The sequence below is a fragment of the Chamaea fasciata genome, unplaced genomic scaffold, assembly GCF_029207755.1.
Source record: "Chamaea fasciata isolate MVZ Bird 193981 ecotype frontalis unplaced genomic scaffold, bChaFas1.0.hap1 SCAF_12, whole genome shotgun sequence".
Classification (NCBI taxonomy): Eukaryota; Metazoa; Chordata; class Aves; order Passeriformes; family Sylviidae; genus Chamaea; species Chamaea fasciata.
The window spans coordinates 7,672,305-7,794,200 of record NW_027094097.1 but is presented as its reverse complement, the minus strand read 5'-3'; the positions used below and the strand labels follow the sequence as shown (position 1 = coordinate 7,794,200).

At 41.4% G+C, this 121,896-nt stretch overlaps 5 protein-coding genes across 10 annotated transcripts; 3 read left to right on the top strand and 2 right to left on the bottom strand.

Annotated features, from left to right (window-relative positions):
* Positions 1-8,491: 8,491 nt before the first annotated feature.
* DUS2 (dihydrouridine synthase 2) lies at positions 8,492-23,702 on the bottom strand. Of its 3 annotated transcripts, XM_066194331.1 has the most exons (15): positions 23,159-23,411; positions 22,231-22,276; positions 21,442-21,533; positions 20,447-20,490; positions 19,710-19,770; positions 18,427-18,474; positions 17,760-17,825; positions 16,056-16,126; positions 15,588-15,674; positions 15,314-15,482; positions 14,406-14,527; positions 11,858-12,001; positions 10,633-10,720; positions 10,397-10,470; positions 8,492-9,173 (listed from the first exon to the last, which is right to left on the bottom strand). In XM_066194331.1, the coding sequence occupies exons 1-15, from the start codon at positions 23,336-23,338 to the stop codon at positions 8,936-8,938; spliced, it is 1,530 nt and encodes a 509-aa protein (XP_066050428.1). In that variant the 5' UTR covers positions 23,339-23,411; the 3' UTR covers positions 8,492-8,935. The 3 variants fall into 3 exon arrangements, with proteins under 3 accessions (XP_066050428.1, XP_066050426.1, XP_066050427.1); XM_066194329.1 differs by lacking the exons at positions 17,760-17,825; positions 18,427-18,474 and adding an exon at positions 23,617-23,702 and having other exon boundaries at positions 23,159-23,298; XM_066194330.1 differs by lacking the exons at positions 17,760-17,825; positions 18,427-18,474 and adding an exon at positions 23,432-23,511 and having other exon boundaries at positions 23,159-23,298.
* On the top strand, positions 23,327-26,114 carry DDX28 (DEAD-box helicase 28). The gene is given in 2 exon segments (XM_066194328.1): positions 23,327-23,359; positions 23,362-26,114. Coding segments are annotated over 2 exon segments (2,025 nt in total). The 3' UTR covers positions 25,354-26,114.
* Positions 26,115-27,869: 1,755 nt separating this feature from the next.
* On the bottom strand, positions 27,870-39,078 carry LOC136295914 (galanin receptor type 1-like). The gene is made up of 3 exons (XM_066194650.1): positions 38,371-39,078; positions 37,455-37,520; positions 27,870-28,187 (listed from the first exon to the last, which is right to left on the bottom strand). The coding sequence occupies exons 1-3, from the start codon at positions 39,076-39,078 to the stop codon at positions 27,870-27,872; spliced, it is 1,092 nt and encodes a 363-aa protein (XP_066050747.1).
* A 9,517-nt stretch (positions 39,079-48,595) lies between these two features.
* On the top strand, positions 48,596-59,639 carry LOC136295939 (dipeptidase 2-like). Of its 3 annotated transcripts, none has more exons than XM_066194690.1 (10): positions 48,596-48,708; positions 51,414-51,540; positions 52,025-52,128; positions 52,448-52,589; positions 53,040-53,109; positions 53,613-53,789; positions 54,307-54,394; positions 54,973-55,048; positions 55,979-56,114; positions 57,369-59,639. In XM_066194690.1, exons 2-10 carry the CDS (start codon positions 51,527-51,529, stop codon positions 57,546-57,548), a joined length of 987 nt encoding a protein of 328 aa, XP_066050787.1. In that variant the 5' UTR covers positions 48,596-48,708; positions 51,414-51,526; the 3' UTR covers positions 57,549-59,639. The 3 variants fall into 3 exon arrangements, with proteins under 3 accessions (XP_066050787.1, XP_066050786.1, XP_066050785.1); XM_066194689.1 differs by having other exon boundaries at positions 51,999-52,128; XM_066194688.1 differs by lacking the exon at positions 48,596-48,708 and adding an exon at positions 50,394-50,621 and having other exon boundaries at positions 51,999-52,128.
* An 8,373-nt stretch (positions 59,640-68,012) lies between these two features.
* Positions 68,013-113,525, top strand: SLC12A4 (solute carrier family 12 member 4). Of its 2 annotated transcripts, XM_066194327.1 has the most exons (25): positions 79,788-79,888; positions 83,628-83,908; positions 87,197-87,291; positions 88,605-88,736; positions 94,683-94,829; positions 95,402-95,456; positions 95,708-95,838; positions 96,280-96,521; positions 98,349-98,563; positions 99,486-99,650; positions 99,730-99,828; positions 101,381-101,438; positions 101,979-102,153; positions 102,553-102,671; positions 103,149-103,247; positions 103,564-103,683; positions 104,434-104,538; positions 105,496-105,664; positions 106,912-107,107; positions 107,752-107,921; positions 108,105-108,236; positions 108,333-108,440; positions 109,102-109,286; positions 111,928-112,061; positions 112,370-113,525. In XM_066194327.1, the coding sequence occupies exons 2-25, from the start codon at positions 83,737-83,739 to the stop codon at positions 112,459-112,461; spliced, it is 3,315 nt and encodes a 1,104-aa protein (XP_066050424.1). In that variant the 5' UTR covers positions 79,788-79,888; positions 83,628-83,736; the 3' UTR covers positions 112,462-113,525. The 2 variants fall into 2 exon arrangements, with proteins under 2 accessions (XP_066050423.1, XP_066050424.1); XM_066194326.1 differs by lacking the exons at positions 79,788-79,888; positions 83,628-83,908 and adding an exon at positions 68,013-68,286.
* Positions 113,526-121,896: the final 8,371 nt, after the last annotated feature.

Genomic DNA, 121,896 nt, shown 5'->3' with positions numbered 1-121,896 from the left:
ATATTGCTTCATGTGACCCCAGATCCCTTACTATTTTAACTTTCTGCTCACCAGTTCATCCACAACATATTCTTTAAGCTGCTTTGTATGATGGTTTTCTTTTTCCTATGTCTTGATGATACCATGAGTGCATTCTGAGTCCCTCAGCTTCCTCCTCCTTCACCACATCCATCCTTGTCACAGAGAGCACAAAAAGTGCAAAAATACGTACTCCAGCTTCTCCTCTACTCTAGTGAAAAATGGGTCAGTCAGCTTTGTGCTCCTCCCTACCTTTCACCCTTTGTAGTTCTATCCTGTCTGCTCTACTGTTCAGCTTTGTTCTCCTAGGCGGTAAATACTTCACAGCAGACGCTCCATATACTCTTAACACTTTGGCCTATTTTGGATTTTGCTATTGTATAGAAGATAAAACTATATTCCACACAGACCTGAACTTTTTCCTCATATCAACCAAAAAACTCCAAACCCTGTGCATAATTGCTAATGTTTTTGAGTCAGAAAAGTAATGTTGGAGTCTATTTTTAGACACTGTGTTAAGTTTCACTCACTTTTGATAATCTGCATTTTCCTTTTATGGAGCTATGTTTTGTTTATGGCTTAGAAATTGTGCATGAGATCTCACATGATGACCTTTAAAATAAACCAAGTTTAACATCTTGATATCCACAGTGGCGTGGGAGTCTAAAGATGTGGTTGCAGATACCTGTTTCTCGTTAGAAGGAAGCTAATGACAGATCATGCCACTTCCTCACTTATCAAGGAAGATCCTCATGATGCAAGTTTTGTGTTAAACTACGGTAGTTCACCATGAACTGGGGGTATATTTCTGTTATATAGACACAAGTTGTTGACAGGGCTCAATACTGTACATTGTTCATTAATTGATTAATTCATAGAAATGAACAGAATACATTTAATACCTATGCAAGGCTTATGAACTTGTCTGCACAATATGGAGCAGTCAGTAAATGTGAAGCATACTGGATAGAAATTCTCCAGACGTTTCCCACTTCCATCTCTCCAGTCACAAGGAAGCATAACAGAAAAGTGCATCTGTTGGTCTGTATCTTCTGATGGCACTAATTTCTCTGCTAATTTGCATAGAAGTGCCAAAGAGTGAAAATTATTACATTCTTTCAGGAGATCAGCTACATTACAGACAGTAACTGTACAAACTCCACAGATGCCCTTATCACTGACCTGAGTCCTGATCTGGAGATACTGTACTTGAAAAGACGAAGAAGTATTTTAATTGCCCTTTTTCTGCCACTGATGTTTGTGCAGAGGTTGTCAACAGGATGTTTCATGCACACGTTCTCTTGAGGATCCCAGCTGCAGTGTGAGTAAGCAATGTAAGGAAAACCAACACTGGCAGCAGTTGGATGCTGCCAAGTGTGCCCTACAAACGTCAAGGAAAAAGCTGTGTAATGACCTCTACTACAGAAACAATCTTTGCAGACCAGACTGGAAAACAACTGATGTACTTTTTTGTCACGCCAGCTAAAAACATTCTTGAATGGAAGTCAATACCTGCACAATAATGTTCAGGTGTAACAGCTGCATCCCAAATTCATTTTAGTTCACCCAGGGATGCAAGAAAGGATTGCAATGGAAATTCCAGGATTAACAAGGTGACTATTTATATTCAGTTAAAAAGACTGGTCAGTTTGACATGCCTACTCTAAATACTGAAGTGGAAGAAAAGAAAGGTGTTTACAAAAGCCAACTTTAGCTTAGTGAGGCTAAGAAGACAAGTGAGGAGAAGCTATCCTGAACCACCATCTGAAAACCCTCTTCCTGACCCACACACACCTGAGTGAAGAGTATCATCAATATGCTAAGATTATCTTTTGTCAATATCCCAAAATCTGTTAAAAAGTTGCAGATGGCTTCTTCTCTAAGGGCTGGGTTGTATTTAGTGAAAATAAATTTAAGTCACAGTCCTAGAACAGCCAATAAATATTCCTAATGCAAGAAGGAATACAATTAGCTGCTGACTGTGAGCCTGCAGTGTCAGTAAAGTGCCATGGGGGGTTCTGAAGCACAGGGGAAGTGAGAGGAGTGAGCTGTGTGGGTGAGATGTTCTCTGCGACCAGCTGATCCGGTGAATTCACAGGCTGGGCTGAGGGGAAAACAGTACACAATAGCTGTCAGGCAGTCATAGGTGAAGATGCAAGATGTTTTCTAACAGGATGAGGTTAGCTCTTCCTTTCATGAAAATATATCAACCTTTTCTGTAAAATCTCCTCTTCATCTAAATTGATTTTGTTTTTAATGAAGAGGTATGAAGAAAATAAAGTGTGGGTGGATCAAATCTGTTTGTCTTCAGCGTGTTTCTCTACAAAGTGAAATGGAAACTCTTTCCTCCATCCTACTATGAGCTGTGTTTGCTCGTGTGGCATAAGGCATCACTTTCAATAAATGCTGCATTACACATTTTGCCTCTAACAAAGAATGGAGAATCTTACTATAGACATGAGTTTAAATACTAAATATGAGCACAAGAAAAAGGGGTAAATGTTGAATCTGTGGGTAAATGCTGTACCAGAACTACTGCACAGAAAGACAGCAGTGACTAATCTTAATTTATTTTTTTCTCTCTCTCTCTCTATCCCTTCACCCAGCATTGCTGCCATTATGGGATATGCACTCTCAGGTCATGCTGCACAGTCATGCATGTTACTCACACCAGTGAGCAAACTACCACTGATTCTGCAGTCTGCATTGCAACATTTGGCTAGCTGATAAAAGTTAATGGGAGAGAAGGCAATTTATTAAATCCCTATTAATTCAGCATTCATAATGCAGTATTTCTGTAGCCTACAGGCTATAAACTTTCTAAGAACTACAACTGTTTTCCATGTTCAGGTAGAGCAAAATATGAAAGCTACTATTAGCTGTAATAAGAGAATGTCACAGGGCAGCACGACATAATTACCATGCCACTGATGTGACAGGTAGGCATCATGGTCTAATTGTGCAGTGATTTACTGCCTGAATCCTGCAGTCCCAATATTGCAACTCTCTGAAATCCTATCGTTCTGATGTCCTTGTGAGCACTCCACCTTTCATTCCCTTCCACCTACGGATCTGAATAAACAATGTTAAATTAACTTCTAAAAAAACCCACACTTACAAACATCCCTTTTGTATGCCATAGAGGGGAAATAAATGCACAGTTCTGCTCAAGTGAAACTGCCCCATATTGTTTTTAACACTCTTTAGATCTCACGGGTTTTGTGGCTCATGTAGGTGCTTCTACCCACACATGTTTACTTGTGTTCTGTCTGGTGTCCTGGATTTGGCTATATTTCAGCACAAAAGAAAACCATGGTTTCAGCTTTTAAACTTTTTGTTGCCTAGGACTTCATATGAGTGTGCAACGAGAATGGATACACAGATTGCCAGAAAGTTTGCTTTCAATTTTATAGCAATTCAGAGAGCTAATTGAACAGTAAACTACCACCAAAAAAAAAAAAAAAAGGCAAACTTTTGCTGCCTGAAAAACTTAAAGAAAACTGCAGTCGTCCATTTCTTAAGTAAATAAGCATACACTGAACCAAACCACTGAGAAGCTTCTGAATGAAGTTCAATTACAGCCTGATGTCTTTTTTTTTACTCAAAAAGATAATATTTTCCAACACTTGAGATTAGAAAAGGTAAAAATGTACTAGCTTCAGTTAAGTATCTTTACAATGCTTGCTTTTCTTTGACCACAATGAGGGAAACCACTTTATCAGTTTCTGTTTAAGAAGTTTAACACGAAGGCCCATGACCAGCTGCTGACAATCCATGCTAACACCTGTGGACAGGCAGTGGCAAGTGCACAGGCATGGGCAGCCTAACACTGCTTTTAGAAGTTTGCAAATCAACAAAAAACTATTAGAAAAGGGAACGTGTTTATACAGTTTTATACCAGCTAAAAAGTAGGTTGAAGATCTGTATTCAAATCCAGTTCTGCCAGCTCTATGCAACAGAATACTAATTAGAAAAAGCATGTTCACAACTACACATAGATTATATCCGTTGGTTCCAATCACCAAGCAATAATTTCTAAAGGTAGTTGAACTGGAACACAATGACATACTGAAGCATTAACAAACGTACAGAGTTTATCAAGGAAAATTAAATTGAGTAAAGTATCAGATTTGTACTACAGTGCTCTGTAAACTCTCACAAGAGGATATCTCACAGACAATAATTTTCTAAAAACAGAAAACAGAGACTCTCCCACCAAACCAGGGCAAGGCAAAAGTATTTATTTGTTTAACTGATAGATGTTTAACAGCTGATTCACATTAGCTCCTGCAACACGGTTTCATTTGGGAGCTAAGTGAACACCACAAGTGAGGCATATTTTAAGCCTCCTCTCACAAAAGTCCACTGAGGTTAGAGCTCCCTGGAATACGGGCGACTGAACCAGACTCCCCCTGGAGCTCAGCAGCTCCTCTCCTTAGCTGACCTAGGCAACTGTTTTTTAACAATACATGATGCACTCCCTCCTCACCAAAGGCTCTCTTTCCATGTTTAGATTTTAATGTTTTTCATCAGCTTTGTCATCAGCACCTCTGACTCAAAGCCTCAAGTGTTGGCCTCCTGCACTGAGGCACAGATGGAACTGAAGCCTTACAGGCCATCTCATCACTCCTTGACTCGGAGTCCAAATACAAGCAGGTTCCTATTTAAAAAGGCAATAGCTCTCATCATGCTGAGCTCCTAGGTTTGATTAAAGAATGGCAGTAAAACGCTTTTGTGAATGAAGACTCTCTCCAGCTAACACCTGTCTGGGACCTCTCACAATCTTGCCAGTTGACGTGTTTGAAGAGCACATTCTTCTGCGTGTCCTAACGAGTAAGTGAAAACCAAACCAAAACAAAAAACATCCCACCTCCCTCTCCTTCCCGAGCAACCCGAGGCATGCTTATTCTTTGGAGAGCAGCTGAGCTGACATGTGGCTCACTTGCCAGTTTCTGAAACTGCAGCGCTGGGGAACTCTAGGATTTTGATATTCAAACTCTGTATTTGTACCGCCAACATTTAACCTCACATTCCAGGGCGGGGTTGGGCTCAGAGCCCGGGACATTCCAAAAAGCATTCCAGCCAGCAAGGCCCTGGAGGTAGACCCACAGTGAGTGCATCCACACTAAAGGCTGGTAAAAATATCTCTGCATTCCCATTCACATTTCTAGTAAGCAAAATACAGGGAGTACGAGTTACAGGTCTCCCCATACCCATGGGCCACACTCTGGCAGGGATCATTACAAATACTCTCTGCACCATCACTACCAAAAAATAAATACAACTGCTTTTTTGTTGGCTAATGGTACCCCTGGGACAAAAAGCCCTCCAGTTGCTTCACAGAGTTCCATAGGATTAATAGTGAAACATTTTCACTAAGCAAATACTTAAAATAGAGCACAGCTTTCATCAGTATTGACCAAGTATCATATTCACACCACATTAAAATTAATTTTAAAAAAAAGTTTCTGAAAAGAAAGTTAAATATCCTCAAATCCAGCTGTGGTTTCAATTGACACCCTATGCAAGAATGCTGAGGTGCAATGGCTGGATTGGTAAATACTGCAGAAGTCAGCGTATTTTTCTGAAAACAATAAAAAAACCTGCCACCTTCTGTTTCTGGAAGGTACAGCAGGGAGAGAAGCAAGGCAGAAACCCACAGTCACCAGCTGCTCTTTAAAAGCAATGTGAATGTACCGATTTCTAGGAGGAAAGCACTAGTGACTGAAGGAATGAGTTTACCACCAGTGCTGAGAAGGAAACATACATGATAAATACAGTTATCCTATCTGTGGAACTGGTGAGGATGAATTGAATGATCAAAGCAAGGTAAGTGGTCACACATTAGCTGTAACAGACTTACAAGGAATCAAAGCATGAGACAGAAATACATTAAATCACAACATTCTGACAAGCACATATATATGTATGTGTATATATATATATATATATATATGTATGTGTATATATATATATACACATATATATAAGTGCAACTTTTCTTTGGCTCTTCCTGAAACCGATCAAAGGTGTCAAATGTTACACTTTCTAGCCATTTGCCAGAATTACAGCCCTTCTATATTTAGCATTAAAAGCTCATTCCAACAGAGTGACTCCTCACTCTCATTTTCACAGGCTCTGTTTGGCCTATCCATAACTACAGCACAGACAACCCCGTTAATGTGTACAGCCGGTCCAGAGAGCTGAGGAGTAAGTGTGACACTGGCAACCATGCAATAATTTCAGGAAGGATTTGAACACATGCAGTTATTAGAAAACAGAAACATCCCCCCCCCCCCACAACGTTTAGCACCCATTTGATTTAATACACACACTTAGCAGACAAGTGTTAACATAGAATTTTTTTTTCACTCTTGCCAAACTATGCAGCCAGTTTTATCCAATTGTCTCCATCAACCAAGCCAAGGCACATATTCTGTAATATAAAATGAGTAGTAAAGCACCTCCAGGCTGGTACTCATACAACCTGTGTTAAGGTAACTATCTTCAACTACAGTTACATATGAATTCTTGACAGCATCCTGCAGAAATCTGCTCAGCTGTTCAAATGAACCCAAGATTTACACCTTCTCAAGCAGCACTGGAACACCCACCTCTCACCCCAAACCCGTGTTCTGAATTGCATGGAGTCACTGGCTGGAAGGAAGCAGTAAGAAAAGTCTGCACAGGCTGTACCTCACTAAGGAGGCAGGAGGATGCACATTCACATCACGTGACAAAATACCAGAAATAAAACCCCCCAAGGTACAAATACTGTTATGAAGGCCTCAGCTCCCAAACTGAATAATCTTATCTCACTTCCGTAAGAAGTTCAAGTCAGCGGTGACACTTTCTCCTGAGTAATTTTTTGGGTTTTTTTCTGAGTCCAAAGAGAAACACAATGCTTCTTATGAGTGAGCTATCTATAAACTCATCTCAATCCACTGTAACTTCCACTGATCCACAGTAATTGCTGCCATACAAGTCCACGCTGTACTTAGGCACCACCACCTCTATTACCCAAAGATGCAATTTTCCCTTTAGACAGACAGACAGACAGACAGGAGGCTAACCCAGCTCCTTCCTGTGTGGCAGGACAAGAGAAAATGGGCACGAACTAAAATACAGGATATTCCATGTAGAAGAAGGAAAAAAACCCACACTTTTGCTTACCTTAAGGGTGCTCAAACACTGGAACAGGTTGCCAGGAAAGGTTGTGGAGTCTCAGTCCTTGAAGATGTGCAAAACCCAGCTAGACAGTCCTGGGAAACCTGCCCTAGTTCACTCTGCTTTGAGCACAGGGTTTGGACCACACAATCTCCAGAGGTCCTTTCCACACTCAAACATTCCATGATTCTACTACATTAGACCTTGCAAACCACACTGGTAGTACGACCTAAAAATGACCTTTTCTTTATTATTATGGCTCCAATATTTCTGACAAAAGTAAGATATCCAGATAGAACTTATAATAGGAAAAGGGCTACTTCTGAAATTTCTGATTAATACTGCAAATTTTTTTAGAGCTGCAGAGTAAAACTGTAGCACTAAAATGATATCAAATGTAAACATATTTAAGTGCATTTACTGCAATGCAGAAATTGAACAAGAAAAAATTCCTTCTTCATAGACTGTACAGATTTACTAATCTACAGATTTACTATAGATTTCTAAGCAAAATAGCAGACATTCTGACTTCACAACCCTGAATATTATCTAATGAGATATTGTTCTTCCTTTTTAAAAGAATGGTTTAATTTGGCACTATCACTTGAGGAAAAGAACCAAGTTTTTAAACAGAAAGATTATTTATGAATCAAGATCCCTCGCACTATTGAGGGAAACTAAGCCACCATTTCAATAAACTGCTAATAACAGAAATCTCTGAATTCTTTTGGCATTCTTTTGAGGATTCAGAACTCTAATTTAAATCAGACAAGCTCAGCTGAGTTGCCATGAATCAGACAGGGTCTGTATCCTCTCTTGGCATATAGCATTTACTTACAGTTTACTTTAATAGGAAGTTGTGATGATGGAAAACAAAGAAGAGAACATGGGCCTTTGATCCAAGACCCCTCTATCACCAACAGCTGATTACTGAGACAAACAAGGTCACATTTCAAGAACACACAAGGCCCTATTTGGATGGCCATTACTACAAGTAATTCACTTGGAGACACTTGTGAGGACTTTCAAGTACAAAAGACAAAAACTCAAAGGGCCTTCATTGAACAGTCATTGCTACCAGGTTTGGCTCCAGCTCCTTATTGGAAAGACACAATTGTTATCACCTAAGACCAGGAAAGGAGGTTTAATTCTACTGTCATAATTCTGAAGGGTAAAACGTAGTAGAAATTATCACAGAACATTATTTTAATGCTTGTCTTCCAATCGTTAAGTCCTTCTCTCTGCAAGAAACCTTTTTCTTGATACATGAGGGGTGTAAACAAAGCTTGCAAAACATGCATAAAACTCAGTTGGCACAACCATGTCTACTCTGCTTTTATTTTCCTACATTGATTTTTCTGATTAACTACACAGCTCCAGTACAGAGTTCCATTCCTCTGCTTGTGGATGATGTATTAATACATCTCTTACCAGCACACTGTAGACTTATTAAAAATAAAAAAAAACAAGTAATGAAACCAATGACAAAATTCCTTTGAAAATACCTGATATTTTAAAAAAGTTTATTATTGGGATTAACTTCTCCATGTTCTTTAAAATCAAGTTCCTAATTACCATCTGAAAGGCACCATAGGGACAGTGAGTGATGAACAGTAAACATCTCAGTGGCATTTTTCACAACTGGGAAATTTATCTGTCTCTGAGAGAATCCAAATGAAATGTGAACAGCAAGATATACAAACAGGAACTCATTTGTAGCTGCACAGGCATGGAACCTCTGACTTCCACGCTATCGTGGCATCTTCGGCACATTCATGTCAGAAGTTTCTTCAATAAAATTTGCTTTTTTATGGGAAGGTTCAGCAAGATCCTCTCCATGGTCTCTGCTAATCAAGCACTCCTGGTCTCCCCTCTTGCGTTTGTTAATCAGGTGATTTTCTCCCTCACAGAGCTTCCCCTCTGGGACACCCAATGTTCTCAGACAGACAATAGCTGCAGCCTGTTCTGCCAGTTTCTTGGACTTGTCCCTGAAGAGCAAGCACACAGAGCACAGGTAAAAGTAGAAACTGAGGTCTCTGCACTGCCAAGAGACAATTTCCTGTCTCTGATGCAACATCATGAAACGAACAGCATTTGTAGCCATCTCACAGCAAAGGAACAAAACAGGTCAGTTCCAGAAACTATTTCAATCTTGCTAGGTGTCAGGTGTTGATGCATCACTACTGATGCAATATTCCTAGAAAATCTGTAGGCATCAGCTCTTGTCTCTCAAACTCCATTTCAAAGGTAGCCACACACAGTCAATGTGTGTTTGGCCCACACAATCCTCAGACAGGTAGCTTTTACAAATCTGATCACTAAACAAAACTGAGTTATGAAGGATCACTTTTCTTGAAAGAGGCTCAGGCATAAGTATACTCCCTGGCAGATGTGCAAGTTCATTGATGCTGACAAAAGCAGGAACTGTTCCATAATAATAAAAACTCTGTCATTTCTGAGAAAGACTGCACATCACACATTTGTGGAAGTCAGTATTTGAAAACATTTTCTTCTCAAAATTTCGTATCAGCCATGCATAACTTCCTAAAGTCTCTGAAGTGGAAGGCTGCAAAGCAGTTGTGTGCACTTGTCCTGTTGAAAATGTTCAATGCTAGCTGTAGCTTTGCAGTTAAATCAAGATCACCTTAGGTGCAAATGCCTCAAGTCAACTCCGGCATTAATAGATGATTGTATAAAATACCATCATGAAACTTTAGAGCAGCCCTGGGTGTAGCTGCTAATTAACTGCGATCTCTAAGAACTCAGTGTACTGTCCTCTGCTTCATTGGATATAGACACTTAGTCCTGACTTCTTACTGGGAATGGATCTGCTGTAGCGGCTGAAGACAGAAGCTACTCCAACATTCCCCTCTGCCCCTCTTGGCTTCTTTCTGAACTCATCACATGGGGCACCTATTTGGAACTGGGTCACCTATTTGCTCCCCCTCTAATACAACTTGCGGACTAACACAAAGTGAATTAAAATCTGTAACCGTTTACTAGATTATGCCAGTGCTTATTTCCTCTTGTCACATGCAATTCTCAGAAGTTTCTAATCCTTCCTCCCTCCTAGAGGTAGCTTTAGGAGGTAGCTTTTAGTTGATCTTTATCAAAGTCAACTGGAATAAACTGGAATACCCCTTTAATGCAAGTTTTTAAGCAACATTTCAGAAAGAAAAACCCAGCTGAAAACCCATTAAGGATGGCTTACCACAGAGTTGATCGGTATTTTTGCTCAGCTACTGTCACTACTGAACAGAATAATCTATCCAGTGGTCTTTGAACCTGTGCAAGAAAAGAATTAAAAGGAAAGGGGCTGTCAAAAACCAGTCATGTAATTTACAGAAGAAACATCATCATCATCAACACTCCTTCATAGATATAAAGACAAGAATAACAAGTAACAAGACAGTGGAAGAGGTTTGAAAGGGTTTTTCATTGACTCACAGTTTCATAAACAGGCTGAGGATGCTTCTCTTTCCTACACCATTCCAGAAGATACATTTTTGGAGTGATCTGTGGTGGATATTCTCGCCTAAACAGAAAAGTTTCTGGTCAACAACTGTGCACAAAGTTCTGTTTTAAAACACCGTACTGCTTATTGTATTGCTTCTACCAGTTATTTAAGGTTTAATTTTACAGCTCAAATTATGAAAAAGATGCTTCTCCCTCATTAGATAACTCAAGTAATAGATGTGGCAAAACATCCAAAATAAAATCTGAAGTTTTCTATTAATTCTTCCCAAACATTTACATCCAGCAGTAATACAGCTAGAGAAAAGATACAAGAAAGGAGATTCTAACTAAATATGTGACACAGAAGAGAGATACAGTTTGGTACTGCTTATAAGCACCAATTAAACATTAGTAGAAGAAAGGAGAGGTTGCTTCTGTTTTGAAGCAGTAATCAAATGAAAAAAGAGCAGGAAATGTAGGGATTTATTCAGTTACTGACACACAATTACAGCCCCTCGCACATGGCAGAACAAAAAACTATTGTAAAATCTGTATTCAGTTCTCAAGGAGTCAGGTAATATATCCTCTAATATTAAAGCATTATGACTGGATTTGTGGAGCATTTTACATATCACACTCTTTTTGAGCTGTTTAATAGGCCTATTAGCAAAACCAGCAAACACGAGTTTAACTTTGAAAGTAACAGCAATTCTATAGGCTTCACAGATTATAATGAAAAATTACATAAAATAGAATTCAACTCCATGAATTAATTTTTTGAGCAGAACGCATTTAGAAGACTTCAGATGAGCATGCTTCTGTTTGAAGTGTATTAAGAAATTTGTTCAGGACTTCTTATGGAAAAATTATTATGTTTCAGTCAAGTTTCACTAAAAATAACTGAACTCTACATTTTTGTAATACACTTTTCTACATTTTTTTTTTTGCCTTTAGAGCACTCAGCACTTTTGATAAGTTAACTGAGAGAATTAAGCAGTCTCAGGAAGCCTGGAACTAAAGGAACATCCTACAACATCCAAATGGCACAGGAAGAGTGGTGATCACACAATGATGTTCACTTACTCCTTTGTAGGAATTCCCTCAGTAAGTGCTGTTCTGCAAATCAACATTTTCAGAAAAACTGTTAAGACACTGTCAACCTCACAGTTATTATTCAGAGATGCAAAAGAGTGAAAAACTTGATTTGCATGCTTACTTGTCAAATCTAACAGCCATTTTTATTACATCTGGATCTTCCATTTGGTCATCTTCATCTTGCATCTTGGTTTCTAGGGATGTTTTCTTTGCTTCAAAAATAGCTGTGGCTTCTTCATAGAAGTCACCCATTTCAAATACTTCACTATTCAAACAAACAGAATATTCCTTTATATTAGAGATCAGTTTATATATTTTTCAGTCAGTTGTGTTTATAGTATATGTTAAGAGTACAGAGAATGAAGTGGAAGTGGCTATATCCTGCACGGTGACATTACACTGTTTCTCTTCCAATTCTTACCAGACATTGTTGAGCTACAAGTAGAAAAAGAATGTTCTGATTTCCAGCACTACATATGCAATTTGTAGCCTGGAAGTGGAGGCAGAATCAGTCAGAAATACAGGTCCTGAAATGTTCAAGTTATTAGCTCATTTAATAACTTGCAGTTGGATGAATCAGCAAACAAACATCTCAGAGTGACTCCTGGTGCATCAGCTCCACAAGGGCAATAGGAGCAAAAAATAGGAAAAAGTTTCTTCTTCTAATTATAGGGAATTGAAATACTGTATGCAATAAATACTACAGCATCCAAACCCCTCAAAAATCTCAGATTTTTTGACTTCAGGGTATTATTCACAAGCCCAAATAAAGAGAAGGAGCAACCAGGATTTTAGTCAAAGGCAAAAGCCTCAAACCCTTTTAAATTTCAAATTCATGGCAGGCTGGATCTACTTTGAAGAACTGAGACTATTGATTTTCTGCAGATGATAATGGCAATAAAACCTGCAGCATAAAAGAAACTTTTACTTTCTATTATGAGGATGCTGGTTGATATGGGGCTGTTCAATGACAAAATGAATTCTGCCCATGAAGCCATCTCCGATGCTCCAAGCAAAAAAGCAATGAAGCTGAACAATACTGACTTATGCTTCTAAGGGAAGGCAATTTATTACATTTACATGCTACGTAAATGTTCTGTGGGAAGAGCAGCAGGCTGTTCTCTTGCATTCAGGACTGAGGTTAAAGCTCAAATGGCTGTAACCCATCCTCACCACCAGGAGACAGCAGAATTATGTATTATTATTGTCTGAAGATAAACTGGTGCATTTTAAAAAGCTGAATGTTCCTCAGTTACCTGGACATGAAACAGGTTGTTCAGAACAGGGGTTAAAAGACTAAGTTTGCTGGCAAAAAGCAGTTTCATGAATTTTCAAATGGCTCCCTCTGTCCCCCTCTCCTGCACACACATTGCTTTAGCCCATTTCGAAGTTGGTTTTGCATCACATGTACAAAAACTGAGAGAGTTTGGTTTTGGAAGCCCCTAAAAGAATTACTAGGCAGAGCACATAAACCCCATAGTTTTGGATCTCTATCCAGTGTTTATGTGTATGAACTGTGACGTCTCTAATAAACTGTGTAAAACTCTTACTTTACAGTATTTATTTTACATACTATGTATTGCTATCCATGCACCAGAAAACACCAGAAGAACCCTTTGGGCTAAGACTTTACTGAAGTTGCAGAAGATTTGAGTTCCAATCTATACTATATCTTTCTTCCTAAAATCAAAATCTATAATCAAAATAGATAGTCTGTTAGCATACTAAAAAGTGTTAAATTCTTTAAGTTGCCAAAGTGAAAGGTGACTTGCAAAGTTTAAACGTTGTTCATGGATTCCACTGCTCCTTTTAGAATAATGAAGTCTAGCTCCCTTTATATACGCAATACAAGTTCCCTTCATTGTACTGTAATATAAAAATCATGGACAGAATTATTTATAGAAAGCCAAAATTGGTAGAAGTCAATAAAATGGCAAAAGGATTGCAGGCATTTCCATCCATTTTGAACATGAACATAATGCTAATTAGGGTTTGCTAGAAACCAATAAATTCTTTTTCAAAATATTTTAAGCTTTCAACATTTCCATTTTCATACACATTAGATATCAAACAGTTTCAGACTGTTCATTTTATAAAAAACAGGGAGACTCTTTCCCTCCCTTCCATCAGAAGGATAATTATAAAACACAACATGGATATGATCATCACATGCAAGCTCAGAGCTCTATTTTGTTCAGTTTGGGATGTGCCCAAACCTGAATCCCCCTAATTCTGTGCAAATTCTTTATTCACCTGCCTTAAAACAAGTATGTTATAAATATTCCAGAAACATTAAAATCCCCACATGCAAGAGGGAAAGCTAAATCAAGTAAATATCCTTGGAAGAACACAAGTTCCACAAAATTTCAGACAAGCTGAAATTTTTCTTAATCACTTAATGCAAGTACTGGATAAATGCCTGTCACTCAGTGAAGCACCACTCAAATTAGTGTGCTAAATATAGAGAGTTTTAGGGTTAACGATTTAACATCTGAGTATGAAGGAAACCTGGAAAAGTTTACTCTGTTATTTCACATCTCTCATCTGGATTTTTTTGGGTTATTTTTGGTTTTTGCAACTTCTCCTGACAGAAATGCCAGGCAATGCTAGACAGAGAAGTGGTGTGCAAGTTTGACAGAGTACAACTCGCTTTCTGAAATCCTGCTTACCAGATCTCCTGTGTGGTCTGCGCAGCGTGCAGCTTCTTACCCTGAGTAGTTTCCAGCTGTTCTCTTAACATCTGACACAAGCAGTATTTAGTGTTGGTGTAGTGATTGTCATATCTCACTGCCTGATGGAAAGAGACGAAGCATTTAAAAACACACCAACCAAATTTATCTTCTGTACTGCACATGGTCTCTTGATGACTTTCACAATCATTTTTGGAAGGCAAACCACAGTGTAGTCTTCTCAGTAACATATTCAACGCTACCCATGAATGTGACTATAATCTGATTATTTTGGTATGACTTCACCAACTAAAGTTCAACTGACTCACATACTTCTGAAAAAAGAGTTGGCCTGTTTACATCATTGACTAGCAATGCACTGATATTCTAGTAAGTAACTGGTTAATAGCAAGCTCAAATTTAAAAAAAAAAAAGAATTTGAATTGATGACATGATCAAACTTACGGATTTCTGACTAATTTTCTATTACAACATTAAAAATTTGTCTTTTGAATAATGGATAAAACTTTATATGTTAGATGACTTGGCTAATAGAGCTACAGTTCTACAAAACAGCATTACTTTATTGGCAACTTCAAAAGAGTTGGACTACATATTTTTCAATTTCTTGACATTTTTGACAGCCTGGTAAGTTTAATAAATGTTCCCAAGAAACCAGGGCTAAAAAGCATGTTTTCTGAATACAGATTTCTGCGCTTTTTTTTTTCTTGAAAAAAATCAAGCAGAGGAAGCAGAGGTTGATTGCAGGACTCATGTCACATGCGTTACATTAAAATACCCCCAGAACCAAGTCTTTGAAATGGAGAGGAGTTAAGATACTGCAGTGAGATTTGGATTAATAATTCTAAACAATGTTAATTACAAGTAAATTGTTAAAAAACCCATACATATTTGATGTAATCTTGCATGACATCCTTCAAGGGGCAAAACCCCTCTTTTCTGAAGATAGAGGGGTTCCACATGGCAGCACGAGCAACCATGACCGATGAGGCAGCTGTTGCTTTCTGGAAGGTCTCAATGTCTGCATATTCTTTGATGAAGTCATGAGATCCTCCACTAAAAATTAAGAACACTAATATAATTAATCATGGCTCTTTTTCCTGCACTTGGAAATCTTAAGTACAGGCATCTGACCATAATGAGCTAATTAGTCCAACTTACTTTGCTATTACTGGAATGGAGACGGCTTCAGATATGGCCTTGATCACATCACAGTGGACAGGGTGCTGAGGCCTCTCCTCCTTCTTCCTTTCCAACAAAAAAAAAAAGACAAGACCAAAGGTTTCCTGTGGAATTTATAGATCTCTAAACCACAGCAGACATGACACAAGGATTATTTGGATATGCTTTTTCAGCTTATTTATTTTATGTCTTTGATTTTTTGGATAAGAAGTATGCAAGATAATTTTAGTTTTATTTGGTCTTTGAGGAAAAATACGTAGGAAAAGAGCAGCAAGCAGTTCAATTCCCTAACTACTGACTTGATTTCCCACAACACCAATTCAGTCAACAGCTGAAGTCAGAACCACATATTACATTTAGAGTATACTCACATCAGCCATATCATACTGTGCTACAGTTATCAACAAACTAATGAATCTAAGTCTTTCTTGCCTAAATTCAATTTACCTTCCATGAACTGCAATGGCAGCAATGCCAGTTTTCTCTATTCTCTTCACCAGATTCACAGTATCCTCAACCTGAGGGATAAGACAGACTGACGTGATTTTAATTCAAAGCAAAAGGAATAACTATCATGTGACCATTGTACAAACAAATGCTGCAAGTCTTTTATCAAGAGGGATGCGATTCCTGTCTTTCAGCAGTAACACAACATGTACAACCATTTAATATATACTTCAGTTAAAGAACAACATGCTATGGAAAAAATAAAAACCCATTTTCAATGCTTCCTTGAACCTATAGATTACAAACTTTCTCAAACCAGATGGCATAATACTCTGTAGAAGGAGAGCATTTTCCAACAGGTTTTCAGACTGTCAATTGAAAATGATTGGAACATTTCATTAGCAAGTCCTCTCTAATGACTACTTTGTAAACTGTAATTAAAATGCTTTTCAGTAAGAGGATGTCTTCTGAAATCAACCTGACATGCAATCACACAACTACAAATATTCCTCTCAGATGTCTTTAAAAATGTTAACCAGCATCTAAAAAATTCTAAGGATATTCATACATGCCCAGTAAATCAAAAAGCCAAGTATATCTTCAAAGAGGTAAAATGCTCTTAATAAGCAGAAATAAAATTGACACACTGCTGCATTAGCCTGTCTTACGCATCTCTAGGGAAAGGGAGAATGAAGAAAAGGTAAGGCGAATTTTCCTTTCAAAAGCTGGAGGAGTATCTGTGGCTCATCCCAAACAGATCAGATTCAGTCTTTAGAAACTGCAACATGTCCCAGCTGGCAGGGATGCAGAGCCAGAAGCTCCCTTGCTTTTCTGATGGATGACATTATGCAAAACCAGCTTGGAACAAAAAGGAAGAGGCTCTAGGATAAAGGCGCCAGATCACTGATTTAATACTTCAGAACCAAAATGATCTTAGATTGGGTTACTGATTCTTTCCACACAAGCTTTGTTTATCCCAACACATAAATGACTTCTGAACAAAGCTGGCTCAGGTACAGTTCATCCATCTACTGAAATACCTATTTAGGTCATATGCAATCACAGTATCTAGGCAGGTAATTAAATATCCAATTGCAAAATAATCAGTCTTTAAAAAAAGAAGGCCCATCATCTCTTGGAGGTTTAAAAATATGTAGAGAATTCATCTGCAAAAAAAGAAAAAGGCAGTAAGGAAGCTACATCAGCTGTAAAAAAAAGTCTGGAAAAAGATCTTGAAAAAGACAGACCCTGTAACTTCATTGGCTGTTCTAACTGCAAGAACAGGGAAACAGTATGGAAGAAGAATTAGTCCGAAAGAACAGAAAACAATCATCTATTGGCTACCCCATGTGAAAAACAGGAATTAACAGCATCTACTGGCTGCTTGAGGGGTTCTCAAGGGTGCTCCTACACCCTTTTGTACCTCTATGACATAAAAATGACTTAGTTGTGAAATTTAGAGGATAAAAGCCTCTGTGCCCTTGCACATCATGGATTCTGACAAGCCCACACTCAGTCTCTGTGCACCTGCAGGTCAGATAACCATTTAGGTGGGACAGCATCCTAAGTAGAAATTGTAATTCCAAGTGCTATTTCACAGCAACAGGCGTACAGTGAAACATACTAGAACAACATATATTCTAACTGACAGGAAATTAGAGAAATAACAGCTGAACACCTCAGCACAATGATTTGTGTTCTTACTGAGGGCAAAATGCGGATTTTGCAGGTTACTGGTTTACAAATTCCTTTAACAAGGGTGGTCAATATCTGGAAAAAAAAAAAAAAAGAAGACAAAAACCTGATCACAACAGTGGCATTACTAAAACTCCTCCTTTCTCTCTTGAAAATAAGTTAGAATAATGTAACACTGTACTCTATTCCTCTGTAAGGATCTTACATACTAGACAGACATTCACAATCTGTAACTGAACATATAATTTTATACAGTAGATACACAAGCCTACTTCTCGTCTAAGACATTTTTACTTCCACTTCTTTGTTGATTTCAACTGGATTTTTAGAAAGCAATTAACTGCTGCTGGAGTTTCAACACTGCTTTTAATATGATGTGACCAGTGAACTCTGATAATTTCAAATTACACGCATGGACACATAAAACTCACAAATACTGCACCACACTGGAAGTTTTCAAACTGAAAAAAATAAGGTAGCAATTTTATAGTCCAGATAATGACAAGGAGAACTAAACCAGGAATATTTATCTATAACATTAACTCCAGAGTCCTAAACTGAGTATTCCACTCTAGTGATCACAAATTCGTTGTCTGTGCAACTCATTCCTGCTGCCAGCAGAGCACAGTGCACAATTCTTTCCAAGGCAGCTCCAAGCCCACCAGGTGATACTTACAGACTCTATTTTGTCAGGATCAGACAGCAGTGCTGCTCCCATACCTCCCTGGGAAAACAGACAGAAGCTATTACCCACTAGGCAAACATATTTTTTCAACTCAATTGTTTTGCCTAATAGCAGGCCACAACAAAAGCACAATGTTATATTAAGGAAAAAATGGCAAAATTTAAAATATGAGAGCATTAGTGAACACCTTGGTGCAACATTTCCTAGACCTGTGTTGGAATAATTAAGCAGTAATTCAGGGCATCAACTTGTTCTCATCACTTCAGGGAGCAGACAGGATTTCAAAAGCTATTTTTAGCAAATATAATCATCTATTTCCCCCTCATTAAGTGACAGCCGAACAGATTCATTGCTTTAACATTACACACTACAGTTGACAGGTCTTTAAGTCAGAACTTTCTGTCTACACATTTCAAAAAACAGACTAAGACAAATTAAGTACCTTTATTGAACAGAAATAATGAACAATTGACATAATTATGGACAATTTAATATTTTAGCTGATCTTCCCACCCTGTTTTATCTGCATACACACATGCAGAGGCCAACAACTTTTTTGTACCCAGAAGTATTGTTGGAGAAGAACCATCCATCAGCAGTTGAACTTCTGATCTTTCACCCTAGTGTAAGATGGATATTTTGGTGTTTTGTTCTTAATTATAGTTCTGTGGAGCATTTATATCAAAATGGAGTGCCATGGTCTAATTTACTGATCCTTTATCTCTACACCAAGTGGTTTAACAGTCCCAACAACCAGTTTGAATGCTCTGTTCTAGTCATTGATACAGGACTAATTTAGAACTGCATGTGCTTTATTACAAAGCCCCCCCTCCCAAAACCCCAGGTTTTAACTGATCCATTGTCCTCCCATTTAAAACTGACAAATAATCGAATTCAGTGTTACTAAGTTGTGGTTGGTTTTTGCCATCTATTTGCTCAGATGACAAATTGTGATTGCAATTTTTATTAAGGCTAGGCAGAACTTATTTCACTCACCCAACAAATTAATGATGTCAGAAAAATATTAAAAAACCCTAAACAAATCACTTAATTTTATCTAGCCTTTAAGAATTTAATTTTCTAACAGCCTATCTTATTTTACTGTATTAGGGCCATGACACCTTCTAGAGTGTTCTGTTTACTACAAAAAACTAAATTTAATTTTTTCTGAACCAAAATTTTACTGCTTGAATTTGAAAACCAGACCACGTATTCCACACTCCATAGCTCCAAGACAGAAAAGGTTCATTCAGGAGTAATCAAAATCCACTTGCCTTAGTAGAATATTCTTTTGGGCATCCCATGTTGATATCAATACCAGCCACATCACTCTCTCTGAAAGAGAAGGAAAAAATAAAATATTTTCAGCATATTAGAACAAGAATCAAGAAATAGATATCTTTCCGTGTAATTTGTTCCATCATCATTAAGGCTTAAATGAGAAGTTAAGGTAAAGTTTATTTGAATTTTTAGCTACTCACTTAGTTAAATATATAAACCTTAATGATGGTCTGAAGATCAGATTGTCCACAGGTTTCAGTAACCAGTGCTGTGCAGAAGCTGCAAATACTCATCTTAAATAACTTTTATATACTTAATCCGATATAAAGTATATCCACCACTAAACTCACCACTATCACTGCAGCAAATCCTATTGGAACTTCCATCTATTTAAACGGAGGTTTAAAACCACCTTTTTAAGGACCACCTTCATTTCTGCACAATACATTACTGGAGGCTTTAAACCACAAACAGTAAGGGACATTTTCAGGTATATTGGTCTTGCAGCTGGGCAATACCCGGGGAAATTCATACTGGAGAGATCAAGGTCACACTTGCACTAGCAAAAAGCCATCCCAGCACAGAATTTAAGCAGCTGCACTTCTCCTGGTTCTATCAAGAGCTAACTTTATGCCCTAAATAATAAAAAACTGTCTTCTACAGTAATTCCTCTGTACAATAAATCCCAGACAAACCCATGGGGGGAAGGGGATGAGAGAAGTTGACTTACACAAGCTTAGCTACTGCCAGGGCTCTTTCAGCATCTGCTGAACCCTGTTGGTAAAAGAAGAGGATTTACAATCATAAAATATAATCAAATTAATAAAAAAAACAAGGTGCTTACTTGCACATGTGTACAACCATATTTGTTCTGAGCACTTAGTACACACAGAGACCCATTCAGAGGCACACTGGATACTTCAAACATTTACCTACAGCATGTACTGGAGTCAGCCACTGGGTGATAAAAGGTGATATAAAAGAGGATCCAAAGAGGTCTGTCTGCCCTCTTCACCTACAGCAATATCAAATGTTCTTAGGCCCCAGCAATAGATACCTATTTTAATGTTCTTAAGAAGCTCCACTAATAACAATTCTACAGACTCTACAAGCAACCTATTTCAGGGCTACATTACCACAGAAAAAGGTCTTTTCTGTACCTGATGCAGTCCACTCATGCTTCTCTCTCGCTCCAAGCCTAACATCCATCTCTTGTCCTACAGAGAATGGTCTCTAAGAGCAAATTACTGTCTTCTCTTCAGCAGAGAGAATCTTTAATCCATCTGTGCCATGCTAATGCACAAATTAATCCTCTCTTATCTATACTAAACAATGCCACTTCTTTCAGTCTTTCCAGTGACACCGTTTACAGGACAGTGCAAAACTTCAATGTGCGATCAGACATCAGCACAATTTATTTTCCGCATCCAGAAGTTTGGAAATGTGTCTAAGATACCTGTTACAAAAACAAGCTGCTGGAGAGCACAGAGGTTATCTTAATCACCTCTTCAGAAAACAGCTGTAAGGACAGCTTACAATGTAGAATCTTGACTTGTACCAACAGCTCAGAAATCCCGCAACACATTTGGTGTGAAACTTTACTTGCCCCTGAAACACCAAGAAGTTGACAGTCTGCATCTGGAAGAGCTGTTTTAGACAGACATCAACATGTCACCAGCACTACCTCCTTTAACTAAGTTGTTAGAAGAGTATCTGGTTTCTTACCATTTGGAAGACAACATGCTCTCTCTCCCTTTCACAAGTTCTGAAAACAATTCTTTCATTAGGTGCAACAAAGTCCACTGTTTCAAGTACTTCTGTATGAAATGAGAAACAGATAAAACAGACAAAAATTCTATACAAATGTAAAAATTTTAAAAAGTCATATGACCATGTCATTTGTATGTAAATGAAATGCCATCAAAGTCATTTGATGTTCTTTGAAAAGTATCAAAGCCCAGTGATGACTCAGCCAGAATGAAGAGTACTATTTTTGAGAAGTGGCAAGAGGAGAGAGGAGATTTGTAGTGAACTTCCGCAGGGACACTACAAACAACTGTTTCTATGCCACTCAAACAGGGCCAGGTCTCAAAGATACCCTTTTAAGAACTTGCAGTGACAGTTATATTATTCCAAGTCCAGCCTATGGACTTAAAGTTAATAAATGAATGACCAACAGTGAGATCTTGTATGTGTTGCTTCCTTATTGCAGTAGACTAAAAGGTGTGTATATTATCATGTCACAAACAGCTAACATTCGAAAAGACTCATGATTGGAAACTGTCTCTACTGCAGTCCAAACAAACTGGAAGTTTGAAACTAGAGAGCAGCAGACAAGTCTAAGGTAGCACTTCAAAAGCTCACTCTAAGCCCCTAGACACAATTCAGTGAGATTATATGTACTGATACATCACTATAATTACTAGAAAAATGCTTCAGAGGAATAATTACCCTTTCTCTTAAAAGAGAAAAAAGACTTCTTACAGGTATTATCAAAAGAAATGCCATACTTACCATTTATAACCCTCTTACACTGCAGCATCTTTATGTCAATCAGCTCCTGAGTAGAAAGGATAAAAAATCTCAGTGAGTTGAATTGTTTCAGCCAGTCAGATCTAAGCAGTTGCCCATTTTATTAAATAATTATCTAGAGAGACCAACTTCTCTGAGCAACCTGTTCCAGTACCTCAGCACTCTCTGTTTAAAGAACTTTTTACTAGTACCTAATCTAAAACTCTCCTCTCTTTAGTTTATAGCTATTCCCCCTTGTCCTATCACTATCTGTCCTTGTAAAATGTTCCTTACCCTCTTTCTTAAAAGCCTCCTTTAACTAGTGGAAGGCCTCAACGAGGTCTCCTCAGAGCCTTCTCTTCTCCAGAGAGAACAATCCCAACTCTCTCGGCCTGTGTTTGTAGGAGAGGTGCTGCAGCAGTCTGATCATTACTGTGGCCTCCTCTGGACCCATTCCAACAGGTCCACATAGTTTAGTGCTAAAGACCCCAGACCGCAATTTCAGCCAGCTTTAAAAAAAGTGTTTAAGAAACAAGGAGAGCAATGCTATGACTGAAATACACGGATGCACAGCAGAACTAACCAGATGAGACATGAAGTCAGTCTTCAAAGTTCCTTCAAAGTTCTGACTCTACTGAAAAAAAAAAAAAAATACTACCCCCCGAACACAAGTAAAAGTACAACTTGAGGAAATTGTTATGGTGTTTTGTCCAAATTACTTGAAGTTACTGAACAGCCTTAAAATATGGATTTGCCATAACTTGAGAATGGCTCAGAGAAACGCCTCATGACATAAAGATTCTTCTTTCCTCATTTTTAATGGAAAACTATGTGTAAAAAGAACAAGTCATTCAATGAAAAAAGTCCATTTGCGCTTTCCTTAATAATAATGTTATCAGATAAAACCGCCTCATCTGTTCCTTCTCCATACCTCACAGTACACGATATCGGCACCATAGTCCAGAGCAAGCAGACGCATTGGCAGCGTTCCCACCCGCACCATCGGAGCCAGGATCTTCTTTCCTCTAAAGCACAGCGGTGTGTTCACCGTCATTCCCGTCGCTGTACCACCTGAAAGAGAGAGCCCAGGGGGACTGCCATGGAGCGTCATTTCCTACCCGCACGCACAGATGCGTCCTTTGCCGGGAAGGGGCGGTGGGTGCCCCGCCAGGTGTGACTGGGCTCGCCGGGGGACCGGGCTCACCCAGCCCGAGGGAGCCGGGGGACGCTCCCCGCCACACGGGTTCCGTTCCGAGCGAGGGGCCCCGCGCCGCCCCCGCCGGAGCCCCTCAGGGCCGCGCCCGCTCCCGCGGCGGCGGCGCGGGGAGGGCTCCCAGCCGGCAGCGGAAAAAGGCGAACGACGGGAGCGGCACCGCCCGCCGCACTCACCCGCCTCGCGTGGCTGTGCCGCGGCCCGGCGGGGCGGGGAGGGCCGGGGCCGGCGCCTCTTTCAGGCGTCATCGGGCAGCGCCGCCGCCCCACGTGGGGGCCGCGATGGCGCTGGGCCGGGCCGGGCCGGCGCTCGCCCTCCCGCTGCTGCTGCCGCGGCGGCCGGCGGGCAGCGGGGCGGCGGCGGCGGCGGGGGGCCAGCCCCCCGGGGCCGTGGTGCGCGTCCCCTGGGCCCTGCGGCAACGCCTGCAGCGGGGCGCGCAGCGCCGGCGGCGGGAGCAGGCGGCGGCGGCGGCGGCGCCGCGTCCCGGGAAGCTGCTGCTGCGGAGCCGGCGGCCGGAGCTGAGCCAGCCCCGCTGGCAGACGGTGGGGCGCTGGGAGCAGCCGCCGCTGGTGTCGGCGGGTTGGAAGCACCGGAAGGCGTACGGGGATTACTTCCAGCTGGAGCCCTCGCAGGAGGCGGCTCCCGCCCTGCAGGCGCCGCCGGCTGAGACGGGACAGGGCCCGACCTTCGCCGAGCTGGGGCTGCAGCCGGCGCTGCTGGCCGGCCTGGAGCGGCTCTCCATCGGCAGGCCCACGGCCGTGCAGCGCCTCGCCATCCCCGCGCTACGCCGCGGCCGCAGCGCGCTGTGCGCCGCCGAGACGGGCAGCGGGAAGACGCTGGCGTACCTGCTGCCGCTGCTGGAGCGCCTGCTCGGCCGTCCCGAGGCGCCGGCGGAGGCGGCGGGGCCGGCGGCGCCCCGCGGGCTGGTGGTGCTGCCGTCGCGGGAGCTGGCGGCGCAGGTGGGCGCGGTGGCGGCGGCGCTGTGCGCGCCCGCGGGGCTGGCGGTGCGCGGCCTGACGGGCGGCGGGGCCGCGGGCGGGCTGCGGAGGCAGCTGCGGGCGCCGCCGCCGGGCCCCGCCGTGCTGCTGGGCACCCCCGGCGCGCTGCGGGAGGCGCTGCGGCGGCGCTTTCTGGCCCTGGAGAGGCTGCGCTGGATGGTGCTGGACGAGGCGGACTCGCTGATGGACGAGTCCTTCGCGGAGCTGCTGGACGAGATCCTGGCACACGCGCCGCTGGCCGCCGGCGCTCCCGGACCGGCCGGTCCCGACGAGGGGAGGACGCAGGTGGTGGTGGTCGGAGCCACCTTCCCCGCGGGACTCACCGAGACGCTGGCGAAGTTCGTTGACGTGGACCGGTTTGTCAACCTCAGCACCCAGAGCCTGCACCGCTTGCCCCCTCACGTCCAGCAGAAGTTTGTCCGCCTCAAAGGCCGAGACAAGCTGCCCGAACTGCTGCAGCTGCTCAAGGAGCGCCCGTCATCTGGCGGGGCTGTTCTCATCTTCTGCAACAGTGCCAGCACTGTCAACTGGCTGGGCTATATCCTGGACGACCACAAAATCAAGCACCTGAGGCTGCAGGGGCAGATGTCGGCAGCTGCTAGAGCTGGCATCTTTGCCTCTTTCCAGAGGGGTGATGTGTCTGTCCTTGTCTGCACTGACCTTGCCTCGCGGGGGCTGGACACCAGCAGCGTGGAGCTGGTGGTCAACTATGACTTCCCAGACACCCTGCAGGACTACCTGCACCGTGCCGGGAGAGTTGGCCGCGTTGGGAGCAAGGCACCTGGAGCTGTGGTCAGTTTTGTCACCCATCGGTGGGATGTGGACCTGGTACGGAAAATAGAGACTGCAGCTCGGAAGAGGACGGGTCTGCCAGGAATGGACTCTATTAATAAACCTTCACCTAAAGGCGGTTGATTCAGGTTGCCAGGCATTCCCTGATAGGGGCTTACCTTGAGGTCATTCAGGCAGAGTGAATGAGCTGCTGTGTCTAAAGCAGATTGAAAGAATAGAGTTGAGTTTCAGAACCAGGTGATCAGGTTAACTTTGTGCATGGTTCTGGAAGCTGCGGTATTCATTTGCGCAGCCATCACAATGTGTGGCTTTCCCAAGGGAAACTAGTAAGTGAGTAACAGAATGCTTTTGGAGAATATTGAAGAATTACTTCATCAGTTGATTTGGTTTGCTTATTTTGAGACATAATTTAAATTCAAATCCAAATGAAAGTATGTCTGTATGATACACAGCTCTGTTGCATTTCATTACTGCCCACCACCATCAGCAAACATTTGTCATTAAAACTTAAAAATTGCTACTGTGGCAGGAGAAAAGACCTGACCAGTTACAGACAAAATGGACTAAAGGATAAATGATACTTGATTTTCTTGTGATGAAGCAGTTCATTCAGAGAATTCTAGACTGGGTACCTGTAAAGTATAGTGGGAATGAGAAGGCACAGTAATGCTTGAAGCTCTTTCAAGGCCTTAATTTGTTATTTTATGGTTACCTTTCACTGAGAAATGGGATCTTGCTCTTTCATGTTATATTAAATAAAAATTAAAAAGCCCTAAAGTGTTTCCTGCACATTTTTTTCTGCATACTCTAGTGATTTACCCAGTTTCTGAACTGACTGAAAAAACCAAAAAACCCCAACACACTGAAAGACATATTCTGTTAAATGAAAGAAGTGTGTTGACTCACAGGTTCTAGTGACTCTCATGTAACTGAGTGAATGTAGAATTTTTTTTAATGTTGTGCCTTTGTCCTATTTTGCGTCAAACCAAGAGAGTTGAAGTGAGGCTGAGGTTATTTCATATCTAGCTGCTAGTTTGTATCCATGGTAAATAATCACACAAATAAGCATTTTAGCTCTGATTTCTGTTGCAGTGATTTGCCACAACCCTTTCTTTTAGTGGCGGTTTTCCCATGCTATCCGCTTTAGGCTGTGCAATCACTCGGAATTGTAGAAATAGTAGATTTCTATATTATGGTGAATGAGAAGATCGCAGCATTGGATCTAAATCTAGTTCCTAAGGAAATAATTCACTTGATCTACTCCTACACTGAGAGTAAAAGTTAAACAAAGAGAAAACGCACAGGGAGTCACCCAAGAATCAGGCAATGACTTTATCCTATTGCACATGTGCTCTGTTCATATTGCACACTTAAGGAGCTCTTAAAGGAAGTTACAAACTGCAGTAAAATTATTTAATACAATAGCTGCCGAGTTTTAGAAATACAGCGAAAGAGTGATCCATTTGGAGACTGGAAACCCATTCATTGCACGGACAGCAAGTAATTTGTAATTTAACTTCTGTAACTCACATTTTTACAGCCTATAAACAGGTCTGTCTGGATTGCAGCACACAGAAATACTAAATTAGACGACACAGTGAAATAATGAAATTCAGCCATTCGCTTCCTACTTTTGAAGTAATACACACTTTATACAGTTACAAGAAGTAACCTTGAACTTGTTACAAGTGCCCTTACCTGTTTGTTGCTAGAGCACTGTTGATCACAACAGTTCGTCAAAAAAAAACCCCAAACAAACAACGCAAAAAACCCCTCACCACAAATTTCAGGCATTTATATACTAAAGTGGCTAATAAAAAGCCTTGGGTGGATAGACTCAAGAGAACACTGTATTTACCAACAAAACATTTTGTAGACAGTATTTTCAAACAAAATCACAGTTTTTTAAGCATATATTGAGAAATATCATTTTCCTATTGTTGCTCACAAAGGGACAGTTGCTGGAGCCAGTGATGAACAGCAGTAATTACACACAGGAGCACACAGACACTCAGACCCTGGGATGTATAAGCTGATACAGAACCACCAAATGCAGACAGCCATGCCACTGACACATCATGTGAAAGGTGTAATTGCCCAATAGGTAAATGCTACAGCAAAGCCTTCAAGGAGAGTTAGAGACCCTACCACCAGCAGTGAGCTAAATGTGTATGCAGCTCACACACGGTCAAATTTGTTGAAGAAACAAAGACATCCAAAGACTTCAGTTTGACTTCTCCCAAACTGTTTTCTGAATGTTGAATCACTCATTATTCACATCTAAATGACTGTCTACAGACATCATTAACTGCTATCTTCTTGCCTGAACATATTCTACCTTCTGTGTAAATCCTGTTTTAGATCCTATGGTCATAACTACAACTTCATTTGGGATCTATCTTACAACCATTCAGATAATTCTGTTGCACATAGCCCAGTGTCTAGCAAGGTACCCTAGGACAGGCTATGTTACATACCATCACAGCAAGAGGGAATTTGTCTCCTACCACTCCAGTAACCTGGCAAAGTTCACACTTTTGCAGACTCCACCACTTCCTGAAACACACTTGTGTGCCTGCTCTCCCCAGACAGAACCCTCTTCCCTCCTCTTCCTCCTGAAACACGTTGGTGAGCCCAGCTTACACGTTGGTGGTGGAGTGTGTGGTGGAGAAGTTCTCCATGCGCACTCTGGCCAGTTTCTCAGCAGAAGCCGGCCGCAGGAAGAGCTTGCAGGTGAAGACCTGGCGGCAGGCCTTGCGGAAATTCTCCGAGAGGAAAGCGTAGAGGATGGGGTTGATGCAAGAGTTCCCGTAGGCCAAGCAGTGAGAGATGATGCGGAAGGTGAAGGAGATGTTGTTCAGGGGGAAGTGCCCAAACTCTGCCCACATGGTGATGATGTGGTGTGGCAGCCAGGAGAGCAGGAACACGGCAACCACGAGAAGCACTGTCTGCGCTGTCTGGAAAAGAGAAGATTGTGCATTAAATGGTCACGGTGATCAAGTGAGACTGTGGAAGGAGTGAGCTTGCTTCCCTCTGTCGGTAGTGAAGGCAGCATATGACAATATGAAAAAGGATGCTAAAACCCCTGGTAGACTTGGGTTGACTGGTTTTAACTCAAGCAAATAACTATAGACAATTTAGGTAGTGCCTGTAAAACTTCAAAGAGTTCAAAGGCTGCAACAATGCTAACTATGTTACAAGGAAGAGTGGAAATAATATTCCTGAACATTTGGAGGGTGGAGAACATTAAGGCTTTTGAAAATAACTGCAGGGGAAAACAACTTGCAAGTAAGCAACTCCACTGAAAGAAGTAACAAAGGCTGGCCTGAGGAGAAAGGTTTTTCCAGTATCTTCCCTATTATGGGAGAAACCCAGAAAACCAATGCACAGAGGAAATTTTTTTTAAATGCACAATGGTCATTGGTTAGACATATTCCTAGCTGGGTGATGACCTGAGGGAGGCTCCCTGTGCCTGTGGGATCCCAGCCTGTGCTGCCTGGGTTAGAGGTGTGCCCCTGCTCTGTTTGCTCCCCCGGTCAGCTGGCCAGCCTCTGGCACAGTCTGTCATTTGTAAGTCCCAAAGCTTGACCTGAGGTAAAATTTTCCTGAAAACAGTGTTCTTTGAAATCTCCACACAAAATGAAGGTTAACAGTGACAGTAAATAAAATTAAGCTGTAACTCACTTCAACTTTCTTTCTGTAAGACTTTGAGGCCTGTGGGAGCAGGAATGCACTTTTCAAGTTTCAGAAAGCTTGTAGTGTTGCTTTTCTCTCACATTCTACTTCCAGAACACTCAGTGAATGCTTGGCAAGGCTCAGAGATTACTGACTTGGGGGCCCTAAGATCCTTTGCTGATGTTTTTGTCGGGCTAATTTTGCCTGACTTAATGAATTTTCAAAAATACTAATGGTAATGCAAGGGGAGCAATTTTTCTGTAGCAGATGCACTATTGGTGACTTCCGTCCTCTTGCCCCACTTGGTACTCTGAACAATGTCTGCTTTTTAACTTTGGTATTTAGCATTTCTCATTTGTATTTTGTCATTTTAATAAATGTAACAACTTGCAAACATGCAGATGATATCCTTCCCCTAAGGAGAATTGTTGTAAAAGTAGCAGAAAAGCAGTGGAGAAAAATTAAAATTTAGGTTTCATTTCAGCTCAAGATTTACAGCCTTCTAGTCTAGGTCAATGTTTCTGTCAACAATTCCCTTGCATGATTTCAAGTGAATAGTGTGAAGTTGCTTTCCTAGAAAAGGGATAATTTTCTAGTGAACAGAAATTCATTTAGTCAGTGGTTATCATGGCTACATTTAGTTAAACCCATTAACCTCTCTAAGGAAGACGTTATTGCATTAGATCAAGACTACAAGTTAAAAAAGGGAATTCTGTCAAATAGGTCTCTCAAATAAGGTTCTGTTGACTTTGAAAGGCAATAACCTGTAGGTTCATTGTGTACCTGGCATGCTCCAGGTGCTTTCTTGTTTCACCTACCAGAATGCTGTCTGACAGCTGAGCTAACAAAGATACTCCCCTTTGACAGAATGAACAAACTGCCCTGCCAGGCATCCTCAAACCAACCATTCTAGGTGCCAGATGATGTCCTTAAAAATAGACTGGAATGATTAGAAGTTGATGAGACTGAAAGACACAGAGCTAGTGGTCTTGTGGAGTCTAGCTCACCCACTGTGGTATGATGGGTACCAAAGAAATGATTAATAAACAGGTCCCAGCATCAGCTTTCACCAGCAATAATGGTGCTACTTCTTTACCCTCCAGCAATGTTAAGTAGCTTAGGCTTGTTACCCAGGCAACCTTTCATAGCATCCATCTGGTTAAATTAGGGGGCTACACTGAAATATTCTTTTGAATAAGGCTTATATACCTAGCTTTCCCCCCCTTTTATTGTGAAAATAACAAACCATGCATTTAACATAGGGCTGGGTGTTACACAATGGGTTTGCAATGTAATAGCAACAATGAGTTGCTGTGTAATAGCACAGAGCTGTTTCTGGGGTCCAGCTTTTTGGGATTTTGCAGACGGAAAACACAGGCAATACTAGAGCACTAAGGTACATAATTCATGACTCAAGAAACATGTTTAGGAAATGGAAGCTGTGTCTGTTTTTTCGAGTTGGGGAACATGTAGTCAAGACAGAGGAAACTGAAACAAAACACTCTTTGCCTTTTAATGTGATAACTTTGCTGTAGCTTAAACTACTGTTACTGTAGACTGTGACCAGCAGTGGAGGACTGATCCAAATAGTTTGTGACCTGTTTGAGCTTCTTCCATGAGCTGTGACAGTTTGCACAGTTACTGCATTGCAGTTGATCAAGCTGTTCCCACTAAATGCAAACTTCTGGTTGGACTTTGAAATTTTGGTGGGTGTACATAATAGACATGTACAATGGGCACTACTGGCCAATTCAGTCTCTCTTACTACCCCTAGAAGTCTTTCAAGCAGTTCCAGGAAATAATTTACAATGTATTTGTTGTACAGGCAAAGCAAGTGTGCTTAAGCTGTAAAGTGAATCAACAGCATGGTGACAAAGACAAGGAAATATTTTTGTTTGTCAGATAATTAGATAAACTTCTGTTATTCCCCCCTCCCTTATTTCTGTCATGGGCAGATTGTGTTGAATTTATTTGCTTATTCTTTTGTTATTTTTGTAGGTCATATGCCTCTTATTTATGCTTTCAAGCCTTTCTTTGTCTGTTTTGCCCCTTGATTATTTTTCCCCTGGCCCTAGACAAGCTATTTCTTGCTTTTAGCCTTTCCCCATCCTTCAAAAAGCATTGGGAAATGTGTTTTTTAAAAAAACATTTTGGGGGAGATACCTCATTCAGGAGGATGACGAAGTCTTCAACATTAAATTGTGTTAGAGCTGTTGTCCTTGATAAGCTTCTAATGAAGTTGTTTCAACTTGTTGGGGATCTTGTCAAGGGCAAAATTAAGATTGCCCTGTAATGAGTCAAATGCTTCAAGTATTCCTTGGATTTACATATTTTAGGAAGAACTACCTGAATGTTAGGTTAATAAACAGTCCCAAGTTTAAAATATAGAGTGGACAGAACAGTCTAGAGGGGTAGAGGGCTTTTCACTTTCCTGATTTAGTTCCAGTTGGAGACAGCCCAGCTGCACATCATTTTACAGAGCCGATCAGACCATCAGCCACATAGAAATGGGAAAGAACATTTAATTAGGTTTCTATTAAACAGTACTGGCTTGCAGACAACCTGGGCTTCATTAGTGAGACAACTGCTGTTTCACGAATATAGTGAGATTATTTTTCCTCCTTTTTTCTTCCATAATTCTAAATGAAGAAGCATAAAGGAGCCTATGCCTGTTCTTCCGCACTGTCTTATCAGCAAATAATTATTGAATCTTCCTTTATTACTGCTTTCTAGGAGGATGTCTGATATCTGAATATGTGATTTACTGATAAATCTTTTCTCCTATTATGCTCATCTCTAAGTTGTATTTTTTTTCATTGCAATTTGAGAGACAACTGGGGCACATTTTTACTGCCCCAGACTTCATTATGGTAAACTACAGAGTTACAGACTTCACTATGTATTGTAATTTACTGCAATGAAGACTTGGAAAAAATGTAGTGACCCCTGGTGCCTCAAGCTTTTGTTTTTAGATACTGCAGGTACCCTGTGCCAGTGCCTAGGAAAGATGTGGCTTAGTGCAATATACCACTGTACTGCTGGAGGAATTTACCAGCCTCTGAGGAAGACAATTTTTGTGGCTTTAGATTCAAGGAGGGATACCCAATCAAGAACATCCTTCTACTCAGAATCCATCTGTGAGCCAATGTGCAAAGTGAAAACTGCCAGTTTCTTCCTGGTGCTACGTTCTTGTTTGCTTTGTTGGCAAATCTGACTCTCCCTGATGGATTTACAAACATTCTTTTCCTTTTTGCACATAAAGTTCTAACAGAAAGGTCCCAAGCACAATCTGATCTCCAGAAGCATGCCCATAACTTAGTGATACATGCAAAATGTTCAGAAAATGGCATACCTATTTTAAGTAACTTAAATGTCAGAGATCAGCTGTCTTTACTTCAGATCACACACATCTTTTAATTACTATTGAAGCACTTCTCATTGCCCTCTGGTCTTTTTTTTTTTTTTTTTTTTAAATTACACTTGAATCTAATTCTACTCTTCAGTGTTCTGAAAACCACACTGAAAGTATTCTTTTTCATTGTTCTGTCTTCTTTCTTGGAGCCAGAGATGACAGTTGGATGTCACGAAGAAGAGGAGGGACTGAAGTAAATATATTTTCAGATGTTATCAGTTGATTTTGATTACTTGCTTTATGTGCTAAGAGGGGCTCTTCATCTCCCAGCAGCTTGTGTGTAGTGCTCTAACTGCCCATCTGCACATCTCTCATTCTGGGATTATGCCACTAATTTCCTCTGTTGGTGCCCTTGAAACTTACTCACTTTCTATTCACAAATGCGTTATGAGCATTGTGATATTTCTATTATCCCCTAATTGATAGTGATGCTCTTAATTTCTGCTGCCTTGGGATCTTGTTAACCAAACAACGTGCAGGATTTCACTTCTGAATTCTATTCTCTTGCTCAGTGGAGCCCAGGATCTTCCATGTTCCTTTGCTGTATTTAGTGTTGCTCAAATGCCAAGGCCTTGAACATCACTTACATGTCTACATGAAAACCTTCAATTTGCATGAACAATAGCCAAATAATTAGTTTAGGTACAGGAAAGCAGTTACACTGCAGCTCTTATCTGCCTCTCTTGGCCAAGATGTTCATGAATATCCATCTACCTTGAAGGAATTCTGTATCTTTTACCTCAGGCTCCTGTGTGAAGTGCAGCACTCCAGGGAGTGTCCCAAATGAACTCAGTGTGTCTTTGTGTTGCCTTAGCTCTGGAAGCAATGACCAGCTGATTTGCTTACGTGCCAGGTAAGCACGGACCACCTTTCTATTGTAGCTAACCAGTACAAAAGAATAGTATTAATTTGTTATCTTTTAAGTGGCTCATTTGGTCTGTTTATTGAAGCATTTGCCCTCAAGGTTCCACAACTCCTACTATGCTTTCAAGGGAGTTTGCAAAATAGCTGCAAAATTCACAACCGCAGACACATTCTTAAACCTGAGAAAGCATTTCAGATTGTTCAGTTTGCAAGGCTTGTTATTTGTTCTTTAAAGATGCACAAGACAGAACTGAATAAACACTGAGGAGCCCTGGTGTGCTCCAGAGGCCAATAAAACGCCACAGGGCCATGCTAGACCTTAGTTTGCATTAATTTCCATCATTAAATCATCTTATTTAAGGCAGATGTACGATCAGAGTTCCTGGGGCTGGGCTCTTATGAAACATTTTGCAATACTGTCAGACAGGGAATCGTTAACTTTCTTTGGAGCCAAATTACAGACTTGCTGTACTCTGCATAGTTCAGAAAAGAGGTAACAGAGATGAAATATACTGAGTCGTCATAGAGGGGTGCAGAGAATTTCTTAGCATGTGGTCTTGCTGGCTGGCCTCAAAAAACGATTATCCAAAACTTCAGAGGAGAATCCTGCAGCATCAGGTCATCTGATTTTCAAGGCTGGCAAACTTGTACAGCTAGTATGGCATTAAATGGGGAAACAGCCAGTCATGTATCTCTTCTGCAGGCACAGTCTTAGTTCATCATGCAGAATTTCAGCCTAGGCATGCAAAAAGTTCTAAACATCTTCCTTGCTCTAATGCACAGATGATACATATAAACGGAAAAGCTCTTTAAACTGAGCATGTCCAACAGTTGACATGTAGATGGCAAAGTTATATAAAAATTTCAATGTGGGAATCTGAATTAAGGGTCAAATTCTTTTGATAATTGAATAGGAAGTCAGGATGCAGCAAACTTTGTGCAAGGGGAATTTTTGCAAAGTTTCATGTGTGTATAAATTGAAAAAGTTGGTGTAGTCTGAACGTAACCATCCTGTAACTTAAAAGCTTACAGATCACAACCCAAGCACAAAACATTTCAGGGTTTTTTTTCTTTCCTTTTTTGTGATACTTGTCTGTATGTCATTTGTAGAATTCTGCTGAAGACAAACTTGTTCTTTACAGCTGGTGTTTGAACATTGACTTTGAGAGGGTGACAGCTGTCAGAGCTCTCTGGATTATTCATAAACTGGACCCATTCAAACAAAATCTGGTTGCAACTGACTTTACAATAGTGGATCTAAACACTGCCCATGAGTAGTTTACCCTAAAAAACAGGGCCCTCTTAAGCTGCTCTTTTTAGCCCCTACATATCTTCAAATAACAGACTTTGAGTACAATGTTGTGGTAAATGGGACAATGACAGACATCAGAAAGATCACCAGTAATGGACGAGAAGGGAAAAGTGACTTTGCAAACATTGTGCGGGGAATAAAATCCACGCTAAACCCCCAGCTATATCTTGTGGCACTGTGGTCTGGGAGACAACAGCTGGGTCTTCAGGTCCTGCCGAAGTGAATCCTGCTGTTGGAGACTTTTATTTAGAGAAGATGCTTCATATAGCAGTGGGAACTTTTTGACAAGACCCCCTTGAGAGGAAATGGGGCGGCAGTGCCCACTCTGTAGCTGTATGTGTCAGAGTTCCTCTTAACTGTGTGGATAGCCAAAACCCTACCACTGATTTAACTTTTAACTGGGCTCTGTTTCCAAGCTGTGACAACAGACAGAGGTATCACACGTTTGTCTGCTGGTGCAGCTCTGCGGGGCCGTGGGCAGCAGGGGCTGCTCTGCTGGGAGCAGGCAGCACTCACCAGGGTGGGAAGGGAGCACAGCTGGAGGGAGCAGGCACTGGGAACCATGCTGTGTCACAAAAAGGCAGAAAGGGGTAGAGAATCAAGCAAGAGACTTCTTGGAAAAACGAATCCCTAACACTGTAGTTCATTCTGCAATTTGATTGTTTTGAGACCTTTACTCGTGTATGGAGCCCAGATAAGCACTGGGAGACTTGAACAAAAAGCTGTTTGCAAAATTTGCTATTTAACTGTTTAAAAACAAAACAGAACACCAAACCCACAAACCAAACAAAAAAAAAGCCAAACCAAGCCCAAAGGGAAAAACCCAAAAAGAGCAAACCCAAACTCAGTTTTCTTGGGAGCAGAAGGAAGATAGTAGCTCAAATACCCTGTTTTCTTGAAATTAAAGGAATGAAGCAGGAACTGCATGGTCTTAATTTCAGACCATCCTCTTTTTTATGAATATGACACCTTGTTTTCTGTATCAGTTTGGTGAAGACACATGCTGTGAGTTAACAGATGTGACTCAGACAATTTTGTCACCTCATGTGGGAAGACTTGGCTGTTGTGCTACACTTTCTCTCACAGCTCGAGGCAATCAGGGTTTAGCCACTGAAGTCACGTATTATTTCAGAACAAACTCACTGTTCTGTATATACTAAATTAATCTTCCAAACATGATCAAGATTCGTTTGTCAAACATCTTTCAGTTAAATAAGCAAAAGCTGTTCACTTGATCACTGATGAAGTTCATGAATTAAACCCAAACAAAACTACTTTCACAAATGGACCAGCTAAGTACTTCTGAAGGAAGCTCGATTAACAGAACTGACAGGCATCTATGAGTTTCCCATTAGGCTCTAATGTGAAGTGTTCTTAAGAAAATGTACTTTAAAATACTGACTCTCACTCTTGCATTTCAAGCATGCTTTGAAAGCATATGCAGGAATTGAGTGTGTCTGCAACCAACCCAAGGAAGTCTCCCTAAGTAATCTTGAGTAGTGTTTGCAACAAAAAATACTTGAAGTAAGTACAGTAAAGAAGATGTTTGGCATGCAGGAAGGCTAGATGGACAATTTCTACACAGACAGTGCTGGAAGAAGATGTATTGTGAAGCATGATGTGTGTGTGTGTAGAGGAATGTATCTGCTTTTTCTTTTATCTGAAAGCATCACCTATTTAACTAGGCCTAACTGTGCCACATGGACCAAGAATTGCTATTGGGTGTTTCATAATTATGGCCAGGGAAATATTTAAAGGGAGGGAGGAAGAAGCGCTGCTCCACTAACTTGTTTGAACAGGTAAAATCAAAGGTGTTTTTTAAAGTTGATCCTCTTGGCAATATCTGATAACAAAAGTCAAGGTTGAGGAAATTGTAAAGCCATTTTTTCATCCAACTCCACAGAGCAAATCTGAAAACAACACAAGTGGATATATTTGAAAAAGTGTCATAAATGAAATTCTTAACTTCTTTCCAGAAAAGTAACTTTCAACTGTTGGTAGCATTCTCTTAAAAATTAGCAACAAAATAGGTAGTGTGCCATTCATACATAGGTAAGGAAATTCTGGAGAGAAATTTAAATCAACCAGGTTAGGGATTTGCTGGTAGTTTTTGAGACCTAAAGCAACTTTTCAAACTTTGGAAATTGTGAAATGATTCTATGTAGAATGACAGTGCTTCATAGCACTTTATTTGCTGCATTTTACATTATCAGAATTGTCAACACATCTTGGTTGCCTTTTCTCGTGGTAGCTGTTAAACAGACAAAACTCTGACCCTGCTTTCTGTTTGTAGTCTGCACTATTGATCCAGAAATTAGACTCTTGGTTTTGACATTTTAATTCACAGTTTATCTGCAGCAGCATCAGCATTCATCAAAAACCCAGTAGGCAAAATAAGACACGGTGTTCTTCAACACAGTCTGTTCCATCTAGGTCTGGTGGTGTTCCTGCAGCAGGCAATACACAGCAGCTCATTGCTGCATAATGTGTCACCTTAGAAAAGATGGTTAAAAGAATGTTTATCAGAACCTACCTGAAGTTAGATGAACACAGAAAACATGTTCAAAAACACTCTGAGGGGAAAAGGGAAGTAACTCCCATATAGTAAATATTGTTTGTGGTGTATTGTAACTTCTACAGTTATTGTGGCATGAGATAATATTGCAAATACCAGTTGAGTTCTATCCTTATAGACAGTGTAGGTGCAAGACCAATTATGAATTGGTTCTTTTAAGTCTATTGTAAACAAAACTGAGTGTATGCTAGAGAATGTAATGAACCAGTAGAAACTACATATAATCTACAGTTAAATGTGGTTAGGATTCATAGGCAAAAAGGACTGGCAGAAACTGTAACAGCTCTAAATTAACCGGAATCAGCGCAGACCAGGCTGATTACTTTATAAACCTGGTATATCAATTGTATTATAGTCAATGTACAGATTAAACCAAAGGTATTTACCTTCTTCTTTGATCTCTCTGACTTCTTGGAAATGTTCTTTACTTTCGTATGGAGATGGTATAAAACCTTGGAGGGAAGAAAGGAGCAATGTATTGAATGGGAAATTGAAATTTGTATATTAATACTTGAATTCCTCATACAAACAACAAATATTTAAAATAGTTGTTTTGACATGACTTCAAAGATGGATTTGATGCTTTCAGACTTTTAATTCTAAGCTCTCCACTTTCAAGAAACAAGGTTTGGAAAGAGCATTAAACCTGCTAAGATTTCAGTAGTTCAGCATGTACTAAAAGCTCAGCTGGCATTATGCTGATGTCCACAGGAGTTTTCAGATGGACTTTGAATTTTATATTGAGCCTCAGACTGTTGCCATTAATTCCCTAGGCTGATGATACACATGGGCAGAGAGCAGGCTGTCAGTGCTGTACCCTGGTGGGACTGTCCTGCCACTCCTGAGGGCAGCACAAACAAATGCAGTGGTAGCAGTGGGTCACCCTCCAGAGGGAGGCTCATAAGGAGTGTTGGATAACTCTAGGTAATTCTCAACTAACAACATCTAGATCTAGCTTTTGAAACCTGATTACAGCACAGCAAGAACCTGGAAATGTTTATCCCTCCATAGGTTTTTCCTCTTGCCAGTACCAAACATTTGTTATTTAGAGAGAACAAAATGAAAACTATGAAAAACAGCAAGAGTCTTTAGGGGGTTTCTTGGCAGTTGTAATCCTTTTGTGAGCTGGTGTAATTTCATTCTCTGTTTTCCTTCCCTCCCCCAGCCTCAAAAAAAGTATTCTGTTACAGGAGAGGATATGGAGAGGGTTGGATCAGTTATTTGGCTGTGTACACACACAAGTCACCAAGAGTCTGGGATCTTTCCCTCCATTTAAACATTATTCCCATCCCTGGCACCCACCTTGGCATAGCAGCAGATGATGAGCAGCAGGGGCAGGAGGTATCCCACCAGCAGGATGGTAATCTTGTACATCTGCTTGGCTGTGGAACCGTTTGCCCAGTGCTCCCAGCAGAAAGAGCTGTTGGGTGCCTGCTGATGGCCACTCATGAGGGCCTGGTGCTGGGCCACCGGGATGGCAATGAGGAGAGACAGCAGCCAGATGACAGCCACGCCCAGGGCCGCATTGCGCTTGCTGCGGATGCAGGGTGAGCGTTTGGCATGGACCACAGCAATGTACCTGTCCACAGACATGGCCACCAGAGTGAAGATGCTGACCAGCATTGTTGCCATGGCCAAGTAGTGAACCCACTTGCAGAAGAAGGCACCGAAGATCCACTCTGGCAGGGAGTAGATGGTGGCCTGGAAGGGAACGCAGAAGAGCAGAAAGGAGAAGTCTGCAATGCTCAAGTTCAGGATGAAGATGTTGGTGGCACTGCGCGATGGGCGTCCCCCAGGCCGGAGACGCCCCAAAACAACTAACACTAACGTGTTTCCCACCATTCCCAGGAGAAAAATCAACCCAAAAAGCACTGGTACAATCACTACCTCTGGGCCGCCCCTGGTTGTTCCTGCCCAGCATGTTGGGGTCTCTGTTTGGCTGGTCTCAAGGCTGCACTTGCTGGTGTTGGCTTCAAGGGAAAGCACAAATTTGTTTTCCTGCTCCTCCATGGAGCCAGGCAAGGAACAGCTGCTGCAGCCCTGACTGCTGCCAGGTACGTCTGTGTTTCTTAGGGGTGGCCACAGGTGAGCTTTTGCCTTTTCCAATGCTGTGTCTTTCCTTTGGGGAGTAATTTTCTTCAGATGATCCCTCTGAGTTCTCTCTGTCTCTGGCGCAGATTATTCCAGCGATTGGCAAAAAAAGGAGTTGAGGAATTTGTGTCATCCAAGAGGTGACAGCCAGGCTTGGCAGTTGTTGCTGGTGTGGCAGAGAAAAAGTCCGTGCCAGAAGAGCAGAGGATGAGGCTGCCCTGGGAGCTTGGAGCAGCGGCAGAGCAGCAGCAGCTCGGCTTCCACATGCCCCTCCTCTTCTGCTTCCCTCCCACACTCCATGGATCTGTGGCTGTCCTACCTGCTCTCCCAGCTCCACGCTGAGCTGTGGCAGAGAGAACAAATGCTGTCTAAGACCTGAGCCCTTCAGAAAACAACCCCGGCCGGCTTTGTCCCCATGCATTACTGCTCACAAGGGGGAAGAGCAAAGCAAAGGTTCTCATCCAAAGGGATGGATAAGCAGCAGCTGTTAACAATAGTGTGTGCAGTTCTGTGAGGGGCAGCACTGTTACTGGCTGCATATGAAGGAAAAAAGGCTAAAATACTTCATTTTAATCAACAGAGAGTGATTTTAGTTGTTTATTTGTTTCATAGTCTTCAATGCTCTCATTAGAGCATAAAGCCATCTGAATAGCTGTGTTTCCAACACAAAAAGCTGGGAGAGCTTTAGATTCAGCACTGGGTCTTGCCACTTCTGGGATATCTGCCCGAATTCCTTAGTGCCTGAATATTCATGGACCCTGTTGATCCAGCTTCGAAGATATTGGGGGTTCAGCCCAATAGTGCCAACAGCTTCTGCACTGGAAAAGGAAAATATTCAGTCTTAGTAGCTGTGAGCAGCTGTAATATTCCTTGCCAGGGAACAGAGACATGTTTAGTTTGGATTTTTTTTAACAGAAGTTTTATTAAATATTAATAGCTCAGTTACTGTGGTTTTAATGCTTCCTTGTAGAAACAGTGCATATGTTTTAGGAGGTACTAAGTAGGTTAGCTCTAATGATTGGTTTCCTCACATTTCTGAAGGGATTCTGCAGGCAGTGAGGAGGAAACAAAGTTTAGGCAAACATTATCAGTACCTGCGCACAGTGATTTACCGACGCAGCAGAGCTGCCTGCAAAGGGCACCCACCTCTGTTTTCAGTGGTTACAACTCCAGGCACTTGGGCAGAGTGGGGCACCACCGGCTTTTGTGAATGGGAGGGTTCGACTGCGGGGAGCCCTTAGTTTTAGAAACGAAGTTCAGGAACTGAGGCTTGCCCTGCCTTGCGATTTTTTCCCAAGCTCCTGTTGAGAGGTGACAGCGCTGCCTTCTGTAGCCCGCGGATCTGGAGCTCAATCCCTTCTTTCTCTCACAGCTTCGCGGTGCTTACAGGATGAGGCCACGGAGGGAAAGATGTCTAAGCTGCAATGGAAAAAACGATCTCCCCTTGTCATGAGCACATCACCGTGGCTGCAGCTGAGGGCCCCTGCAGCTCCACGGCCTGGCCGCCCCAAGGGGCACAGGACTCGGCACCTTGCGGTCTCGCCGTTCCCGAGTGTTTCGTGTTCGCTGGGATCGCTGCGGGGACCGTGCAAGCTGCGGGGCTGTGCTGCAGCCCGAGTGCCATCTACTGACACCTCGCCTCCTCCGCTGCCTTCAGGCACCTCCTGAGCCGCCCTCAGCCTTTCTTTCCCTCACACATTCAGCTCAATATTTACCTCTGTCTGCTGGGCTTTTCTCTCGTCCTTATGCACCCCCCGCCCCCCCTTAATACATGAAACTTAAACATGTTTTCCTTTTTCCTTTTGTGATAATATGTGACAACTGTAAGGTTACTTCTTGTAATATTATTCATATAACTGCATGTAACATTTTAGAGAAAGCTACTGAAAGTGATTTCAGTGGCTATCTTTGTATTTTCGATGTTTGGGGTTTCTGTGGTTTTGTTTTTCCTCTTTGCTTTAGTGGACAGTCATACCAGAAAGAATTATAAAAGAACCTGTAACAATCAAAGCAAATGAGAACATGCATTTTAGCCTTTTAGTGGGTTTGGGCAAAGTAATAAAAACTGCAGCATCTGTGGTTTCTACTGCAGGGAATTTGACGCAATGCATGCAGGAATTTAAGAGTTGCTTGTATGTGTCACCTGCAGAACAAACACAGCTTTGCAGATCTAAAAGATCTCATTGCACACTAAGCAGAACATGGGCAGGGAATAGCACAGTTTTGGCAGTGAGGAGGGACAGATCATAGGTGTGTTTAGATGAGTTAAAAAAAAAATTTCAACAATTACCTAAATTTTCACAGAAGAAACATTCCAGTTCTGTGAAGTGTTATAGCTGGACCAGGGGGAAGAAAGGTGAATATTCTGGAAAGAAAGTGGCAGCCACCTGCTGAATTAGACATCTAGAGAGCTATGAGCAGGAACTCAGCCTGTTTTCATTAGGGAACTGAGATGCTGCAAATATGATTTCAAGTGGAGCTTGGCTGGTGTGGAAAGTATTCCTGGCTGGCCTTACTCATGAGGAAGTAATTTCCAGTGTTGATTTACATGCCTTGCTGAAAACTTATCCTGAAAGCATGTTTACCATGGCAGTCAAAAGTTTCACAAATGTAAAGGTTCCTTCTTCTGTTTCTTTCATTGTGCCACTTCTCAAGTGCTTGAAATCATGTGGTTTTGACCGTGAGAAATCTCCTGTCCCTGAGAATTCCCAATTCAAATACTGTCAGAAGGGAACTGACCATGCCAAGACAAAGCAGTTGCCATAAGACCTCTTCATTAGCCCAACTAGCAGGAGAAGGTCAAGTCACTTGAATAAGTACAGGAGCATAAATAGAATAAATAGCTGGTTACAATAGTGAACCTGTAATGTCTGATTTGCTGGGAACACTCACATTATGTGTGGTATTTCAAAATTCACAGTATTTCATCTGGAAACCAGAAACAATTAATGCTCTGTGGATTGAACTGCATGAAATATCTCAGCTGTAAAAATTCTGCTGTTCTTTAGAAATTCTATTGCTTCTTAGATGAAGACAACAAATATTTAAACATGAGTGGGAGGACATAGGGGAAGGACACTGAATAATCTCTGTGAGAGGAAAAAAAGTAGAAGTCTGACGGCCATCACTGATGATTAAGACCAAGAATGAACTGGAAGCCAGATGCTGTTGCTTTCGTTTGAGATGATTTGGGCTAAAAGCATTGAATTTTCATCCCTGACTAAACAGGCATCAGATGTGTCTTGTTGAGACAGGATAGTGCTGGACCTCTATGAACAAATTTGCAGTCCCAAAGTAAGGAGAAGAACGGGAGAATGTCAACCCTAAGAATAAAGGTGGGGGAAAAACCCCCAAAACATTAAATAGTAGTATTTAAATGGTAACATTTTTAGCTTGTGTAGGTACAAACTAATTTGTCCATTTTCTGATTGCTAATGGGTGCTTCAGCTCCTAATTGCACTGAATACCACGCATGTTGTAAACCACTCCTACTGTTTTGAAGTCATGGTTCAGCTTTTTGATACCTGTGCATTAGCTCTCTAAGCCTCTTGACTTTGGAGTGGAAGGAGGGCATTGAAGCACAACAGCAAGCAAGAACCTTACTGTCACACTTTTCTGTCTCTCTGGAGAATGTGGGTTACATCTCAGATTCAGATCCATTTAAAGAAAAACAAACATCCAGATCAAAAGCCTGTTTGTGGCTTTAGGTTCAGCAGCTCTTGGTGCTTTTTTGAAAGGTTGATTCAGGCTGAAAAGCCCTTTAGGCTGACTAATGAGCTACCTAGATAAAACTGGGAAACAAGCAGTGCTGGGCCAGAAATCTTTGCACTTAGCTCACACCAACCTTTTCCAGTTATGATCCCGAGTGGAAAGAGAAGGTGCAGTGACCATTCCTCTTGAAGTATCACCCCAACAGAAGCAGGAGGTCCTGTTGACTGCTCTGCATATTTGTCCCCAAAAATGAGAGCCCAGATTCAATTCCTTTCCAGCCCCACATAACCCCTTTCCTGAGTTGCATCTAGATAGCTCCTGAAGGAACAGAAACCTTCATCCTCCTTGGAGTTACTTGTCCACCAGGCCCCAAGGCAAGCTGCATGGGGTAGTAGTGCTTATGGAGGAGCTATGATGAAGTGCTGCAGCAGGTACAAAACTCTCAGGGCCAGAACCAGAGTAAGTAAATCTTTGCACCTTTTGTGAGCTGGAACCTTTGAGTCTCTTCAGTGAATGATCAAAATTGAACTTATGTATCACACTCTGGCCTTTAAGTCCTCACACGACTTTCCTGTGTCATCCTTCCTGGACAGGTAGCTGCTTACAAATACCCTAAAAATTCCTTTTGCCTTACCTAGAGTTTATAATAAAAATAGAACAACTTCATTTAAGTAGCCAAAAGCATTATATCTGCATGGTTTCTGAACTTTCTTCTGCACTCTAATTTTTGATAAGGCAGGTAAAAAATTTTAACTTAAAAATTTTAAAATTTGTTACTCATTTATGACCAACCAACTGAGTAAAAATATCATGATTTTGGTTCTAAGAGAAATTATGTTGGAATAAAGTTACAAAAGGAGAAGACTGCTTGGCATACAGTGTTGGCAGATAGAAAAAAACTAGGACAGGAAAAACTGTAATAAACCTCAAAACTGAACTCTTGCTGATACTTGTTTAGTATTCTGTAGGGAATAAGGAACGTATTCTGGTTTATGTCAACAGATTCAAGACAATGTATCTCTTCCTGTGTGCTCCTGTGGTTTTGTGCACAGCTCTTCTGTGAAGTCAGAGGAGACAAAGTGATGTGAGTGATCTCTCACAGTTTGGCCTTAGCACAGAAGAACAAGATGTCTTTATCTGGGTCCTAGTGTGATATACTTGGAAATACAGATGTGCCTCTGTACAAAGGGCAATCGGATCCCAGTGCAGAGTCTGAGACGTGCTTGTGCTGTGAAAGCCAGAACCACAGTGTCACCCTGGAGAGGTGCTGCTCCCCTGTTCAGTAGCAGACCTGGTGTTTCTGTGAGCAAGGGAAGGAGATACTACAACTTCAGAGGACTGTGTGAACTTGGTCCATCCTGATTTGAAAACCACAACATTCTATGAGAACATGAGAACATTTACTTAGCTTCTCATGGTGGTAAGCTGATTTAAGGCCAGTTCATTCAAAAATCTGATTTTCCTTTGTTTGTATCAACTTGACTTTACCAAACTGTTTGGGTAAGATCACTTGTCCGCTCATGTCTTAACACATTTCTATGTGTAACAAGATGTGCTGTCAACTGGACAGCTCTGCAGCACAACAAAATCCTGCAACAGTTGTGGGAAAGTCCTGGTGTCTTGCTGTGCAAATAACCCTTTTACTCAGTCACCCCAGACTGTATCACAAAATGCTGCCTATTACAAAAGGAGAGATGTAAGTGTACATGCTGTGCTTTAATACCATCTTAGCAAAAAGTTTCCATGGTGATTTGCTCTCATTGCTGCAAGGGAGCTCTCTTTCCAATAGAACCACGGCAAATTTCTATCTGCCTCATTGAAATTACTGCCAAATTCCTCAGTTAAAGAAAGCTCTTCTTAAGCATCACAACATGATGAAAAACACGTGAAAAACACCTCAGAAATAATGGATCCTAGGTTGATAAATTTTCTGGTCTAACAAAAACATCCCAAGACAAAGGTACTTGGAAGTTTCTTAACACTTACATTCAAAAAAAAAATAGATATATATACTTAGGATCTCTTATTTGCACACATTTCTGAATATTTAAGAGCACCTGTGTTTCATGTCAGATTCTGAGGCAGCTAACTTAAAACAATGCAGCAAATTCTAGATTTTTCTGAAAGTCTCTGACAGACTGAATGCCCAACTTTTCTTAGTTTCCAGTTTGTTCAATGTGGTCTGAGAGACACAACCAGCCTCAAACTTTTGTTGTCCCTGAGGCTTTTGTGACCTCTTCAACTGCCTTTCAAAAAAGATTTTTCTTTTCATTTCCTTGGGTGGGGGAACAACCTCCAAATAAAAGAGCCCACCCGTCTGAAGCAATCTAGTTTGCATCTTGGTTCTCAGAAGGCATCTCCAGTCCTGCCAGTTAGCAATCTGGATCAGATTGTAGACTAGATATTATTTTAATGGGGAAGCTCCTGCCACCTCGTGGCAAGAACTTCCACCTTGCTGGAATCAAAAGAGTTAAACTGGATAGCTGACACCTTTGTAGAGCAAGTGTATAGTTAAACAAACAGAGGCCTTGCTTGGTTTGCTTTGCTATTTGGGCATTATCAATTGTAAATATTAATGCTATTTTAAAATAAACATAGTATAAATTACTAGATAAGCTTATTGCAGCTATTTTTTTCCACTGCTTCTTTCTCTGTCTTTCTTTCCAAGAAAATACAGAAATTAAATCTGTCAGAGTATTGAACCAGGAGAGTCCACAGCAACTTTGGTATTTTTAGAAAAACTTGTTGATGCGGCACATTGATGGGTGTCAGAATAGTACTAATTTGTGTTCATCCTGAAAGGTATCTGCATTCCTTCGGGACTATTTGCTTCCATCTACAGGCAACGTTCAGCTCTAGGTTCCTTCTAAGGAACTTTGGGGATATCTTGATGTGCTTCATGAAATCTTTTCTCTGTGAAGAGAAAAACTTATCTTGGTACTTCCTGTTTCTCTTGTGTTTGATAACTGGTGCAAGTTGATGTGGTTCTGTATGTTCATGTGCTGAGAGTGTATGGCATCCTCTGAAATGCCTTCAGGATGCTGCTCGAATTAGTTGTGAAACTGGGGCAGCTTCAGGCACCCCCAAAGCAGAGCAGCATGGCAAAAAGTAATTTTTTACTGACTTGTTTTTTAACCTCTTTGATCTCCCAAGATTAATATTTATCATAAGGTCTCATGTAAGAAATAGGTTGCAACCATGCTTTAAATCATGATTTAAACAGATTAAACTTACCGAAGGACCTCCCATCACCACCTCCTCCAAGTGTGAACTCACTTCATCTTAGGACCTGAAACTGATGCTCAGATGAGTGGAAGAAACAGATGGAACTCAATTTGCAATAGTTAAGTCTGCCTGTATTGCTGTTTATATGCAAACTGAAATTCTGGTACACAGGACTTCCTCTTCCTAACATGTTGTAACAGTTTCTAATTAAAATACTTGATACCTGCACTCAAGAAATGCCAATCTGACTGCCCTGGAGATTGCAATCTTCACACAGAAGTAAGACAGCAAATTTGAATACTTGATAAGCAGGACTTACAATACTATGTTAATGTGGCTTGTCCCTAAACAATTACAATGGGGTTCTAAAGCTGATTCACACACAAAACTGTGTCCATCCCAAATGCTAAAGTGCTATTATGGAGTGTAGTTGAGGCCAGGAGCTGGTAGAAGAGAAGAATTTTATAGAAAACAGAATTGCAGTTAAAAGTGACTGCCGCAATAGACATCTGCATGTACAAAGTCCTACTTTCCCAGCTGCAGTCATCTACAGTTCAATCTGTGCTGACAGTAAAAACTATCAGTGGTTTGGATGGGTAAGCACTGAAATTAATGAAGATGCTCTGGGCTGGAACAAGCCTTCCTAGTGGGAAAAGTAGTTCCAACACATAATGTTTTCCCTCTGTCTCCTGACAGCAGCTGATTTGAATGTGAGTGCTGCAGTTATTTTATAGCTTCTCATCTTGCTCCAAAATATGTGTGAGGTGAATATAACATGGTATAAACACAGGGATAGCTATTATCAGGGAGAGACAGCTGTGTAACAACATCCTGGACAATAAAGATAGCTCTTGGGATACTTACTAAGAGACCAGTCCTGCCAGATGAACTCTGCAGGAAGGATGTACATCACAAATGCCACATTGTAAGAATTACAATATACAGACAGCTGCTAACACTAATCCAGGGTTATTGGAATAAAATTATAGAAGAAACCTCACTATGAGCCAAAGGAAGCATTTGGCATTTAGCAGCTTTAAAAATCAGTTATGTGCTGAATCTGTAAAGAGGTGAGCTGGTAAAAGCTCAAGAAGGTGCTTAGTGGCTCAGCAAAAACTGTTGTTGAACAAGGAGCTGGTGAGCTTAGTTTTTCTGCAAGCATGTGGGAACAGTTTTAGGTAGAAATCAGATCAGAGATATAACTCGACTTTGCAAGGAGAGAAAATTCAGAAAATGGGAAAAATAAACTGCAAGGTATGTGATATTTAATTAGTCTGGAAGATAGAGATGAGAATCTGAAAAGTTTAAAATTAACAATGAAATATGGGCTAGAACTAGACCATAAATGGAAAAGGAATCTGAATCTGATAATTCCTGCTTTACTTTCAATATGAAAGATAGTTTCCTGTCTATAGGCATAATAATGGCTCTGGCCTGGATCAAACTTGAGACTAGAAAGAGAAAATATTTGTCTTTTTTTCTTGTTATCTAATTTGTATTGTTTAGGGTTTTCTAGTCCAGAGAAGAAAATAGTAAATGTTTATGAGTGAAGTTTGCCAAATGAGCAGTGTGCAGCAGAATCCCCAGGGATGTGGGGGTTTCTGTTTAAGTTTCCCAGTTAGTGGGAACTAGAGGATTGATGATGAGTGTGTGTTCCACTTAAGACGTGACTTGCATAACAGGTCTGTGAGTGATTTGATCATGAGACTTGGTCATTTCTCCGCAATGGAACCATAAACAAAAGCATGATGCCCTTTTGGTTTCCAGTAAAAAATACGAAGTGAAATAAAAATCCCAATAAGCAAACTTACTTCCCGTGAAAGTCTATCATCAGGGTTTTGCATATATTTCTTTGTTTCCAAACTTTCATGTTTGAAAGGGAGTGAAAAGCCACAGTAGGTTCAGAGACATAATTATTTTTGAAAAGGTCACCAGTTGCTTGTGACTATTTTGACCTCTACAAAAATAATACAATGGCACTGTAAGTCCTGAATAAAATACAGGAGGTACAGACACAAGAGGTAGATCTTTACTGGCTTAAGTGTAGTCAATGTGAATAAGCAAGCACTGAAACAGGGGCCTGGAAAGGTTGTATGATCTTTTTCACTGAAGATATCAAAACTTCCACTGAGTGAGGTCCTGAGCAACATGATCTAACTTTGGAGTTACCTTACCTGGGACCAGGTGACTGGACTAGATGACATCCCACCAAAAACCCCTTCCAACCTAAATTATTCTGTGGTGAGAGGCATCTATTTCTGAACAATGCGAACAGTGATTTTAACACATCATCTGCTAGTGAACAGAGGCATTGTGGACTGCACAGCCAGGCTGCCACGAGAGGGGGGAAATGCTGGGTTTTTAACAAGGCACAGCAAGAGCCTTGTGGGGCTCCCACGTGGGTGTAGCTGAGCTGAAAGCTCCGCTCTCGCATCTGACAAAGTGGCAATTTCGAAATGCCTGTTGTGTGTGCAGCCTGTGACACGAGCTAAAGAAACAGAGGAGGTTTCTTGGTTGCTGCTGTGATGCCAAGCAGATCCAGTGCCAAGCTTTAGCTGTTGTATCCAACACAGCGGAATGAGGATTTCGACCCGGCTGTATTATCTGAAGAAGGTAACTGCTCCAAGGAGCCCCTAGATAAACAAAAGAAAAGCTATAAATCTTATTTCAGCTTCCACTTCTCAACTCTGCTCAGTCAGCATGGGAAAAAGCTGTGTGGGTTTTGTATTTTAAATATTGTTCAAATAGGGATGCTAATATGCCATGTTCTTAATTTTGTGTAGTGCTTACAATACTCCTTCAATTTTCAAGTACTGATCTCTGAATGATGATTTAATTATGAGTCTTTTTTTATACCTCAACAGTTTCAAAGGCAAATGACTTTTACTGTCAAAGTATAAAGAATATTTTGCATGAAACTGAGAAGATACTTTGATATAGCAAATCTACAGAAAATTCTTGTAGCTACAAAGAACTGCATTTATGTACTCATACACTGAAAAGAGATGTGGTAATGTGGGGATAAAAATAATTTATTTGCGCAGTTAAACCACTGGAAGAACACACAGTTCCTGGTGAAAAATGTTCCTGAAAATTGCTGTTGTATTCAGGAAAAAAAATTGTAAATATTTGGACCAAAATCAACAGTTATGAGTTTTTATAGCCTCAGAAGAATTTTATTGTGTGAACAAGGTTTGCTACTTTCTCACTAAGCATTCTAACTGACACATTATACAAACTTCTATATGTATATGAGGTCAGAGCAGATAATAAGCTATAAAATCTTAGTTTTTCCTTTAGAGTCCTTTTGTCAGGATCTGGCAGAGTTCTAGAGATTCAGGCTGCAGATCTGTCCTGTATTTTGGCTTGCGGAATTTGCAACCAAAACATGCCTAGAGAAATTAATTTGCCTTTGTGGTACTAACTTGTCAGAATTCTTCTGCTTGGGCAGTTTTTTTTACTTTTTCTTTTTAACATTTTGCATGCAGAGCTGCCACAAACAAATTTAACATTTTCTAGATTAGAGACACAAAGATTTTTTCCCCCTGTGGGAACAAAGACTGCTTTTGTGGTAAAAGGGTAAGTCAGTATTTGAGCTTTGACATTTGAAGGAAATCTCTATGGTTGCCAAAGAGCAGAAAAGAAACATCTTCTGATTGCTCTCTAATCTTTATGGTTTTGCAGACATGCTGTGCCACTAAAGTATTTGGGCCCCACAATGCATGTATATTTCTGATGCATGTTTGTGGCAGAAAACCTCTATTCTAAGACTGTATCGCTACTGGGGGAAGGCTTTTGAGGATGATTGTGTTTCTAGCAGTCACTGTTCCTTTCATCCCATCTGATGTTCCGTGTGTTTTGAGAAGACAGTTTACTCAGCACCAGTTCACTTCTCAGCTTTCTCAGAAAAATGTTTCAGTGCTTATTTCAGTGTGAGGTTTCCCACAGAAAGAGAACAAGCAAGTTAATATAATGAAAAAATATCTCCTGCTCTTTTGAAGCTGTTTTTGGGAGGTGTGAGTCCAGGGTGTAGCAGGCTCAGTCTGCCAGCTCTGACTGAGCAGTTGGTTCTCTTCAGCACTGAGCTGGTGGCAGCAGCAGAGTTTAAAAAGAGGTCGTACATAAAAGAGCACCATAGCCAGAGACCCTAAAATCTTAGAGAGAGTGTAGCAGTTTCAGAGTTTCCAGTGGTACCTTCCCTTCTGTTTACTATTATTTATTTGGTTTTTTTCCTTTCCTCCTCCAGAATTCACACCAGCCTTACCAGAAGGAGGGGCATTCAGCCCTGCACTGTTAAGCCTACAGCCTCTGCAGACTGGAAATTTTGCTGTTTCATTGTTATCAGTGAACAATTGTGGTATCTCTGTGCTCTAGCACTTGTTCCACTGGAAAATGGAAATGATGATAAATACGGCAAAGCTGTTGTGGCTGCTGATGTTGTTCTCTAATATTGTGCTGTTCAGCTGTGAGAACTCAATGAGAGAAAGAGCTATTGAGCTGATGCAAGATGCACGTTTGATCGATGGGTATATAAAATATGTTCAACTAAAGCCTCTTTGTGAATCCTTGCAAGTGAGGAGGAAATGCTGAAGTGTGTAGATCAGCAGAGACATGGGCTGTTAGGAGCACGTAGCACTGAGATACTGTTGCAGTGATAAACTGGGAAGGAATTTTGTTTCAGAGGGTTCTTAATGTAGGGTTGTGTTATTCTAAACACCGTTGTGAATCTCTGGCCAGTTTAACCCCAGCTGGCAACTGAGCCCCACACAGGCCCTGCTCACTTGTCCCTCTGGCGGGCTGAGGAAGAGGATCAGAAAAGAGAAAACTTGTGAGTTGAGACAAAACAGCTTAATAAGGAAAGCAAAAGCCACGCACAAACAAAGCACAATAAGGAATTAATCCACGACTTCCCATGACTAAGTTGTTCAGCCATCCACAGGAAGCAGGGCTCCATCACACATAACACTTTCTTGGAAAGATAAACATCATGATCCTGAATGTTCCCTGCCTTACTTCTTCTCCCCAACTTTATATGCTGAGCATGACTCATATGGTCTGGACTCCTAGGCTCTGGCCAGCTGGGGTCAGCTGTCTCAGCTGCGTCCACTCCCAACTTCTCGCACACCCCCAGCGTGCTCGCCGGTGGGATGGGGTGAGAAGCAGAAAAGGCAGAAAAGCAGAGTGACTTTTAGGCATCAGTTGCTGCAAGGATTGTTGCAATTAATGGTCTAAGGGACTACAAACAGTGGATGGGATTACACTTGCGTTAGAAAGGGAACAACCTATTCCTCACAAGGCCTATTTGTTTTCCATTCCAGCCACAATGACTTTGTACTGCAGCTGAGAATACTTTACCAAAATAGACTCAGTAGAGTCAACTTAAGAGAACTCAACATGACCCACACAAACCTTGTGAAACTCCAGGCTGGTTATGTGGGAGCTCAGGTATGTACTGCTGTGGTGGTGAGACTTAGACTACATTTACCTCCTTCCCAGCCACAAAAGTACTTCTAGGCCTGATTTTGGTTCTTTATGTTGAAAAAGAAAAAAATAATAGAACTGAAAAGCCACAGACACTCCTTCATGACTTTCATGACAGTTGTGTTTCAAAAGTTTGCGTTTTATAATTCAGGTACTTTTAGTCAAAATAACAGCATTTCGTATGTAATATATAAATTAAAGGAAGCTTTCCTGCATGTACTGTGGAGTAGCTGAGCGTATCAGGAGGCCTTAATCATATTTTGTCTTGCACCATAACTCTTTCTTTGGGGAAAAAGCTATAGTGGCAACTCCTTTGTAAAGTACAGGAAGTGATTTTGGTCTGTGCTCCTGAATTATGAGCAAACAGAAGTTTCTAAGCCAAAACACAGGTTATCTGGTTTACTTGTCAATGTCTCTTTCAGTTTTGGTCAGTGTATGTTCTTTGCAGCGCTCAGAACAAGGATGCTGTGCGCCTGACCTTGGAGCAAATCGATGTTGTCAAGAGGATGTGTAACAGCTATGAAGAGCTGGAACTTGTGTTGACTTCCCAAGGTGATGATCCTTCTTGTAAAAGAATTTTTTAAAAATGTGATTGCAGGTGGTATGTGCAGAGAGATGCAACCAGACAAGTTACCCTGCTTTAAAGAGTAACTTCAACATTTCCTCTGGACCACAACCACTGACTGTGCACAGCCCTGGTCCACCGCAGTCAGGAGAAAATCTGCCATATAAACATGCACTTTGTAATCTCCAATTCTGTGCAAATGTCTTTATTATTGCTTGCAATTTACACAAACCATTGCTGCTCGGTAGTTCTGCTTCTTATCTTTCATGGAATTACTTTGGAATGATCTCTCTTTGTGTTTTCCAGGTATCTCTGACAGCAGAAGGATTGCATGTTTGATTGGAATTGAAGGTGGCCACTCCATTGACAGCAGTTTGGCAACACTGAGGATGTACTATGACTTGGGTGTTCGTTACATGACTTTAACACACTCCTGCAACACTCCTTGGTAACTGTTGTGCATATTTTTGTGTGACTGTCTAATGCAAAGGAGTGGCAGCTGCATGATGGGAGAACTGTAGATTCAGACACAAACTTATCCTGTGAAAGACTTTGAACCAAATCAAGGTGATAGGTTTTGGGGATAAATCATTTACCATGTGTACAGTAGGAGACTGCATAGGTTATGAAGCACTTGTTACGATCATAACTTGGACACTTGACAATCTGCTTGTCTTAAATTTCTTCACAAACATCAACATTAGTGGACCTGAAAGCAGTTATGAACATAAAAAGCACTGCCTGAACAGGACACCTGTTATGTAGCTCATTATCCCCACATTTGGCTATGTGACATTGTAATAATTTTTCTTGCCTGTAGTGTTAAGAGTTTTCAGCTGCTGATACTGTATTCTCAAGAATAATATGATGTTTCTTCTCCCCCACTCCCTTTTTTAAGGTCTGAATCATCATCTAAAGGAATACACAACTTTTATCCTAGTGTTATTGGTCTGACTGCATTTGGCCAAGTAAGGATCTCTTTCAAATGCTAATCTGGGCAATCTGCCATGCAACTAACAACTTCTGACCTTATCTTCTCAAAAGCAAATTGTCATTAAAAATTAATAACTGGAAGTTCTTGATAGTTAGGAGGTGATCAGGATTTAGTCAAACCAAATTCCCTGTGATGTTTCTTAAGGTAAAAGAAGTGTTAGATTTAATTACAATTGTTTTAATACAGATAAGATGTATGAATTCATATGTACAAGCAACAAGATGTGAATACTACTTCCAATAACTTTTTTTTTGATTGACTAAGTTTTCTAAGTTTTGAGCATGTGGTGGCATGCTGGCTAATTATAAGTGAATAAATCACTAATGAATTAATAGGTACATAGAAACCAATACAGGCACAGCATGTTTATGACTAGCTAACAGCTGCAGAATTAATCTATCTGCTTACATATACCAGCTAAATGGCTTCCTTTCAGGAAACTTAATACTGACACTGTTGTCTGTATATCTGTTTTAGGAAGTGGTAAAGGAGATGAATCGCCTGGGTATGCTGATAGATTTATCTCACACTTCATACTCCACAGCAAAAGCTGCACTCAATATCTCAAAAGCACCAGTAATTTTCAGCCACTCGTCAGCATTTTCTGTTTGTAATCACTCAAGAAATGTTCCTGATGATATCCTCCAGCAACTGGTGAGTGATATGGTTCTTGGGTTTGTTTTTGGAGGAAGGAATTTGTTGGTTTTGCTTCTTGGGTGTTTTGTTTTTTGTTTTAATGGCAAGATTTGCGTGAGCTGCAGCAAACGCGCATTCAAATCATGATGTTTACTTTCCATCTCCTCATCCCCGAATTTGATTTAGAAGCAGATCCTTGAGAAGCAGCTTACAATTTCTTCTGAGACATTTTCTTTGGGTTGTGTTTAGCCTTTGACTACAAACATGAAGTGTTTGCAAATACTTTGAAATTCTGCTTGAGTTTGTTTGATGTAGTCACTGCACTTCTGCTGATTCAGAAAGTAAATTTACATGAAAGTAAAATGAACCCAGGGGAAAGGACAAGGAGGCAAAGCCTTGTGTTGTCATCTGAACTTTGACTTAGTGTTGCTGTTCTCACTGATGGATGAGTGTAGAAGATTCTACATAAGATGGCCATGATGTTTGCAGGGCACGAGTGTTCACTCATCACCTGTTGTCTCTTCATATCTTTCAGAAGAAGAACAAGGGAATTATCATGGTGACTTTCAATGCAGATGTACTGGCCTGTGGCAGAAAAGTTGTTAATATTTCTACCCTTGCAGGTTTGATATTAATACACTGGAGTTTTTGTGGGTTCTAAGAATTGGTATGAGTTCTATGAATCTCCTGGTGCATGCATCATTTTCAAGGTCATGTAAATTACACTGCTTGTTTATTCCATCCACACCTTAGCCTAGCTCAAGGCACTTCTTGAGCTAATACTCATTAAACAATAACAAGAGGTACAAGATGTGTGTGTAGCTGGAGGACACGATGCTCACAAACAGAGCCAACAACCATTAATCCCAAAGTAGTTGTTACTTTCTGGAAAACACCTTAAGCCTATGTAATTAAGAGTGGGAAACATAGGCACGTCTGTGATAATGAAAATTCTATTGGTGTAATTGGGCTGCTTGTTAGGAATGACCGTGCTGTGATGATGATGTCTCTTTCCTCATTTGCATTTCATCAGTGCAGTTGTTATTTTAAATGTTGCTGCCCCTGATGGGATGTCTTTTGGCTTTTTTAAAAAGGATTTGAGCAAGAACCCACGATTAAGGAGAGCTGTTATCCAGTGCCAAAACGTGTGGATTTTGTTTTTGCTAGATGCTGATGTTGTTTTCTTGATATTTTCTTTCAGATCATTTTGACCATATAAAGGAAGTTGCCGGTTCAGAATCGATAGGAATTGGTGCTGACTATGATGGAGTGGAACGGTTAGTAAAATAAATACATTGACATCTGCTCCTTAAATTATGTGGGTTTTGATTCATTTAAGGGAAAAAAAGAAGGCAGACTAAAAAAATGGTATCAGATTATCTTGTAATGAGCACTAAATCAAATTCTGTGAAAGAGGGGCATGATGATTCCTTTCTAGAACTGCATGAAGCAGTGCTACAAATGTAGACATAGATCCTCACGGAACAGAAAAATAACAAAAATTTTAGTTATCTCAAAGCAATGTCAAAGTCTCATGGAAATACAACTTAAAACCACTGTTTAATGCAGGTTTTGCAGCTTTTTATTTCTAATTTTTTTTTTTTTATTCTGACAAGAATTACCACAAGGCATAGATCAGTTTTGCTTTTTGTTATTTCTTCATTAGAGGGTTCTGAATAAGTTTCTTCCCACTGCCTAAACAATTGGCTTAATTCAAACCAATATTATTATTCTATGTTTTTTAAATACTTTGTAAACAACAGAGTTCACAGAATTGCCTGCAACTCCAGAGCTCATCGTGTGTGGTAGGTTTCCCTTTGTTCTCAGTTACATGAGTGGATTGCCCCAACACTTGTGATGGAGCTGTTTTCTCTTACTCTGAAGGCCAGATGGAAAGTGTGAATTAATGTATACATGAATTTCTGAGGTTTTTTCCCTCTTTTGTTCTAACATCCTCCAATGCTGTTGTTTAGCATCTATAGAAGTGCATATTCATTCCAGTTGTGTTCTGTTTATTGGGTTCTATGTGAAGAAAAACACTTTTGTTGTGTCCCAGTCCTCTATGTCAGCTGAATTCTCAGAGGAAGAATTGGGTCCAAAGTGAGCTCACATCAAAAGTCAATATGTGCAAAAGACTATTTAAAAACCTTTCTCGCCAATTTGTCAGTGATGTGTGTTGAATGCTCTTGTGTGACTCTTGCCTACAGCTTTCCCGAGGGATTGGAAGATGTCTCTAAATATCCTGCTTTGGTAGAGGAACTTCTTAGAAGAGGATGGAATGAAACTGAACTGAAAGGAGTCTTAAGGGAGAACTTTCTCCGTGTCTTCAGGGAAGTAGAAAATGTAAGATTAAAATCCAAACTGAATCTTGATTCTCACTAAGAGGGAAAGAGGAACTGTTGGTGTTCTGTTGTTTATTTTTGGGCGAGTTTTTTCTTTGGGTTTTCTTTTTCGTTTTATGTGTTTTGTTTTGGAGGGCTTTTTTTGTTCAATGAGGGAGATATCAGGGAATGTAAGCACCTAATTCAGTAAATCCAAATGCTGGGAAAGAAACCAAGATGGCAAGAGAGCGTTAGCAGCATAAAGGAAAACGAGAGAGAGCAGACAAAGCTCTTTGGAAGTTTTTCTCTCTGCAGTAATCTGATAAGCACACATCAGTGACTTCTAAATGGAATCACTTCATGGTTTGGAGAAACTGCGGATGTACCAGCATCGCAGTCTGGCTGTGTTCGCTGGGGCAGGAAGGAATGTTGACTCCTGCAAATCAATTTAATTCTTGTCATAGGATTGGGCTGCTGTTCAAAAGGCTTCTGCCATGACCAGATCACTAACAAGCCATAAACATAACAACTAGATCACAACCAGCTAAGTGTAAATGGTAGAAGCTAATCCAGAAAGATGAGGGAGGAGAGGAGGGAAGGAGATGGGATAAGACTGGGGTCTCCTCAATGGTAACTTTTACAAATGCCTCTGCTGAAACTTCCAGACTGCTTGCATCCTACTGCTTTTATTTGCAGGGATAAGTAAGTAGATATTACACACAAAGCCTTACAGACAACAGATATTTCAGTGACCTTTCTTCCACTCGTCTTTTTTGGGCATGTTGGATGAACAGAAATTAGGGAAATTTGTACTCTTCCAGTTAACCTGCCAAAATATCTACATAATGCTGACTTCATTGAGTGGCAGACTGACATTATGAAGAGGCCCAAATTCCTAACACCTAACCAATCTGTGGGACTTAGTAATGTTTTTTCCCTTCTAAATTAGAAATGCTGAAGCTCTGTCTTGGGAGTGTGAGCTCGCTTCAGGGAAGAAAGCTCATGAGTTTCTTTGCCCCATATGTGGAGAGAGCCAAGGCAAAGAACAGCCAGACCTGTGACTCTTGCCTGTAATGTATCTGTGCTGACTTCTGGGAAGTGTTTCATAGGAATGCAAACAGCAGAATAATGGTGTTGATTTCCTCACATACAGATGTGCTTTTGCAATACCGTTTGGGTTGGGTAACTTGAAATAGCATCGAATTTGCTAGCTGCATGAAGCTTTTTGCTCTTGTGCCAGTCTGGCTTTCAGGGACAACCTTTTGAATTTTTGTAGGTGCGGAACACTTTTGCAGAAATGGACGTAGGTGAAAGTGAAATTCTGCAAGAAGTACAAAATCCCTGTCGCCTAGACCTACGTAAGCCTCAGCCATCCAGGTCCTTTGGATTTACTTCTGCGGCACAACCTTTTAGGCTGATACTTGTATCCTGTTTAATGCTGTATTATGTGTCATAAGATCTATGGAGTCTAGAGAGAGATTTATGGAGTACTCTGCAATGCAACTACTTATCTTTCTGTGATTTGTTAACGGAAAACTATATTTAATTTTAATCATAATTTCTATAAATGCATCTGCATACTTGAAAATCATGTAAATTATAAATGATGTAGAAAAAGCATGTAAAATTTGAAGTGATAAATTCTGTATCATCTCAGCTAGACCAGGAACAATATTGTTAATGGAAAATATTCGCATTTAAAGAATAAATTCTGTAATACTAGATGCCTGGTTTTTGGTACCCATATTGTGGAATAAATACTGGAGTCCAAAACCAGCAGTTCCACACAGGAACTAGAGATTATGATTAAGAATCTGTGCCAAGAAGTTTTCAAATATTATTTCTTGTTAAATCATACAACTTACATCAACAGGCTTACTCAGAGAAGATCATCCCCTGCCATATGGAGTAGAGTGCTTTTTTGGTTTGCTTGGGGTTTTGTTTTTTAAGATGCCAAAATGAGTGACAAGCCTATTCCAATTCAAACTGCATGCCTATAACTCGCTTTAGAGACCTATCCTGCAGTAATAAACTCTAATTTTTGAACCCTGACCAGGACAGTGGGTAACTGGACACTTACTGAAGGGTGGAGGTAGATCTCTTACGTGTAGGTGCAGGCAATGTTATAGATACTTATCTCTAATTTGAGGACAGCCTGTTTGCAGCATTTTCATGATGATGGGAGCAAGAACAAGTCAGAAATTCTGGTTAGTAAGAGGGTTGTGGAAATCTTTTTGACATTTGAACAATTATCCTTATCAGTAACATGTTTTATTGTTTTATTTCTCTTCTAGCTGGCTAAAATCAGACCATGGCCAGTGGATTCATAGACATGAGATTAGACAGAAATCGTTTTTTTATAATTCGGCTGTTTTGGCCTTTGGAAAACGTTTTGAAATACACAAGGTATGTGAGGTTAGAAGCTCCTGTTGCAGAGAAAAGCATATTTTGAAATAGGCCTGTTCTTTGTAGGCTCAAAATTGACATTTTAGTCAAATATACTGAGATTCATTATGAAATTATAAGATGGCAGCACCACATCTCTGTATGGTCACTTTCCAGAGCTTGCTGGTAAATGTTTTCCCACGATACTTGCTCTTAATTGTGATTTTATGACACCAATCTTTTATTTACTGATATGACATCTACAGAATTTAGCCTTAGTGTAGAATAAAAGCCCTGTAATTGATCTAAGGAAAGCATTTGTAAACACACAAAGTATTTAACAACTGAAAGAGAAAACTGAGCATCAACAGGATGAAAAACCAGCACATTAGTTTTTCTCTAGAGGAATTTGAGACTGCTCCCACCATCCATTTCTGCACTCTGTGTACAAGTACAGTTTCTGGAAGGACCCTGTTCTTTTATAGCTACAAAATCAAGCTTCATTAACTCTTTTGATAAGATGGTCTCCTGGATAAATATATTCTAATTATACTTCTGTATGTTACCAAATTCTTTACAAATCATGTGTACAACAATCTAGTTGTACACAAGCCAACTTTTAGAGAATAGTTTCTCAATAAATACTGATCCTGGATATGCATGTAGAAAAGGGAATAACTGATTCAGAAGCCTGGCCTCCCTGATATTGCTTGACTATTATCAGAACAAGTTTTGCTGGTAAAAGGATGAATTCAATAGGGCAAATGTTTAATTCCCATCAGTACTTCTTCTCATAGGTTCATAAGCCATTGGAAAACTGCCATCCATGGTCTCTTTTCTCTGAACTAGTACTCTGATATTTCTTTCCTTACACAAAATGTAAGAAGCTTCTTTACTCCTTCCAGCTGTTTTCTTTATACCGTGTTGTCACTTTACTGCCTGCTAATCTTTACTTTTTTTTACCTTCCCATACTACAGCATGGACTAAAAGATATATATTCCTTTTCTGAAAGATACGTAAAATTTTATATCTAAATTTTATGTGACTTGTCTTATCTGTAATATATTGCACTTATTTGTTGGCTGCTTGTGCAATGAGTAACTTGTAACCTTGTGGCAAAGCACAGACATGAAATTTCAATAAAATATTGTTTAAAGTTGTGTAAGGATACTGGTGTAATCTCACAAAAAGTATAGATGTTCTCAGAGGCCCATGAGACCCTGAAAGAACCATGCACCCCTGTGGCAGAAAGAAGGCCAGAGTGTCACGAGGACTCTGGGTTGACAACAGAGGGAAGGGTTGCCTCTTCCATGGCAGGCAGAGGAAATTGAAGTAGCTTTAATCCTGGATGAAGGCAGGCAGCCTCATCTAAATTCAGATACTGCCAAACCCATCCTAGCAAGTGCCCATGGGATGGGATCAGTCACTGCAGTGAGTCCATGAGGACAGAGTGACCTGCAGCAAATCCCTGCTCAAGCTGCAAAGGCACGGAGAACAAGGCATATGGGCAACCAGGTGGGCTGCCTGCATCAGGGTTAGGATAACCTCTGCCTCACAGCACTTCTCACAGATGTGTCCTGATCTAGAAGTCCCTTTTCCAGGTACAATGGTAATTCAGAATGCTTCAAATGAGCTGATTGTGTGAAACAAAATCAGAAGGCAAAACCAACAGATGAAATCTTGTGCACTGATCATCCATGTTCTCTAGCTTATAATACAGATGTAGCTAATTTATTTTTCTTAAACTATCAAAACCACACAACTTGAAACATGGTAGAAAGGCATCTTAATAGAAATTAATTTCAAAAGTAAAATCATGCAAGATACAGCTGTGACCACTCTCAGAAAAACTAGTGGCCTTGCACTCTGGTCCTGATGTCTCCAGCCTTGACAGCAACTTGTAGTATTCACAACCCTGCATTTGTAACAACTCAAGCATAAAATGATTGTACTTTTTTTTTTTTCTGCCTCCCAATGGGAGGATGATTCATGCTGCAATTGAATGCCTTTGCCCTGCCCCAATTAATAACAGCCATTTGCATTGGTAATTCAAAGGCATTCAAGTTCAGCTGACAGATTCTATTATGGCTGCTGGTATCAGTGAAGTACCAGATATAACTGAGATAGAAACTTTGTAATAAGCTTTGTTGGCTGCCAAATGAAATGGCTTATGCCAAATGCCAAATGTCATGACTTACCTCTTCTAAATAATGAGTTGTGCTAACATGAATTCTGAAAATATTTATTACTATTTCTGTAAATCTCAAAGTCTATGTACTATGAAGCACCTTAGACTGATTTTCAAAAGACCCAAAATTGAAGGCATCTTAAAAAATTGAAGGCTCATGTTTTTACATATGTGATATGAACAGCCAAGAACTACAGGCATAATATTGATGCAGACTATTGATTTGGTTCTAAAAGGTTGGCGCCAGGGCCCTTTCCCTAGTACTATCCTTTTCCTGACTAATGGACTGTAGCATCCTCAGAAATAAATAACTTCAGTTCTGAGTTGTCTCATCTGGGCAAATGGTGATGCTAGAAACCAAACCTCCAAAGTCTGCTGCTGCTCTGACGCACGTGACAGTCCTGTCACCTAAAATCTGAGTAGTTCAGTTCCTGCATCAAACTTCCACCCAGCAAGTGACTTGTCTGGGCCATGGAAGGACTCCTGCATGTTTTACATTGGACACAAACTGCTCAGCTGTGCTTCAAATCAACATCCCTTCTTACACGTCATTGAGTTGCTCAAGCAACGCGCCAGCACATTTCTCTGTTTCAAGGTCAGCAAACATTGTACATTAGGTCTAATCATCTACATGGATATGAGTTTATTAACTGTGTTTGATTTTACACCTAAGGTTCAGTGGGCATATCCACCACAGAATCAACTTGGCAAAGCCAGGCGTGGCATCCCTGTCCCGTTCTGGAGTGAGGAGTGAGCGGTGCCCCAGCTGTTTGTGACACTGTGGCTGCTGCTCTGCTCGGTCCCTGGCTCCACGTTGTCTCCCCTGTTCCTTGAGACAGCACTGGTGTCTGTATAAGCTGGTTCAGCGAGCTGGTCTTGCAGAAAACTTTTCCTCCTTCAAGGGATGAGTTTCCTGCCGATCGTGTCAGTGATTGGGTTAACCGTGCCCATGGTTAGGGGAGGAGTGAAAAAGCAGAGTGAGACTGCAGCAACTTGGATTTCTTCCATTCGCTATTGAAAGCAGCAGTTCTGTTTGCTCTTCTCTGGATTTATACATATGGAAATGATCAAATTTGCTTCAAATTCTGAAAATGTGACATGTTTAAACTACAAAAGAATTAAATAACCAGAAGATTCTTCCCACTAATAGTGGCTTTCATTTGCTCTTAAGATTTGTTGGATTTAATTTGCAGACCCAGAGCAGTATTTTAGTTGTTCTGCTGAACTATTTTCAGGATAGACTGTGATCCTGGATGACCCTACTCAGACTGTTCTGGAAGGTTTGATTCAGTGGTTCAAGAATTATATTTTTCTTTTTTTCTTCCCTTTTTTTTTTAAATCTGGTCTAGATTTTTTTGTCTCACTGTCTTATCTAAGAGCCTTACATCCACATAGAACAACTTGACATGGGAATGGTTATTTGCTGCTATTATAATTTTTTAAATCTTCTGACACCAGAGAAATGAAAAATATTCCTCTCTAACCTTCATGTTTATTTATAACTTCATTATGACTTTTTTTTTCCCCCAAAGCAAAAGCAACAACAAACCCCTCCTTCCAAAACTGTGACCGCAGAGAGGTATTGGACTTGGTTCAGTTGCTTCTGTCATGAGACAACAAATAGTGGAGGGGAAAAAAGAAACAAGCTAAGTAAACAAGGTTCAGAATTTATCTTACAACAGAAAAACGTTGCTGCTTCTAACTAAGGCTCTGGTCCTAATAATCAGAACTCAAATGAGAGGGCACTTAATTTTGCTCTTTTGCTGTGGCTTCTCCCCAGATTGTTTTATAAACTCCATTAAGATGGTTCTTTCCTCTGCATAATGGGTATTTTCCTCTGAAGCCCTTTCTCAGCACCTGGTCTGTTTTCATAAAACATTTCTTTTGTCGATTCTGCAATTAAAGGAAAACATAAAGCCCAGGAAACAGGAATTCAAGTTCCCCTGAGGGTTGTTGCTGAGAAATAAAGATCAAACTAAGTGAGATAAAAACTGAAGCTAATACAAGTTTCATCACACAATTCAAAAGGAGGTTCCTTTAGACCGGAATACAAATATTTGTAAAAAGTTTAATACAGCTTTGGATTTGGATTAATCTTCCTGAGTTTCCTCCTGTAGATAAACACATCATCTCATGACTCTTGTCTAGGCCTGTGCTCAGTTTCTTCTCTGAGCCCTTTATTAAAAATTAAATAGACCATAACAAATCTACCCATGCTAAAAATGTAACTGATCTGAAAGTTGATCGAGTAGGATTTTTTCCAGCATCCTAATTCTACACTAAAAATTACTGCCATGTTTTACAAGTTTGTTATAGAAAACCTTGATACAATTCTTATTTGAATGTGCAGAACGTGGGTGAGTAGGGAAGAAATGCTATCTCAAAGACTAAGCAACTTTCCAGTTTCTAAAGATGAGATTAAGGTTTCTTTGTAGAAATGGCTATTCCGTGTATCAAATGCAGTTATAAACAATTTCACAAATGAAGCAGAAGTTCCTTAAAGTAAATAAACTTTGAAGGTAAGTGGCACCATAGTGTCCTCTTGTGGTCTTTTAATGTTTAAGCTGTGATATGTTTTCTAGCAAAACAGCAAGATTTTCAGTTGTGTTTAGCAGAAGAGCTCCTGTCTTGCTAGGATGTGGCCTTTTCTCCTGGAAATGGCCTGTGGAGGACTGCACATTGCACCTCCTACAAGCACCTATCACATGGATGCTCATGTCGAGGTCCTCCCCAAAGGACCTCTTCCAGCCACTGCCTGTCCTTGCCATGGGAACTGGATCCTGGTCTTTATGAGTGAGAAACCTTTACAGCCAGGTTTGCCAGTTCCAGCCTGCTTCGTCCACAAGGCTGGAGTGATCCTCACATGTGGAGAAGCAGGAATGTGCTGAAAACCAAAGTTCACTGTGGTGAAATGCTGGCCACGAACTGGCAGAATTCCTGCCAAGCCTGATGTCCTGGGAAACTGTACCTTGGCAGTGGTGAATTTTGTTTTGTTATTTTAAGACGGTCAGCTCTTGGCTATTTGTCACCCAAGTTCAACTCTAGTGGGAAAAATCTTTCAAAGCAATAACAGTCACAGATTCCCTGTTGTAGTAGGGGCAACGCAATTTTAGAGATGAATTAAAAAAATTATATCTGAATTGAAATGTTATGACTTATTTCTACAGATGATACTTTTCACTTGGTCTTGATTCTCCTAGTTAGAAAAAACAAAACTATTTAAGATTAGCTGTTTCTCTATGAAATTCAGGAAGAAAGGAAGATAAGAAAAGCTGTCCTCAAACAGAGTTTCAGGTGCTGTGTCTATAAACAGATGAGAAATTACTTGCTTTGAGAAGGAACTGAAATGATGCTGCTTTTTGTTGTTTGATTGAGGTTAACATCACATGTTGCAAATCTAGAAGTTAACAACACTCCAGAGCTTGTGTACCAGGTCCTTCCAACGTGTATACCTCATCCCTTGTGAGGGCTGAACCTTGTAAGTGCTAACACTGATGGTAATTCTGTGCTCACTCTCTCCTAGGATGGCTGTATGAGCACCACAGGGGAACCTCTGAGCACTGACAGCCAGGGAAGGGATGAAACTCCCTGCACACATGAGCCAAGCCTGTCTGACAGCTGAGGATGTGTGCAGTCACTGTCTCACGCTGGGCTGTAAAAGCCAAGCTCCTTTTTTAATGCTTCAGAGGTGGTCACCTGCAGTAAAAAGTGTTCAAGGCAAACTTGACCTCACTTGCCTGCCCTGAGGATTTATATCAGGCTCCACAGCAGTTTACTAAAATACCCTTCTGGAAGACTCAGAGTCTCTCACACAGCCTTTGAGTTGAACAGCACAGTTGTCTGCCATGGAAGGGAACTGACCTTTCAGCTGGAAGCTTTACCTGCTTGAGGCAGTTCACAAATATCCAGCGGCTTACTAATGAAGAACTGAACTGTGTCTTTGATTACATGATTTGTAGTTAGAACCAATCTAAAAGTAGTTCCTGGTTGTGTATCAGAGGGGAGATGATGGATTTGCTGATCTTTAGGCTGCTGATTTCATTGATGCTGTAAATGTACACTAGAGTATTGAAAATACAGACCTTTTCTCTTCTAATAAGCCTTCTATGAAGATTCTGCAGAGCTGAACTCATTGTTTTTTGCTGTGAAATCACCAGGCTTTTTTCTCAGAAGTGCAGTTTTTTTCTGTTGATATTAGAGTGGGGTGTGTAGAAGAATGAAAAAAAAAAAGAAATTAAAATTATTGTCTCTGCTTTTTGTTTTCATTGACCAGTCTGTACCCGTATGAAACCATAATCCCAAATTCTATTTAGCTTTGTAAAAAACAGGTAATTTTCATCCCTTTTATTTAATGAGAAGATAGCAATGCTGTTTCAGGTAAATACTGTAGTACTGTAGATCATCTGGTTTCATTCCAGCATCATATTCATATCAGACAACTTTTGAGCTTATGATGACCACTCATACCATTCTGAGTAACAGTCACTTATAATCATCAGAAAAAAAAAAAAAAGTTTATCATCCAGGTTGAAATTGTGTTCTCTTACAAACCAGATGCTAAACAAAGCTGATATGGGTAGATAAATTCTCATCTCTAAATAAGATCTTTCTGCAAGTCAGTAAAGAACCCTTGTCCTTAGACAAAAGAAATATTTTTGCTTCAATAGACTTGAATGGCTTCCTAGGGCTCAATTCTCTCCTAGGACATTTGGATAGTTTCCATTCCAGAGAAGGGAGTTGCTGGTACATGTGCATAAGCCTCAATTTTTTTTTAACTTTTTCTGCTCATGGGTTACAATTTCAGTACCACTGATTTTATGATACTAAAATGTTTTGTGATGGCATATATGCAGTTTTGGTGCCTAAAGAGTGGTGTCTCCTTGCCACATTTGCTTTCAAACGTGCCATGGGAGGGAAGCACCCAGTTTAATACTTCTTCCTAAATAAGCATGACTTCAAAAACATTAACTTCTGAGACTTATTTCTTACAGTCCCTGTCTCCCTCTTCTAGGCCAGCTTATTTAGACTAGACACTCATTCAAAAGCTTTATAAAGTGGAAAAGAGGAAAGATGACTGAACATGAACAAATGTGCTTAATGGTGAATTAGTATCTTGCCCCTTTTCTATACAGAATTATTTGTCCCTTATCAGTTAATTTTCCTGTTTTCTTGGTAGGGTTTAGCTTGTTAGGTCAAACCTTTCATGAAAGCTAAGGAAATGTAATTCCAAGGGTAAACCAGAAAATGCTAATTTTTGGCCCGTTCTATTTTCCTCTGGAGGGAAAAATGATTGCTTGCCCAGAGAAATTGCAAGTAAAACTTTATAGATCTCAGGGGACCACATTTACAAACATGTTCATTTTAGGGTTACTGGGGAAAAAAAAAAACTCTCACCCTAGGTCTTTAAGAAACTAGGAGCTTCCAATAGAGGAAATTCTGTTGTTTTTTTCCCAATCTCCTCCCAGAGTGATAAGGCTGTTTATGGGATACACATGGCCACATGAAGATCCTTGTTGTTTCCCCCAACAGAGCAAAGCATCAAAAGCAGAATGTGGGTTATATGAAAGTGTGGGAGTCTTAGAAGTCTTTCCACCTGTCTGATCAATAGCAAGAGGTGTAATTACTCTGACTTGCCCTAGAGGTGGTCCAGCAGCAACCTCGTGTGAAGTGAACTGAGAGACCTGCACCCCCTTGGCAGCAGTCGCTCCACAGCATGGATCCTTCACGTTTATTTCAAACCCCAACTAATTAAAAGTAGACTTATTAGTCAGGTCTCGTGAACAAAGCATTCTCCCTCATGTTTGTCTCTCTCCTGCTCATTAGAAAGTTTTCCTCCTCTCAGTGACCTGGGGCGTGCTTTGCCAAAAAGGCAGGACATACTCCGAAAGCTGCGGTAAGGTGGTTCTGAGAACAGGAAAGGTGCAGCCTTGGCCTCTTCCTCTGCTCTAAGCTTTGTATCCTCCTGTAGACTCCTTCGGGATCTGCAGACAGATCTTACATCTGTGCTGGAATGTCTTGTCACTGTACACCCATTTCTTGATCAGGGAATACTTTAGTCTACAGAAACCTACAGAACTAGTTTGAATTGACAGTCCACAGTAAAACACACAAACTGTTTTCTAGAGTTTTTTCCTGATGATTACACAACACATTAAAAAGAGATCCTTCTACTGTCAAGGCCAGCTTTCAAATGCAGACAATAAATGGCATTTTCAACTACTAATTCACGTTTAAACTCTATGTGAAGGCCACCACATTAAAAATGAAGGCCAGGATACCCACTGCTGGCGCCAGCTTCTACAAATGCGAAGGCAAAATCTAATTTTGCGCAATTGGGGGGGAAGAGGTTGTGTGGCTGGCGTGCCCCGAGCTTTACGGAGAGGACGAGGGGATGTCACCGCTCTGCCTCCAGAGTGGGACCGAACAATGGTGTCCCCCGGCTCCGCAGCCCCTGCCCGAGCGGCAGGCCACAGTCCATCCGTCTGCTGCCTTAGCAACGGGCTGCTTTGCATACAGCTCCAACAGCCCCGGGCCCGGCCCGCATGCAAATCTCCGCAGGCAGCGCCCTGCCCGCGCTCCCCGCACTGCCGTGCTCCCCCTTTCCCCTGGCCTTGCCACGTCCCCGCACAGGCTTCCGTGCCGCCGGAGCCGAGAGCGAGCACAAAGGAAACCACGGCGCTGCCACCGCAGGCACAGGAAGCGGAGACAGCTGCCCATGGCCCGGTACCGGCGGCACCATGCGCACACCCGGCTCTGCGAGCGCCACTGCGCCTTCCGCCTGCTCCACCAGCCCCACGCCGGGCTGGAGCCGGCTGCTGGGAGCCGTGATGTCCCGAACTGGTGCTCTGGCCGCCCGGCCCAGCGGGGCTCTCGGGTCCCCTGCCCGCGGCTGGCTCGCTGATGCTTGCCCGCGCCACCCCGTCCCTCCGGGCGTTCCGGGACCACCCGGCCCCATCCCCGGGGCTCGCCCCACATCCCCGCCGCCGCTCCCCGCGCATCGCTCCTGCCGAGCAAATGGCGGCGGCGAGGGAGGGAGCCCCGGGCACAGCGGAGGGGAAATTTCCTCCCCCAGGCGGCCCGGCAGCGCCCGCAAGGGAGGGCGGCGGGCGGAGGGCGTCCGCCCCGCCCCGCCCCGCTCCCGCCGCCCCCGGGCCCGGCTCCTGTCACGATGAATGCGGGAGGAAGGCTCCCCCTTCTCCTCGCCGGCCTCGCCGCCTCCGGCCCCTCCTCCGCGCCCCCGCTGCTGAGCGCGGCCGCCCGGCGGAGCGACCCCCGCCCCCGCGCCCGGTGCTCGCCGGCGGCCCCGGGGGCGGCGGGATCCGCACCGCCCCGGCGCTCGCACTGGAATGGGTGGAGTTGAGGAGCGCGGTTTCCTGAGAGGAAGTGACCGCACGGGGCAGGAATGCGCCGCCGGCTCCGCGCCGCGTCCCGCCTGCCTCGCCGCGGTGCCGCGGGGAGCCCTCTCCGCCCCGCCAGCCATGCCGCACTTCACCGTGGTGCCGGTGGAGGACAAGCCCCGCGCCGAGTACGACAGCGTAGAAGGGCTCAGCTGGGTGGACTACCGGGAGCCGGCCGCGGCGCCCGCCCCCGGCGACTCCTACGACACCGTCAGCTCCGACGGTGAGCGGGCACGGCCGGGGCGGGGGGCGGCGGTGCCCACGCTCCGGGGGCTCGGGCGAGCCCGGCTCCCGGCCCCGCTGCCGCCGGCCGCGGCACAGACAAAGGCGGGGGCGCCGGCGGCGGCTGCCGGGCTGCTCGGGGCGCCGCGCTCGGGGGAGGAGCCCCCCGGGTGCGCCGGGCGGGCGGCGGCTCCGCTGTTGCCGCGGCCGGGACGCGGGAGAGCCCGGCGCGCCGGGCGGCGCTGCCGCCGGTGTCAGCCCGCCGGGTCGGGCCGAGCCGAGCCGGGCCGAGCGGGGGCAGCGCTGCCCGCCCGGCGCAGCCGGGGATGCCCTGGACGCGGGGTTCCCCGGAGCGCACGGGAGCCAGCCCGGGGTTCCCTCCGCCCCCCCGGGCGCTTGGTGGTAGCCCGGGGGTGCAGCGGGGAGCGGGGCTGGCCCGGGGTATAGCTCTTATCGGGGCTCCCACAGCTTGCCGTCTCCAGAGGTGATAAGAGTACGTGGAGATAGGCTCCGATGTTTTCAGTGGTCCGCTGCCTAAATAAACGGGTGATATGGAGAATTCAGTTAAGTTAGCCGAATTTAACGGTGTCTGCTTTACGTGTTTTTATCATCTTACAAAACGCGGCTGCCCAGCAAGGTCTCTCCCGCAAACCGGGCCCTTGAATACTACAGCAAGTGCTTTGTGCCTGTGTGGCTCTCACGACTGCTCCTGCCAGGCAGAGCTGCTTTTTCTTAGGGGTTAATTTATTCCAATTACAGAAGAAGATCACGTAAGTAGGAGGGGATTTTGGATGGTGAGAAGTACATTCTTTAACTCGGCAGCTGATATCAGTGCTCAGCCTTGGTGTTTTGCTGTGACTTTTAGATATAAATCACTTTAAATATAGTGAGTGTTTCTAGTGGGAATGTGAAGGACACTTGGATTTGGGCAGTAACGTAGTTCTGGTACAAGGTTGTTTTAGCTCTTTGTGCAATCCGTTCTCTTTTTTCTGCCGTGGTTATGTTTAGCTTTCTGTAACCTTTAGGAAGAGGATCTTCCCATGGGCTCATCTGATGAATCTGACTTGCCCTCTGTGAATCATGCGTGACTCTAGGCAACAAAAGAAAAAGCAGTAAACACCTGACCTGTTCTTCCTTGCCCGTGCAGTCAAACTTTTCAGACTGCAGGTGTTATTGAACGCACAGTAATCCCTGAAGGGAGCCTGCACTGCTCAGGCCTCTGCTTAAGGAAGGCAGCAGGGTCATTTTGCAGAGTGATACTCAACTGTCATAAGAACAAAGTTCAGTTCCTGCCTTGTTAACTTGCTGATTTCTCTGAGAATATGCGTTTCAATCTCCAATATGTGTGCATTGTGAATTTCTTTCTTTCTTTGTATCACTTTCAAGGAAATTTTAGGTTTCCAATACCAAGTAGCTTGCATACCTCTAGTGCTCGTTCTTTCTCCATGCCTAGTGTGGGTGTTTTAGGATGATGAAAGGGAGGTGCTTTTCCCAAGCTGTCTATTACCGCAGACAATTTGAGGCGCTAGCCCTAAAGGCTGTGCAGGGCCTTTAATTTGTTTTGTAAAATAGGACTGTTTTACTCTCAGGCTGCTCACCATATATATAATCCCTGTGTGTATGAAAGTAACAGGTGTTTTTTACCCGTCTCGGCAGGTCGAGGTGGACACCTCGTGGAATGCTTTTTCCAGTAGCTAGCTTTGGCCATGGGTTGGTAAGTGTGGCTTGTGGAAGCTGCTGCCATGGTGGATAAAGGAAGATCGACTCAAGCCAACTCTTATTTGGGTATGAGGCTGCCTGTAGGATGTGTGCAACCAGCACACTTCAGGGTACCCACTCAGCTCCTGTCGCAGTCCATCAGTCACTGGCAAGCTGTGGCCTCTAATGTGCTGCTGTCCCAACTGCAGTGCACAGCCATGCTGCTGGAAGTTAGCTGAGTCTCTCTGTTTGAAAGCTGATAAATATCTAGTAATTTCTCTACTAATATATGGTAGCTAGTTCTGTTTCTGTTTGAACTCTAACTGCCTTCCATTTTTTAATTTACTTTCACAGTAATTAAGTATTGTTTCATATCCTCAGGGTGTGCCTATAAAGATATATGTCTTGCCTACCTGTACTGACAAGCATGTTCTTCCCCACTAACCTTTTCTGTCTTTTCCTAGGTTTCTTGGGTTTGTAGCTCTGTAGAGGGGAATCTGAACTCGATCTTGTGTTACTCCTTTCGGTTTTGGTGCTGGTTTCTACATCCTGTGCAGTTCCCCTGGGCTCTCACACAGGGGGATATGACACAGCAGAGGTGGAAGCTCCCGTTGAAGGCAGAGTGTCTCAGAGCTGTTTAGCGCTGGCTGCAGACTGGAGGCAAGAGGGTGACCCTGCAGAGCCTTCTGTGGCAGCTGATTACGGGGCTCAGGGAGGGATTTGTTGGTGTTGGTGATGCCCCTGATTTGAGATAAGATAAACTGTTTGACTTGAGTGCAGAGTTCAAGTTTTAGGCTGTGGCCTTATGGAAGTGCACACAGTTGATCCAGATCCGTGGATGCACACGGAGCTGCCTGAGCACTGCCCATGGTCCAGGCTTTCTGTGCCAAGTAGCTCCACCACAGGCATTGTGAGATACTGGTTGCAGTTGTTCTGGCAGACCTTCTGCTGGGAAGATTTTGTATTGTCAGCCTGCTGTTGAGAACCTGATTTCAGGCTTGTTTGGATTGCCCAGTTGGATTGGATTGGTTGAGGTGGCTCAGTAAGGATATGGCCCTTCCAGAGTGTGGTCATGGCACTGTCACCGTTTATAGCTGCCCTGTAACAGTCTGCAAAGCAGTGGCTGTGTTGTCCAGTACTCCTTGCACAATATCTTAGGCTGTTGCTTACGATTCTGATGGATTCTTTTTTTGGTTTGATCTTTTAACCGCTGCTTTTATTTGTCAAATCTCTATTTTTGAAGGTTTTTTTTCCTGAATTTGCTTTTTTTAGGACATCAAGTGATAGGGTGTCATCTAAACTCTACAGATGTGAAACTGCTCTGCCACAGAATTTCTTGTCAACCATTTCCATAAGAAGACATTAGTCAGTGTGCAATAATTTAGCCTTGTCAGATAGTTCCAGTGCTTGCTTATGAATAAAATCAGCCTTTTATTTCTAAGTAGGTTCCACTGACTGCCACTGCTTGTAATAGATTTTGACATCTTTCATTTAGTAAAAGAAGTACAAAGAATTATCCTGTGATCCTATGATAAACACTTGAGCCCTTCTTTATGGATCGTCAGGGATGAGAAATGTGAATTTGGCACCCCCTCTGTCTTTGAAATAAAGCCAGCATATTAGGTTGGGTACACAGGGCAAAAAGAGGAACAGTGGAGTCTGAATAGTGTTTAAAAAACCAAATACACTTTGCTTTAATAGGAATCTCAGCTTCACAGTCCTTGTGCACCCAGTTAACCAAAGTGTGGCAATGTCATGTGTCCTGTGGGAAGTTACTTATCTTCCCTTGACTTTTGTGTGGAAATGAGACACTAATCAGCTTGGTGTCACTAACTAGCTTTGGTCAGCTGCCACCCTTGGTTTTTGCCAAGAATTGCTCTGCTTATGTTCCATTTGTCACACGGCTACCTCCAGGCCCTGAGTCCTCTAACTAGACTTGAGACCTTTACCTCGAGCTTACATTCTGTGTCAGAGTGTTCAGTGTTCTTGTGCAGCAGCAGATTGTGCTGCTCATTTGCAGTGAGCTGTTTTGGAAAATGTGGGTAAAGTTCTGGTGTGATAGCAGTATGCTTTTACTTTAAACTTCCTGGTTCACTGCTTCAAAGTGTGGTAACTTACGAGTAAAGATTTTCAGTCTTTTGCAAGACTTGAAACTAAGCTCACATTTTAATGGGGACACATAAATCATTCAAAAATTCTTCTTCAAAGTGCTTAATTCTTACATGTAGGTGTTTTGGCTAAGTCCAGAGATAAGATAAAATTAGTCACGTAATAAATTAGACACTAGGGCTAAATAGGATTTCAGAAACATGTCCAAATGGCATTTAAGTTGTCTTTAAGAACTTCTGCTGGTAGCAGTGTGGCTAAATGGCACTCTTGTGGTGGTCCTAGTGGAATATTTTTGCATAACCTGTGTAGCACAAGCGTCTTCAGCATTTTTTGTGTTGCCTAAAAACCGCAGAAAGAAGTCATAGAGGAGGCAGCCTGGGGTGGAGTTGAGGCAGAACCTCTGAATTGTTTCAGAGAAAAGAAAGTAACCTGAGAGTAGCAGTACTGATGTCAATGAACTGTTTTCTGGTGATTTGTTAACTATTCTCTTACTGAAAATGGCATGGAGACCACATCATCTTCAATGTAGTTGCATCTTGATGAGGAGGGGTTTTTGTTGTTTTTTTTTTCTGTTCTGCTGGCATCTGGTTTCCCCTCTCTGAAAAGTATAATGTGTAAATTTGGAGATATTAAAGGTGTCCTGTCAGTGCTAAATATGTCAATATTTATTTCTTTTCAGAAAGGGTACATCTGGGATCCACAGCAATAGTTATGGTTTTCAGTGCAGATCCTGAAAGGGGTTTTAGCAGCAGGGTCATACTTTAGAAGTCCTGAGAGGTTTTTTGTTGTTAGGGCTTTTTCCCCCTGTTTTTTTTCCTTTTTTTTTTTTTTTTTTTTTTTTTTTTTTTTTTTTTTTTTTTTAATCTTTTTTCTTTCCTTTTTAAAATTAGTTTTTAAAAATTTTTAAATTTTTTTTCTTTCTGTTTGAGCAGTCAGCAATTAGCACAGCACTGATTGCAGTGCTAAATTCCAGAATGCTTTTCTCAACAATACAGGTGCATAGAGAAGTGGACTCTTACTTCAGATAAGGAGAGGTAAGAGTTCGGCACGTGAAAAATGAGAGTGGAAAAAGTGCTTTGTGACATAATTAGCTGTTTATAATAGCTGGGTGGGTGAAGGACGTGGTATATACTTTCTTTATACTCTGTAATCAAAGGAATTTTTCTGAGGAGCTCATTTTCCTGGAGCCCGTGGTCGATACCTCTAGTTTCTTTTATCGGCTTGTAGTGTAGTAAGGTTTAATTTGTTAAAATGCTTGTCTAGAAAAACAACAAAGTTCTTGTTGCTGCATAAACTGCTAATTTTGCTAAGCATATCTCATACTTCTTCTAATTTGTGCAGTGATTAGGACCGAGCTGGAGAGGCTGCAGCTGTCCAGTACCAAGGGGATCGTGGTGCCAGCTGCTGGTGAACAGGAGACTTAGCTAAATATAGGAAAACATGGGCCTTTTTGTGGGTTCTCTGGTATTTCAGTTATTTGAAAAAGCTCTGGGAAGAATCTTTGTGATATGTCTAAGTGATGTGAAAGCAGCTCCCGTACCCGTGTGTGCGTGGGTCTGCATGTTGCAAAAAACTAACAGAAGGTTGTTGAAAAAACCCCAACAACCCTCTGTTGGTCTTTTGCAGCTGCAGAGTTTTTGTGTTTTGGAGAACACCTGCATTAGAAGGCTAAGCAGTTGTACATGAAAAGACTTGGATTTTCCACCTAATTCTGCCTGTGCTTGCTAAGTGGCCATTTCAAACTTGAGTTGAGACTAAGTTTGGGAATGTTTTAGTAATGTTGAAGTTAGATCTTCTCTACAATCTCTGAACTTTTCTGAAGAATTTTAAGTACATTTTTTGGGTGTCGTGTGTGTGTATTACATCTCTCTCTCATGTATAAAATTGATCTCTGTGTGTTATTCAATTTCCCCTTACAAATTTCTTCAGTGTTTCACTTCCTCAAAGAAAATAGTGACATCTGCTTTCTTTTCCCTCCTGCAACAAAATTAAAGCATAAGTTTTTTGCATGCTTTTCAATGTAGAATTTCATTTTGGCTTTTGCTCTAAAGTTCTGTGTAGAATGAAGACTAAGGTAGTCTGCAGTCTCCTTGACTAGGAAATGTAGCCAAACACAATGAATGCTGTTGGCTGAGGCCGGCAACAACCGCCTTGAGAACGATCAGGGTTAGTGATCACTGCTTTGTTTTGAAGTGCAGGAAGCAGGATGGGGGATACCCAGTGCCACAGGGAGAGGAGAGCTGCATTTGGTGGTGAGTTTTCCCTTCCAAGAGCAAGTTAAGGATTTACATCTGCTTTTGATTGTGATGCAGCAAATAATGTGCAGGCTGCTTTAAATAACAGAAAAATTGCTATTAGCACCAATATGTGGAACAAGATTTCTTTGATCAAAGGGTCCATGTCTTCAACTTGTTGGTTCAAGGTTGCTCTTTAAATACTTTGTTCTGTGACCTGAATTACAGAGGAAAAAAAAAGGCACCATTTTAAGGCATGGTTTAAAGCTTATTTGAATTACATTTTAGGGGTGTTTCCTTTGTCTTCAGTAACCTCTGAATCAGAAATTTTGCATCTCTTAATTATACTAAGCTGATTTTTATTCTCAGATAATAAGAATTCAGGGTTGGGTTTTTTTTTTTTTTTTGATTTAGTAAAACCTCTTTCTTAATTATTATTTTTCAATAGGCAAGTGTTTAAATGCTGCCAAGTGATCCTTTAGCAATGAGTAGTACTGTTCTTGTTCTTTCAGTTGAACTGCTTTGGATGATTCCTTTCAGCATACTTGGATTTTGTCATGCATGGAGGACTGAGCATCTTTCACAGTGGCTGCTGTAGCAATTGCCAAGCAAATAATACCTTTGTTTTCAGCAAGCAAAATAACAAAATGCATACACAGAAAATATTAGTTTTTTCACAGAGTCAAATGCGTGACAGTTAATATATCTGTCTTTAAATTTAAAATGTCTATGCAAAAATACAGCCCTTACAATGCACGTAGGGTAGACTTCTCTGGAATTTGAATATGACAGCATTTTGTATACCGCAACTACACATATATATGTAAGTGTGGCTGAAGGTTATTTTGTGGCTTGTTTACTGCCTACTGGTCCCCTATAGCTTTTGTTTTAAACACTGTTTCACAAGTTTAAAGCTGTCACTTCGGAACCATAAAAAGGAGTTCCTGGAGTGAATGGAGTAGCATTTTTTTTCCTAACAGGCTTTTAATAGGGCTTTAGATTTTGTGGTGGGTTCTAGGTATGGCTTGGAAAAGAAGGTTGTTTGCTTTCCAGCAGTCTTAAATCATGTCTGAGGAGCAGAGGTACAGGTCAGAACACTTCTGGGGGGACAATTTTTCAAATTTTGGTTGCTGTTAAAGGTACCTGGTGGAGTTCTTTCTTAATCATCTTTTGATCTTCTTTGTGCTCTGTAGGACAGAGGGATGGAATTTGACGTGCAGAATAAAGTGCTCATTGCCCCCAAAAAGCTTTTACTCAATTAGCTTATGGGTGAATGGGGAAGTTTGATAAGTTGGCAGTTGTGCTTTGTTGACTGGAGGCAACCTTAGACTTGTTGGAAATGCAAATGAAACGGCATTTTGCTGAGCTGAAGATGAGAGGCCAGTGCCAGGCAGGGCTGGGCGAGGGGTGGGGGAGGAAGAGGCTGGTACTGGTGAAGAGGTGTCCTCATCCTACCTCTGTACTGAAGGTCACTGTGCTGCTCCAGGAAGCTCCTTCGTGTGAGGCATGGTGTGCCAGCATTTCCACATTTTGGGTTTGCCTAAGGTCTGGAGTTTTGGCCCACAGGTCCATCCTCTCGAATGCAGAGTGCTTAATTTGCCCCTTTCTCTCCGCCCAAGTGACCTGCATTGTCCTGGAAGCCCAGCTCTTGCATGGATCGGCACGTGGCCTGTGCTGTCATGAGCATGCAACCCATTGATTTCTTTGAGGATGAGAATCAAAGCTGTGAGCTGCTGTTGGGGGCTGGCTGGCAGGGCTCTGGCAGGGGTTGTATAACCAGCTGCTGGCAGAGGAGCGATGACGATGACGCAGAGCTGTGCGTGGGGCAGAGGCACGCTGTGCTGTGCATAGGTTCAAGGTAATTACGCCTCAACTAAACTACACGGGTTTGGTTTTTTTTTCCCTGCAGTCTAATTACCAAACTTCAGTTTCATCTCTTACCAGTAGCCAGCAATTTCTTCTGTTTAGCTGAGGGATTTAGAGCATCATTCAATCACTGCATTCTTATCTTGAAGCAGACCATACAAACTTCTGACTTTCACTTCCATGTCAAAGGGAAAAAAGGGTTTTTATGGTGTGCCATTAGAAGCTGCTCAATTGCTGAGTTAAGAAGGGCAAACTTGTTGAGACTTGCTCTTGCGTACTTTAAATTGCTGATTGCTGCAGTAAACCACGGTTTTTATGCCCTGGAGTATAATTATTTTCCATAAAATTATCTATAGCAATGTTATTTTGTTTTATGGCCCTGTCTCTGCTTGCAAGCTGGGCAGCCCTGAGCTTGGTTACTGTGTGCAAAGTCCACCTCTGGATTTCCATGAAGGAGGTCAGATCTGAGTCAGGACTAGGAGTAATTCAGGAGGATGGCATAGCTGCTGCTGTTCCTGATGGAGGACAGCACAATACTGTTTCCCCTCTGCCTTCTACCTTTGTATTCAGGGGCTTTGTCATGCTGATCCTCTTCTAAGTAGTAAAATTGATCTTTTTTTACCACTTGCTCATGTATTTGTGTCCAGAGCTGACACAAAAGTGGAAGTTGGTTAATTGTCTTCCAGGTCTGATTTTAGTACCTTCTGCACCTGTATATTTTTGGCTTTGTTCTGCTAAGGTTTTAAGTGTGATATCACAATGTGAAGTGTTTGGCAGTAATACCACTTGACCACCTCCCATCCCCTCAACAGCATCCCTTCCTTTCCCTTGATTCCTGTTTGTGCTCTGCACCCTGTACTGGGGCACGGCTGTTTTGAGAGCATCACAAGCCCAACCCTTGCTTCAGCTCCTGCATGGAGCTTTTATCTTGACTTCTTTGTTTAGGCCAACACAAACCACTCACTCCTGATGTGTTTCTGTGTTCCAGGAAATGTGGTGACAATGTCAGGGGTTAATTTCTGCAACGTGGTAGCCAGTCATGGTATCATGTATACCAATCAGTTATACAATCAGCTATGTCAGTCAGGTGTAGTTGAGCCATGTTTGGTAAATCCCAATTCTGTGTAACCAATGTGATGATTACCTGCCTTGTGTTTAGATGCATTTTAGCACCCATGCAAGGAGCTTTAAAGCTGTAACTCAAGGCAACACAGGGAGAATTATTTAATTGCAGTATTTTGCCTTTGCCCTTTTAAGACACTGTATTGTAAACTTCGTGGTAGAAGCATATATTTAGCAGGAGCAAACTCACTATTATACAACTTGGAGTGTTTTCTGACTTAGATTGTGCTCCAGCTGCCCAACTCCTGTCTGGTGAAGCAGAAAAAGGATCTAATGTTGCCGATTGCTCCTTGAAGAGTTTCTCTAAGCTGATGTGTTATACGCACTTTGCGCTGATGCTCTTGCAAACAGATGAACTTCCTGTGAAATGATGGTAAAAGCCACTGTGGCTTCTCCAGATATCTGCCTTTGTCTTGGTCTGTTCTGTGTAGCACTGTGGGAAATGTGTTGTGCTGTTTTGGGAGACTTGTGGACTCTTTGTAAATGTGTGTCAAAATATTTGTGTTTTAGAAGAAGGGTGGTTGGCTTTTTATCATCTGCAATGTCAGAGCTCTCTCCACCCTCTAAAATGTTCAGTGGGAAGGAGTGACTCCCTTTGCTTGGAGAAGTCTCATGCTGACTTGTACTTTCTGTAAGTATTATGACCAGAGTTGGAGTGAGTTTTGGCTGTTTGTAGCATTTCATGCTGAAAGGTCATCCTTGGATTTCAGCCTTGAACTCTACAGAGGCTTAACTTCTTTTTTTTTTTTCTTTATTTTTCTCTCCTTAAAACCGTCCTGCCTTCCTTTTTCCTTAGCTTAAAAAAAAAATCTCTCATGAACTTTGTTTTCACATGGAACTCAGTACTTCTCAAATGTAAGAAATACCTGATGTTCAGCGCTTTCTGTATGAGTTAACTAATGACAATTCAGCGTTTCACAATCAGCTTGTAAGTGGTTTCCAATGTCTTTCTGCTGTCTTCCAGGGATGGATAGTAGATAGATGTCTGTAAATGTACATTGAGTAGTATGCACAGAATGTACATACATTGGAATGTTCAAAGTAATTAAATCTCCTTTCTTCTGTTATTTTCTGCATGTGTGGAGCACATTTAGCATCCTGGCTCTTATTTCTTTCTACTTGCTCCTTGTAGGAAGTTTTTTGAGCTGGTGGCAAACTGGCTTTTAGTGGTCCCTGTTCCCATGTGTTTTCTCTCACTCCAAGGTTTGTGCCTGTGCAATTGTTTCTTTGGCCTATTTTGAGCTGGAGGAGAGAACAGATATGTCCAAAATTGTGGTGTGTGTTTTTTGGACTTTTTTTGTTGTTGTTCTCTCTTCTGTACTGTGAAGCCATGGTCAGTTGAACAGGTATAGGGCTGAAAAGAATTTTCTGTATTTGGTATCAGAAAGAAAGGTGAATTTGAATTAAATGTTGCATGGCATCTGCATACTGGTATCATAGGTGTATGTTGCAGTCTTTCAGAGAAAGTGAGAACATTTTATAGCAACACAAGAGACTTTTCTTGAGGCAGGGAAAATATCAGAATGCTGCTCCCTGTATTTTGATAGGAGGTGTGCTGTATCTAAGGTGTCCTCATGCCTGTGAAGGGATGGGATTTCGGGGAGGATAATCGTGAGAAATGGTTTTGGAGTTGTTCCACATGAAAGAACCTCTGAAGTGGATTACAGTGAAATAAAGGTTGTTTTTATAGTGATTTTATTTTTCATCTGGCAGTGACAGGTTATATTATGAAAGCTCCCAAGTGATGTGAGTTCCTAAATCCAATTTCTCAAAAGTGACTTGGCATCTTTAATTACACAGGTATTCCTGGTGACTGCACCTACCTCATCGTGTAGGTAAGTCCTAGTGAGGTGTGTGCTGGTATCCAGAGGACTCCTTGTGAATGGGCAGAATAGTGGGGGCTCTGGCAGTTATGAAGTGCTTAGAATCATTAAGTGAGTATTTCTTGTGTCTCTTACATAAACCTCCCGTTTCATGCTGCTGTTGCTAGATCTTTCTTGTGATCTTGCATGGGGTTCATCCATTAATGGGTCATCATATTCTAATGTATTGAAGATGGAAAGAAACAGATCACTGTTTTCACTTGAAAGCTGGAATGCCTGCAGGGCTAATGTCACAGAGCTACACTGGCATTAGCAGGTTTAAAACCCTGTCTGATTCCACTCCCAGCAAGCGGCAGATTTGTGGCACCCTTTTTGAGTAAGTGTGCAAACAACTGCGGTGCCTCTTAAATGTGGCTGGGCTTGGATTTGACAAGTAGCATTTTCTGTAAGATCCTGATATTTGTATATTTTCTCGGTGTTGAAGGGATTATAATGCCGGGATTATATCAGTGTTGGCTTACATTTCTGTAAGGAATTTTTGCTTCCTGGGAGAGATCAGTCCAATTCAACACTGCAGCCAGCACTCTGTCAGAGCAGATAGAAAAAGTTCTTCTGGAGATACAATAGTACTAAAATTGTCCAATCCTCAGGACATCCCAGAGGAAGCATTTACTAAAGCATGTGCTAAGAGCTGGAAGAAGAATAATGGTAAACCAAGTTACTGAAAATGTCAAAGAGCTATTGCTAAAGGGTAAGTACTTTATGTTGATATTAGCACCAGCAAAGAATTGTAGTGTTCTGAAACTGTCAGTGTATCTTAATTGAAAAACAAAGTCATGGGGCTTTCTGAAACACAGGGTTATTAGATTGTTAAATCCTTCAAGTTGTGTAGCGTTAGACAACTTGATGGGTAGGGCTGTTCTCTAATCTAGTTTTGCAAAGTATGGTAGAAGTTTTCACACGTGTTTATCTAGGGGTAAATCCAAGATCTGTGCTTAATTGTATGCTTAATTTTGTACACTGCTCCAGCCTGTCTGTTGCATAGGGTGTTGTCTGGGAAAGTTTTGGCTGTTTCTTTCAGGCAGAGGACAAACATGTGCCATCTTTTGAACTCTCAACTGGTTCAGAGGAATGACTATATTATCAATAATACAGCTTTTTGTTTTATTTTTTGGGTACAGTTTTGCGTTGTGTTTCTGGCTAGTTGTATGTTGTCCACGGAGAAACAAGTATTTCTAATAGGCTGTCTTTTTTTATTATTGCTTCAAGTTCTCTTTATTTTGGACTGCTGCTGATATTGGATTAGGATTTTTGCTAAATTGGAAGTGAGTGATTTAAGAAAAGAAGCAATGTCTGATTTCTGTTAATGAAATATCAAGGTGGTGATAGCTCCAAAAGCATAATTGTGCATTGAGTTATTTGGTGTAGTCTCATGAATGAACCAAGAAAAATGTTCCAAAACAGTTCTGAGAATGAATAAGAGTTTTGTTTAGTCCAGCCACATGTGAGGAAGCACATGAATAGAAGCAGACTTGGACTGTATTTGAAATCAAATTGTTGCCTGCATGTTTCTTAGGTTATCCTAAAAATTACAGTGTCTTGATTTACTTCAGCAGTACTTGACTTACTTCAGATTTACTTCTTGAGTACTTGGCTGCTGAAATGTGGAGATACCGGGGTTCTTGGACTGCTGGCAAAGTCTGGGAAGTCTGTTGAGGTTTTTCTGTTTCTCAGCAATGCTCAGACGTGCAGGTCTTGACGGCCTGTGAGTGATGAGCAGAGCACTCTGAACATCACACAGCCTTTGGGAGGAACAGTGTGAGCATTATCCTTATTGACATCTGGGAAATGGTGTCTCAAGAGCTGGTAAAAACAACCCAAACCCCCAAAGTGTGATAAAAATGGACATGGACAGCTTTTTATATTAAAACTTTATTCATAAGGCTGTGAACAAATGTCCTCAAAATAATCTGGCTAATAAAACCTGATTATGCAATAATTTCTGTTAGCAGCAATTCCATTGTTTCTCCATTTTTGTTTTTTCCAGTAGAATACCTACCTTGGGCGTATTCATTTGCTTCTAGGTCTTGTGAGAACAGTTAAGTGTAGCAAACATATTTTGATTTTGTGGACAAAAATCAAAGTAAATTGTCTCTTAATTACCACTTGTGTAGAAATTTGCAGAACGTACTGACACATGAAAATCTGAGAAAGCACAAATGAATCAGAACAGAACTAACTTGCTCTCAAACGTGGTGTAAATTTTGCCTTCCTTAAAACATCTATAAATTAGTGTTTTCTTTAGGTTAGGCTCTCTTCAGAGGTAATTTGCAGCACAGTCCAGGTGCATGCACAGGAGAGGCACTCCAGGGCTCAGCTAATTAAACCATCTCTTTCTGAGTGAGAAGTGAGCCTGTGGGATTAGGTGGCTCTAACAGCCTGCTGTTTAGGTTGCTCATATTAAGGGAAACCCAGAGCAACTGCTTGGCTATCAACTCTGATTTCTAATCTTAGATTCCAGTGTTACTGGTAGATAAAATATTATAAGTATGAATATTTATTTGTTGTAGTTAAAAAAAAGAAAAGTCAGATCAAGTAGTGTTTCCTGTGCATGAAAATGGCTCAGTTTGTGCCCTTAACTCTCACAGGTTTTGTGGCCTGTGATACTTGTGAAATAGTGTCTGAAAACCAGCAAGATGTGGTGTTAGCTGCTAGACAGGCTGTATCATCACGGTGTTTGTTACTGTGGTGGACACAAAGGAGTCTGTACATGCACAGAACGATTAAGTGAGATACTAACTCTTGCACTGCTCCAGAAATTAAATTACATTGAGGGGAGGAGTGTTGGGCTGTCCTTTGAGCTGGTTTTCTAGGACATACCTGCTGTTTGTTAGTTATCAAGGGGTAAATAAACCAACATGTTTCTTGGTCAAGCTGAGCATTTCAGTTCCAACTCCGACTCGAACTCTGATTTGCACTGAAGTTATTTGAAGACGTTTAGTCCCTCACTTAAGCCTTGGTGCTTCAGGTGGGGAGGATTCTGGCAGCCCTGCGTGCCATCCTCCTGGGTCACAGCAGTGTCTGGAGCTTTGTCCAGCTTTCCTGCCTGCAGAGCGTGTTGGAGGCTGTGTTCCTCCTGAGATGCTGTGAGCAGGGTGTGTGTGCCTCTGCCGGCTGGCATTGGCTCAGCTGTGATGTGCCTGTAGGAGCAAAGTGGCAGAAGTTTCTTATCAAAGTTCAGGCCTCTTCAGCATTTGCATTTTCTTTAATGTTTTAACCTTGCTGTAGCTTAATTGGCATTGCTCTGTTCACTTTGTTATCTGTGTGGGCCAGACTAAAGCTGGTCAAGCTCTGTCCATCTGTGTCTTCAGCACATCCTAACTTGCCAGGTAGTGGTTTCTATGAGAAGTAAGTGAGCATCTCAGGGTTAGTCATGTCCTGATGAAAGAATCTGTAGGTTTTTATTATGTACTAATTTCCGCTTCTTTACCTGAATGTGATGAAGCAGGGGAGTGGTGGTTTTTTGTAAGGGAGTTTAGAAACTAGTAGAGAAAAGTAAAACCTTGACAAGTTAAGTCATGCAACTGCTCTTGCCACCTTGTCAATGGTTATTTTAGACCTGATCATTGTGAAGCTTCCTGGTCTTTTCTTTGCCATAGTCTCACTGTGCCTAATTGTTCAGCTTTCATTTATCCTCGCTAATCTGTCTTTTAGTTACTTTCATATATGTCTTTTGTTTGTAATTCTCTCTAAATTCTGGTTTTCATCCCTCAGTTACTTAAGAAAACACAATAGCTTGAACAAAAGGCTTGCATTCAGCATGCTCAAGCAGTGAAACTGTGTCTGTCTGGCCTAATCCTCTTCCAGAAGGAAAGCAGTAACATGAATAGTGTCCTCTGTGTTCTTAATCCTTTTGAATTTTTTTAATTTTTTTTTTTTTAGTAAATACAACATTAACCTTTTGGAGAAGAACAAAATAAAACCAGTTAGTAGAATATCTGCTGCAGTTTAGTCCCAGTGCTTTTTCTTGGCTGTGATGCAAAAGTTTGGACATCCATTTGTTGCTTTTGTTCTGTTTCCTGAGCTTGTGTGTTTGCATGTGTGGGAGCATGCACCCTTGAGGGTTTTAGGTTTTGTTCCATGGATCATCTGTGATGTTTTAAGGAACTCAGGTGATCCACAGGATGAGGAACTTGTTCTCTGAACCTGTGCCCATATCTGAGTAGGGGAGTAGAATGTTCAGGGAACTATGGTGGAGATGTTTAGATGAACTGTATAGTTGAAGTGGTGGCTGCAAATAGAATTATCTGGTTTGGGAGAGAACTGGTGGCCTTCAGAAATAAAATGCCTTAATTATCGAAAGATAATGAAGACTGAGAAGCAATGAAACAAGCGAAGAGGAAACATTAGCCTACTTGGAATACAGCTTGAATACCTCAAAATTTGAGATTAATTAGGGACTAAGGCAAATAAATTATTCTCTGTTGCAGAGTATTTAGCTCCCTCTTTGAGAAATGTTCCTTGCAAATCAATCTTGCATGATGAAAACTAACACCACATAGCTACTGGCCAGGACCAAAGACTTGACAATAACTAAGAATGTGGAAATCTGTGCGCATGTCACGCGATGGTGCTTGCCCAGGAGACTTCATGCCTCAGGATGTAAACCCTCCTCGGGTGAAGCTGGGGCAAGAATTCCCCAGAGTGGCTTTCCGGGGTCACATCCGCTCCCTTCCCAAGCTGATGGACATAACTCGCCCTTCCCATGCAAGTAAGTCTCTTTGAAGCTGCTGCTGCTCACTGGCAGAGAGAATTTACTGCACGAGTTTTTTTTCTTTTCTTGCAGTGTGTTTTCTGGACTGTGCTGCAGCCTGGTCTGTCTTGGACAGTTGTGACTGTTGTCGAGGAAATGCTTCTTAGCTGGAGGTTTTAATCCTGAAATGGAAACACAGTATGAGAAGAGAGGCAGTGAGAGGATTTGATTTAGAACATGTCTATAAAGAAGAGATTGCAGTGAACATGCAGCTGTGATGATTTTTGGCTGGCATTTGATTAGCTGTATTTATGTTAGCAATGTAGTGGTCTTGAATTAGCACACATCTCTGCAGCACCAGTTCTGCTTGTTGGTGATGTGGAACTAGGATGTCATTGTAAAGAACTGGCATGTAAACCTACACTCCTTCACTTCCTGCTGAAAATGTATAGCGTTTGAGAGGGACTTTAAAGTGGCACATCATTAGATCAGCAGGAAAGTTCACTTCTATTTTTGCATTGTCTGCAGTGATTCATATGCATGTTATTTCAGGACAATGGAGCTAGTGCTGTGAATGTGGTAAAAAGCCAGTTGTAGCTCTCTATCATCTCAACCATCGAGAAGAAAATGTGCCCTAGCAATTGCAAAATCAATACTTTATTTCCAGTCATTGGCTTCCTGTGTGTGGGATGGTGTACAAAGCCAGCATGCCAAGGGGTCAGATTTGGAATGAAAGTCTAATGGGTAGGGTCTGAGTGATTCTTGAACATAAAAATGGAGAATAAGAGAGAAGATGGAAGCTCTTTATAGAGAGAGAGAGAGGTCCTCTGAACAGATCAATTATGAAAAATTCACTGGTGGTAAAATGAAGATGCATCTAAAAAAATAGTATCAATTAAGTTGAAGATTCATCTTAAGTCACTGATCTTTGTCAGGCTCAGGGAGGTAGTATGAAGTAATCTTTCTAAACTGAGGAGAGGTTATGTGGATTATGGTAACGAGGGCATTTTGAAAGAGCAAAAGAATTACCATCCTGTTTAAAAAACTGAGATTGAATGTATGAATGTATCTTGGCAACAGTGGGATTTTGAACATAAAAAGGTTGAGAGTTTCTCTAAGTGTTACAAGTAAAAGAACACCCATTATACTGACTTGAGACAGTGATAAGGTAAGGTTCCTGGTGAAAAGCTAAGGCAGCAAAGAATTGCTTTAAAAATCCCTCTGTGATAAACAAACCAACAAAACCAAAAACAACACCCCAAAAACTAGGCTGATATTTCAAACCTTCAGTCACCAGAGCCAGTATATAGGATTTCCTGTATAATGTATATAGGAATGGAGGAAACAAACCAAAGTTGCTCATGACCTTGCTGTGTTTGATAAGGGTAATGGAGAAGATACTGCAGAGACCAGAGTCTTGGAGAATCAAGCAGACAGTATTTCTGTTGATGTCATAATTTGCACCATCATTTGTGTCCAATTTAATGAGTAAAGGGTATATGGCAGGTAACTCCATTTCCTCAGCAAAAATTGAAAATGTTCTCTAACCACAACAGGATGGGGGGGGACTGCAGCACACACCACAGCAAAATTGATCTGCTATATTCCAGTATAGGCATAACAAATACAGCAAGCAAGCGGTTTTTGCAGATTTTTACCTTTGCTAAAGTTGATTGCCGTTTGATTTTGATGCTGTGTTGTTAAGCTTACTGATGTTTTTCTAGTAATGTAAAAATTCTACAATTGCAGCAAAGTGAGGGTCTCTTATATGTAGGTGGGGTCAGCAAATAAGCTGAGCCCCCTGGTTCAAGGCAGCTGCTCATTAACATTTTGGGGTTAGTTGTCAGAGCTGTGAGGAAGGCAGTGGGCACATAAACACAACAGGCTGCTCTTTTCATGTATTTTTGGTCAGCTAAGTATTTACTTACAGAAGGTTAAAAATTTCTCTATTCTTTGTGAATATTGTTTTTCCAACAGTTTTGTTCACAGCACCTGTCAGCAATTTCCAGAAAATGGAGCTGCTTTCCATGCATGCCTTCCCCTCAGTAAGAGTGGGACTGAATGTTCTCCTAATTTTTTGGCTTATAACAATTATTTTGTAACATTGCAGTTTGTGCTGATCACTGTGAGTAGGGGAGGACTCTACTCTTTACCTGTTAGGTTCATTTTGTAAATTGTTTCAAATTTCGAAATGAAGAGAGATTTTCACTTGAATTATATTAAAATGATTTGGTGTAACCTTGTTGAATTGATTACAGTACTCATTGAAAAGATGCACACAAAAATCCAGCTGTTCATTCTCTTGCTTTTGGTTTATTCAGTGTACAGTATTTTAACTTTATTTTCATTTAAGATAAGAATGTCTTTTTCTTTAGTTTTTAATTTCTGTAGTGGTTACATCTTTTGTAAATAGAAAAAGGTATTCCTTGGATTAATCCTTTCTTAAGGAGATGCTCTTGGAAATCATTCATTTGTATTGGCTGAGAGAGCAGGGAGTGAAGAGGTACAGATAAAAGAAAAGAATTTTTGTTTTTTGAGCAGAGGATAATGGGAGACATAGGTCCAAGAACTTCTTTTGAAAATGGAAATCAATATAATTTTTTTTTCCCCTCAGAGGTTGTTTTAAACTATAGTGCCCTTGGTTTTTTTTTTGTTACTGCTTGCTACAGAAAGCTCTACTGATCTTCTATGCTCTTTTTTAAAAAAAATATTGTTCACTGCATATGGGAATGCTCTGGTTTTAATGTACCTGATATTAGTTTTTAATTTAGAAGTGTAAGAGGAGCCTGAAGAATGCACAGCTTAAGTGTTCAAAACACAGTGAGAGTAGAAGCAGTGGATTAATGGGCATAGTGAATAACACACAGCATTTAAGAGCTGAAAAGGTTGGTTCAGTCTTATCAGCTCCATCTGACTGGGTTGGACATACATCTCAAAGGTTGCTGTTATCATTAGCAGTGATTTCTACAAGCACAGGAGCTGTCCTAGTGCTCATCACTGTTCTAAATAAGAAACAGTTACAGAAGTGAGCACTAGGGAGTAAAGACACATACAGCATTGTAGCTGTGACCCTACTTGTAAGTTTTACTTTGAGATGACTTTTTATTCTATTTTAATGATACAGAGGAGTAGAAATAGAAATGACTCTACCTTGAGAGTAACACCTTTGATATTGCTAACATTGTATGAGTTGAGATACTAAAAAAAACCCATATTCAAATAACCAATGAGTTTATTCCCTATGGATTTGTCAAGGTTACAGTCTCATTCTCTGCTTATCAAAACTGCTGCTTTTTTTCTTCACAGGTCATGGCAACCATAAAGAAAACAGTCCTTTCCTAAACAGTTCAGAAGCTGGCAAGGGAGGTGATTACTATGACAGAAATCTGGCCTTGTTTGAGGTAATTTCTAGCTGCTTTTTGTACTTCTAATGTGATTTGTGATCTTCTGTGATGGGAGGGATTGAGCACATCTTTCTCCCCCACCTGCCTTTTTGTGGGTGTCCATCTGTAGTCAGGGGTCCCAGTGGGCAGAGAAGATGCTGTGTGGTGACAGAGCTCAGGTATGGTGCCAGCTGGGTCTGTGAGGCACAGTTATAACCCTGAATAACTGTATCCACCTGGGAGTAAGGAGGGGCAGACACTCTTGCTGGAGGCCTTTTCCATATGCACAGGAGCACACCAGGTGTGCAGGCTCCTCCGTGGGACTAAGGAGTGGGAGGATCCATCAGGATCCCAAAGGCCATGCTCCTCTGCTGAACAGGGGGTACTGCTGTCTCAACCCCTTTCTGGAAGGAATTGTAATCAGGTTTTTACACATGTGAGCTGCAGGTCAGATCACAGGGAGGAAGAAGAAAAGGGTGCTTGGCTCATGTCATCCCTTTAGGGATGACCCCATTTGGGGTCAGTTTCTACATCATGTACAGAGCACATAATGCTACTGATCCCACCAGAAAGTGTTCAAGGTTATACCTAAAGCTATGATAAAGCTGCAGACAGTGAAATCTTTCTCAATTGGTTTTTAGTTCCTGTGTGGAAAGTTTTTTCTCTTCACCATGCATTCCTTATTGTGCTATCAGACATGCAAGACTTTAATTTCAAAGAGAAAGGGAATGATTTTGTTCTGGGACTTTTTTTATCCCCTCTGCCCCCAAACCAGAAACAGGAATTGAATGGGATGAGTATAAAGGTGGGAGGCCCTCCACGCATGTGGCTTTTGGGAATTTTGTCCAGATCCACATGAATTAGAAAACATAGTTTGGAAAACGTAATAAAATCATCAGAGTGCGTACATGTCTACAGTGAACAGAGTTTAATCACTAAATCTCTGATTTGTTTGGCGGCTTGACCTTTTCAAAAGTGTATCTGTTGATGTGAGTTGACGTTAGAGATACATGCAAGGTACACATTCATTCTCTCACAGTTCTGAGGCTCAGACTTCTTCATTGCTGTAATTATGCTTTTCAGCACCTAAGGAGAGTGTTTCACATGGTGCAGACTTCTTGGCATGGCCTTTTCCTATCAGAGTTGCCCTTCTTTCAAAAAATTAAAACCTCTTATCAATGGTTAAACCACCCTGAAATACTCTGTCATTCTCTGGATAATTTTCCTGGTGTGTTCCCTGGTAGCCTCAGGCATGCCCAGGAAGGCGTGATCCAGCCACTCTTCACAAATGCTGTGAACTGCAGAAGTTGACTTGTTGTCTTCTTCCACAGGAAGAACTTGACATACGACCAAAAGTGTCATCTCTGCTTGGCAAGTTGGTCAACTACACAAATCTTACTCAAGGTGTCAAGGAGCATGAAGAAGCAGAAAGTACTGATGGATCGAAGAAGAAAGTATCAAAAGTAAGCAAAGATCCTCTCCATGGCCAAAACTGATGAATGGGATGATTCCCTGTGTGATTTTTGGGGGGCTGGCCTCCCTTCTGCTTTTTCCTACCCCCTCTCAGGAGCCATGACATTGTTGCAAAGCAATGACATGGAACCTGTAGGGAACCAGCTGTCACCAGAGAATTGGGGCAGATGTGCTGGTGAAAACTGTGCACTGCAGTGCAATTCCTTACGCTTGGTGTTGGTTTAGGTAAGAAGGGGACAGGCCTTCAGTGGGACACAAATAAAAACTAAACCACCCCCCAGCTTTTTCCCAGGGCTGTTTTTGCTGCCCAGTGGTGTCTGACGCATCTCTACCAGCCTGGTAGGTAATGACACAGGCTTTGCAGGAGGCAGCACCTGTCTAGCGTGGTGGGTGGAGGTCAGATTGGACACCCTGGGGCAGCTCAGGAGTCATTCTCGTTTCAGGCACTTAGGCAACTGAATTCTGCCCCAAAGCATCTGCATTTAGATGGTTGTACCTGGAATGCCAGTAGCAGGTGAGGTTTGAGTGCTGGTAGTTGATTTCTATCAGGAGGGCAGTGTTTAACTGCTCCTCTCTCCTCTGGCAGAGCCGCAGGTGCTTTGCTTACTGCTGCACCTGCAAGTGGTGTGGTTGTATTTTATGGCCTGCAGGCCTGTCAGTTTGTCTGCAAGTTCTGTCAAAAGAGAAGTTTCCAAAAAAGCTAAGATAGCACTTGAATTCTGTAGGTTTTATAGCACTGCCTTGCAAAGTTTGAGCCATTTCAGAAAGAGATGGCAGTGATAATGTTGCAAACCAATAGTGCTCTCAAGGAGCATGCATGTTACCCCATGCTGAATGCTCTTGCTCACACTCCAGTTCCTTACTCTGCAGTTTTACACTGGGCAAAACAAAGTTGTTTGGTCACTGGGAAGCTTAAAATTCAATTTTATTTGAGACCACGTGCGCTGAAAGTGCTGCAATATTGTGGTTAATTTGACATCATGACAGGACTGAGCTAAGGTCATCTGGGTGAAGTAGCTGCATTCTGGTCCTGTAAGCTGACATTAAAAAAGTAATTTAAACATTTTAATTACGATTTTCTTTTGTGTGGTATTTGGCATTGTACTGATGTCTGAGTCTTGTCCAAAGCTTTCACCTTCACATTACTAATAAGGAATGTCAGCTGCATCTCTGTTTTAGCTTGGTTTTGCTGGGCATAATGTCAGGCATCAGATGCTAATACGGTATTATTGCATAATCTAAAATAATTTTCATTCTCTTGCTATCAGAAGCAGATTGATTATTTCCCTACCAAAAGTAGAATGGTGGGGATACAGTAGATACAGTTCTTATGATTTTGAGGAAGTTCTGATCACTTTTGGTCTTTATTTCCTTTTTAATTGCCTGACCAGAATACCAGGATAAGATGCAGAGCAATCTGGAAGCTAGTCCCTTACTTCCCCGATGGCAAAAGAATTGGCTCAATTTGGCAATGGGACTGTAGTGTACAGTTGGTTAAAGCTAATGTATATAAAACTTCACAAGGTAAAAATGGGGCAAATACCAGAAAGCTGAAAACTTGTTTTCAGTCTCTGGTAGAGTACCATGCATGGTGCAATGTTGATATTTCTACATTTAGGTGTGATTCACGCTTGCATATTTTCAAGCTGTTTACTGCCATTAAAAGGGACTGTTTTCTTTATTAAAGCTTTGCTTTTATGGCAAAAGGTTTAATAACTGTGTTTTCCTGAATTATACTTTCCCATGTCCCAAAAATGTGTGTTCACAGACTTCTCAGATGTTTTTTGTAGAATGGGTTTGGTGACCTTTCCAAAAGTGACAGTATCATGCTGTATTAATATCTCAGTGTTTTCTGTGTAAACACTGCAGTTTCCTTATGCAAACCTTTGTCTGCATGTCTGTCTCTGGGATAAGTTATATCAGCTGCAATATCATAACTGCAGGTTGAATTTCTTCTCCCTCTCTTGCCATGAGCAATATAAAATTTTAAACATCATGCAGAATATAAGACGACTGAAAACCTTGGCCAATAATTATAACCATTAAACCCAGGAAATTTAAAAGCAGTAACTGGACAAGGGGATGGATTGAAGGTATTCAGAAACTGTGCAAATGGGATTCTTCTACATACTTCTTTTTAATCATCTTTGAAGTATAAATCACTGTGCTGCTCTTACCTTACCCTTCCCATTTGAGCATGAGAACAGAAGTCTGGCCGTCCATTCCAGCACCAGCAGGTCTGTTTTAAGTGGATAAAACCCTGTTAACCCACCCATTGGTGAGTGCTGCACTGGGTGTGCTCAGCTGGTGTGACACAGCTGCCTGTCACTTGCTGGAGTTGGCATCTCATAGGCAAGAGCTGGAGCAAGGCTGATGAGCAGGCTCTAGATCTGATATTTAAAAACGAACTGGGGAAAGCAATTCTTTCAGTAAGTCACTAATTCTCTGAGCAGGTAAGACAGGTCTCTCAGTGAGGACCTTTTGGGACCTAGCACAGCCCTGCCTGCCAAATCATATCCTTTCAGATTAATTTCATTTCAGTGCAAGACATCTTAATATGAACATATTATCTTGTTTCAGCAACCCCCCCACTAAATACTTTTGGTAGTAACATTTTCTGTTAGGTACACATCAGGTAAAATTGACACAACTCCAATGTAATAAGGTGGAAATTGGGTGGCTTTTTCTTCTCCAAATACAATCTTGCAATAAAGCATTTAACAGTCACAGGGCTATAGAAATATCCCCTTCTCGTGATGGAAAAAAATAGATAAACTGTTTTAGCTCATGTGTCTTTATCAAGGCAGTTCATTTCTGTGCTGCTGTCTGTCCTCATGCTACAGAGCAACTGTGCGAGCTGTCATTGCTGATCAATGTCCCTCAGCCCTGCAGCCAAGTGCTTTAATAACCCATCACACTGGCACAATGGAAATAGTGTCCTTCAGACTCGGATCAATATTTACATAAATTATGTGTCTGCAGCTGATGAGAGTGAACAGAAACATGATCTGCATCACTGAAATTGAGACTGTTTTCGAGATTTTTCTGTCCCTTCTTGGTTGTTCTAAAACTGTGTTCCTCAAAACGTCTCTCTTTTATTTCCTTTACGCAGCACGGGGTGTTACATTTTTTCATGTGGTTGCTGTTGAGGTTGAACATAATAATACCCTTGTGTCAGGTCACATTCTGTTGAAAGTTCAGCACTGGTTTAGTATCACTTAGTGATGATTAGATGCTATAAAAAAGGATCAAGTCACTGCAGATTACTGGTGTTAAATACTTCTGTGAACAAGTTGGTTCAAGTAATATTTGTAAATCGTTCTTTTTTATGAGTGTTTTGGTTTTTTTGGGTTTTTAAATTTTTTTTTCCCCCACAGGGTACGATAATCCAGGCTAAACTCTTATGCCTGAGATACTCTTAGTAATTCTTGCTTGGGAAGACGCTTGGGCATTTCCTAGGCTGCTCTGCTCCATAGTGGTCTCACAAGTGTACAACTAATGCACAATTTCTCTTCCTCTGTGGTGGAAGTGAGCTTGTAACTTGATAGGCTTAAGAGGCCACTTGGGAGGGAGGGGGAGAAGATGATGGAACAGTGGAGCAAAGCTGCAGGGACCACAGAAGATAGGAAAGAGTTCAGCTAAAGTGGATTCTTACGCAAAGGAAGCAGGGGATGGGAGGTGTGTGAAGGGCAGGCTGAAATCTCACCTGCTTTCACAGTGTGTGGAGGACTGTCACGTAGAAAACACAATAACCATGGTCCATTTACTGCTCCTGTGTAGGAGCAAGAGGATGGGCTTCTTTCCTTTTCCCAGATGCCAGTTTTGACAAACTCTTTAACTCTTTCATCCTGAGATACCCACATGTCTGATAAATTCACTTGATGGGTTCAGAGATGTTGTGAGGGAGGGACTGATGGATGAACGGTCAGATAGATGATGATGAAATTATGTGGAACATTTCCTTGAGAGGCAAAGTGTGCATTAATGTGACAATGGGAAGCCCCTGTGCTGGGCAATATCTGCCCAGTGCCTGGCAACATTATTTATAGTCCTTTATGTTTAAGGGGTTAAAGACACAGTGTGAATCAGATGGAAGTGTTGGAATCAGAAGTATTTACACTTTCCCTTCCTTGAGGAAACAAGTACACTGTAAATAATACCCTGTGAAGATCCTCCTCAATTATAGCACTGGAATAACTCAGTAAGAAAATCCTTACCTTGCCCTCATCAGGACACTTATGTAACAAGTGTCATTTCTGTTACTCTCAGACAACAATTCATTTTGTTCTCATACATAATCCTGGTGAAGCTGATCAGGTTAGATGTTTAGGATGGTAATTTTTATAAAATGGCAGGTGATGGTTTAGGGTTTGTTTTTTTTTTTTTTTTTTTTGGTATTGTGGTACTAGAACAGCTGAGGAACAGCTCTGACCCCATGCTTGGTCTCATAGGGTAACTCCACTGCAAACCCTCAGCACATAAAACTGTGTCCCCTTTCCTTCAGGAGGTTCACTTGTGCTGTAGTGTGTATGAGAAGAGTCTGGTTGATCTGTTTTAGCTTTAGTCACACAAGGAATTCAAAGCTGACTTAAAAAAATTCAGTCAGCAGCTCCTGGCACTCCTAATGAAGAACGGTTCAGATCATGTTCTTGGGCACACTTTTGTTTCATGTCTGGCAGGGCAGGTTTCTGCTGCAGAGGAGGAAATTCTGGATTGTAACATGTAATTGCAAGTCAAAGCACAAAATTCCTTGGTTGCTTTTGACCTGGTGAGCTTATAAACATGTCATTCTTTAAGGGTCTTGCTTTGTGTGGGGAAATATACTATTGAATTACCTTATGTAAAGTTTTTGGCACACATTTTATTGCTTGTCTTACATACTGTTGCTGTGGGTTCATGACTGTCTATAAAGGTGCTATTTATTCTTGCATCTAGTTAATGCTGTGTGGAGTCAAATTTGAGCAAGTTTTCTCATCTCCCTTTAATATCCTTCTCATTTGAATGATTGTTCCATGGCTTCCTTAAATGCTGTCTATCTAATGTGTTTCGGAATTCATGTTTATTTATGGAAGGGAGTATGAAAAGGGATGAGCCTTTCAGAAGTGGCACTCTATTCCCCCTGTGTTTTAGAATTCAGTATAATTTTAAATGCAAAAAGAAACCTTAAAAAGCAAAAGCTATGAAATGTCTTGGCAGGAAACCACAGAGATTTGGGACTCTGAAATGTTGCTGGTGCCAGGTGTGCAAATGCAACAATCATTTTTATATTCCTTGGAATAAAGCCCCTACCAGTGGCACTTTGATGCCATTATTTTGGATGATTATTCTGCAGGATGCTATGTGGAAGGCCAGTCAGCTGCAGTTCCTGTGAAGTCATGTAACTTATGTTTTCTCAGTCACTGTGAAAAGTAATTCAGAGTCTGATGCTGACATTGAACTTAAGAAAGGGTAGAACTGTTAGTTTTAAATGGAATATATAAAATGAAAGAAAATACATTATCCATGTCTCCAGATTGCTTCCAAATCTTTTCTAGTTGTAACATGACAAAAATATGTTTTCCTTGAAACTAATCTGTGAACTCTGGGCAGTAGGGTAAGGCTCTATCTTACTTGGGGTCTGCAGCACTCGACACGTTTCATACTAAAAATTCTATGGATCTACAAAAAACCAAATAAATATATCTCCTGCTGTTACTAGTCAGTGTTAAATACTGAGGATAATTACTTCAGTATGTGACAGGGTCAACATTTTGTTCAGAAATTCATGATTTAGGAGTTTATGTTGTGTTTTATGGAAGTCCAGCACAACAGTATTTGAGTGTGTCTACGTGAGGTTTCCCAGGTTTCTACCATTTAAAAAGCTGAACTTCAAGGCCTGTTTGGTTATCTCTGCTTTGAATAATTTCAGTTAATGAATATTAACTTTTTCTTTCCAGTCACCCAGCATGGGCACCCTGATGGGGGTGTATTTGCCATGCATGCAGAATATCTTCGGGGTTATTCTCTTCCTTCGGCTGACTTGGATGGTGGGAATGGCTGGAGTTCTTCAGTCCTTCCTCATTGTATTGCTTTGCTGCTGTTGTGTAAGTACTTAGCTGCAGTAATGCTTGTGACATAACCCCTGTGAAACTACTGAGAGACTTGGGGAGGCAGCATTGTAGGTGCTTGTGTAAAGAAAAGTCAGATTTAACTAAGTACCTTTGCTATGTTCGTAGCTGCAGGACTTTTTAATTATCTTTTTCTGTTACTTCTAAACTGGCAAAGTGTAGTGTAAATACAGTCTTATAAATAGTGTTTGTTCAGCAAATAGCTGTTTTCCATGCCTGCCCCAGGTGAGAGCTGCCTGCTTTGCTGGACCAGCCTTGGTTGGAATCGCAGCTCTGCAGATGGAGGAGCACCTGCATTCTCTTATCTTGCTTTGTCTGCAGACACCCACTGTTTGACCTGATAAAGCAGGGGCCATCTCTCAAACAGAAGTCTCAACAGCTCAGTGATTAAATTCCTGCTGCCCTTGTTTTCTTTTAGATAATGACAGGCAGAATAAATAGAAATGCTGTATCATATATGCAGTGGCAGCTTTATTTTATCAAGAAATAAGTTATGTTTTAAAAAATGTTGTTGACACAATTGCTTCCTTTTCCCTGTTGTTCCCCAGACTATGCTGACAACCATATCAATGAGTGCAATTGCCACGAACGGTGTTGTTCCAGGTAAGGGTAGTAGAAAGATTTGTTTAATCCAGAATACAAATCGTGAATTCAAATCTAGTATTTCTTCTTGTTATCAGTCAGGTTAAAGATCAATTTATTTGGTTTTTACCCATGTGCTAGCAAAAAAGATACTTCAGTTGAACCTCAAAATAGCAGATACAGTCTTGTATAATTCTGTTGCATTCTTTTTGTGAATATTTAAACGTTTATAGCAATAAATTATAATTTGACTCACTTTTCTTGTTTCACAGCTGGTGGCTCCTATTTCATGATATCTAGGTCATTGGGCCCAGAGTTTGGTGGAGCTGTAGGGCTGTGTTTTTATTTGGGAACAACATTTGCAGGAGCCATGTATATCCTTGGTGCCATTGAGATTTTATTGGTGAGTAGTACCAGAGTGATCTTGCTTTAAAGGTAAATAACATATAGAGAGTGCCCTGGTATTCTTGTCCCATATTTGCATATGCATTTACAGGAATGGACTGGAAGGTCTCCAGTTCCTTGGTGTCCAGTTCTTTACCTTTAGTACTTCCCTTTGCAAGCTGCACACTCTGAGTTTGCAGCCTGGGAGCTCTTCTGACAACACAGATGAAAGTGTGACTTAATCCAAGACTCGTGCTCATCTTTGATAACGTTGGCTCAGTTGTACTGCTGACACACAAAGGGCTGTTATCTCTTGACTTTTCCTGTGAAAGATTCCCAGTGAAGAGTCTGCAGATTCTGTGCTGCAGAATACAAAGTGATTTACATTTCTACTACACAGTCCCAGACAGAGTTCTGTGCTGGTGTCCCTCCAGCTCACTTTTGCTTTCTCTTGTTTCAGACATACATTGTGCCACAAGCAGCGATTTTTCATCCGTCTGGTGCCCACGATGCATCCAGTGCCATGCTGAACAACATGAGGGTGTATGGCACCGTGTTCCTCATCCTGATGGCAGTGGTGGTGTTCGTGGGTGTGAAGTATGTGAACAAATTTGCTTCCCTCTTCTTGGCCTGTGTAGTAATATCCATCCTGTCCATTTATGCTGGAGCCATCAAGTCCATCTTCGAGCCACCTGAATTCCCGTGAGTAATGTTTCTGGATGGGGGTGGTAGCTTTGCCTGTGGGTTGGAAGTCGCGCTTTAATGTAGGTTACTTAAAGCTTGTGCCTGATACATTGTTGAACATGCCTTTTTTTCTGAATTTCTACCAATATTTTTAGCTGTGTGTAATGACAGTGTGCAGAGCTGTTGGAACTGAAGTTTCTTAGGCTAAAACAAACATATTATTGCACTTTAAAAACTGTTTTGGTAGAAGGAAGTCTTGTGGTGAGTCTGATGGAGGCTGACACTGCTCTGCTTCCTGCAAAGCCAATCCAGCCTCTTGGCCTGCAGCTGTTGGGATTTGAGTGATGGTGTTGCTGGGTGATTTGTGCAGTCCTTAGGGAGCAGTTTGGCAGGTCCCTTTTCCCCAGGCCAGTCAGACACCACACGCTGCCTTTGCGGTTGGAAATTCATGGTGTGGTCAGCTCCTTGCTGAGAAACTGGGCACCCCTTGGGAGTGTGGTGTGGGGCTGTGTGAGGCTCCAGAAAAACCTTCCCTGCTCTGGGAAGAGCCTGCCCTGGCCCCAACACGAGCTCCTTGGCATGTTGGCAGATAAACGTGGAATCAGTTTCTTGAACTTGCAGCTGGAGCAGCAATAATGTGGATGTATGTTTTACCAGGAATGCAAACTGTATTTGCTGATCCTGCTGACAAGAGATGAATGGAATGGAAATAGAGGACTTGGATCTGCATAATTATTCACATCTCGAAATGCTTTGACCATAACTAAGTGCTTGCAGCCCTCAAGTGTTCCCTTTGGATATTTAAGGCCCAGTGATTATAGTGTTTTACAACAGTGAAGGTTTACAGCAGTAAAAGTAAAACAATGGCTCTACATCCCTCTCATTTTCTTTTAGATTGTTTTTGAATGTTTTCCCTATCTTTCTTCTTGGACTGTCTTCCTCTTTTTTTTTTTTTTTTTCTGAAGTAGCAAGATAGTGTATTTATTTTTAATTTTGTAGGGGAAGGCTTCTTGGAAGTTACAGTTCTCAGGCTTGCAAACCATGCAAAAACAGCCCTGTGTTTTCCATTTTCCTGTCTTCAGTGATCAATAAGACCTGTGAAACAATTAAAATGGAATTAAAGTTAAAATGGAAGAAAATTTATTTTCCTGTGGGTGTTTCCTGACAGAGGAAAGAAAAGTTGAATGAACTTTTAGTAGCAGGAAGCTGTTACATTACATCACTGTCTTGTGGAATTGTCTTTAGACAAGTGGATTAAAAATTTTTCAGTGCTGAAATAAATGGTGTTTGTGCTTAGATGAAACGCAGCAGGCATTGGAGGATTTTCGCAATTAAGTACAGTATCTGCTGACAAGAAGAACCTTTGCTTATTATGATTTTAATATATGTTCCTAATTCTGAATCCAAAATGTCTATATTGCAAATCAAGTGTTGCAATATAGAAACTCAGTTAATGAAATCCAAATATCTTTAGATATTTTAAATATCTGGTAATTTGAATTCTAGGGCTCTTCACATTTCTTCCACTCCAGTAGTTCTGTTTAATAAAAAAGAAGAAACCAACCCCAAACAACAAAAAAATTGCCAAAACTGTCCTAATTGTTCTCTTTTATTGTTTAAGATAAATCAATCAAATTCCATAAATCGAAAAAGTAGGTTTATACTTTTGGTCCTTGAAGGAAACAGATAGTCTCTGTCATGCTACAGCCTTCCTTTTGAAGGAGAGAAATCATGTAGCACAGTAGAGCAGCTTGAAGTTTCCACATGATACAAAAGGATAAATATGGGTAAGTGTGGATTTCATTTTCCCATCCAATAACTCTGGTGTTCGTGTTTCCCTTCCAGGATTTGCATGTTGGGCAACAGGACTCTGTCAAGAGACCACTTTGATGTTTGTGCCAAAACTGTAGTTAAGGATAACATAACTGTGGCCTCTAAGCTTTGGGAGCTCTTCTGCCACACCACAAACTTAACCACCGAGCACTGTGATGAATATTTCCTAATGAACAATGTCTCAGAGATAGCAGGAATTCCAGGAGCTGCTAGTGGCATTTTAATAGGTATGGTAGAATATTTTTTTTTTCCATTAAAGGGGAGGCGTGCTGAGCAGCTGAAATGGGTCAAACTCTTCCCTGCTGGTTAAGAAAAAAGGAATGAAGAAATGTAATTACAGTGAAGAAAATTATCTTCAATAAAGAAAGTCCAGTCTTATTACCTTTAAAAAGAGGAGATGGAACTTTTGTCCTGATACAGTACTTGTCTCCTGTAAAATTGATTAAATTTCCCTTGTTCATCTCATAATATCAGCATGAAGTCTGCTGTAATTTTAAGTTATACTCACATGAATAAGCTATTAAAATTTTTCAGAACTCTGTAGTGACAGCTCTCTACTTTAGACCGGTTAAGATTATGCCCTGAAAGATAAGAGTACTTGTATAGAAATAGTGTGTCTCCTTTGCCCACTCCTGAATAAAGTATAATTGAGAAGTGTTCATTATTGAACACCAGAGAGCAGCTGCTTTGTGCAGGTGCTGAGTGCTGGAGGTTCCCATTTTCACAGAAACCAGCAGTCTGGTTTCTAAGATTACAAGAAGACTCAGCATTTGTTAGTGAAATTTCAAATGCCAAACATATAATTCTGTAATTCTTCCAGTGACTGAAGAACAAACCCATTTCTGTTTAGAAAACTGGTCGATATGGCTGCTTTGCATTTTCGGAGCTACCGTGTGGTATGGTGGCTCATAAAAATATTCAGTGTATTTCCTTGGGTTGAAATAGGTATGAGGTTAAAAGAATGTTACATTTAGTAATAATAAAGTTTAAATTGCTTAGACTTCTGTAGACTATTGATACATATTTGTGGTTTTCCTATGTTGATCACTGAATGGCATTTGTAATCCTCAGCTGTAAATCTATTATAATAAGAACAGGTTTGAACTGAAACATGCTTTTCTTTTCTGTGGTGTGATAATAACCTTGAAGACAACTTATGGAGCAATTATTTGGAGAAAGGAGAGATACTGGAGAGAGCACATCAGCCCTCTGTGGATGTAGCAGGCCAGAAGAACAGCCTGCACCTGTACGTGCTTTCGGATATCACCACGTCGTTCATGGTGCTGGTTGGGATCTTCTTCCCTTCAGTGACTGGTGAGAATGCTGCCATGAGGGGCCTTCCTGGACCTCTGAGCTCCCTCCACCCTGTGATCTTACCAAAATGTACTTTCAGGTATCATGGCTGGTTCAAACAGATCAGGGGACCTCAAAGATGCACAGAAATCCATACCTGTTGGAACAATTCTTGCCATTGTCACCACGTCGCTAGTCTGTATCCTTTCAAAATTTCCTCTTGCTGGTATGTTGTACCTGATTTCTGGAACTGCTTTTACCTCACCAAATTGTCAGTGCAAGTATGATTGGCCAGTGGAAAAAGAAAACCCAAACCAACAACAACAGAATATTAATCCTTGAGCTGAAAGAATTGTAATTATTATCCTATTACTTTCCATGCCCCTTTTTGTGGTGATTCTTTTCTTTTGCATTCTCAGGGCTGTTCTTTGCTACACAGTGATCTATAACTTTTCAGGCTGGTGGTATACTTCGAGATTTTTTTGTTTTAGGTTGCAGTGAAATGTTAAGATGAGGGCAGGCTTTAACAGGAGAGTTCATAAATTTCAGTTCCTTTTTTAAAAAAAAGCCTTTTCTTTGGAGTGACTTTAAGGAGTTTAGGTTTTCTTCAACATTTTAGAACAAGATAAACTGGAGTCAGAAATTAGACTCAGTGTTCCCAAGTGTTTTTTCAGGTCTTCAGGAGCTTTGCTTAGGAAAAGCTGTCTTCATCTCTGCTGTCCTGCTCAAGAAGAGATGAGCCAAGATCTTTCAGCTCTATCTAGGTCCTAAAGGACAATTTATCAACACAGAAAATTAAAAAAAAAAAAGTCAGAAGAGCTTTCCAGTCTCACCCAAAGGGCAGCTGGCCAAGATGGTGACTCTCCTGGAAATTCTGCTGTTTCATTCCTGTTTTTTGCCAAAACTTGCCAAGCTGTAAATCAGGATCCAGTTTGCTTGCCCCAGCTCTTTAGGAGTGCAGCCTTTCCCTGCTGTCACTTTGGGAACTGACCCTGTACCAAGAAGTCAGCAGTTACTGTGGACATAATGAATAATAAAACAGCTCTGCTGGCAGCTCAGGCCTCACCCAGTGGGTAACTGGATGTGTCCATGTTCATGTGCCACCCTGGGGACACTGACACTGTCACTTTCAGGAGCAATGTTTCTCCTTTTATTGCAGTTTGTAACTTATAGTTGCATTTCAGGGGTAGAATTCAAGATTTAATCATTTGTGTGAACTCAATTCACAAGATCACAATCTTTACTGGAATGCCAGATCCAAAAAGTCTGCATCCCCAATGCAGAAGCAGGAGAGTTAATGACAAACCTGATAGTCAAAGACTTATTGGTGATGTGAATGCCAGCAGAGATATGAAAAAGGATGTGCAAGGTAATGGTTTGCTGTGTGTTCAAAATATCTTCAGACACAGGAGAAGGAGAGAGAAAAGAGGGATTTTAATATCAGCTTCTGTACTAGAAGAAGATTAAATTGACATTTTAGTATAAAAATGCTTCATTTGATTTTGTCTCCTTTATCATAACATTTAAACCTGTCCTTTTTAAAAACTGAAACTTAGGAGAACCGTTCTCTGTAATATTAGAAGGTATATGTGAGCAGTGAGACACTTATTTCCTTGCCAGCTTTACCACGTACCTGTGGAGAAGCTGGAGTGCAAATGCCACAGGATGGAGGCACTTACTGTCCTTTCCACAGTGCTTTCATCTGCCATGTCTAAATAAATTCTACTTCCTTAGCACACTCTGTCCTCCAGACTTCAGTTGTGTTTTATTATTTGGAGCCTGCATAGAAGGTGTTGTCCTGAGAGATAAGTAAGTGTTACTGCTTTAATGCTGTCCTTTGTTTCTCTCTTTCTTGCAGTGTGTGTTCTTGCCTGTATGCCCCACCCCTCTCCTTTTTAATTTTTTACTTCTGGGTGCCTTTTAAACCATATTTGTATGTAAATTGTAAACACTGTTTTTGGAATCTTCTTGTATTCCATTTGATATTTTCTGGCCTGGCACCCTCAGATTTTCCATCCTGTGTCTTAGTTCTTGCATTTTTTTGATGATGGGAAAAAATAATGTTGTGATAATAATACAAGAATTTTAAAAATATGCATAATGAAATGTTGAAATCAAGCTGCAGACACTTCCAATCTGTGTATCAGAAGTAACTCAGATTGTTTGCTACTTTCTGTATTTTCTAGTTAAGAAGATAATAGAGTATTATTAATAATATAGTACAGCATCTTAAAATACGGTATTATTAATAGTAGTATTTAAATGACATGTTAAAACTGACCCAAAAACCCCAAACATGAACCACAAACAGTCCTTAGGACACGAGTGCTGAGTGTGCTGTGCCTGCAGGTTCGGGGACGCGGTGAACAAGAACCTGGTGGTGGGCACCCTGTCGTGGCCCTCGCCCTGGGTCATCGTCATCGGCTCCTTCTTCTCCACCTGTGGGGCAGGGCTGCAGAGCCTCACCGGGGCCCCCCGCCTGCTGCAGGCCATAGCCAAGGACAACATCATCCCCTTCCTCTGGGTCTGTACGCCTTAAAGTGCTTCCTGCTCATACTGCCTCGCCAGCTGTCTGACTTCGTGCTCTTAAAATCAGATTTGTTCTCTCCGGTTTGCCCAGCGCTGAAGTGAGGGGCAATATTCTTTATTTTGATGGGTTTTTTTCCTTTTGTTGAAAACAAAGAATTCTTTTAAGTATATATACTTTTAATACTTTTTAATACTTATGGGATCATTTTATCAAGAAGTCATACATCTAATTCTGTGAAGCATGGCAAGCCATTGGAATAATTTGACTCCTTGCTCTAGAGAAAGAAGTATGTAGGAGAGTTACTGTTGATTTTAAAAGATGTAATTTGCTTTTTTTCCCATTACAACCTCATGAAATACCTGGAAGATATGATTAATGTCTTTGTTTCTTCAGATCTTTGGTCATGGAAAAGCGAATGGTGAACCGACGTGGGCTCTTCTGTTAACAGCATTAATTGCTGAGTTAGGAATCCTTATTGCTTCACTTGACATGGTGGCTCCAATTCTATCAATGTAAGGAACAGCCTGGTTTCTGTCTTGGGAGTGGAGAATAGAAATATTCTTGAATTTTGGTCGTTTGATTGTCTTTCAGAACTGTTTCTTAAACCAGTAAAGCAAATTAGCTGAGTTCCCCTTCTGCAATTTCTATGAATCCTCTGACTTCAGGCTCTGCATATAAATCTATTTAATTTTGCTCTGGAGTATTCTGTGAATAAGCAAGTTTTTATTATATATTTATTTGGTTTGGAAAAACATTTTAATCACGGAACAAAGACAGCATTATGTTGTGAACAGATCTAACTTGATCCAATTAAAAACTTGTTTGAGCTACTTTATGCTGATAGTTCAGGCTAATAAATTCAGAGGGGTAGGGGGACAGGGCATGTGACCGAGCAGTGGGATTTTGACTTGAAATCAATCATGTAATTATAATATATGCCAGGATCTGTAAATGTGCATGCTAAAAGGTTTTGCACTTCTGTTTTGCAGGTTTTTCTTGATGTGTTACCTCTTTGTTAATCTTGCATGTGCAGTCCAGACGCTTCTGCGAACCCCGAACTGGCGGCCCCGCTTTAAGTACTACCACTGGTGAGTGAGGGGCTGGCACCTCACCGAGCCTGCAGTCTGCACCTGAGAACCTTCTCCAGGAGGGCAGGGAGCATCTTTCATTTCTCTGGTTATCAGTTGTACACAAGAGCCAGACTCAGATGTGTCATGGCACAAGAGTTTCATTTTAACAATAGGATACTGAAACTGATGGGACTGGGGAGATCCATTGGAGGCTTTACTTTCACTGCCAGTTCAGCATAGGCAGTTTAAAGAAAAAAAGAGCAAGAATGTAACTGACTTAATTTTTAAGTTTTTCTGCCCCACTACGTATTAATACCTTTTCTTTTTGTTTTAGGGCCCTCTCATTTTTAGGCATGAGTATTTGCCTGGCACTGATGTTCATTTCATCTTGGTATTATGCTTTGGTAGCTATGCTTATTGCAGGCATGATTTACAAGTACATTGAATACCAAGGGTAAGTATTAACTGGATAAGAAAGGGTAAGAAGGAGGCTGGATTTCTTTAATGAATTTTCTCTAGTCTTCACATTTGGGAAAGGAACTGTGCAGAGATGACTTGGAGGGCTTTCCTTTTTAGTTAATTTTTCCTTTCATTGTTTTATTGTGTCACTGCTAAGCAAAAGCCCCTGAAGTGCTTTGTTGTTAAGCTTCTGAAGGTGTTAGGTGAAACATGAATCACAGGAAGCAGAAAACTGGTTGGGATCTATTTGCTGTGTATTGCACATGGTTACTTCAGGCCCAGAACAGCTGATGCCAACCGTTATATCCCAATTTATCTGGTGCAAAGGTCTGTCTAGAACAGTCCTTGAAAAGTTGAACCTGCTGCTTGGGTTGTTGGAGATCAGCGTTGGATGGAGTCAGGCTGTAATGTGGCTTTATAACTTAATTTGGCCTAATAACTAAATTGGGTGTTGAAATGCCAGATGTTTGTATATGCTTGGGAAGCCTTCTCTGTAGTGTTGATTACAAATCAAGCCCAGAATGATGGTTCATCATATATTTATATATTTTACTGAAACGTTTTCACTTTTCCTGTGTGATCTATGATATGGCAGACATTCATGTACGCATGATAAACGTAGATGCAATACATGCTGTGTGTCACAGTGTTAAACTCATTGTAGGGTGCTCATATCCCTATAGCCTAGCTGTAAGTGTTCAGTTTAGTGGAGCCATGTGTTGGCTGAAGTGTTTGTCCTCCACAGAGCAGAGAAGGAGTGGGGTGATGGCATCCGGGGGCTGTCGCTCAGCGCAGCGAGATACGCCTTGCTCAGACTGGAGGAAGGCCCTCCACACACCAAGAACTGGAGGTACTCACCTTGGACTGATGAAATGGCTGTCATGGGTGTCTGCTTGCACTAAGGGAATTAAACTGGACTCTTAACATGATGTGTGAATGAATTTAAATGCCCAGAATATTAAAAAAAGTGTTGAGTCTGCAGTAAGCTGTCCTGTCACTGCCAAGCCTTGCTGTGTAGACCCTGTATGGGCAGACCTTTAGTGCCCTTTGGATCTTGAACTCCAAATTGGTGAGTTCAGAAGTGGAACCAGGGGAAACTGGAAGTCTGTGAGTACAGATGTAGAGGCCAGGAAATGAACAGGGGCCAACATTATTCCTTCTGATGTCATCCCTTCTTGCTGTTGAAAACAGATTAGGTGGGCAGGAATTCTCCTCTTGGTTGGGCATTGCACAGCCTTGGGCTCTGAACAAGAGCAATAGGAATCTGTTGAAGACAGAGTTTTATAAATCTTTTAATGCTTGCTCAGCCAGACAGAAAGCCACTCGATTGTGTAGCAATACCTTAAGGAACAGAAGGCAGATGGGATCTGTGTTTAGATGAAAATATTTGTGTTTTCCGTGTGCCAGGTTTCTGGATACAGAATACAGATATTTTCTTGGCACTAGTATCCAGATAAATCTGGGAGAAAAGCCCTACATGAACACTATGTGTGCTCCAATAGTACTTAAAAGAGCCTTGAAACACATGCCTGTAAACAAAACACTAATGCAAGCCTCTCAAACTGAGGATATCAGCAGGTTTTGTTGCTGTCGGCACAGTGAAGCAGCAGAATTCCCACAGTTTCACATCTGCTTTTAACCAAGAGAAACAAAATATTTAGTAAAACGTCTCAAATGTGTGAGATACAGAAAGAATGTTTCAGAGTTAATATTCAAGCACAATGTTTGTGATGAGAGGCAGTTTTTTTACATGTGTTATTGTTAAAGCTTTCGTTAAAAACTATGTTGTCGTTTTTATTTTCTCTAGGCCTCAGTTGCTGGTGCTTCTGAAACTTGATGAAGATTTGCATGTGAAATACCCTAGACTGTTAACATTTGCATCCCAGCTGAAAGCTGGTAAAGGTTTGACTATCATAGGATCAGTCATCCAAGGGAATTTCTTGGAAACTTATGGAGAAGCCCAGGCTGCTGAGCAGGTCAGTGTCCTAAATCCTGAGGTAGAAAGGGGTGAGTGGGCAGGTAATGCAAAATTTTGTTTCCGAATCATATGTGGAACAAAGCATCTTAATCAGGCTTCCATGAAACACAGAACAAGTTCAGCAGTACTACAGCTGTTCAGTAAAGGACTTGCCTACACGTTTCAGCTGCCAGTTGTGCCTTTGGGAATGCAAGATCAATGCTCACAACGTTTGTAAACAGCCTTACTGCATAAAACTGCCTTCATTTATAGGAAATAATTACTGTAGAAGTTTCTGTATGCTGCTTAATGGAGGGAAGAGGACTATTTAGTTTTCTAAGTGTTCCAAGTAAAAAGTTTTTTACTGCAAGAATGATAAAGTACTGGAATGGTCTGCCTGAGGAGGTGGTGGAGTCACCATCCCTGGATGTGTTTAAAAAAAGTTTGGATGTGGCACTTGGTGCCGTGGTTTAGTTGAGGTGTTAGGGCTGGGTTGGACTCAATGATCTCAAAGGTCTCTTCCAACCTAGTGATTCTGTGATTTCAGTAACTGTTAAACTTAGCAAATGTGTTCCTTTTCAGTGTGTTGATAAATTTATTATGAAAAGCATTGAAGGAGGGTCCTGAAAATTTTTTAAGAAATTACTTCATCTTCCTCATTGTGTAAACATGACACCATAGCGCTGTTTACATCTGCATAGCATCATATATTTGTTTTCTTCACCAGAGGCTTTTTCTGTAGGAAAATTGTTTCAAAAGGAAAATTAATTAATGGGCTATGTGTTGATCAAGTTTATTTATTTAGCTTTTAAACAAATAAAAGGTATACTTGCTAGTGTGTGGGATTTGGTGCTTATATTTGTAAATGTAATGTAACACAGCATGTTACATGGGAATCTGAAACCGGAAATCCAAATGAAGTCAATTAGCCTTGGGTTTAAAAAGGTTACTGAAAATGGAAAGTGAAATAGCAACACAAATATCACTATCTACTACTATGAATAAGAGATGATAGCACAAACCAAAAAATCCTTACGTTGATCTGTTAGAAATGATTATGTTTGGAAAGAAACTGTGTTTTAAACAAGTGGGTGTTTGCTCTTTTGTTTTGTTAAGGAAACCTGATGAGCAGAACTTTGCATTGTAATGTGCTTTACCAATGGACATGTGAACCAGGAATTTACATTGTTATCCCATGACAGGGAAATATTAGGAGTCCCTTTTGGAAAGGAAAACTAAGAATTTTTTTCCTTGTCTGTCTTGCAGACTATTAAGAACATGATGGAAATTGAGAAGGTTAAAGGATTTTGTCAAGTAGTTGTAGCCAATAAAGTTCGAGAAGGAATTGCTCACCTGATCCAGTCCTGTGGACTCGGTGGCATGAAGCACAACACGGTGGTTTTGGGGTGGCCCTATGGCTGGAGACAAAGTGAAGATCCCAGGTCTTGGAAGACATTTATAGGTGAGCTTTAAAGGTTTGGTGTGAACAGAGATCTTTATTACACACATGGTACACAAAGGGGATTTTAACCGAATCCTTGTAAGATTGGTTTTGAGTTTGTCTTTTTTTTTCTAGTATTGATAGAGAAGCAGGTATTTTCTCACAAAACTGCTCTGTTTGAAATACCAGTTCCTGTAGGTAAAAGACCTAAGAAAGACACATGAAACTCATGTGTCTAATGAATGGTTAAAAAATTATGGGCTCAAGACATGCTGGTTTTGAGGCAAACTATAATTTGTTTCCTAGATAATCTCTGGTCACTGGTTCACTTCACTATCCCATCCTTCACTAGTGGATAACACTCTCCTTGCTTCTATCTCTCTCCTTCTACTGTGGTCCAGTTACTTAATCAAATCAGAACAGAGCAGAAGCTGTCTCCTCATACTTAGCTTTGAAGGTTGCTGCTTTTCTTTCGAGTGTGAAATAAGGCTTGTGTTCCTGTGAGTCTGCTTTATTTGTCACTTGGACTGACCTCCCTGTTCAAGCCTTGCTTTTCTTTATTTAAGTGATGACTTTTACAGTTTGCTGACAGTGAGTAGTGTTTTTCTAACCACAAATGACTCTTGCAAAATTGGAAGTAACTGTGTCCTTCCCCTCCTGGCCAGGTACTGTTCGCTGCACAACTGCAGCTCATCTGGCACTGCTGGTTCCCAAAAATGTGTCTTTCTACCCCAGCAACCATGAGCGTTACAATGAAGGCAACATTGATGTGTGGTGGATTGTGCATGATGGAGGCATGTTGATGTTGCTTCCTTTTCTTCTCAAACAGCACAAAGTAAGTGGCTACACAGAGAATGTCCCTCCCCACCACCTATTTCTGCATTCTTTAGTTTAAAGAAACGTGGTCCAGTTGTAGAGCATGTATTGATAAATGAGAGTGGATAAGTTGCTAAGATTCTATTTTGTGGAGCAAAGTATTATTGGTTCAAATAACTGAGAGTTTGTGTTTCCTCACCAGGTTTGGAGAAAATGCAAAATGAGAATTTTTACTGTTGCTCAGATGGATGATAACAGCATCCAGATGAAGAAGGATTTGGCTACTTTCCTCTATCAGCTCCGAATAGAGGCAGAGGTAGAAGTGGTAGAAATGGTAAGGGAATTGAGCCCATTTTTCACTCCATTATGCACATGGTGATGTTTGGTTATGACCTGAATACAAGCACAAAATTTGTCCTTATTTCTGCAGCAAAACAGTGATATCTCAGCATATACTTACGAGAGAACTCTTATGATGGAGCAGAGATCTCAGATGCTGAGGCAAATGAGGCTGACAAAAACTGAGAGGGAAAGGGAGGTATGTAATTTGTGGTTGTTCTCTATGGGCTGCTGAGGGGGATGACACAAAGTGCCTTCCTACTAGTGTGTTACGTAGCTGCTGCTTAAATTTAACTCCAGTGCTCTAAAGATGTAAGGAAATGCTCTTAGTGTAGCTTTTTTTGTTTCCCAAAATTGCATGTAGTTCTTATTTTCTTCTTTATATGGGATATCCGGTATTTGTCTCAATTTATAGCATATCCTGTTTTCCTGCTGAAGATGTCTTTCCAGTTTGGACTTACAGGACACGTGACTGTGATGTCTATGACATGTAGCTATGAGAGATGATCCATCTTTTCTGCATGTGTTTGTCAAGCTTTTTTTTTAGTTGTCGGTTTTGGGCTGGTCTTGTCTGTTGTTCTGACTATGTCATGATATGAGCTAGATATTTTTTCTTGTATAGATACAGGCTTCTGTCAGTCCAAATTCTGCTTGGCTTACACCCTTCAAAACTGTTAAAAATTTTGGTATGTAAGACTTTCAGCTAGGGCAGGTGCTTGGTATCAGAACTCTCCTGAAGGCTAAACTGAGTGAGCAAAATAAAAGATACAATGGAACAAAAAGTCTATAATTACTTAAAGAGCACCAGGGAGCATAAAATAAAGTCTCTGAGTTCACCTTGTCACTCATGTGCCCTCCAGGCTCAGCTTGTAAAGGACAGACATTCAATAGCACGTCTGGAGAGCCTCTACTCAGATGAGGAAGATGAGGGAGACCCTGTTCCTGAGAATATCCAGATGACCTGGACAAAAGAGAAATGTGATGCTGAGAAGCGGAACCGAGGCAGTGCTGTGGGAAGCTTTAGAGATCTCATCACCATTAAGCCGTGAGTCTTATCTAAGTCTACACTTTGCATCTCTTGAAGCTCTACATGTGCTGTCTTTTAATTACCTTTTGTTTCCTAATTCTTGGATTGGACTTGTGCTATAAACATTGAGACCTGGCATTTAGACAGCATTTAGCCTCCCCAGAAATCTCTAACCAATCAAACGTGCACATATCCCTAAATATTTCATTTGATATAGCCAAATTCTGAATTGGAACTGTTAAATCCTGTAACAACTTCCCTCCTATCTCCCAAATAGCTCAATAAAACACACTGATAATTTCACTGCTTTAATCAGAATTAAAAAAAAAAGATGGTAATTTCATTGTCAAGTGTGTAGTGTGGATGTTTAATGCATAAAGGAAGAAGCTGTGGAGATGGTGATGAATGACTTGGAATAGCATCTGTGTGTGATAAACCCTCTGAGACTTGGTGCTGCAGGAGCACTGGCATGTAACAACAGCTGTGGTACTGTGTGTGCCCCCTGAAGAGTGAGAAGTAAAGGTCTATTTTGACTTTGTGTAAAACTGTGTGAATCTCCTGTTACTTCTTCGATGTCCTACATCTCACATGAAGAGTTCAGTCAGTTTTGCATACTTGGCAAAGTTCCAGATTTTGCGTCCTCACAGATCAGAATTCAAATCTGTTTTTGGCTGAATCATACTGTAGAAATTCTGCTGAATTTGGTGTTAACTACCTGTACTTTTTCCTCTTCCATGCTTTCAGAGGGTGGGGAAACTTGTAAGTTTGTTATTTAAATTAGAAGTACATTAAGATGATTGAGAGGAAAGACTTAATTTTCTCAGCTAAAAGCAGGAAAATTATGTGTACTGATGGAAGGAAAGGGACTAGAGTTGAGCAGTCTTAGCAATGTTTTAAAGGCAGCAGGATTAGCTACTTAAGCTGAGTATCATTATAAATAGGATGTAACAAACTGCAAGAGTTGTCCTGACGAGAACTAAGGATAGAAAACAATTCCAGTCTGAACCTATTTTCCTAGGCAGAATATGACACAAGCAGGAGAAAACATTACTCATTTAGAGAAGCTCTCATTCCACAACACTGCTAGGATGTTATTTCTGGCAGTTTCTGGGCACTAAACAAGCCCTTTCTTGTAGCCTACACCTTCAGATCACTGGGTTCATGCCAGTTTTGAATATCACTTCAGGGAAAACCAAACCTTTAGCTTTCAACTCCCTTTCTGAAACTATGCATAGCTAACAACTGTTATGTTCCTGCTGCTGGTTTTTTCCTCACTTCCTGTAAACATAATCTGACCTCAGTGTTGTCCCTGGCTTTATGAAGCTAATGTGGTGAAGACAGAGGGTGTCCTTGCTCCAAATTAAATAGAACATGAAGTAACAGAGAGGTAATTCACAGTGGGTAAATTATTCTGTTAGCATAATAAACACGGTTCTTCCCACCCCATCTTCTTCTTTCTGTATATATAAATTATTTCTTTGCAAATCTGAATATTCAGAAGAGCAGCAAGGTTGCTAAAGAGTTTCACTCATCATGCAAAGTTGAATCAATGAAACCACAGATTCATATTTCATTTGTTTCTAATAACACTTATTTTTACTATATTAAAATGAAGACAAAAACTCAAGTGAAAAAGCCTCAAAAGTATAAATATAGTCTTCTTTTCGATAAGTTTATTTCTGTATTGTATTTCCTTTTATGTTACCAAAATAATGTATGATTTCCTGTAAGAAGGAAATATTTCCTGGCTTGAAATCCCAAAAGGTTACTTTTGCGGTTTGTTCCTGCATGAATTCATGTTATTTTGTGTTAATATATCCCAAATAATTAATGCTTTTACCTCTCTGATCCTGGATTCTTATGGAGCAGAGGTATATGAGATTATGCTGCACCTCTTTCCCTTTTCTCCCCTTACATTTGAACTAAGTGGCTACTCAAGTTTGAAAGTGTGATTGAGATTTTAAAGACACCTAGATAAAAGTGTTTTTTGTAAACGGCCAGGCAGGGAGGTTGATTAGTGTCCTGAGGGAGAGGTTAACATCCTTATAACACTGCAGAGCAGCCCCTTACATCCTGCCTGCTCTAGGCTGCCATCCTGTATTTCGTCATTGTGTGACTGCAACCTGTAGCAGCCCAGCCTTTCTCTGGAGATGCCAACTGCTGTTGAACACCAAGAGGGAAGTGTGCTCCTGGGAGGTTGGGCTGAGCACTGGTGCCAGGCTCTTCTTGGCTCCCAGGCCATGGGGGAGTTGGGTGGTGCTGAGGCTGGAGAGGTGCCGGGGCAGGGCTGTCCTGGGGGAAGGACCTGCAGTCACCACTGTGCCTGCTGGAAGAGCACATCCCCTCGTGCCAGCTGTGTTTTAATTTCTTATGTAACACTAAATCATCTTTGTCAAGTATGCTTTTTGAAGAGCAGTGTAACTTTCTAAATTGGAGACTTGACTCCAGAGGTCTTAAAGCCAGCGGACTAGCTGTACCTGAGTAAGTCTGGGAAAAGGCTTTTGTATCTTCATTGTGAAGTGTGAAGAAAATCACTGTGTTGACTTGACATTTAACAGAGTATTTAGGAGATTTTAGGATGCTTTTAAAGGACCTTTTTAATAATTCAGTGTTCAGAGGCGTGTTTCTAACAGTAAGTCTGAATGTGCTTCTTCTGCAGGAACCAGTCTAATGTCCGAAGGATGCACACAGCAGTGAAGCTAAATGAAGTCATTGTAAATAGATCCCATGATGCCAGACTTGTGCTCCTCAACATGCCTGGTCCTCCAAAGAATACTGATGGAGATGAAAATTGTATCCTTTCAGCCAAGGCCTGGGCCACACAGAAGGTTTTCCTTTACTCTATTCTCTTGAATTCACTTGGCCACCAGTGCTCTTGAGCTGTAATATGTGATGAAGTGTCCCGAGTGGAGGGTACTGGCTTGTTGGCTGTAAGGTAAATATAAGTAATTGCTTAAAGGAAAAAGTGCCACAAACTCACAGTATTTTGATATTTAGAGGGGAACTTGGACTAAGTGAGACCAGTGCTGAGGGCTGTGAGCTGGCCCTGGTCTAATGTGTTTTGGTTTTGATACTTTTTGTCCTTAACTTCACTGAAACAGACATGGAGTTTCTGGAAGTCTTGACTGAGGGTCTGGAGAGGGTATTACTTGTTAGAGGTGGCGGCCGAGAAGTCATCACCATTTACTCCTGATTTAGAAGCTTCTAACCCTGGTCTACATTTATCTTCTTGGCCATTACGGACATTCCAGTTTTAAACGGAGAAGAAAAAAAGGTTTTTTTGCCTAATTTCTCCTCATCCAGTCCTGTTCATTGTTTTTCCATTTGCAACATACATATCTTTTGGGATTGCAGTATTTGTTACACCATCCAATTAGCAACATGAATTGTGAAGCTGCCACATTATTCAGTTTCTGCTTTGGTACCCCGGCCTTTGTGCATGTAGTTTTAACACTAAACCTATTTTTAGTCAGCACTGCTACGTGCAGTATTTTTAGTAACTGTATGTAAAGTTAGGACATGAAAGCCAGTTACTGTAAAAAGATTTAAAAAGCTTTTTATATTAGGTTTGGGGAATAGAAGTGCATTATATAGCAGCTAGTTTCTGCTGAAGTTCAGCTATAAAGCATTTTCTAAGAGCACACTAAATTGTAAGAGAGGACTGAAAAAGCTTTCCTTTTCTGGGTTTATTTCCAGAACTAAACTCTCAGTACTGGGTAAGAATTTATACTTTTAATACATTTATTGATAGAGATTTAAATAAATTATGTTGATATAGTTGAAATTATGTATGTAGCTTGCTATAAGTTTTGTTGCTTCTGAGACTTCAGGTTCTGTGAGGCCAGATCCCTATTTATTTTTGTATTTATTTGTCAGAAATATTGGATATGCAGATGCAGACTGTTTAGCAGAACAGAGATCTCACAATAAATTCTGAATCACCAGTGGATTCAAGGACACGTCCTGTGCAGTTCTTCCTTGCTTTAAATTTGCAGACCATCCATGAAAAGTACACTGAGCATGTTGGAGTCCCGTGTAGAGCCAGGTGCTATGCTGCACGCACTGTGATGGGATTGCACTTGCACAAGTACAGGGGACCTGCTGCTTCGTTGTATGCTTTATGCCCTTAGAGGGACAAGAAAAAAAGAAGACCTATATTAACCAATAAGTCTCTGGAGATTTTATCAAACCCCTTAAGTTGTACTTTATGTACAGAACATTCGTATTTTTTCAATAAAATGTTGCATACACTTTGAACCTTCTCTCTGTTCTGTGTGTGAGGGTGGATCGTGCAGGAGGAGCCTCTCCCTGCCCTGCTCCAACATTGGCACTGCTGGAGCCACCAGGTGAGGGCCGCGGGGCTGGGTGCTCACCCAGATGGCACAAGTCCTGCACAGGGGAGCTGCCAGCTTAGACTGGAGAGCAGCTGGGTGTGTGCTGAGGAGTAAAACCTCTGGGGGCGCTGCCAGAACCCACAGGCACACAGAACTCTGCGCCTGTGGACTACTGAACACACACAGGCTGGTACCCCCTCAAGATTTCTCCCTGTCTGGGAGAGTGGTGATCCCGTGCCAGGGACAGGTGTGAACTCACATCCCAGGGAACTGGAAGAAAAGTGGGGATTCACACATTTCTGTCCCATGGGCTCTTGCTGGGTGGTGTGTTAGTTCTGCTGTGGTGGTACTCCTGGGTGTTTCACTGATCACAGCATGACCAATTTGTCTGAGAGATGCAAATCTGAGAAACTATATCCAGGCTTTTATCTTGAGTAACTTAATAAAAAGGCTTTTCATAGGAGTTTTACAGTTAAAGCCTGTTTGTTCTCTCTGTAAAGGACATACCGGATAGGAACAGGATGGTATTCATCTGCGCCAAGATCCCTTTGAGAAAACAGCCAGGAAATACCTCTGGGGTGTGCTCTCTATTGGGTATTTTTTTATTTTAACAAGACTCTGCTTTTTTGATTTTGAAAACCAAAATTAATGTCACGCCTTCAAACCAATGGAAAGAACAAAGCTTTCTTATTTGCAAATACTGTGCTATTTGCACAGATTATTTTTACATCTTCAGAGTACTGAGTAATGGAGTGCAAGTGTACAGCAATTTTGATTGTTAATACCTATTTGCAAACATTCTTTTATACAAGTAATACTATGGAATCTTTTGTTCCTCAGACTTTTACCAAATGTGATCTCATTCAAGCACTCTGAGAAATACATAAACCTGACTCCATCTCACAAAAGAATTTCAGTGCCATCTGTTACCTGACCCAAGTAACCTGTTTGTATCATGTTTTAACATCAAAGCAACCAAGTGAATGTCTTTACAAATACATTAGATGGGTTTTCAGAGGTGATTACAGACCGTGAGGACTGAAAACCTCCACACTAACTCAGCATCATGGGGACCCTAAGGATTTTAAAGATTCCAATTATATAAGACAGAAGAAGGTTCATAATAAGTTCCTCTGAGACTTTGTTCACAGCATGGAAAAGGTTGTGTAAGAAAAGATCACTGAAAAAAAAGGTAATTTCTATCCGAGTCATCTTTGAGGGTACCTGAATGGTCATCTTCCACTCTTGTTCCTATGCTAGGACCCTTTTTGGTAAAGAGATGGAGAGCACAGCAACTAAAATACAGTGTGACAGCGCTGATTTAAACTCTTCACCCATCCGTATAGGGAATTATACTTAAAACATCAATGGTACAGTTTTAATAGTCAGTGAGTTCTTAAAAAACGTTCCTGTGGAAGCAGGGCGCTCACTTTGGTGTACGTTAAATATTCCTGTGGAAGCAGGGAGCTCGCTTTGCTGTGCGTTAAATACTATGGAAGCAGGGAGCTCACTGCTGTACGTTACACACTCCTGTGGGAGCAGGGAGCTCACTTTGTCCACGTTACACACTCCTGTGGGAGCAGGGAGCTCACTGTGTGCACGTTACACACTCCTGTGGGAGCAGGGAGCTCACTGTGTCCACGTTACACACTCCTGTGGGAGCAGGGAGCTCCCTCAGTGCACGTTACACACTCCTGTGGGAGCAGGGAGCTCACTGTGTGCACGTTACACACTCCTGTGGGAGCAGGGAGCTCACTGTGTCCACGTTACACACTCCTGTGGGAGCAGGGAGCTCCCTCAGTGCACGTTACACACTCCTGTGGGAGCAGGGAGCTCACTGTGTCCACGTTACACACTCCTGTGGGAGCAGGGAGCTCACTGTGTGCACGTTACACACTCCTGTGGGAGCAGGGAGCTCACTTTGTCCACGTTACACACTCCTGTGGGAGCAGGGAGCTCACTGTGTCCACGTTACACACTCCTGTGGGAGCAGGGAGCTCACTTTGTGCACGTTACACACTCCTGTGGGAGCAGGGAGCTCACTTTGTCCACGTTACACACTCCTGTGGGAGCAGGGAGCTCACTGTGTGCACGTTACACACTCCTGTGGGAGCAGGGAGCTCACTTTGTCCACGTTACACACTCCTGTGGGAGCAGGGAGCTCACTTTGTCCACGTTACACACTCCTGTGGGAGCAGGGAGCTCACTTTGTGCACGTTACACACTCCTGTGGGAGCAGGGAGCTCAGTTTGTCCATGTTACACACTCCTGTGGGAGCAGGGAGCTCACTGTGTGCACGTTACACACTCCTGTGGGAGCAGGGAGCTCACTGTGTGCACGTTACACACTCCTGTGGGAGCAGGGAGCTCACTTTGTCCACGTTACACACTCCTGTGGGAGCAGGGAGCTCCCTCAGCGCACGTTACACACTCCTGTGGGAGCGGGGAGCTCACTTTGTCCACGTTACACACTCCTGTGGGAGCAGGGAGCTCACTTTGTCCACGTTACACACTCCTGTGGGAGCAGGGAGCTCCCTCAGTGCACGTTACACACTCCTGTGGGAGCAGGGAGCTCCCTCAGTGCACGTTACACACTCCTGTGGGAGCGGGGAGCTCCCTCAGCGCACGTTTCCCCGCGCAAAGCCCGCACGCCGCGCAGCCCCGCCGGCCGCTCCGCCCGGCGCCGCGCTGCCGTGCCCGCCGCGCACCAGCAGGGGGCGCCGGCCGCCGGCCGTGGCTCCGGCCGCCATCGTGCCGCCGCTGCTCCGGGAGCGCGGCCCTGCGCCCCGCGTGCGCTCGCAGCCCGACAAACGCGGTAAAATAAAAGGTTTCCTCTTCCACTGCCCTCCTACCCCGTCCCCGTTTCTCGTTTTCTCAGCTGCGTCATCCGTAATAATCCTTGCTTCTTCAGTAGTTCCCCTGGGAAGGGAAAAAGTGCCTCATGCTGTGCTCATGAGGGAGGTTGTTCTCATTCCATTCTGGAGTGATTATCCCCCTGCACAGCCCCTGGCGTGGGTCAAACAAGGCATCTACAGGCAGATGCTGCCAATCCAAAGTGCTGCTTTTCCCTGGGGAGTGGTTCCCCATTGCTCTGGTTTTCCCGTGTCAGAGAGCGTAGTCAGACCCACAGCAGGTGCAGGGTTCTGGAAGAAAATTCCCCATCGGAGTCACAGTCTGTATTCCAAGCTTTCTGAACAGAATACACCCTGCTAGTGGACAGTTGACTAAAATGGAGTCTGCGGTTGACAACATCCGTACAAAACTGGAAATAATTTTGTCCACTCCACTCTTGGAATGATGCAGGTAGGGCTCTTGCTGTTGGGAACAGCGTCATTCGGGGCACATCTCTTTCCCTAGCCAGGGGAGGTGCTGCCAGCTGCGCAGACACTGCTTACTCCTGGCAGGCCTCGTGTTCTTTCCTCTGTCAGCTCCTGAGTGCTTCAAGAAGTACCAGCCAGTGCAGTCACTGTTTGTGAGGGGCTGCAGCTCAGCTGAGACTTGGGTGAAAGCCTAAAAAATGGGGCACTCTCAAAAGTAAAGGCATCCCTGGGTAGGGCTGACTGGCAACGGAGCTGTTGTTTAAATTTACAGTTATGATTAAAATTTTGATTTGCTTTCTTTTAGACAAGCACCCCCCTCTCCCCAAACTGGTCAACAAAGAATAAATTGCTGAGGCTTAAAAAAGAAAAAAAAAAAATCACTACAGGAACATTACAGATCTAAGTTGAATATGTAAATAGTTCCCATCAAAATAAGCTGGCTGTAATCAGGACTGAATATATTTTTATTTGGCTCCTTTCATGTCCTTCACCAGGGTCCACACAATCTGTCCCAACAATATAACTCTTTGTGGCTTATCTGCTTTTTTCTCTTTCAAGGACAAGTACAATCAGCCTCCTCAGAGGCCAGCTGTTCTAGGGGTGAAGCATGGCCCTGCTTATTGTTTATGGACTTTAAACTAGAACAACTCTAGTCAGAGTGCCTTCAGCTCTGTTTTTCATAACAGTGTGTTTAGTTGGGCTCTACTCGTTACCATTTTCAACAAATTGCTTGCATTTATGGAGATATTTCTCACCTCATAAGAGCCTACTGAAGTGGTCAGCCAGGCCAGTGAACTAAAATGAACATACTGAAAATAAAAAGCAGAGAGAAAGAGAGATAGAGAGGGAGACTGGCTTTCCTCCAGCCTGTCTCTTAGGTGATTCAGTTTAACTCTCATGCCCAGTTTTTACCACACTAAAGTTAAAGCTGTATAAGACTCTGCCATGAACAAAGCTTAGCAGGTATGTTAGTACCAGAGTACTGCATCATTTCTATAATGCTGGGGGCTTTTTTTGTTCTCAGACTTTAAAATCAACTACTTCAAATTGGCCTGATTTACTTCGTGTGTTTGGAGACAGAACCCACCCTTCATCTACTTTATTCTTTTTGCCACCTGTTGTGTCAGTAATTAATGAAAACTAGCAAAAGCCCCACATCATTGGACAAACCAGAAGTATTTTACTTCGGTGTCTGTGCAGTCAGGACATACATCCTAAGAAAGCACACTGAGAATGGATAACATTGTCTTGGGACGCAGTACAGCCTTAAGTGGCTAAGTCCAATTCTGATGTTTGCAACTTCTGCTATCTCATGAACAAAACCTTCTGACTTTCTGCACCTTGGTACAATGGCAGCCCAGAATGGTGGCTTTGGAGGAAAGAGCTCATTGCTTCAGTAATAGTTAGAAGATTTTTCACTCTGAAGGTCACTTGACTCCTGTGGGTATAAACTTGTATGTAAGATCAGGGAGATTAATTCCAAATACAGACTGTGATCTAAAGCACATTTTAGCTTTTAATTGTGCATAAATAAATTTTGTTGCTGTTGAAAACTGTCAGACAGATCTAGTTACCTGAAATGTGTCTGTGAAGATGAGTACTTATGGAAAGAAAGTGGAGGAAGGATACGTGATATAAGAATACCAAGTCATAAGTTCTAGACCATATGCACTCTAAAGCATTGTATTTATGTCCTCACATTTTCCCCTCCCCTTTATCTTTCCTCTAATATCTCCACTATTTCCACTAATATCTGCACTCCACTAAGAGTGGCCTTTGTTTTCCTGAAACACCAATTTTGCACGAAGTCAGAATGTGGGAAGACAGATAGAGATAGTGCTGAAGGCAGTCTTGCCCCTTATATTTGCAGCTCTGTTAACTACCAAAGAGTGGAACAGCCTTGCCCTCACAGGTGTGGGTGTGACAAGAGTGATTTAGCTGATAGGAGGTCAGTTGGAGTCTGCTGTGAGGAGGAAGGGACAGGAGGTTGTGCGAGGGACAGAAAGGGTAAGAGGTTTTATGAGGGACTGACAGGGTTAGGTGACCGTGCTAGGTACAGGAAGGAGCCAGCTGGAACTGCAAAAGGAAGAGAGAAGAAGGAGAGAAAGAGGCAGAGCTGCCCGTGGGAGGCTACACAGAAGAAGTATGAGGGACTTCTAGATAATAAGGTGCTGATGCTTGAAGCCTTCTTTGGTGTCAGTTGTATCTCCCCCATCATCAGAATAAAGATGACAGTAGAAGTGACAGAGATGCTCTTTACTGTTACTTCTAACCTGCACAGGAGAAACAAATTACAGAAAACTTTTTGGGAGACTGAAGTTAGAGGTAGTCTTATTTCTGTGTTAATTCACATCTGCCAGTGAAGTCTGCAGAGAGAACAAATCCTGTTAGAATTCACAGTAGTTGTTCAACAGGACATCTGTGATTATGCCAAGTTTATTTCAGCAGGACTCCGTGTGGGGTGCCTTTTCATATTGCAGTTCAGTGCTGTAGGGTTCTGAAATGACTGAATTTGCCTGGATGATTTTTTAGCTAATACAGCACAATGTGCTAATGTTTTATCAAGTTACATTTAGTGTTGCAATCCAGTTAAAGAGAGGCAGCTTTTAGTGCAGAGTCTGTAAGGAGGAAAAAGCCACTCATAATCTCTTCAAAGTCTAACACGATTAAGAGACTGACCCTCCTCACACCAGGCTTAAGTATCAAAATCTAATTAAAGTGTCATTACTAACCATTTGCCCACAATCAAATCCTGGGTACTGCAACTTGCCTGTCAGTATTTTTTGGGAAACTCAATAATGTCTTTAAATTGGGCATACAATGTGGCAAATCTTCTAAGAAGCAGAGAAAGCAACTTAGGAAAAAAAGTGAAAAGTCAATAGTCCTACAGATTAGAGGCACAAAGGAAAAAGTTCACGTATTTTAGCAAGGTTGACCTTCTGTTGATGTTGACATTTCTTTTGCTGTAAGGTACTAAAATTAGCCAAGAAATTGATCTCACCTTCGTAACTAAAGTATCAGACACATTTCAACCCCAGATGACCAAGTCATTTTGAATACTGGCATTATCAGTGTATATCAAACACTTATAAAGAGACTCCAACTGCAAACCTACTGTGTTCAGGTACCTGCTCTGTGATATCTATACATTTCTTGGAGATAGTTCACAGAAATTGTTGAACTCCTCAGGAAACAAGACTTGTATCATTATCCTAGTCTGGGCCAGCTTTCAGTTAAATGTTGGAAATGAACACTTAATGATCAGTTTAAAATCAGAAATTACTCCAAATGCAATACTGTGAGTCTGAGTTACTGGACTAAAATGGAACTTGGATGAAAATTGAGGTACTCTTTATAGGTTATTGTTGTACCAAAAATAAACAAACAAAAAGAATCCCTAACAGTGCACAGGTACCACTGCTAAGTCAAAAGAACATGCTGGAGTTTTTCATATTTGAACTGCTCACCATGATTAGAAACTTCACTTGGCAGCACAAATACCTGATCTTGCTTGTTACTTGATACTGCTTTTTTTTTTTTTTTTACAATGGAAAACAAGGTAGACAGTAGCAGTCTATAAGCCCATCTTATATTTCATATTACTACACCAAAGGGGAAGGTGCCTGTGGCTGAGAGAAGGCTGTTACTGGGTTTCTGGTTCTGTTTGTTGTTGCTGTTTGTTTGCCTTGTTATAGATCTATATATCTATATATCTATATATCTATATATATATCTATATATCTATCTTTTCCCATATCTTTACCTGAAAGCCCTGTAATTTTGAAGTTATAATAATTTGGAGGGAAGGGGATCATATTTTTTTTGCAAGGGAAGTTCCTGCCTTCCTTGGGAGACACCTGTGTTTCAGACCAAAACACCTGTGGATGCTGCTGACAGTGCCTTCAGCTGACAGCTGCTGCTTAGAGATGTGCTATCGCAGTTATCTAGCTGACTCTTTTGTGACTTCTTCAGCAGCCAGGATCGCAAGAAATATCTGCTGAGTAAAAGATGATTTAATTCACACAGTAAGTCTAGAAGGAAAAAGATACAGAACGGGAAATTGCTGCTTTCGATTCCTACAACAAACCGTATCATTTGATAATATAGTAACCAGTCAGTCTTTGTTTGACTGACTTCCATGCAGTTATTGCATAATCTGTTCCCTTGTTAGATCATGTGCAACTCTAAAGAAATAAAAGACAGCAACTTCTGGTTAAATACTTAAGTTCTAGTTTGTCTTAAAAAACACTACAACAACAAACAAGCTTCAGTTGCTTTCCCAACAGTGAGTAAACTGTATAAACAGTCTTGTTTGTCCTTTGTGCATGGGATTAAAAGAAAATGGAGCTCAATTCCCTCAGCTGAAGCCGATCAGATGAAAAGCACAGGGAAGGATGTGCTTCAGAAGTAGAAGACTCAAGTTTTCAATGTGCTGTACAGCCTGCAAGAAAAGGGGAAACTGCAGAATATATACGTCATAATTTGGTATTACTTCCTCTTACAATGTCATATTCTCTATTCATGGTGAGCTAAAGGGACTTTAGTCTCCATTCCAAACACTTCCGTGGAGTAGATCTCATGAATTTAACGGAAATTCTAGAAGAACCCAACAGAACTATGCTTCCTCTATGAATTTTTCCAGCAATTCAAAAGCCAATCTCAAGATAAATAAAAGTGGCAAGCTATGCACTCCTGAATGTGGTGCATGCCTACAGGCCATGCCCAGAGTACTCACTTTGTTTCCTCTGCTTATTGGATAGACAAAGTATTTCCTCCTGTGATATGTGAAAGCAAAACTCTTCCACAGTTTCAGAAGAAAGCAACGAGTTGTCAGAATGTCAGGAAGCAACGTTTGAGTTCGGGTGTAGCTTGCTTGAGCAAGTCAGTGCAAACATCCTTGTGACACTGTGAGAAGGATTATCCATGTGTAGGTGTTAAGTGGTGCTCCTGGAGCACTGAGCTTTAATCACTTTGA

What these genes read in the sequence shown, in the direction of transcription:
- SLC12A4 (XM_066194326.1), top strand. Translation starts at nt 68,013, where the DNA reads ATGGGTGGAGTTGAGGAGCGCGGTTTCCTGAGAGGAAGTGACCGCACG. An exon ending in TTCGAGCCACCTGAATTCCC is followed by an intron (nt 96,522 to 98,348) that starts GTGAGTAATGTT and finishes TTTCCCTTCCAG; the next exon opens with GATTTGCATGTTGGGCAACA. An exon ending in AAACTGAGAGGGAAAGGGAG is followed by an intron (nt 108,441 to 109,101) that starts GTATGTAATTTG and finishes TGTGCCCTCCAG; the next exon opens with GCTCAGCTTGTAAAGGACAG.
- DUS2 (XM_066194331.1), bottom strand. Translation starts at nt 23,338, where the DNA reads ATGACGCTCCATGGCAGTCCCCCTGGGCTCTCTCTTTCAGGTGGTACA. An exon ending in AAATCCGCATTTTGCCCTCA is followed by an intron (nt 16,127 to 17,759) that starts GTAAGAACACAA and finishes CTTATCCCTCAG; the next exon opens with GTTGAGGATACTGTGAATCT. An exon ending in GCCATTGCAGTTCATGGAAG is followed by an intron (nt 15,675 to 16,055) that starts GTAAATTGAATT and finishes TTTGTTGGAAAG; the next exon opens with GAAGAAGGAGGAGAGGCCTC.
- LOC136295914 (XM_066194650.1), bottom strand. Translation starts at nt 39,078, where the DNA reads ATGGAGGAGCAGGAAAACAAATTTGTGCTTTCCCTTGAAGCCAACACC. An exon ending in TCATCTGCTGCTATGCCAAG is followed by an intron (nt 37,521 to 38,370) that starts GTGGGTGCCAGG and finishes CTTCCCTCCAAG; the next exon opens with GTTTTATACCATCTCCATAC. An exon ending in CAGAGAGATCAAAGAAGAAG is followed by an intron (nt 28,188 to 37,454) that starts GTAAATACCTTT and finishes TCTCTTTTCCAG; the next exon opens with ACAGCGCAGACAGTGCTTCT.
- LOC136295939 (XM_066194688.1), top strand. Translation starts at nt 50,488, where the DNA reads ATGGAAATGATGATAAATACGGCAAAGCTGTTGTGGCTGCTGATGTTG. An exon ending in ACTTGTGTTGACTTCCCAAG is followed by an intron (nt 52,129 to 52,447) that starts GTGATGATCCTT and finishes TGTGTTTTCCAG; the next exon opens with GTATCTCTGACAGCAGAAGG. An exon ending in CACTCCTGCAACACTCCTTG is followed by an intron (nt 52,590 to 53,039) that starts GTAACTGTTGTG and finishes CCCTTTTTTAAG; the next exon opens with GTCTGAATCATCATCTAAAG.